The sequence below is a fragment of the Oreochromis aureus genome, linkage group 17 (genome assembly GCF_013358895.1).
Source record: "Oreochromis aureus strain Israel breed Guangdong linkage group 17, ZZ_aureus, whole genome shotgun sequence".
Taxonomy (NCBI): domain Eukaryota; kingdom Metazoa; phylum Chordata; class Actinopteri; order Cichliformes; family Cichlidae; genus Oreochromis; species Oreochromis aureus.
In genome coordinates, this window is record NC_052958.1 from 10,271,766 (window position 1) to 10,415,944 (window position 144,179).

The 144,179-nt window shown below is 40.6% G+C and overlaps 6 protein-coding genes across 15 annotated transcripts in view; 2 read left to right on the forward strand and 4 right to left on the reverse strand.

The window, feature by feature from the left end:
- Positions 1–2,397: 2,397 nt before the first annotated feature.
- Positions 2,398–5,234, reverse strand: LOC116309876 (transmembrane protein 60-like). Of its 2 annotated transcripts, XM_031726602.2 has the most exons (3): positions 5,009–5,234; positions 4,581–4,702; positions 2,398–4,472 (listed from the first exon to the last, which is right to left on the reverse strand). In XM_031726602.2, exons 2-3 carry the CDS (start codon positions 4,662–4,664, stop codon positions 4,155–4,157), a joined length of 402 nt encoding a protein of 133 aa, XP_031582462.1. In that variant the 5' UTR covers positions 4,665–4,702; positions 5,009–5,234; the 3' UTR covers positions 2,398–4,154. The 2 variants fall into 2 exon arrangements, with proteins under 2 accessions (XP_031582462.1, XP_039456557.1); XM_039600623.1 differs by lacking the exon at positions 5,009–5,234 and having other exon boundaries at positions 2,398–4,497.
- A 293-nt stretch (positions 5,235–5,527) lies between these two features.
- LOC116309875 (protein PHTF2) lies at positions 5,528–62,586 on the forward strand. 3 transcript variants are annotated; one of them, XM_031726600.2, is made up of 21 exons: positions 5,528–5,729; positions 11,874–11,921; positions 25,375–25,455; positions 38,263–38,319; positions 41,975–42,044; positions 42,558–42,716; positions 44,280–44,445; positions 45,759–45,920; positions 46,886–47,114; positions 47,197–47,343; positions 47,441–47,597; positions 52,217–52,284; positions 53,041–53,169; positions 53,257–53,342; positions 53,811–54,003; positions 54,088–54,219; positions 54,308–54,394; positions 55,891–56,046; positions 56,126–56,221; positions 56,327–56,452; positions 58,423–62,586. In XM_031726600.2, exons 3-21 carry the CDS (start codon positions 25,411–25,413, stop codon positions 58,441–58,443), a joined length of 2,286 nt encoding a protein of 761 aa, XP_031582460.1. In that variant the 5' UTR covers positions 5,528–5,729; positions 11,874–11,921; positions 25,375–25,410; the 3' UTR covers positions 58,444–62,586. The 3 variants fall into 3 exon arrangements, with proteins under 3 accessions (XP_031582460.1, XP_039456913.1, XP_039456912.1); XM_039600979.1 differs by lacking the exon at positions 45,759–45,920; XM_039600978.1 differs by lacking the exon at positions 11,874–11,921.
- LOC120433917 (trichohyalin-like) lies at positions 49,318–51,337 on the reverse strand. Its single transcript, XM_039600980.1, has one exon. The coding sequence runs from the start codon at positions 50,749–50,751 to the stop codon at positions 49,498–49,500; it is 1,254 nt and encodes a 417-aa protein (XP_039456914.1). The 5' UTR covers positions 50,752–51,337; the 3' UTR covers positions 49,318–49,497.
- Positions 62,587–63,166: 580 nt separating the features above from the next.
- adipor2 (adiponectin receptor 2) lies at positions 63,167–92,592 on the reverse strand. Its single transcript, XM_031726544.2, has 8 exons — positions 92,445–92,592; positions 78,243–78,593; positions 68,001–68,177; positions 67,013–67,184; positions 66,094–66,280; positions 65,825–66,012; positions 65,149–65,342; positions 63,167–65,048 (listed from the first exon to the last, which is right to left on the reverse strand). Exons 2-8 carry the CDS (start codon positions 78,327–78,329, stop codon positions 64,920–64,922), a joined length of 1,134 nt encoding a protein of 377 aa, XP_031582404.1. The 5' UTR covers positions 78,330–78,593; positions 92,445–92,592; the 3' UTR covers positions 63,167–64,919.
- A 5,769-nt stretch (positions 92,593–98,361) lies between these two features.
- The window catches only part of wnt5b (wingless-type MMTV integration site family, member 5b), an 88,215-nt gene continuing 42,397 nt past the window's right edge, over positions 98,362–144,179 (reverse strand). For 2 of the 7 annotated variants that reach the window (XM_039600752.1, XM_039600751.1), the window contains 7 exons: positions 140,749–140,838; positions 110,126–110,271; positions 109,135–109,222; positions 108,689–108,848; positions 105,089–105,381; positions 100,833–100,991; positions 98,362–100,747 (listed from right to left, as the gene is read on the reverse strand). In XM_039600752.1, coding sequence (XP_039456686.1) covers positions 100,448–100,747; positions 100,833–100,991; positions 105,089–105,381; positions 108,689–108,848; positions 109,135–109,222; positions 110,126–110,271; positions 140,749–140,766 — 1,164 coding nt within the window. In that variant the 5' untranslated portion in view covers positions 140,767–140,838 and the 3' untranslated portion in view covers positions 98,362–100,447. Of the gene's footprint in view, positions 100,748–100,832; positions 100,992–105,088; positions 105,382–108,688; positions 108,849–109,134; positions 109,223–110,125; positions 110,275–125,530; positions 125,612–140,748; positions 140,839–144,179 lie in introns of those variants that run through there. The other 5 variants (XM_031726564.2, XM_039600749.1, XM_039600748.1 and 2 more) reach the window with 4 other exon arrangements.
- On the forward strand, positions 132,375–136,755 carry fbxl14b (F-box and leucine-rich repeat protein 14b). The gene has a single exon (XM_031726563.2). The coding sequence runs from the start codon at positions 133,572–133,574 to the stop codon at positions 134,772–134,774; it is 1,203 nt and encodes a 400-aa protein (XP_031582423.1). The 5' UTR covers positions 132,375–133,571; the 3' UTR covers positions 134,775–136,755.

The window sequence follows — 144,179 nt, forward strand, 5'->3', positions numbered from 1 at the left end:
CGTACGAGTCCTTTATAAGGCTTTGTGAATGTGCTTAAAACCTACAGACACCCATCTGACTTTGAAATTTGCTGAAAGCATCTTTCCTATTTTCAAAGCCATTCCTCCACCTCTGTCCAGCATACACCTGCCTGTGTTTTCGGCTTCTGTTTCCCTGTTATGCAAGCCACCCCCTCACTGCAGTCTACGGCAGTGAGCTCAGCAGTTTTTAACGGTCCAGATTTGAGCAGACGACACATACACAATGCAGTAACTCTGTAATTCAGGGCTGCTGTGTGTCGGGTCAAATCCAGCTAAGAAGAGCCTTTCCTCCCTCCTCTCTTCATCCTTTCCTGCCAGAGGAGCTCAGCTGACCTTTAAAGTGCAGGATCGAGGCAGGAAGTTTGTGCAGAGACAGTGAAATTAGTTTTGGATCATTCATGATAAACCAACTCACTCAACTGTGAATGCACTCAGTCAGTGAGCGCATGGTATTCTTTCATTTAGTAAATTACTGCGGGTGCTATTAAATTTATTATTTTCATTGCTTTATTATGTAGCGTGAAATGTGAAATAACCCTCATGTCCTCTGCAGATAGAATAAGATATACTTTATTTATTGCAAAAGTTGGGAATTTCCTGTGTTGCAACAACCAAAATATAAAACATAACCTAAATAAATGGTTTATTAGAATAAAGCGGAATAGTTAAAACACAATAAATGATACTAAAATGAGTTAATTCAATAGGAAAAATACATTAAAGGAACTCAATAGCTCAAGAAATACATTTCATTCAATAGAATTGTATGTAGAATGCTGAATATAATACATAAATACAAGTACAAACAACAAAACTAGTAAAGCAAAAACTGCCAGATGGCATTAAAGAGACTTAAAGAGACACATTGTTACATATTACACCACAAGATTGCTAATAAATGCACTATTGCTTCCCCATATTTAACTTACTGCTACTCTAATTACTCCAGTAAGAGAAACGTTTTTGCACGTTGGGAAACTGTACAAACCAAAACCAATGCAATAAGTTAATTTATTAACAATAAGAACCTGTAGAAAAATGCCTTAAAACAGGTAAAAACCTGCTCCTTATAATGCTGCCTGTCCTACATGAGCTACTCATTAAAAAGTAAACTGGAACTAGTTTCACAAACAGGTACAGTTATTACTTAACACAAACTGAGCCAAAATGCAGAAGCAGTGTGTGAAACTTAAAGTACATGCTTACATCTTCCATTGGAATTAAGGGGTAGGTAGCAGGCAGGTGCTGCTAATTAAATGCTCTTGATTAACTGATCATCAGCAAGTGTGAGCACCTCTATAAAACAGACACACAACAGGCCTCAGTTAGGATGTGAAATATTCAAATTAATGACAGTACAATTAGAAAAAGGCTTATTTGGAGAGTCTGTTTGGACATCTGGACAATCCAAAAGACGTCTGTAACAATGTTCATGGACAGACGAGAACAAAAGGGAGATGTTCGGTGAAAAACACACGCCTCTTCCCAACTGTGAAGCACGGTGATGGAGGGATGTTGATTTGAGCTCCTTTTGCATCCACAGGACCGGAGCAAGTCAAAGTCCAGAACTCAACCTGACTGAAATACTGCAGCGAGATTGAAGAAGACTGGACCGAAATTCCTCCACAATGATGTGAGACACTGATAAAGTCATACAGGAAATGAGGACTTCAAGTTATTACTGGGCGTATTTAGTTTTTCACAGAACTGCAGAGAGCCATGTGAAAACGTTCTTTCTCACGCAGCAGCAAGTGCTTTGATCTGCGGCCCCCCTCTACAAGATAAAGATGAGAAGTTGTGTGCTGATTAAGGTCAAACAAAAAAGGAAAATGACAAATGAGTTGTTATATTTTTGACTCTATTCTGACATTTTGGATACATTTGTTTCTTAGATAACCTTTTATTTAGTCAGAGCTTGTCTGCTGTGAAGATAAAGCATTCAAGAGCTAAATTAACCTGGAAACATAGCTGTTTATTAAGTGAAGCAAAAAAAAAAAGGTGCTATATTTAGTCGCATAAAATGAAATGAGATACTTGCCTTTTCCATCTTCTTTAAAGGTGCTTTTGGATAGTTTCTCCTAGTTAGTTCTTTTTTCACAATACAAATACATCTAAACTTTAAAATCCTGTCATAAACCATTAAATTAGAGTGTTATGTAATGCCAGATAAACTCGTGCACGCGTTTCAGAGGAGCTAATGTGTAAGAGCGTGCACACACACCCTGCTGTTAACTGATTGGCTGCCTCATGGTTCGTTTCAGGGCACGTCCCAGAGGGATTTTCCCAACCACAATACTTTGTTTTCAAAAAGCTCTAGCTAATGCCATCCTTCAATTTGGAACCACTTTTTTAAGCATCATTATGAGGCACACAGTGTAGTGTAAATCACTCGTTTATTATTATAACACATGCATGCAATTTCAAAAGAACGTGTGCATTTCCTCTCTCTCTCAGTGCAGTGCAAAATAACACAAGGAAACAACCGATGGCACTAAATACATTTCACCCATGCACAGAGTCAACCGACTATGAAACTGGAATCAGCTTGGTGCTCTCGTGGCTAGAACTGCAATTAAAAAGTTGGGGTTTTTTTCAACCACACAAAGGTTCATTTGTGATCAGAGTTTTGGACTTGAGTGCAGAGACGGAGTTAAAGAGAACACATGATGATGAAAGTACAAAAGAGAACTTGTATAAGGCAGAGAAGGCAGCCTGTGGAAAACAGCACATCAGATGCTTCTTAAATCCCCCGCTTCTGTGTTTGCAGCTAAGCTCACTGCTGTCTTTTTAAAGTTTTAAAAAACAAACCTGGAAAACGAAGCAAAAATTTACACCGTAGTTTGGTAGCAAGCGTGATAGTTACACAGGAAGTAGATTCAGTTCCTGCCTGTGCAGCTGCCGTCATTTACATCCAGCAAAAATAAACTTTAGAAAAACAATACTGGACATTTTCAATCCATAAAAACACAAAGCATCAGAGGATGTTTTGGGTTTTTTGCTTTCAGTGTTGGCTTCACAGTAGTTTTACAGATACAGCTGTTTCCATATGGCCATCTTTCAGCTATTTTTGCCATGTTTACGCAACTTAGTAGCAGCTCAGTAGAGTCCCAGCTCTACTGATGCACACGCGTCTGGTGAGGCCTGAACACCCACAGCTGCAGGAAAGGTTTAAGATTATAATATGACTAAACTAGCACGTATGTATTTGTATAAAAAAAAACACAGCGTAATCGCTCACAGTCCACACCCATTGTACTTCCTTTAGCACCAACAGTGTCCACTCGGGTTAAGGTGATAAATTCTGACAGGTGTCCAGGCTGTGAGGTAGCAAAGCATCTCCAAACCATGATAGCACCTCCACCATGCTTCGCTGTTGGGGTTAACTTTTATTTATTGTTCTCCAAAAGACTGAGTGCTCAGATATAGTCTTTTCCAATATGGGATGTATTGTAGTGCGCTTTTCTTCCTCAAGTTCTTCCAATAACATCATTCTTAAGTGTTTTTCTTATGGTAAACTTTATTCAGCTGTTTGCAGGGGTTTTCGTCATTACCCTTGGTTTCTTTTTCACCTCCCTGGCAAGGTAGCAGCTTTCCTGAATATCCTCTGAGAGTTCTTCTTAGTGTGACTCGATGAACATTCAGTAGCTTTTTTTCCGGTTTTGTGAACCTGCAAATGCTTCTTCTAAGTTCCTGTGAGAAGTCACTGAAACGAAAGCATGGAACCAGGCTTGTTTGCTCTCTGATCTCATTAAGGTGCTTTTTCAGATTCACGTCCATTCTCCAGCCTGGGCTTGGGAGTTATTTCTTTTATAACGTCATCCAAAATCCTGTTTGTGCTTCATTAGTTTAGCCAGATTGTGTTTCTCTGCAGTTGTGAGTGTGATGAAGATCAGGCCACATTTTCCAAGTAAGTTATGATGAAATCTGTGCACTTCCAACTGTGTGATCTGCCTACACAAAGTCTCTTGTTCTTAACAGTAATACTGATAGCTGAAGTAGAGATTTGATTCTTCTCTGGAAACATAATCAGGCTAAGCTCCTATTTCACAAAGCCGAGACCAGATAAACACAAATCTCCTCCCAATGTCTGCCTTCGTGTTTTTACACAGGTTTGTCGAGGTCTTAGGCGGCTACTAAGCCTCTCTCCTTTCAGGAAAGATATTCAACCCCAGTTCCACCAGCGCCCCCATTAACATGGTCCACAGTGGTATGCACACAAACGTCAGCTTCACGTCGGCCAGCCTTTCCAGTTTGGCGCACAGCGTCAGGCAGAAGCCGAGTTTCAGCAGCATGGCTGTCAGGTACCAGCCTCGCAGGCGCAGGTCTGGAGAGCCGTTGCGCGGGTCGTATCCCGGCTTGCAGCGGCCTGCCATCTTGATGGCGAGCATGAGGATGAGGATGCCATCAAAAACCCAGACAGGGAGAAAGATGAGGAACCAGTTCCACTGCACCTGTAGAGAGGAAAGGGATAAGATGCTGATAGTTGAGGTTGTTGGGAGGAATGTGTCACTGGATGGAGACTGGGTGGAGATTGCTGATGAAGCTATGAAAACTCTTACCTTTCCATCCAATTTGAGCACCAGCATAATGAGGAAAACCAGGGTAAAGACCCAGGTCAACAAAACCCTCTGAGCCAGAGACATCTCACTCAGTGGAGACCAGAGGAGGAGACAGACAGAAGCTGCACACAGACAGACCACATGTGCACGTGTTATAATCAGAAAATATGTTAAATAATGACAAATGCATGCTTTTGTAGCACAAAAAGTGGATTTAAAAACTGACAGCAAGGCAGGAATCAGAACTAACTGGATTATTTGGTGTCAGCTATGCTCTCCGTTGCAGCATCATACAACATTTCGCTGATGGCCGCTTTGAAATAGTAATTTAATGCCATAATTTTATTCATTGTCAGATTAAAAACGCTGCAATTAGAGCTAGCTGTTACAGCCTAATAGCATTGTGCTAATCGCTGGCTGTGACTTACTTTAGTGTGTTTCCAGCTCGGCAGACAGCATCTTCTTTCCACTGTGTCCAACGCATTCACATTCTCATATCGTTTCTTATAGGCAGTCATGTAATTATCAGCAAACGTGTCCGTTAATAATAATAGACTGGGAGATTTTTTTTTTTAGGTCCGTTATCCATACTGGTCCCGCCTCTCCTGGGAGCCGATTGGAGCTCGTTACGTTTGTTTTAATGTCCATCACGCTGCGTTGTAACCGTAAAGTGTTCACAAATGCGCAAAGTAGTTTTTGGGTTTTCCTGTAGTGAGTTTTCACGTCCACTAGAGGTAAGTAAAGCTCTTTTTATTATTTTTTTCCCGGCGCTTCTGATTATATCCTATTCGTCGTGATGGTATTTAAAATTTTAACCTTGTATTTTCTCGTTTTTTGACTTTTGAAATACTTATTGTATTCATGTGTGACCCTAGTCTTCTTTCCAATTGCTAACCATCGATGGCGATTATTTGCTGGAAATATAACTGCGCCTTTATGCGGCGGTTTACGGTAAGGGGGCCGAAGTAGTATTTTTACAGTGAGCGACAGAAAGGGAAAGGCTAATGCTTGAAATATTGGCGAGCAGATACCCAGCATCTCCTCCAGACAATGGACAAGGCTGGCTAGCTCAAGTTCATTATAAACTACGCTTAGAAAGCGCGCCTGAGCTCTGTGTGTGGACTCGGAGCCGCCTTCGCAGTCAAAGAGGTAAGACTGAGCGGCTGCACGGCGCGTTTAGACGGCACTAATCAGGGTTTCGGGGTTAAAGACAGCTGTATGGGCTTTTATGCCTGCCGGTGGCTCAGCTAACATATAGCCTGGCAGAAAGGAGGAGGACTGTCTGTGTATGAACCAAGACAACCACGAAGACTGCCGAAAGCACAGTGGCTGCTTCCAGCTACATGTCAGCTAGCATCAAAATTAGCTGCATGTGTTTCCCCACTCATAGTGGACCGAGCTTTACTTCACAGTAATGCAAACGTTGACATTTTTAGCCTGTGTTTTACTTCCTCTACCACTTTGCTATTTTTAAATCTTCCACATCAATGTTATTAAGGATAAGATTTTTAGTACAATCTTTTCTCGCAGTATTTCTTTAGCAAGTAAAAAGATAAAAATCAACTGTGAAAGCAATCAAACTTGTTTAAAAAATAAAATATAGGCAAGCAGTTTTGCTGTTAACTGTCATCTTTGTAGTAATACCGTTTATTGCATGGCATTTTGCTAGGCTCTGACTGATTTACTATTTAAACTAAACTGCTGTGTGAAAGTATTTGCCTGCTTTTTCTTTCTTATTTATTTGCACATTTGTCACACTTGCATGTTTCAGGTCAACAAACAAATTTTAATATTAGACAGAGATAACCTGAGTAAAAACAAAATACAGTTTTCAAGTTAAGGTATGATTTATTAAAAGAAAAAACTATCCAAACCTACCTGAAATTATGTGAACAAATAATTGCCCCCATGTGATTAACCACATTTTTTTGGCCTGCTGAGTTCAATTTCACTAGCCACACCCAGGCCTAATTACTGCCAGACCTGTTGACTCCTGAAATCGCTTCTCTAGAACCTGTCTGACAACATGAAGAAGGCTAAAAGATCTCAAAAAGAAACTCATCTCACAATCTAAAGTGAAATTGAAGAACTGGTGAGAAGCAAAGTCACTGACATCTATCCGTCTGGAAAAGGTTATTTCTAAGGATTTGAGACTTCAGTGAAGGACAGTGAGAACCATTATCCAAAAATGGAGAGGACTTGAAATGTTGTTGACCCTTCCCAGGAGTGGCCAGCCTATTTAAAAAAAATAAAAATAAAAATACTCCAAGAGTGCATCAGTTACTCATCCAGTTGTACACAAAAGAACTCAGAACAACATCTGAACAACTGCAGGCCTCACTTGCCTCAGTTAAGGTCGGAGTTCATGATTAAATAGAAAAGGGCCTGAGCAAAAATGGCATCCATTGGAGATCCAAGGAGGAAACCACTGCTGACCGAAAAGAACGCATAGACTTGTCCCATATTTGCCAAAAAAACAACTTGATGTTCAAGACTCTTAGGAAAATATTCTGTTGACTGACGAGACAAGAGCTGAACTCTTTGGAATGTCTGAGTCCCGTTACATCCGGCATAAAACTAACACAGCATTTCACAAAATGAACGTCATGATGTGTTTCTGTGACTTCCTGTGTAAACATGATCAACATTGAAACATGGTAGTGTGATGGTCTGGGGTTGCTTTGCTCCTTCAGGACCTGGACAGCGTCCCGTGATTGATGTAATTATGGATTCTGCTCTATACTGGAAAATCCTGAAGGAGAATGTCTGCATGCATCTGATTGAGATGCTTTGACCTTAAACAGGCTTTCATACTCGAAAAACTCTCCAGTGTGGTTGATTTAAAACAACTCTGCAAAGAACGAGCCAAAATTCCTCCACAGTAATGTGAAACACATAACAAATGATTTAAAATCAGATTTTTCTTTACTAGGTTTATCTTTGTCTGATATGTAAAATGTGTTTGAGCTGAAACATGCAAATGTATCAAGCAAAAACAGGAAGAAGTCTAGAAGGAGGCAAATGCTTTTTTACTTTATTTAATTACGAAGACCCATTTATATCAAATCTCGTTCAAGCTATACAAACACAATATTTAAAAAAGCAGCAAATACAGTGAAAGGTAGCATATAGGACATAAAATGCCGCAAAAATTACTAGTGCCCTCCTACACAGTCTTTTAAATCAATTAAAACATGCATCTAAGCAGCTATAATTTTATGTCTGTTTTTTGTGGCTGTCCATAAACATTGCATTTCTTTGAACCAGCCAACTGCTTGCAGGCATACAAGTAATCGGAAGCCATCAGGGTGCCCGTAGTTTGCTAAGCTGTGATGTACTCTGCTGCATGTGCTGCAGATATTAAATAGAGGGCTACAGCCGCTCTATTTAAAAAAAAAAAAATAAATTAAAAAAAATAAATAAATACAAATGTCCGTGTACATCCTTCATATCTGTGTATCTCAACTAACAGATGCCAATATGTGTGATAGACCAATAACAGCAGTTTGCCTTGTGCTCATCTACATTATTCAAATCTTTATCTGTCTCTTCTACTCTATTGTACTCTGCTTTAAAACCTGTTAGTGACTGTGTCAGAGAAGTGAAACTGCTGCAGGCTTCTGCGGGGGGTCAGGCTCTCAGTTTGGCAGGCCTTCTGATTATCCAACAAGTTTATCGTTGAGCCAGTCTGTCTGCTCCAATGTCTGACTAACACAGTCATCGCTCACCCAGATTCTAGCTGCAGTCATAATTCGACCTCTAAATTAGTCCGATTTGCCACACCAGTTGAGTCGCTTTTAAGCCTGGAAATCACTTTTTCCTATTAACCCGTACACGCTGAAGAAACGAGCAGATTATCCTGATTATCCTTACAAACACGGTGACAACAGCAGTAAAAATGATCAGCTGCTGAGTTTTTTCCGCTGTTGGAGCAGTTATACCTGACTGTGTTTGCGATTCAGCCAGAACATGTTTTTTTTTTTTTTTGTGTTTTTTTTTAAATCAAACTGCAAGTATGTAATCTCACTTGCTGTGAACTCCATATACAGCTTATACTGTAGGGCCTCGTACTCGGGGTAGAGAAATTTAGTTTTCTTAGACTCAGTAGTTCAGTGTTAGTCATACGATCATCAACAGGAAGGGGTTTTCCCCAAAAGGAGCTACAGGGAACTACCTGTTTAACAAGACAAAAAATGTGAATGACATCCGAGATCTCACTTAAATCCCTTATGAAGTGCCTTTGAGCAAGGCAGTTCAGTGCATGTTTTCCTGCCTCGCTGCAGGACGCTGTGGTTCAAAAGTGCAGTTTGTTTGTTTCTTCCTGACAGAAAGTAGATTACTGATATCACTTTTGTGTTATGTTCCATATTCAAAAATTCGCTGTGGTGTTGCGCGCACACACATTGGATTCCTGTTAATGCACAGACACACAAACAGGGTAGGATTAGGCAGCTCGTGTGCCTTTAAAACACTGATTAATCATCTGCTGGTCCAGTACTACGAGTCAGACCGTGTATCTGCGCAGCATCGAGGTGTGCACACACAAATGTGACTTGTAGAGAATGACTCCCTCGTTGAGTGACCTTCTGTATATTTTTACACCCTTTGGACTGGCATTGCAAGAGTCTCTTGGTGCTGCAAGGCCTTAATTGTCATTTGTCTTCACCTGACAAGGTGTGGATGAAGGCATGCCCAAGGCTGGCTAGAGAGAGATCCCACTTCTTGCTTATGTTCTCTGGGCTGTTATTTCTAGCTGAAGTTATTAAAGTAATTTAAAATAAAAGCAGTGTTTCTGTAAACAGTTTCTACTTTTGCACATGTGAGACTGCATTCTCTGCATCTCTATCTCATCCTCACCTAGTCTCCTTAGTTGTCTCCTTGTTGCATTTCCCCCTCCATTTATTTGTCTCTTTGAAGAGCTCTGAGACGATGGATTGCATTTTGTTTTGTGGAGCTTGAATCTGCCTGCAGAGCTTGTTATATCATCAGCTGCAACATAGTTACATCACACACTCGCCTGCTATATCATCTTATGCTACGGCTGCAGCTTGGCCTGCATGGAAGTGATATCATGCGTAGAAATAAAGTCACTGCAGTGGTGATTGTGAGCAGAAAGGTCAGTTGACCTCATAATCACTAAACCATTTCTTTGTTATCACCTTAGCTGTACTGCAGCTAAAAGAGCAGTCAGTAACAAGGTGGCAGTGACCAGAAGCTGCAGTTGGGACTCCAACAGTTTACACAGGAAGTCACAGAAATGCACACATCCTGTTAAGTCTGAATGCTGCTTTAATAAAAAATAAGAACAAGGAAACATTTAGTAATGCCTCGGGAAATTCTTGTTCTATAAACGTCCCGAATCCACTAGGACTGGGCTGTTTATTCTGAGCTTAATCTCAGTGGCGATTATAGCTTTCAGTGATTATGAGGACAAAATAGTCTGGGTAAAAAGATGACTCTTTTTGTGATATACTAAATCAGCAGTCAAAATGCACAGCAACATTAAAGAAGAAAAATGGGCAGTTTCAGATATAGGTATTGATATAGGGTGAAAGATGGGTTACATCATGGACAGGTCAGCAGTCCATCAGACTGCTAATAGACCGTCAGCCAGTTTAGACTCACCTGTTTAAGCAGCAGTTGGACTGGGAAGCCACACAGAGCAGCCAGACTCCTCAGAAAAGGTGTTTGAGCCCAGCAGCTCCTTGCTGTGTGGCACAAACTCTAATCACTGCACCACCATCTCACCCTAAGACTTAATGGGGTCTGAGGACTTGTCCTCAATTGTCTGAAGGACCAGTGACCTTATCCAGTGGGTCTTTACCCAAGTTGTGCTCAAGGTCAAGGTTACATTTGCTGTTTTTTACAGGCAGTAACTTGTGGTTAATTGTGAGCTAGATCTCATTAATGCTCTGGTTATGAATGCCACTTGTCAAAGACTCTATAAAGTTTATGAGAACTGTGTGTAATTAAAGCTCAATATAGCCTCCTCTTGACAACTGGAGGCCTCTAATGAGCACATCCTACTGGTGCCAGCTGACGTACGCACACAGGTGCTTTTAATAATTTTTCTCAGAAAAGAGCTCGATCTGTATCAAAGTTCTGCAAACTGGTCACACATCACGAGCTGATAAGAATATTATTGTGAACAGGAAGTGCAGCCAAACTGACAGGAGCATCGGACGCCTCTTGCAAGGTTTTGCAATTCAAAATGATTGAGATCATAGATTAGCTTTAAGATTTGGCAGCACTGGGCAGGCTCCCCTCTTTTACACATCTAAGCTACTGTAACCAACCAGCATGATTGTTTCGTGTTTCTTCTTCCCCCATTTGGGATACATCTTCATCACTGTAAAAAGAAATACTGGACTCTAAGTGAAACTTACCACAAAGCCTCATATCTAAAATCATAAGGTCTCAGCTGTGTTGCAAACTTTTTTTTTTTAATAAGCATCCTGTCTTATCTCTCTTGATGCGATAAGGAGATCATTTCATGACTCCCTGAGGTTACAAGTCATTCTTTAACTTGGCTAATTGCGAAGGGTTTTTACTGTTGTCCATCACTTCAGTATGACATTACAGTAATGTAATAATGCTAATCCTATCTGATCACTTACCAGCACAAATTACCTGAATTTGTTTATTTATTTATTTATTTATTTTTATCTGAGTCTGATCGGTTTAAATGGAAATGCAATTTTCTCACAATTTTCTGAGTTGTAAAACTCTGGGTCTGGGGGGAAAGTGTGGCGTTTTAGGAATTACTTCAGGGGACATGCTGGGACTGTCTGCCCTGTTATTACCTGGAAGGTTATTGTTGAGGGTAAATTGATGGCAATAACAACAGCATGTTGATGATGAAGGAGGGATTGTGAGGATGATTGTGATTATTCCAATCCTTCTCTTGACTTTAAACAAGAGCTGCCCTGTTAGGTTGAATTTTTGGGTCCCTTGCTGCCTGTTGTTAATCATTACAGTTTCTGAGAATTCATACTGTGTCTGCAGGCAGACTTTCTGTGTTTGTGTTCATTTGAAGTTCAGCAAATGATACACGCTGCTTTTTAAACCCCCCTGTGGAGCCTCGTGACATGGACCCATGCCAAAGTCCAATTACACAGTGCTCAGGAGGCACTCGTGCACGCATTAGAGCCCCATTTTAGTGAGTGATTAGAAAGCCAGTATAGTACGTGAGAGCCTGAGATGCACACAAACACCTGCTGCTGCTGTTGCTTTGAATCTCAAATGCAATCGTTTCATTGCAAGTAGTCTGAAACAACACTTTCTGTTTTACAGTCGTCCAGCTTCAACAGTCTCCAGTCCAGCTACACGACCCAAACAGAGGTGAGTCCTGTGTCTGTCTGTGTCTGAGTGCCCTCTGTATGAATTGGAGGAGATTCTTGAAACCTCACACAGACGGTTATGAGGGTGTCTTCAGTCAAGCTTACACACAGAGCCGCTCTGCTCAGACGGCAACAGCAGTTCATGAGTTCTGTTCACTGTGTCTGAAAGAGAGAGACAGATGGAAAAATGAGACTGTGAAAAAAGCAATACTTCCCTTTTGAGAAGTTCAGACAAGTAGCAAACACTTGGTGTTTGTGTGTGCGCGCGAAGATTAGAGTGTCACGTGAACAAAGTCTGTGGTTGGTATTCGTGGTGTGTGTGTTTTCCTGTCCAACAAGTTGCCACTGAGTAGGGGTGACACAAACTTGCCCAAAAAACGTCTATTTTTTGGGCAATTTTGAGTTAGCTCTGCCAATCAGTAATCTACGTGGTATGCGCACTCAAAACCGGATCGCAACAAATTGGTGCTTTTGAGAGTACGTTTGCTGATAGTAACGCCATGTTATTCAGCTAATAACACAAGGATTTGTGAAGCCACGCTGAAAATAATCAGCAATTTGCGCATTCATGACTGGCTGTAATATTGGTAGCTTAGCTGTAGCATTTTTAGCTGAGGGCTTCAGTTTCCGGGTAACAAGGAAATGACGTCATTCACGTAGATTACTGATTGGCAGCGCTAACTCAAAATTTGAGTCATTAACTAAAAATTTTGAGAAAAGCAAGTCAAAATTTCGAGCTACTTTTCACGAAATTTCGAGTTAATAACTTGAAATTTTGAGTTATTCTCGAATTATTATTATTATTATTATTATTATTATTATTATTTATTATTATTGTTGTTTTTTAAAAATTTTTATTTTTTAAGTGGCAGAAACAGGCTTCCATATCCATCAGCAACTTAAAAAAAATTAAAAAAATAAAATTAAAGCCATCATGGTAGTGTCAAAAATTGCAGTTCCTCTAATGGCCACTTGAGGCAGGTTCCAAAAGCGAGTAAGACCTCATATTAAACAAAAATATTTTTCTCTGGAGTATTAACCTGTGCAACACTCATCTGAAGGCTTAAATTTAGGGGTGTGCCTGCTTTGATTGGCAGCTACTGTGACAAAGGGAGCTGTAACCTTAGTTACTTGCGAGGCCTCACCTTTATTAATTCGACACAATGAACTGGACCTGTGAGCAATGTTTGTTTGTTTCGGTGCCATTTCAAATATTTTCGCTGTAATTATCTGACAAAGGATGTTGGTGTCTGTGACTTACAGTCAATCTGAGTCTCTCGGTATCAATCAAACAGTAGTGCCAATACCAAAGACTTATAGGTTACAGTTAAAAGTTATTATAATCATACATTCTTCATAAATCAGGTTTCAGGTAAAAACATTTTATTTAGTTTAAAATAGAATAATTTACTTAGTGTTATTGTAATAGTGTTATTATTTGAACGTCTGACTATAGTCTGTAGTAATCAGTCTAAACTAACATTAACTAATGCTGAAGATCTGATGTACCTGGTTACTCATTGCCTCTCTGAAAGAAGTGTAACAGTGAGCTGTGTCTGTGCTGGGGTCTGGTTCTGTCTGATTAATTTCCTTCTTCCTCGCTTCGTTTCTTTTTCTGTTTGTTCTGGGATAAAGGGTTTCTCTTTTTTGTGGTTTCTCATGTCTTTAAGTTGGTGGTGTTGCCACGGTAGAGAATCTCCTTCCAACCCGTGTCAGTGTTAGCAGTGTTTTCATTTACAGCTGTAAAGTAGCTCTACACATGGTCGTCTTTCTCACCTGCTACATGTTAGTGGGGGAGGAGGGGGTGGAGCATAGTTTGCACAGACATGTCTGCTTAATTTTTTTTATTTCTAGTCTTTGATGTTTTTTTGCCCCTCTCACTTTTGTGGTAAACTCCCTGCCACTCCCTTCCTTGTTTAAGCTTACTTTCAGCTAATCAGCATTCGACCTATGCACAGCTTAAATGTCGAACTACATGCTGCTGAGTTGTTGGAAGAGTGCACGCAAGTATGTTTGCATTGGTTGCAAACCCCTCTGCGTAGGCAAATGCACAAATACAATGCCATAAAACACACGTTAACCTGTTAGCAATAAGTACCACACATGCGGGACTGCATTTCAGCTGTACAGTCTCCACTCACATGTACAAATATGGTCACCTCTGGGTCCAAAACACGGTGTCACCTGAGCGTGAAACCTCATCTGCCTCAACAGAGAGGCAGGAAATCACAGTGGCTACACTTGTCCTTTTTATGTACAGTCTATGGTAACTATGCCAGTTGCCACCAATCATACAATTAAAAACAAGATGCAGGAATAACTAATTATCTAGTGTAGCTACAACTGCTGTACAAAGTTAAGTCAATGGACATAATATTTCTTTGAATAGTTTCTCCAGCTCTTTGCAGTTGTATTTTAATGAAACCCGCTGGCCACAAAAAGACACGTAAAAGGCAAAGTGAACTAATAGCATTACTATTTTTTTTATTTTTTTTTTTTTTGTTTATAGGCATTATGAATTTATTAATAATATTATAATTATCATTATTAGTGGTAGTATGTATGTATGTATGCATTGCATTTTATTCTGTTTTTGTTTGTTTCAGTGCAAATTTGATGAAGCATCCAAATGTCGGACATGCATATTAGATGATTCGAGTTTGCTTTCAAGTTGTGCCTAAGGCAGAAAAGCTGCTTACCTGAGGCATTTTGTATGAATATATTGCTTTATTTTATTGGAGTGTAGTAATAATGCTTAGTGAAAATTGTACAAGGGAAACGTGCAGGTGCTTGGTCCTAAATTACGAACACATGAACGATCTACATGCGCACGTTACATTCTTCCTGAGGCTTTAGAAACAGGCCTATGAGATGGAAGACGGGTGTGTTTTATGATTATTGCTCGCTTTGGTCTCTCACTGAGGTATTTGTAGTTAATACCTCAATACTTACTGGGATGTAGAGCAGCACTGAAGGCTTTCCACTACTGAAAATTAACCTGAATCCTGCTTATGGGTTACTCTAGATGGATGTGTCATAAATATGGAATATTTTGTGGCAGATCTCAAATTTGGCAGACACAGTTTAAGCCAGATTTTAACTTCATGGCTTCTAGTATCTGAATGCATTTATGATTGCTCTGATCAGTTTGATGGGCATCATTACACTCAATTATTTGTCCAAATAATAAGACGTGATGCTTGGCAGATGGATGGATTTCTGAATTGACCGGCTTGCAGTTTTGAGTTTTTCTCACATGAAAGGACTGAAGTTTAGCGTGCAGTTGTTTTGATATAATTAACATATGTTTTGCATGTTGTTGAAGCCTAGTTGTAAAACTTGAAAACGCATGACACTGGCTGCGTCCTCCGACCACAAAGGCCTTTTTCTATGTTTAGAGCTGTAAATATAACTTCATTTAAAGCCTGTATTTAAGTGAAACTGCTACAGACGACCAAGAAGCTGTTTTTTGGAAAATGTTGCTCATTTGATTTGCCTTGTCTAACAAACTGTTCAGCTTAAACAAACATCACAGTTAAATGTCCAGTTTGCTGTCTGCTTATAAGGGTTTACGGTAGATCAAGTGTAAGGTTGTTTGGTGTGACTTGAGATAGTCAGGAAATCACCCTATGATGAAAAACATCTCCTTGCTTCTCTGAACCCCTCCCAAACACCTCTGACTCTCTATTGCCGTCCGTGCAGCCTCATGTTTCCTGCAGGCATGCACACATGTGCCCTCTCACCCAGCCCAGAGAGGTAACCTACTCCCATCATGAAACATGAAGCACCCAGATAGGAGGAGAGCAGCTAGTGTTACACATCACAAGATACGAGACTTGTGAAGGAGGTCTCCTCCTGTGCTCATGTTTTCATTAGAGATCCCAAAGACACATGATCCGACTGTCAGTTTGTATTAGAAGTGAGTTGGATGGAAAAATGAAGAAGTTTTTATTTTATAATGCAGTTTTCTGTCTTGAGTGAAGACCTGTCTAGTTATGATATTGTAGAACAAGCTCTGGGGACTGCTTTGCTAAAGATCGGACCATGATGACGCACCTTCTAACCCTACCTGACCCTTTCAGTCATGTGTAGGTTTGTTTTCAAGTAGTTTCCATCTCTTTTTGAAGTTTGAACAGCATTGGAGGCCACTAACCTGTTTGTTTAGTCTAACAGCCCATCATTTTAAGCTCATAATTTTAGCTATGTAAGCTTTCCTCATATGCAGATAAAACCTGTTTCGTGAACTCTTACTGCTACAAATGTAAAATCTAAAGTGACTCATTTCAGCCAGCATCCAAAACCTCTGATGTTAATTTGGTTTGATGAGGAAGTGAAGCAATGTATACACTTGTCATATACAAGGTTTAGGCAAGCATACACTGCAGTTACTGACCAAACCCAATTTTTCGAGAGGAAATTTATCGAACAAAACATTAAACAACATGTCAGTTTCCCCCAATATTGGACTCTTGAATCTGGCTTCCACTGCCTGTTTGTTAAGTTTTACTTTGCTATTTTTCCCCCCAGTGTTGAAAAGTGTCTTTCATTGGTTTAAACACTTTCAAATACTGTGAATAAGAAAAGTGTATGTGTGCGTCATTGCTGCCAGGCACTTGCTGCACTGTTGCATCCTGTTTCAAATAAAGCTGTGAGCTCAAAGTTCAAACGCATTAATAGTCCTCTATTTTCAGTCTTGTAGTGTCACTGCTTCTTTTGGCATAAGCTTATCATATATGCCTTTAAAAATAAAAGGATATGCTCTAAAATTCAGGCAGACTGGGCCTTGTTTATTGTTTTGGGTTTTTTTGCCTCAGCCTAACCAGTGTTTTAAATGTGAAAATAGTGTAGTAGGTCTAAAAATAGCAGACTTAAATAGTGCCGATTTACTGTAATAGGCAGTGGTAGACAGTAACAGAGTTGCTGGACCACATTTACTTACATGAGACACAAACCACACTCTTGTAGGCGAAGGTTTCGTGTTTGATCCTTTCACAACCTGCTTTTTATGTGGACTCTCTCACACTACATTTACTTACATCTGTCGGACTGATACATTAAACATTAAAGGGTTACCTACACAAACCAAAGCCCGCAACTTACATTACAGCCAGTGAGCATCAGCTCCACTGAGCTGCCCAACAAATGAGGTGAATGGGTCGCATTGAAAGAACCTAAATTCCTAGCTAAATTATTTACTGAGAAATATGTGATGAATAGTGTTTTGTTTTTAATTTGAAAACTGTAAGTTACTTCCAATAATGTGACATTTTCTGTGTGTGTTTGTCTCTGTGTCTTGCAGAGCAAATGCGAGTAACTGTGAGGTGCCAGATTAAAAAGTCAGAGGCTGGCAGGTTGTGTAACCAATTATGTAAAATGTTATGAGAACTATTATTTAAAAAAAAAAAAAAAAAAAAAAAAAAATCTGCTTCACATACACAGCATCCACTTGCAGTCACCACACCCTCACTCAGAACTTGTGGAGCTCGGTGTTTTCTTGGAAAATACCAAAAAACTAATTATATAAAACTCGAGGAAGTTTCTTTAAGTATTTCACAGATATAACTTGGACTCAAGAATGAACTGATTAGATTATCTAGGTTTGCGTCATGACATTTCCATGTCATGATTACAAGTTGGTAATAAAAGGTCTGCACCATAAAACACATGTTCGGCCATAATTTAGCAACCTATTAGCAGCTAGGACGGAATTTAACACACATGGCTAACTGGATGAATGCATAACATTTTGTCTCAAAGGTCAACTTTCATTCTGACTTCATGGTCTTAGAAGTAGAAATTGTGACTTTGTTTCACATTTCGACAGGCACTTTACTGGAGACACTGCTCTCTGTTGCAAGTGGCGACTAGTTAACATTGGTTTTGAATGTTTTATGAGTATTTAAACAACCAATGGTCAGGGTTAAACATTTGCCATACAAATACTGCTTGTGTATTTAAGATTACCATTATTTAATAACCAAATGATGTTTTAAATGTCTGTGAAAAATGCCTCCCTTTGCACTGTGATGATACGTACAAATGATGTCATACTTTGCCCAGTGTGGCTAACATTAGAAGCGCTATCACCCGCAGCCTTCCTTCCGGTCAGGCCAGTGTCCTCAGCCGTGTGCACAACTTGGTTACACATTTGCTTTTGTGGTTTTATACCAGTGTTCACTGAACACATACACCTGCTCACTTCTACATCAAAGAGTACTGCATGGTTGTGCAGCAGTCTTGTCTTACTTTTTTTACCTTGCGTGTTTACAAGTTTCCATCACAGAAAGAGAGCGGGGTGCTGCCGTGTAGTAGGGCTAGTAGCAGGTGGAGTCATAACATGGCATAATCAGCAGATAACTGCAGTTATACATAGTTAAATCAATTGCCTAGTATGTTCGTGCTTACTAGTAGGTTGCATCCCGTTTTTAAGTCTGCGTATCTTTTATCTGGCCAGCATGCATTAATCTTTGATTGTTTTAATTGAGTGTAAAAGCAAAGCTGTTGATTTACCGGTAGATCTGTATTCCCATCCTCACACAAGTTCTGGGTAGTGACAGAAAATGAGATCATGGATACAAATAGTGGAAATGACGTTCCTCTGAAGGGTGTCTGAGCTCTCCCTCAGAGATGGGGGGTGAAGAGTTTGGTCATTTGGGAGGGATTCTAGGTAGAGCTGCTAGTCCTCTGCTTCAAAAAGAGGTGAGTTGGGGATCTGACTATGATGCCTCCTGGGATCAAACAGGAGGAGGTCAGAACACACTGGACTGGATGTGGCGGCAGAGAGCAAAGATTAGGCTTTGCTTAAATGGCTGCCTTCGTGACCCAGCCCCAGATAAGGGGCAGATGTGTGGATGGAGACTTACTGACCACAAATCAACTTCATGATTTGGCTATCTATCCCTGTCTGTTGTTAATATTAAAACTAGAAACTTTGCAGGGCAAACATAATCCAAATCACACACAAATATACAGACACACAGTCACTGGTTTTGATAATGAAGAAACTTAATCTGTTTTAACATTATTGAAAAACATTTGAGGTCCTAACCTCGCTGTGAAATTACGGTAGCTGGTGTCACTTCCTCGTTGGTCAGTTATACTACTACAAACAAACAAAACAAACGCACACAGATGCACACTCTGGCACTGATGCTCCGCTTTAACATACATCAAACTGCATTCAACCATTTCCTGCTCACAAAGAGATGCACAAACACACACACAGCCGTGTCCTCAGCACAAGAGCCTCCTATAAACCATGGCCTACATAATGCACTCTTTCTAACTTGACTGCACTCTCCCTCTTTCTTTTTCTAAATGGGTCAGTTCAGACAGACTGGTGCTCAGACAGATTTCGCAAGAGTCACTGCTGCATACACTGTGTGTATTTACTATTAAAATTTCCAATCAGGAAACATTAAAACCCTGAAATATCTAAGAGATTTACCCAACCCAAGGAAGCCCTGTTTCTTTGGTGTATTTTGGTTTTTTTTTGAGCATCTACAAATGCAGCCTCTTGTGACCATATATGTATAATGATTGTGTGTGTTTCTGTTGTCTGGGCTCTGTTCCCTAAATACCCTTCAGGAAACCACAGTGTATTTTGGGAACGCTGCTAATGTGTAGTTTGGAAAAAAGCGTGTTAGGAAAGAACTGTTTCTTCTTGCTGTGTTTTCCAGCCAGAATAACAACCATGCAGCTCACACATAATCCTCTGTGTGAAGCTGTGTTAGGCAATAATATGCACCTCTGCTGGTGTATTTTTTTTTTTTTTTGTCTGATGCTGTTTGTGGATTGGTGCTGGCCTCATGTGCCTGCTTTTCTTATCGCTGCCTCAACATGGGGAGGATTTGTGGCGTTAAAGCCGTCACACCGCTGTTTGTGCCCAGCTCCAGTAATGACGGCAGTGTCTGCCCGTTAGGTTAGAGTCTGTTTTTGTCTCTCTGCTCATGCTTACCACCGTCATTTTATGTTTGTGCATTTTGACAGTTTCTCATCACAGAAATTGTTAGTGGTTCTTGTTGACCCAGACCACAGCAACAAGGCGTTTTTTAATAGCATACTTGAGTGATGCGATCTCAGAAATTCGTTTATTATGTAACATCAAATTGCAGAAGTTTTAGGGTGCAAAAATAGTTTTTTACTTAGTAGTTTGCTTGTGCATTTAAAAGTAGTGCTGCAAAAATCAGTCGAATGACCTTCAGTCGATACAAGGAATGCCCATTGTTCTGTATCAACAATGGGCATTCCTTGTATCGACAGTTTAGGCTGCCGGTGGTGGTGGTGTAATTATTGCTGACCATGTCCATCCCTTTATGGCTATAGTGTACCCGTCTTCTGATGGCTGCTTCCAGCAGGATCCACCTAAGTCTGACCTCATGGCCATTTCCAGGTCCAAACTCTTCTTGGAAACACTGTGGCATCACTGAGCACTATAATCAGCCCAAATTCTGTCATGCCCATTACAATGATCAGTGTGGCTGCACTCCCAGGTGTTTCCAAGTATAACATCATTGCATCCAAGAAAAAGAGGAGTAGGGGGGTAACGGACTTAGAAGTTGGCAAGAAGTTTGCTCGCTATTTTCCAAGTAGTGAGTACGGGAGTTTCATATCATGAATGTGTAGCCAAACAAGCACCTGTGTGATGCTGTCATGTTAATATGGACCAAATGTCCAAGGACTGTTTCCAACACCTTATTGAATCTCTGCCACAAAGCATAAAGCCAGTTTTAAAGGCAGAAGTGGGTCGACCTGGTATGAGCAAAGTTTAATTGAGTGTATTCCTGGTAAAATTAAAGCAGAATATACAGCTGACATGCTCGATTTCAGAAACCCAAACTTATTGAGTTTTTTTTTTGTTGTTGTTGTTTTTTTTACTGTATAGCCTGTTTGTTTTTCACTCAAAGTTGTGACGATAGTTTGAGTCACCTATCATGCAGAAACTGAAAAACATTTGCTGCTTCTGCAAGGATTTCCTGTTTTGTCTGTTTTTATGTTGGTGTAACTAGAATATTTAAAGTGTGAAGACCTTTGGTGTTCCAAAGAATCAACAGGCAGACATTCCAACAACATACAGTATTATTATTGTAGATCTCATTTTACGTTGTGATTTTGATGCAAATATTGATGCAGCTGTTGATCGAGTTATAATACTGCTAATGGAAATCTCTGCTTCTGATTAACTAATTTATTATTAGCAAAACCTTTGAATGTCATTTCACTGATACAAAAATGATCTGCAGTTTTCCCAAGCTGGACATGATGCTTTTTAGCTCTGTTTAATCCTCACACTCGCATTAAAATGTGCACGTGTGAATTTAAGCTTACTCTTTTTTTTTGTTTAAATTCTTAGCTTCGTTTGTCCTTTTACCACTTCTATTGCAATCTCTCTGCTTTTAATTTAAGTTTTAATCTAAAGGTCCTTACTGGCACCATAATCCACAGTACATGTGTAACCACAGGGAATAAAACAGGCAAATGAGCATAGGGCATTCTTTGTTGCTGCTTAAGTTAAAGGTAAAGCATGCATTCATTTATTTATTAAATGCAATCTATATAAAATGCAGTTTGCTGCAGCAGTAAGAGGGAGGAGTCAAGATTGTAAGTATAGACATTGCAAAAAACCCCACAAAACCTTTCTTCCTGTGTCTAAAAATGTCTTCAGCCCTCCGCTGCCTCACGCACACACGCGCACACACACATACACACACGTACGTATGCGCATATCTTTCCAACAGTATGAGCAGTGTGCATGCAGCAGTTGTGGTGCAGGAACTTGTTTCTGTTCAGCTTTGAGTATTAGTCAGCTGGTGGTTTTGCAGTATTTGTGTATGAGCTTGAAGCCTTTCACAGTTGGCTCAAGTATAACATTTTCTCACCTTCTTGCTTTTGAACTTTGTACACTCACATTTTCACACACTCGAGTGTGGGTTCACCCAGCAATGGCTGCTTGGACGACATAGACTTTGACGCACACAGTCAAGCTAATACTCTCCTCTTTGAAGTGGCACCTTTTATCATGCATTTGTGTTGTGGTTTCACAGATGACAGATAAGCTATGGTGCTATCGAACACTATGTACTATGGTCTCTAACATGCATGTCTCACAAAATTGAATCATTAGTTCCATGTATTATAATTGTCATTAAATCCCTAAAAAGCAGTCGCGCATCGGAACATGCGCAGAACATAAGTAACCACACTGCAAACGACGACCAAAACATTCACTGGAAAATGTCAGGGATTGATTACTGACGGAGGCTGGCAGCACAGACAACCCCTCACATGCAAAGCAAGATGTCTTCACTTGGCTGCGTTAAAATTAAACGTTCCACCTCATGTGCAAAGCTTGAGACGAGTGAGAAAAGCTTGCGCTAGAATGACAGGAGAAATGGCAGCCCTTAGTTAGCTTTCTCAAAAAGCTGAAAAGCATATGTCTGTAGCGATGTTTGATTGAATTATATGATATAATCCATGACTTAAGAAAAGCTGAGAGCGACTGCTACCCTGTGAGTCAGCCTGGCCTGCAGCCGATGCCCTCTGTCCCTCCCACTCACACAGCAGGACAACGCTACGCTTATGTAACAGAGAAGTAGAAAAGGGATACAAGGAGACTTAAGATAGAGGAGGAAGGAAAAGAGGCTGAAAGAGAGAGGGCACGAAAGAGAGGAGGAGAGCGGCTAACCGCATGCCTCCATGTTTTCCGCTTGACAGCTTTGCATTAACCACATTTTGTCCTTGTCTTCCCCTTCCATCTCCATGAGTTATTTACTTATTATTAAAGCACTTACACTTGTCGTATTAATAAAATCTTCATGAAAATTTGATTAATAAAGCTTATTGACAGAAGTCAGAAACCCACAGTAAGCTGATTTTAAAATGGAATAACTTTTAATGAAAATGTGTCTGTAATCTTGTGCAGCATGCAACGACATGTGCAATTACATCTTTTTGTTATACCAAGTGTCAAGTGACACTGAAGCTCACGCTTAATGAAGCAGATCCAGTACTTTGCTTTAACCACAGCTAGCATATTCTCATCACCTCCACCCATCTGTGGAGCCTGTTTCAGTTATGGCTTACTGTAATATTGACGTAGTGCACAGTCAAAGTACAGCCAGGAAACTGTCATGGCTGCATGCTCTTCCCATCAGTGACTTAAATACTGATAATCAGCTCAAAGTTGTAAAATTAATGGTTTGTTGCTGAGGTAGAGGGTCTTGATTGGAGCAGTTCGATGCAATTTTATTTATAAAGCATCAAATCACAAAAACGGTAACGTCAGGCTATAATAATATAATTTCTTTGGACCTTAATGGGGAAAAAAAAAAAAAAGACATCAAAACACTCAGCTTTAGACTTTTTAAGTCTATTTATTTATACAAAAAAAAAATGGCTGGGGCCTAGAAAAGAGGACTTAAATCACACATCCATAATTTGCTATCTGGATAAATTGTCTGCAACCCCTCAAAATTCTCCATTGCTTCCAAAAGAATAAAGTTTGTTGCTTCTTGGATTGTGTTATTGAAAACAGAGCTGTCAGTTCTGTCTCTGATTTCTGATTTGCGATTTCTTTCACATTTTGCATCGGCTCATTTAAGATTGCGGGTGCAATGGGGTCAGAAAGGTAACAACACATCATGCAACATGTCAGGTTTCCTTTGTGCCTCTGAAAGTGGTGAGCTGTGCAGGAAAAATGTCCAGTTCCATAGTTTGTATTTCGGTCTCCGCCCATGAGCTTTGGGTAGAGTCCGAGAAAATGACATCATAGATAAAAGTGGTGGAAATGAGAGTCATCTGAAGCGCGTATGGGGCGTCCCTTAGAGATGAGGTGAGGAGCTCAAAGTAGAACTGCCACTCTGTATCAAAAATGAGAACCAGTTGTGATGATACGGGCGTCTGACTAGGATCCTTCCCGGGCGCCTCCTAAGTGTTTTGGCCCCAGTGAAGACCTAGAACAGGGTTTCCACATGGAAGAGCAGAAGGAGGTAGCCAGGGAGAGGGCAGTCTGGGCATCTCTGCTGAGATGCTTGCCCCTGTGATCCATACCAGAGAGATAGTAGAAGATGGATGGATGTAGTTAAAGGATGAACATAGTAACCCATTGGTTTGTGAAGTCTTGTGTTAAAGCCTCAATGTGAGCACTGTTTCCCATCTGTGTTTGTTTTTTTTTTTAAATAAACTGGACATGACAAGTGAAGGAGAAACTGAAGGGAACACCCTGACGCATAAGGGTAAAGCTTTATCAACTTGCTTTGGCTCTACTGGGGACAGAGAATAATCATCACACTGTATCCAGTAAGACTTTAAATTCATTTCAAATTCAGTGTGGTGCTGTGTTCAGCAAAGTTAACCATACCAAAGATGTGTCTTTGTCCAAATACTCACACGCACATTAATGACAAACGTTCATAAATCCAACTTAATAACATGTTGACATTTTGTAACCATCAGTGTGTATTCATGTGTGCGTGCATTGCGTTAAGGTGACATAAGTGTCTATTGGATTGCATGCCTGTGCATATGGGTGTGTGTAATGGGTGTTGGAGCTTATTTTTCCATTCATACACACCCAAACTACTGCAAGAAATCAGACAGCCATAACCAAACCGCTTCCACAGAAGTCTGATTTTAGTGTGTGTGTGTGTGTGTGTGTGTGTTCTTGTCTAGCTATCTTTGTGAGGACCGAAATCTGCATTTTACTATACTTGTGAGAACCAGCAGTCACTTGTGAGGACACACAACCCGGTCCTGACATTTTTGAAGGCATTTAAAGGCATTTTTGAGGCTCAAAATGGGGTTTTAGTGTCAGGGTTACAATTAGGTTATGGTTAGGTTTAGGGTAAGGGTTAGGGTTAGGCATTCATTTTTAATGGTTAGGGTAAGGGGCTAGGGAAACCATTATGTCAATGAGGGTCCTCACTAAGATAGCTGAACGGGTGTGTGTGTGTGTGTGTGTGTGTGTGTGTGTGTGTTTTCTCAGGTGTGATTCAAAAGGAATAACCAGCTCTAAACAGAGTGTTTGTTTGTGTTGTAAGATGGGTGTCAAGGGAAACAACATTTAAAAAAAGTAAAAAAAAAAAAAGTGACTAGGCTTATTACTAAGGTGTGCGTGGTTCAGTGCGTACATGTCTTATGTTTGGACACATTTGTACAGGTTCAGATTTGTGTACAAGGAGAATCCATCACATCAGTATACATCGTTTATTTATCCTCTTAAAAGCCTCACTGAGATTAAAACACTGCTTTTTAAGAGTGACCTGGTTTTATTAGACATGTCAGTGAGATTCACTTTAAAAATTGATTGTGGGAGGGGTGCGTTTAGTCCCCTCCCTCTTTTATTTGTCATTACACACCTGCCTACCAGGTTTAGACCTCAGTCCTCCCCTCTCCCTCTCCCCAGTACTCCGTCACTCATGCTGCGCTCTCTTCTCTCTCTCGCTGTGTGTTTTCAGTCTAAGATGCCCTAGGCGGTGAGGAGGGAAATGTAAATGGCTTCCAAAGTAAAAGATGCTGTGGTGTGGTACCAGAAAAAGGTAAGACGCTGCATTTTAAAATCTGCCTTTATCATGTGTGTTTGGTTTCACACTATTGCTGTGCTTTTGTATTTAAGTGTGTAACTATAATATTAAAATGAAAAACATGTGTTTAATATGATATTTTGACTTATGATTAGCTCTGAAACTATGCTTTGGGAGATTTGACCATTAACCTTTTTATGCACTCTTACTAATACTAGGTTTACAAGTCTGCTTTTTATAACGTCTATTTTTATATGCACATTACATTTAATTTTTTCCTTTTATTTCTCTAAATGACACTTTTTTTTTTTATATTCCTATCATCTTGGAATATAAAAAGAAGACTAATTTTTGCCCAATGTGATTACTATTATTGTAATGATTTGGACTATGTTGCAATTTGCATTTTTATAGACATCAATCATGCGTTCCCTTTGCATTGTAGAAGTGTCTGATTAAGGCATCGTCTGCATATCAAATTGTATTGATATTTTATACTTGTGTGCCTCAGCTATGGTCTTTAAACCCTAAGCAATGTTTATCACCTGTGATTATAATGCTCAATATTATGAGCTGTCAGGTGGACCTCCTTTTCTGTAAGACTCTTTATAAAGTCTTTGCTTTATTCTATTCTTTGAATAATCTCCTATACATGGCTTCATCTTTTTTTCTTTTTTGCAAGCTCTTACATGCTCGATAATGAAAAGCAGTCTGCTTTTACTGCACTTGGGAAATGCAGTTTCATTCACTGCACATGATTTACTTTAATTCTACTCTCATCACTTGGCATCTATTCTAAATTTTGTAGTTTAGAATTAGTAATGTAACTGTTAATAACACTAAAAAAACTTCTCTAGTTTCCTTCTTTTGATTTCTTTACTTGCTTTTATTGATAACGACGCATCTTGTCAATCATTTTCTAAATTTAGCAGAAGGGCAAACTGATTATCTTTTATGAAGAAATGCACAGAGATCTGATAACGCTGGCCAGTTTTGCCTATATTTGCGTCATCACCTTAAGCCCGACTCTGACCCAATAACACACTGTTAATTAAGACATATTTGCTCCTTTTGCTGCAGTGATTTCTGACTTTCCTAGCATACATACAGACTGCAGTATATGTATATACTCAAGAGGCGATCATACATTGTTCTTGATCTGTAGCACACTGTGGGAGGAGTCGCTAAATCATTTAATTTCTCTTTTTAAAAAAGAAATAAAGATAGTTTTACAACATTTCTGACACTGAAGCGAGCAGACTCCTTCAGTAAACCATTTTGATAATGACTTCCTTGCTGCTGTCAGCAGCGACATCGGGGTCAAGCCGTTCAGCACCGTCTTCAGCCCGGCTGGTGTTGTGTGTCCTGTTGTTCCATAGTCTCAGATATCAGATCCTCTGTTGGACTCCAGTGCTGGTCCCCCTGCAGCTCTCAGCTTACACACTCATCTGCTCTCACAAACCTGCTTGCCTGTTTCTCTTTTCTCTGCCCTCACTGCTGGCCTTTTTTTCTTTTGCCTTTCCAACCTCTCTGCTTTTTCTTTCATCCCTTTTTCTCTTCTTTCTGCTCATACCTGGCAGATGTAGATATCTAGAAGCTGGAATGAGAGCTCACAGAATATGAATCATCAGAAGTAGCTTTAATTAAAGAGCTACATTGAAAACACTTGTATATGTAAATATATACATTTACAAATGCAACTTTTGATTGAAAAAATTGTTTTATTTTTTTAAGTTAATTTCTTCATATTGTTTCTTAAATGTAGGAAACGGTAAAGATTGCACAAACCCTACTTGGGTTGTTTTCAAAGGGTTGTCTTGGCATTAGCTCATTAATCTGAGTTAAACGCAGAATGTTTTCTTTAAAAAAAACATTAAGCTCAATGCCTTTCTTGGGTATTTGCTCATCATATGTGCTGTGTTTTGTGTGTCTAGCGAAGCTTGTCTGGGCAAAGGCACACCAGTGACGACAGCCGCTGAGTCACGAATGACTAAACCTTTTTTTAGAAGTGCCCTCACACCTGTCCTCAGGGGACTTCTTTATCTAGTGTGTCTCATTTAAACAAGTTAAGTGATTGTTTATTTTCTCAACTGAGTGAGAAAACGGACAAGAGATTAGGTTTATAACTTTTCTGCAAGCCGTGACCAGGATTTCAGTGTCTCACAAGAGACACTTTCATTCATCTGCATTAAATCTCTTAAGTGTTCTGTAAAATTGGACAACAGCACACCAGATAGATGAGCCTTGAGAGGCATAGAAGGGTCCACTGCACCTTATTATAATGTCTAGTTTGTCAGGAAAGGGTTTGATATCAGCAGCATTATGTAACCTGAAATCTTGCCAATCAAATCTTCCCTTGTTTGACACAGAGGATCAAAAAATTATATTTGTTCACTTGCCTCTGATGGCTTTTAGCACTGCAGATTCTGCAATTTCATTATAGATGTTTGACATTTGTGATCCGTCACAGTATAGTTAAAACTTCTAGTTAAAACAAACAAGTCACAGATTTAGATTTGGACTGTTTTCAATAGAGCTACTTTCTTCTAAAGAAATCGCTGAGAGATATTTATAGTATTCAGCCTGCAAGGTGAATTTATCCAAGGACACACTGGTGTTAAATTCTTTAAATGTTTCCTTTTTTTTAATGCTGTGAGCTCCATAAATCTGATTAAGTTCAGCCAAGATGATATAAAAGTGCAAATTTATGCTTGCCATGTGAGTTTTGGTTTATTTGGTTTAGTTTTTTGTGCTATATTTTTGCCTACTTTTAAATGTGTGAAACTGCATTAAATGGTTGACAATGCAATAAAAGACAGAGTCCAGTCACAGTTGAGTCTCACAAAGCTTATTCAGTGTATTCACATGAAGTGACATTTTATATCGCAGAGAAAGTTCGAGATTGTCAAACCGGTCTGTTAAGGTGTGTTTGATATCTCGGGCTCTTCGGCCTCTAAACCCTTCAGGCAGTCTTATGTCAGAGTCGCAGTGTATTTCTGACTGCTGTGCTGGGAGACCAGCTGTAAATAGACTCAGTGCCTTGTTTGTGTCGAGTCTGTTCTTTTCCTCACTGCCGTGCCATGCCAAGCCCATATTACAGTGAAGCCACACGCACTGGAGTAGGCTATATCGGCCACAGCGCCAGCCATACTTACTTTTTCTCTCTGATAGTTTGTTTGTCGTTACCAGATAGAAAGCGGTTCCATGTAGAAATTTTTCAGCTTTAAATGTCTTGAATATTTTAAATGTCCCATGCATGTTGGTTTATACTTGAGCGGAAAATGTTTAACTGTAATAAATTTAATTGTAGCTTGCGTGTGTGTATTTTGAGATGTGACGCAGTGTGTATTTTTGGTGCGAGGGTGTTTGTTGTTGACTTCTCAAGATCAGAAAGTCTCGTGTGAAGATTCACTGTGACCACACTTAGCAGTCACAGGTCTATATTTATGAGATGAGAATTTTTCTGGATTATCTTGTTGCTTCCCTGTTGTAGTTTCTTGGTGCAACTTCTTGCAACTTTACATCTCAGAATATAATAAAAAATCATCTGACCTTTACTGGGTTCTGAAACGAGGCATGACTTGGTAAATAATGGCATGGTGTATTGAGCCAAAATGCAGAAAGTGTGTGGAAAAACTAAGTTCACCCTCACTGTTTGCATAGGAATTAAGAGGGTAAGTAGCTATTATTATGCTAAGTCAGATATACCTGATTAAGTGATCATCAGCAAATCTGTAAAAGCAGAAGTAGTTTTAATTGTTGGTCTGCTGTCTGTTAACATAACACAAAGGAGGACATCAGCAATGATCTCAAAAGTGATTGTTGCTGTGGTTATAAGGCCATTTCCAAAACAATTCCAAGCCCATCGCTGTGTATTGGGAAAGATTATTAACAAGTGGAAAACATCCGAGACTCCAGCTTGTTCCAGCAGATTCACCCTGAGGTCACACTGTGCAATGTTTAAAACCCTAGAGCTACATCTTGGACTCTGCAGGCCTCGGTTAGGAGGTTAAATGTTAAAGTTCATGACAGTACAATATTTTAAAAAAGAACAAGTCACTGAGTTTGGAATGGCTGCTACAGCAAAAAAGCTTGTCCTCTCTAAAAAGAACATGATAGCACAGCTTAGGTTTGCAAAGTTTCATCTGAACAAGTCATGAGACTTCTGAAACAATGTCCTTTGAACAGATGAGCCCATAATGTTCAGCACTATGTTTGGGGAAAACCAAACCCAGCATTTCAGCACAAACACCTCATACCAGCTGTGAAGCACGGTGGTGTGGGGGTGATGATTTGGGGTTGTTTTGCAGCCACAGGACCTCGGCACCTTGCAGTCTTTGAGTCGACCATGAACTCATCTGTATACCAAAGTATTCAAATGTGGGGCCATCTGTCTAACAGCGAAAGCTTGGGTCACAACTGGGTCCTACAACAGGACGATGATCCCAAGCACAAATCTACAATAACGGCTGAAAAAGAAAAGAAGCAAGGTGATACAATGACTCAGTTAAAGTTCGGACTGTGAAGAAGAGCGGGCCAAAATTCATCAAAAGTCATACAGAAAAGATTGACTTCAAGTTATCACTGCTGAAGGTGATTGTACAGGTTGTTGCATCATAGATTGTACTTAGTTTTTCCACATACTGCTTCTGCATCTTGGCTTAGTTTTTGCTAAATAAATAACGGCATTTGTTATGTTGGATTGGAAAATCACCTTCCTAAGTAATGACTCAGAATCTTCATTTCTTTTCCTTCAATTGCTCCAAAGCAAAAAAGAAAAGCATATTGTTCTCTTTTGAAATGTCCTTCATGTGTTTCTGGCAGCCAAATTAAAGTTTTCCTATCTGACACACGCATGCACGTACACACCTGTCTGAGCAGAAAATAAACCTTACACACAGACTACAGGGAGAGCTGTTGTTGTAGTCTGAGTCGCTGTAGTCGCAGATCTCGGGGGTTAATGTGGACAAAACGAAAAACGTCTTTTTAAATGTTTTTATTTTTGCTGATTCTTTTCTTTAGTTTCTTTCTTTTGTTTTTGCCCCTTTACAGATTTCTTCTTCTTCTTGTACAAAGTCGCTTATTTAATAAGAGATTATTGGAGGTTATTAGAAGGTGGATGCTTCATGTTTTTGTTTTTGTTTTTTTTAATCACTGTAGCTTAAATATTTCAGGGTTTTTAAACTGTTGGTCACACAGAACAATTTGAAGACTTATTATTATTATTATTATTATAATAATTACTTATTATTATAATATAATTATAATAATTAGCGGTAGCTGCAATCTTTTGTGTGTGTTTGAACCTGGGCTGAATGTGTTCCTATATTTAAACAGTAGTGATGCCCTAGAGACACACTGATGGGAAAAGTCCCTCCCCTCTTTGTGGGACGCTGGGTGTGGTTAGCTCTCACACGCTGATTAACCACCAAAGTCTGGCTCAGAGTGAAGAGATGTTTTCAAACTGGAAGGAACGAGGAAAAACTGGATGAAAAGTTGACACAAACATCTTGCTTCATTTAGCAGCGGGCGACAAACTACACTGTCAGCAGCTTCACACATTGTTAAAATCCTGCTATAAATTTGCCTGCTGCATATCTTAAACTTGTCTTTTATCTCTCTGGTGGGCAAAATTAGTGTGGGATTCGCTTTCTGATCCAGAGAATCAATAAATCTTTGCCAATTATATTTATTTTTTTAAAATATATATATATATGTATATATATATTTTTTTTGCAGTGTTAATAGTTTAGTCTGTGAAGCTACTGCCGGAAAGGTGACGTCCTCATTGTTGCTTGTTTTGTCTAATCTTGGTGCAAATCTTGATTTAAAAAAAAACAAAACAACATTTTTCCTCAACTGCTCAGGCAATCGGATCCTTAATAATAGAAGGTTATTCATAGAAGATTTTTATGGTCTTGCAGGATGGTGACTTTTTGACAAACGTTCAGAGGAATGATTTTGAGCCTCTTAACACTGACCTATGAATCATTCAAGCATAAAAATAGACCCAACTCTCAAAGGATGACCCAGTGTTGTTTACACATAACAGGCACATTAGCAAAGAACCCGTTTTACATTGTATCATTAGGTACTATGTTGCATATGTGTTTTTGTGATAGCCTGGTTCTTTTGCTGACTCTATGGGGGGGAAAAAACAGTATAACACAGTTTGATAGGCATAAAAGTGTTTGGAAATCACCTTGTTGATAAAATAAACAAAGAGCAATTGGCTGAAAACTTGGCATATCTCAGCATGGTGTTTAAGCATGTCTTTAAAGTTTGAGAAAACTGGAACAAGTGGAGCCTAAAAGAAGTAGTGGGGGGCCTAAAAGAAAGGGGGGGGTCTACAGCAGATAAACAGTATCTGAAAGTCATATCCTTAAGAAACTGGGGGGAAGAAATCAGTAGAAACCTGGCACAGGAACTGAAAGCTGCATCTAGGCCTTCAGGTCATCCATCTACTGTTGACGGAAGCCTCATCAGAAATCGTCTGAGTGGAAAGTTCGCTGTCAAGAGGCCATTCTTGGGAAAAGGAAATGGGGAGAAAAAGCTGAGGGATGCCTAATTACACAACTGGACTGAAATTCAATGGCCACAGGTCTGGTGGTGTGATGAATCCAAATGTGAGATTTTTCACTGACGTGATCGTCGGTATATACAGAGAGGTTAAACTGTGTGTGTGTGTGTGTGTGTGGATATATAAAGCTATCTGTAAACAGTGGAGGTGAAGGCTTAGTCATGGTTTTGAGCTCTTTTTTTTAATTAAACCATTGGTGTTGAAAATCTTCAAATATGCTGGAAGTATGAACAGAGAGAAGTACTGTCAGATTTTGGTTCACCTGTGTTTGATCCCAAGCACAGTGCCAGTACAGTAAAAGCATACCATATCATGGATTGGCCTCCCCAGAGCCCAGACTTTAACATTATTGAAGCAGTGTTTGATCAGATTGATGGAGAACCAAAAAAAGGGAGAGCTTTGCTGACTCTGTCAAAACCACTTGAATTTTAAACTCGTTAGAATAGTCCAAACACTGTTTTTGTATTGCCATATTCAATAAATGACTGCACCCATTTTGCATTTTCCTTGTAAAATATGAAGAAAACACGGCAGGCTCAAGTCTTTTGCACAGTACTGTTCACCTGGCTTCTGCAAAACCTGCAGTTGAGTAACTTGCCAAAGGCAAAAGGGTGGGAATTGAACCCTGTCATTAGTAGCGGACTCACCCAACCCTCTTAAACCTCAGCAGCCCATGTCGTTTGAAGCTGCACTGTTCAGAGTTGTTACATAATGTCCACTGACAGTTGTCCCCTTATAAAGTTTATATGACAAACTTGTTAACAGTTTACACGTGCAACCCACAACACACAGAGCAACATTACCATTTATGTGGAGTCGTGTTTGCTCTTTTGTTGTTCTGTTTTTGGTGTACACTAATTCCCAAGGGAAATGTTGGCGTTTCTGGACGCTAGAGTTGAAGTTTACGGTTGAACAACGTCAGTAATTAAGGCCTTTATAGGATTCATAGGTATGAGGGGATGATTCACGTCAGATAGTCCTCGAAGGCATGGTTAATGCAGAAATATTGATTACAGCAGATTTAAAGTCAATCCAGTGAAGTCTGAGAGCAGGATTGACATTTGAGCACTCTTTATTTTGAAGTCGCCTAAACCCCAAACAGATAACAGATGAATGACGACATCGCGCACTGAAGAGTGTAAATCATTCACGGCTGACATTTCTGTTAATATGTTAAACTTCACACCAACAACATTCCTCTGAAAGTCAGCATCTGTCTTTGTCTCTGATACCCCCTCAATTGCAGAGGCAGTTATGTAACTCCACTCTCGTCCTCCTCCTCCGACTCCCCTCGCTGCATCGTCCCTCTCTGTTGTCATGACGACTCCAGCATTGCTGCAGCGGCACACTCGGCCTCTTCGCTCTAAGCTCTTGATTTGCTTGTCAAATTGCTGAACTTTGTTTTGTTTTTTTTCTTCCCTGGTCCAAATCCTTATATTAAAACTGAGCATTTAAGTATTTGAGATTTATTAAAGCAGTTTTTTCCAAAATGGTCAAAACCAGCTGGTTGATCAAGAGTGGTTGATGAGGTAAATGGATAGTGATGTAAGGGTGTGTGAGTGTGGTGATAAGAGGATTTGAGGATAAATAAGAGGATAAATGCCTCTCTGTCAAATCACAGTTACCTCGCGACTCTGATGGTAACAACAGATGAGAGCGTGCGTGTGCCTCCACTTTCCATACCAACTTTCACCCTTATCTATCCCTCTTCCACTTTTATCTTCCTACTTAGTAGTCTGGTCATGTTTGTCCTCTGACTGTCCTCCACATGTGCTCCAAACATCCTCTCGTGTGTGTGTGTGTGTGTGTGTGTGTGTGTGTGTGTGTGTGTGTGTGTGTGTGTGTGTGTGTGTGTGTGTGTGTGTGTGTGTGTGTGTGTGTGTGTGTGTGTGTGTGTGTGTGTGTGTGTGTGTGTGTGTGTGTGTGTGTGTGTGTGTGTGTGTGTGTGTGTGTGTGTGTGTGTGTGTGTGTGTGTGTGTGTGTTTTAATGGGCCGAGTGGAGTGGAAAATTAGCTGTCAGTCTAAATGTCATGCAGTCAGTCAGACGTCCAGAACTCAGCTGGTTTTACCTTACTGGTGGAGCCTCGAGATCCTCATCTGTCCCTAGTCGATAAGTCACAACCCTTTTTACTATATAACACAAGAAGGATTTATTTTGAGAAGCATCTATAATGTTTTAAAGCAGCGGTGAAAGGTAATCCTCAATTCTAGCTTCAAGTATAAGTTCTTCGTTATATGCTTATGAAGCTGAACACTGAGATGAGTGTTTATCCACCTGCTTAAAAGGCATCTCAGTCCACTCCAGCGTGGATTCTTTCCTTATTTGTACGTCGCCTCGGACAAAGACTCTGCCAAGTCATAAATGTTTAAATAGGAGTTTAAAATTAGACGGAGGTCTCAAGTTGCAACCGTTGAAAAATGGTCTTTTTTTCCCTTCCTATAGTTAGTTAGATTTATAATGAGACAGGGAAGGAATAAATGTAAGTGGCGTTAAGTCTGCCTTTATCTCTGTTTATAATTTAGTGCTGTTGGAGGTGCTTTAATTGCATGATCTTCAGCAGCAGGTAGATTTTGCACACTCACTGTACAGTCTGTTAATTTGTCACCATGTTTACTGATTTGGCCTCGGTGGGTAGCTGCCAGTTTTCCTGGACTTACAGCTTAACGAGAAAATGCCAAGGTCAAGATTTCCTTTTGCCTGCCAGTTATTGTTCAAGGATGCAGTTTAATTATAAAAAGTTGAATTGTTTGTAATCCAGCAAATAAAGTCATTCTTTTGTGTTTTGCTCACGTGCAGCCAAACCCTTTAAAACACACAATTAAAGACTTCACTTTTGCCTTCTCATATCTGCATCCTTTTATGTTGATATGTAATTATAGCTGTGTAGCCAAGGATTTCTCAAGTTTTTTTTAATTATTATTCTCCTTGCATATTTGTAATGCATTAAACTTGCTTGATTTTGAATTGTAAAATGTATCTGTTTACAGTTAGTCCTGGTGTCTTGTCAGCTCAAGTTCAGTATCTTTAGCTCATAAAACTAGAAATACTGAACTTGCTTTGCTATGGTCTACTTTTAGCACAATGACAGAAGGCCAGGTCATTATAAATATCAATAAACTGATATTTTGGAGATGGTTTATCTTAACTTTAAGACTTGGAACCTAGGCAGACAATTCCTTTCATTCCAGCTCAAGCATGCTTTTCCAAACTTTTTTTTAGTTCCCATTCCGAGCTACCCCGGTAAATAAAAACACTGTACGGTCGTGTACTGTCATCCTCCCCCCACACTCAGCTGTTTCTAACTGTTATGAGCTCTCTGTTGATGCTGTAAAGGCGAAGAAAATGTCAGAAATTAACAGCAAACTTTGTTCAAAATACGCTCACAACCACTGCTCCTCAATTAGGCCTTTCCAGAAACTGCATTGTCTGACCTAGCTTGTTGCTTTATTAACAATAAACATTTGTCATTCGTATTTAGGGTTTATTCATTTTATAAGCTAATTCATTAGCAAAGGTTGGAAAAGCGAATAAATGACCTTTTACTGACAAATTTTGTAATGAAATAATCAAAAGAGCAGACTTCTTGATAGATTGATAGCATTAGACACATCTGGAACCTCTGGAGTAGATGCGATCAGAGGCCCAAGCAGCACCCTGGTTCTAAAGATTGGTATCACTGTAAAACACAGAGAGAATATTATCAAATGTCGCTTTTCCATAAAGAGGAAACAAGTGCATCTGACTGCTAGTTCCAGACAATATAATTTGAAAACTGTCTATGAAACCCGCATGATTAACCTCACAGTACCCAGCTACCTCCAGGCAAAACAAATTGATTAGAATTTGGTATTGATGTGTACTCAATAGTTGTACCATAGTGTGACCTGCGGGAGGGCGGTGTCACAACAGGCACATGCTGAAGCTGGTGTCAAAGTGTGCCTGTTATGTGGGAAGGCCGTTATGTGACACCTTGCCTGACCCACATCTTTTACTGGTATATGTGATAGTTGACATGGAGATGTCACGAGAGTGGGGTGCTGTGTGCACCACATAAAAGAATAAATCATTTTACTAATGTGATTGTTGTTGTTTGTTTTGTTTTTTTTAAATAAAAATAACTTTGGAGGTCTTGTAAAGTGATATTAGTAGTAAAGACAGGGTTTGTTTTTTTGTAACTACATGGCACACACTTTCTCTCTTCTTGAGTTCCTAAAATTGATTCCTCTCTGTTTTAGTCTCTCTTGGTGCTCTTCCTTCGTTGTCTTTGACCTCTCGTTCTCTCTTTCCATCCATATTTAATGAAACTGCATTAAAGATGCATAGTTTCCACTGGCGTGCTCATAGGGTGACCCAGACTCGATGCCATGGAGGCACAGCTCGCAAGAAAAACCTGATCTGCTGACACCTCTAGCAGGAGAGGGTTTTTTGTTTTTTTTTTTTTGTTTTTTAAAGAACAGCTTAATAGTGCAACTCTGGTAGACTTGTATCTCCTAATTGTGAACTCTAAAAGCAGGTGACGAAGAAACCAGCAACCCTGTCAGTGTGAAATTGGTGCAGTCTGACCTTGGAGTGCGTTTGTTTTGATCTGTGTTTCCAGATCAGATACAAATATATCTTGTTCTTACAGTAACAGCACTCTGTCATTGTCTGATATATTTTCTGTCTGGTGTCTGTTGTGCTTGGCTCACACAGACCACATTGCTTGGCACATAATAGCATATAATGGCTTATCCACTCCTCTGGCCTCACGCACACCCTGATAAACACGATTAGTCCTCGACACGCACCAACACTCTGCAGGTCTATTGATCCCTCTGATCCCTGTGACAGTAACAAGTGGTGCACCCTTCATTTCGGCCTGCCCTTCCTCCTGTGTGTGATATTGGTAAATACTAGCTGCTGGTGCATATTATCCTATCGGGGTTTTTTGTTAGCTGTACTCCAGTTAAGAGGTAATCAAGGAAAAGAACATACAGGACGTACTGTAGGTGTAATGTGTATTTTTTGCTGGTTTTATGTGATCTGTACATTTCAGTGCATGAAGTGTTTACATCCCTGTTAACCTGCTGTAGTTCTGTCATTAAAACATCCAAAAAGTCTGAAGACTGAGAGTCAGGACACAGCAGCACTTTATTAAAGTAGATGGCTCAGAGCGCAACAATTCATCCTCCAATATAATGGCTGAACTGCTCCTGTGTTTGGGACTCTATGCTACAGCAATACCAAGAAAACTGAAGTGGTTGCTATAAAGATGGAGACTAGTTCTGTGACCACTCAGTCAGTTGGTGTCTTGAACGTGACTTCAGTGCATTCAGATACCAAGGAAACGTTTGTTATACTGCAGATATTAACTGTGATAAACTGCTATAAATGGCAAATCTATTCTTCTCTACACGCCCAGAAATCCATATTAAACAGAAATTCACATTAACAACTGAGTGACATAGTTACTATTTGTGAAAGATGGATATTTAACCACAAAATGACATAGGCGCTCGGCAACCTTGCTTTTATATCGGAGTATAACTAGAATACAACCAGCTGAAAACCAAAATCATTTAGAATTTTCCTAAATTGTGTGTGTGAAGGTGGAAAAAGGGTTAAATCGCGAGTTCTTAAAGAATTAGAGGAGAAAACATCGATTCACCAGGTTCAGACATCTTTACAATCCCGTCTTCCTGGAGTGGATTTCTCCTTATGGGGCTGATTTACTGTGTGTTTTAATGGCTCGCTTTCAGATCCATCCATATCTGTTGTATTTTCAATAAATTCCAGCTAGTTTTATGAGACTGTGACAGTTCCAGTTGTGAAGCAAGAGCCTGAAATCTTGAACTCCCACACAAAACAAAACAAAGCTCCAACCATAATCGTGTGTCTCTGCAGACTCCTGTTGTTATGGGATATAATCAGGCTTTAGGTAACGGGGATGATGCAGCTAGCAGATGAAGGGCGGATTTCATGCAGAGAATGAAAGTAGATCAAGCTTTATTCACAAGTTTGATTGTTCAGAGGAAGATGGTCTGACCACTAACCTTTATTTGCTCTGCAGTCTTTATCAGAACAGAAACTTTGTTGTGTGTAAAAGAAACCTGTTGTGGTTTTCAATCATTACTACTTTTTTCTGTAAAGTGTGCAGAGCATCTTGTAAGATTAAAGCTTGTACTAGGTATTTGTTTACTGCTGGTTTCTTCACCGGATTTCGTAATTAATACCTTGTTTTTTATTTTTTTTATTTTTCCAGATTGGCGCCTATGACCAACAGATATGGGAGAAATCAGTGGAGCAGAGAGAAATAAAGGTCTGTATCCTCCACACTTTCATGTTTTGTTTTGGGTTTTTTTGCTTTTTTGCCATTTTCATTTTCCTGTTTGTTTCTCCTTCTGTTCATCCTTCATGTCTTGTGGTTCCTTTTGCGTTATCGCTTCCTTTTTATTCAGTTTTTATTCTGCCGTCACTTCTTTTCCTATGTTTTCTTTTAACTCTTTCCTTTCTGCTCTCCTGGCTGTGTGTCATCTGCCCATTTATCCTCACTTCACCTCCATCCTCCTTCTCCTGTCATCTTTTTCTCTTCCTCTCTTCAGTTTATTTCTCTGGTGAGTACACAGCAGGGAGGATGTTCCTCCTGTTGTCCCGCAGTGCATGTCTGCTCATCGTACGCTGTAGACAAAGTAGACTCTTATTGGTTATTGGTTTGTTATCACGTAGTTTTCAGGGTCACAGCTGCATTCCTGTGACCAGTCAGTGCTGTGTTTCTCTCATCACAGACCTAACAACGTGCATCCCCAACATCTAGTTCACAGTAGAAATGTGCACATGTGACCTCAGTTACCGTAACAACCAAATGATGACATCTTAGTGCAGAAATTACTATACCAGCGTAGGAAGTTCAACCTCTGAACTCTTGACCTTTTTTAAATCTGAAAAGTTCCTGTAGTTTTATTTTTTATTGAAGGAGTTATTAAAATTTTATATGCATTGAATCGGCCTAAGATGAGATTTTTGCTATCTGACAGATCTGTGCTTCTATCACCCTCCATCCCTCATATAGTACTTCTTAGAGAAACAGTCTTTTTAATCAGCTCAGTCCAGACACGCACACGCACACACACCACTGACCTTGGTTTATGTCTGTTAAGCAATGGTTTCCCAGAGTCTGCAGCTGCAGCAGGAAGTACAGAGTGCATCTTAGTGTGGTACTGACACAAGATGCTTTACCTCCTGTAAAGTGTTAATTATACCATTTATTGGCTCATATAAACTCAACCAATCGGCATCATAAATCTAGAGAAACTATGACGGGTCTCTTCATTCTATTTTTAGCAGAAGACGACAGCTTATCTCACTAGAGAAGAGAACTGCTCTTTTATTCTTATCACAACCCGGATCATAACTGCAGTTTATTTACAAACTGGAAAGAAAGTGTATTTTTGGATTACTTAACGATTTAAAGACCAATGCCCTTTTATTTAATTGGTGTTAAGCCTTTTTGTTACAACACAAACAAATAAATGCCGTTGTCGCTCATGAGCACCATCTGTTCATACACAATAAAACATCAGATACAGGAGCTGAAATAGTTTGTTTTTTTTAACTCTTATTAAAAAAACCCAAACAGGATTAGACAGACTTTACTTCTCAGTTGGGGTTGGTTATTAAACTTAACAAACTCACGCTAGGTTTGGTTAACAGTAGAAATGTCTGGAGAAGAACCCAAGCTGCCCCCTGGTGGTGCAGTCAGGAAACTGCAATATACTGTTTGAGGGCTAAAAACGACTTGAAATACAGCCAAGCATCAGCCAAGCAACAAAAAAAACAGATGAAAAGCGGGTGAGACAAGTGGTGAATAGTGAATGCAGAGTGTTTTTAAATGTTAGATTTAAATAAACTTTCATGTTTTGTATATATTTCAGTCAGTCACAGAAGCAACGTTTAGCTCGTGAAGATGAAAGGCTTTTCACAGCATGGAAAAAAGTGAGCTGAGGCCAGGCGAGATGCTCGTGAAGGACTTTACTGCTGCAGTAAATCTGCTGCCAAGAGCAAATGATTGATCAACTTCTTTTAGCCGCTCAGACACAGCCAGACTATCTGCATCTACTTTACTCTCTTACACACACGCGCACGCGCACACACACACTATATTAGCTTGTAAATTGTGCTATTTAAAGATAAGAGCCTTCACCGAGGCTCCATATCAGACCATTCACTGATAACAGAACTTGATTGGCTGCTATGTAAATATTAGCATGAGCTGAGCAGATTCAGGTGCACCGCTTTATGTGGTATTTCACAGTACTCTTGGATATGTCTCACATTGAAATGTGCAGAATTTGAATGGACTTACTTAAGACTTAAGGACAGTACTAGTGTTGATAGAAAACCAGGTTTCAGGTGATACAAGACTAAAAATTGTACTCTCAGAAAGCCCAAACTTGGATCCAGCTGCAAGTATAGACGAGGAATATATTCAATATGAAGGCAAAGTGATGACCTGTGATTTCCGAACTGCATGAACATGGTTATATAAAGACCAATGAACACCAGACCTCCCTTATTTTTAAACTTATGGGCTTTTTCTAGCAGCATGTCTGGATCATGGCTACGTTTGGAAAGAAACTGCCAGAAAACTGAGACTCCACAAAAGTGGAAAAAGATGCAGGAATCTGGTGACTGACTAAAAATAGGTTTAATGTTTCAGCAGTAATTATGATGTAGAGTAATCGGAGCTTCTGTGGCCGTCTTCCTAAAATGTTTCCAGAGATTTTGCGATGTGCACAATCTAGCCCTGAAAAACCAAACAGACGAGTGCTTGCCAGGACAGATGGAAAATGATACAGTAATCTAGAGACTCACTACAGTTAAGTGGAAATGTGCAAGAGTATTCAAGAGATGAAGAGCCTGTCTCCAAACATGTTGCCAGACACCTTTCCTCTGAACAGGCTGGTTCTTCCTAGGAAATCGGAGCCTCAGTGCCACCTCAGACAGGCCTGAGGATATTTCATAAAAGTTTGCAAAAAAAATACAAGCCTCAACTTTCCTAAAGACCATGAAAGAAATGCATTAATTGGTCCTGTGAGATGAGTGGCTTTCCATGAAATTAGTCAGAACTGCTGAAGTAAAGCCATAAGGAGCCCAACGGTGAGCCAACAAAAAACACAGAGGTGCACACATGTATACACAGCACTGTGACCTCGGCTGTGTTTATAGAACATAATAATTTAATCCAAACTATTGTCAGGCTGCTTACACACTAATTCAGGCATTGTACTTAATCTCTTTCTTTCTCTCTCTCACACACACACACACACACACACACACACACAGGGAGCTTTGAGCTGTGTTAATTTGCTGCCTCCGTGACAGAAAGGTCATACAAGAGATTCATGTGAATTTTATAATTTATAGTCGCTCATAATGTTTCGGTACAGTTTGTTATCTGAGCTAACAGATAACACACAAACACAGACACACACACACACAAAAATGGAGTGTATGCATCATAGGAGGACGTGACAGGCTGGCACAGGAAGTTGGCATGCCACAGGGGAGCGTTATTCCCAGGGTCATAAACTGAACAAAGCACCGTATTTAACTACAGCAGTCAAAATGAGTAAGAGCTATTACACAGTTTGTCTAAGAGGGTATATTCATCAAAAAACGCTTCACCACAGCACAAGAATCAAAATAAACATTAAAGTGTAGACGCAGTTTTCCCAGAATGAACTGATTCATATAAATGTAAATCTGCTTGATGTGTGTAGATGCGTAAACTCTTAGAGTAGAAGCCGTAGCTGTGTGAGTGCACGGTGTGCCTCGTCAAACACTGACCACACGTGTGTTTATGAAGGCATAAAGTGCACGAGCAGCGTGTATCTCTGTGTGAGTATTTGCATATTAATGATGTCTCTTTGAGTCTTTGTGTGGCGCTCACTCTGCGTCTCTGTCTCCCCCTGCAGGGCTTGAGGAACAAGCCAAAGAAGACGGGACACGTTAAACCAGATCTCATCGATGTGGACTTGGTTAGAGGTGAGGGGGTAAAAAACGTGGGCTTTCTGCTTAAGGAAAAATCGATAGACCCACTGCAACATTTCCACATGGGCATAAAAGACACACATGTGAACATGAGATGGGCTGCATGGCCGTGCCAACCTCCCGTTGCTGTTAATCCCCGCTCTTTCTTTCTGCCTCGATCCATCCGTCTCATATTCATCACATTTTCAATTATTCATCAGAAGAGTCAGTTTAATCCCCCTTGGTTAGGGACATAATCAAGACAGAAACCCAGGCAGGGAGAAGATAAACGGGTGAGGCGGGGGGGATCTAGTGAGATAAAAAAGACAGATGAGGAGGGAGAGGGAGCCTAAAAAGGAAGAAGCGAAGATTAAAAGATTAGCTGAGCTCTAATGTGACTCCTGGATGTATTAACTGATGTGCTTTTCTGCTCACAGCAGAGTCATTTGCTTTAATTAGCTCTCATTAAACTTAAAGTGTGCGTGTGTGTATGTGTGTGTGTGTTTGTGCTTGTTTTTTTATCCTCAGGGTCTGCGTTTGCCAAGGCCAAACCTGAGAGTCCATGGACGTCACTGACCCGGAAGGGCATCGTTCGAGTCGTCTTCTTCCCGTTTTTTTACAGATGGTGGATCCAGGTCACCTCCAGGGCTATTTTCCTCTTACTGCTGGCACTCTATCTGCTGCAAGGTTGGTATGAGAGTGCGTTTCTTCTTTTCTTTTCTCACAACCCACAATCTTGTTGCTCTCAGTGGAGTGGAGATGCAACTCCCAAGTAAACTGTGGGATGAGTTGTTTGTTTAGTAAGATGTCAGGGTGAACACTCTCAGCATCTGTTGTGGGTGTACAAATAAATAAATAAATCCTGATTAAAATCTGCTCACGAAATATTTGTTGAGTGAGTGACCTATTGCTTTTTCCTTTATCTCCTGACATATATTTGCTCTTTAGATTTAGATTTGATCATATTAAACGTGACCAAACTTTCAAAGAATGGGGTTAGTGTATGTACAGTAATCCTGATTTTTATTCTTGGATATGCACAACATCAGAGGAAAAGTCCCCTTATATGGTCATCTTATGTATCAGTCGCACAGACTTAGACGACTCCCTGGCAACCTGCTGTTACTAGAGAAAATGTGTATTATCCAATTGGTTTACAAGTGGTTGACAGCTGTCAGTCACAAAGAGGGTGCTGCACAAAAACCTCATGATTACTTTGGTCTAGCAGATTGTTGCGCTTTGGTCGGTTCTGCGGCTCCTGATCTGCCGTGTTGCAACATTGAAGTCGCAGCTGGGTTGAAGCCACGCATGTATTGGATTTCACTGCCATTTTAAAGAGATTCTGGGACAGAGGCTCAGAGATATGCAGATATAGAGAGGGAGAAGTTGCAATAGTTGGCAGAGCGTTTTTCCACAAGTTGTTTCATGTTGTTCATGTTTTCAAAGTCTTTCCCTCTAGTTTTGACTTCTTCTCTTCCTATATCAGCACTTACGTGAGGGGTATTGTCTGAGTGGTGACACCTGTGGTTTAGGAGAATAGGCACACACATTTCTCGCCATGAACAGAGAAGCCCCAGCTCTCTGTTATTGAAAACCTGTGAAGGGCTGCCAATCAGAAGAAAGTGGTTTTAAAGTGTGAGGAGCTAAAATAGTTTGTTTTGGAGGGTGAACTGAGGCCTCTTATAAGACACAACTGTTCTGAACTGTGAATCATGCAAAGGTACTCCAGCAGAGTCCCAGAATAAAACCATGGAGCTGACAATAAGGGTAATTTATTCCTCTTCTTTAATCTTCAGTTTAAAACCAGGTTCACAAACTGCTTGAACAGCTGCCAAAGCGCTTCTAAAATAATGTTTTTCCTAAAATGCACAGACTTCTATAAGAAGCACCTCTAGGTTACACCCGCAGATGCACACGCTCACTCGCTCTCTGCACAAACACTTTCACGAGCACTGAACGGTATTTTTCCACCACCTACATCACGTTGACCTTTTCTGCCCTGAAGAAAACAGACTGTTGTTTTTCATCTCTCTTGGTGTGTTTTTCTCTTGCAAAATATTAACATTAGAGGAGCTTTTGCTCACTTGAGTCACATTCAGACTGTTTTTCTACTCATTTGTTGAACTTATAGATTAAAAAAAGCTGTATGTAATGTGTAGACCTGCAGTTTTGTCTTCAAGCTGCTACTGTTACTTTAATTTAATGTCTGTTTCTGCTCTGATGAATCCTGTTTGTTCATATTTCTCACAGTCGCTGCAGCAGTCCTGTATGTAACCATCCCGCAGCCTCATGGGATACCGGCCACCGAGGTGTTTGGAGCCGTCTTGCTCATGTTGCTGCTGGGCACCGTCCACTGTCAGATCGTCTCCACCAGGACCCCGAAACCTGCCTCCAGCAGTGGGGGGAAGAGACGCAGGTAAGGAAGGGAGGAGGGCTGAGAAGTTGTATTGCTGAGTGAAAGCTTTTGGGAAGACTGGATGGGGAGGAGGTGAAGCCATCATATGAGATAAAGCCCTTCAGGGACAAAAGAGAGAATCAGGAAGAGATAAAGAGGAAGATGTGAAATAACAAAGGCAGTATTTAGTTGATATACAAACCACGAGATATCAAAAGAGTGAAGGAAAGAAAAAAAAATGAATGAAAACTTCTTTTGTTGCTGGGGTGTATCTGACCTCAGTTAATGTCAAGTATAAAACAGTCAAATCTCTACTAAAACACACCCTGGTTGAATGTGCTGTCACTGCTTAAAGATTAAATGAGCTGTGTGTGTGCGTGTGAGAAAGTAGAGTAGTTTGCTTATTGCTGCTGTGTTTTGTAGTGTTTAGATTTGCAGTCTGTGAGTTTCCCTTTGTGTTTTTTTTTGGTTCAAAGCTTTTTGGTGTGTGGCTGCTTTTCTGGCTCACAGTAACATAAAGACAATTTTCAGACTCCTGGGAAGAAAATTGGACCATGCCACTGTTTTGGAAAGGTTTTCTGGGGATACAAAAAATAGTGTGCCTCAATACTGAATCAATCTTTGTTCTCTGTCACCTTAAGGTTAAGTCTGAAAATCACAAGGAGTGCAATCACATTTGATCAAAGAGGAGTTTGTTTGTGTGACCTTTCGCTCTTTTCCTTATTCTCCCTATGGAGACATGTCGTCATATCACTTGACAGCAGCAAAATATTTAAATTAACTTCTTTCTTTTTTTTTTTTTAAACCAGTGATCATCATAATGAACTCTTTGCTTTTAAATTTTGAGAAGAAGCTCTGTCCTGCACCTCTCCTGTGTGTCCTATTTTAAAATACTGATAATCAAATTTCTTGATAATCATTTTTTATGTTAATGTCCTGCATAAGTAAACACAGAATTTCACAATTTGTCACATTCACAACCCAAAGAACACCCGTGAAATAGGAAGCATCCTAATCCTTATTTTATCATCTTTTTGTTTTGATGCTATCATATTTAAATTTTAGTTTGTAATATATCATGAATCTACTTTTGCAGAGTAACAGCCTAGAAGATGATTTTGGGAGAATTTGCCTTTGATCTGTTTCAGCCTGTGTGTCCAGCGGGTGCCAGCTGAGTCACAGCACCTTTTTTGAGTTTAGCTTCCTGTGTTGGTTGAACCGTATTATCAGTGTTACGATGAAGGTGCAGCCAGACTCCCGGTGGACACACGGCTGTGGTGTCAGGAGTCTCCGGGTCCGCTCTAAGTGTCTCTCCACTTTTTTCCAAACCGAAGGAAGTTGAGGAAGGCATCTCAGATGGAGGTGCATAGGGAAGGCGACGGGTCTAGCACTACCGATAACACACAGGAGGGGGCGCCACACTCCCACTCAGCCAGCACCACATACAGCCTGGGTGCTTTCTTCCAAGATTTCTGGCATGATATCTGTAAAGCTGGGTGTGTATTTTCATTTTCCATCTTCCTACAATGAGATGATGAACATAGGCAGGGCTGGGCTGCAGTTTGAATCCATTAATTTGCAAAGAGATCTCTGAATTTCAAACGTTGGGTTTTTTGAAAACAAAAACCCAGCCTTGCCTCAGAGCCTAACCTGGGCTTCTTTAGCTGCAACATCATAACCTAACATTTATTTAGGAAGGGATGGAGAACACCGTCCCCCTCATTGGTCAACTAAACAGCCAAGCTTAGTGCTGAAATGTAAAGTCAGTTCTGCAGGTTAACGCCTGTGTAAATTCTGCTTCCTGTAGTGCCAAATCTTTCCCTCATTAATGAGGTGCAGGTGGATTTTGCAGCTAAATTTTATGCCAGTAACTTGCTGATAAAGCTATGTTTAAAAGAAGCATTGGGGCAGGGGGGGTGCATGTCTTTGGTGAGTAAAGCCCTAACCCCCATGCTTCTACTTGATCAAGCTTTCAGCAGACTGCAACAGTGTGGAACCTTTTTTTGAGATCCAAGTAGCTCTTTATTTGAGAAATCTATCCACTGATTATCTGCCACACTCACTTTAGCTCCAAAACACTTTCTTCTATCTGATTCACGCTCTTTTATTCCAAAAATAGTTTTAAAAAATCTCTTGTAATAAGTATCAGAAAGCAGTATCACCAACTGTACTATAATTTAATACAGATAAAACACTGTATTTTAAAATGCAGGTGTCTTACTCGATGTTGACTTAGCTGCCATTACAAGCGTTTATTTTGTGTGAATGTTCCACATTGCTGTGTTGAATGCATCCTGTTGTGAGTTTGTTATTGCATGTCTAATTTTTTAACTCTAATTATTTACTAGTTTAAAATAGCCCTGCCACTTTGCTTATCTAAATATGTCTCTTCCTGCACTCCCCGATCGACCTCCGGTCTGGCTTTCTTTCTGTTCTTCCTCTCCTTCGCTTCCTACCAAAGGTCCAAGAAGTCCAAGCTTTCCATCGATAAATCCACAGAAACGGACAATGGCTACGTGTCGCTAGACGGCCGCGTGACCAATCGCAGTAGCGAAGAGGGGCTCCAGCTCCACGAGCAGCGATGCGATTTGTTAAATAGGGCTGATGAGGTGTGCTGGAACCCGCACACGCAGCCTGCACACGGTCACGCTGCCCGCAACACTGGACTGCTGCTGGCCGGCGGTAATAAGGTAACCTATCAGTGCTCATTACTTCAATATTTTAACCCTAATATTGTCATGGATTTGACTCTCATGTCACTTTGTTTTTAAGGAGCCGGCGTCGGATGAGGCTTCTAGTGAGGAGGACCCTGAAGCGTCCTACAGCGCCCTCCGCAGGGGAGTGGAAAGAATGAACAGTGACTGTGCACTCCGAAATCGCAAGAACACGCACCACTATAAGAAACACTACACTGTGGAGGTTAGCATGGACACATAACTCCTTCACAGGAAGCTCATTCATTCATTCATACTGGACAAATTTAAACAAATGACAGTCATTTTCTCCTTTCTGTCAGAATGTCCCCAAGTCTGGTACCAGCTGCAGCTCCAGATGTTCAAGTCTGAGGACTCAGGATTCAGAGAGTACTCGACACGAGTCTGAGACCGAGGACCTGATGTGGGAGGACTTCCTGCACTGCACTGAGTGCCGATCGTCCTGCACGTCAGAGACAGGTGAGAGGAAGATGTAGAAATTATCTGCTGGGTACTAAAGTCATTTAAACTCAGACGCATACCAGGGTTCGTACGGGTGCTTGAAATCCTTGAAAATGCTTGAATTTTAATATTGTCTTTTCAAGGTTTGAAAAGTGCTTGAATTTCAGATGTGGTGCTTAAACGTGCTTGAAACTGTATTTCATTCACCACAAATAACTATGTGACTGAATTGTTTCTTATCAGATGGAGACATAAAATGTGTCACAAAGTGTAAAAGTAAAATTTCTCCGCCTGGGCTGCCTTGCACCTCTGCATATCAGTCTGTTTGAATGTGTGACCCCGCCCCTCCCCCCGAGCATTAGGGGATGAGTGCACTAACTGGAGGTTGCTGTTTTATAGGCACAAAGAACAGCCACTTTTTTGCGCTACCGAAGTTCCCTGGCTTTCATTCAAAATCTGTTTATTGTGAACACTTACACATTTAACAACTTAAACATTATAATGGCTTCAAGCTCACACTGAGGCCTGTGGGGCACTATCAGCCACTGAGACAACAGACAAATTTAAGTGTTTTAATATATGAATATTTCATACTTTAAGGCTGCCTGTTTATTTAAAGGAGGTGAACAATACATCATAATTTTACATAATTATATCACACATGATAGATTAAATAAATAGATTTTAGGTAGATGCTTGTGCATGCTTAAAGTGTTATATGTTGACTAATTTTTAAAAGTATTTTATGGCATATAACACCTTTAAAAATATGCTTTGGTTCACATTTAACTCCAGAAAATCATAAATCAAAATATGGATATTACCTTTCCACAGATTCATGGTGATGTAACTGCTCTTTTAACCGTTTGGTGTCTTTGCTGTGTTTGGTGGTTGTAGAAATGGTTTATGAGATTTAGCTGAGATTCAGCTGAGATTCAGAGGTTTCTGTGGATACTGCTCATGTCAGCACTTACATTTCTGACCTCTTGTTGTAACTGATTAAACGCGATCTCCTCCCTTTGGCCCCCATTTTTGGTGGTGTGGGTGCAAATGATCAGGCATGACATTCTCATTATAAATCAGATAAGATACTGCAAATAATTATTTCTGCATTTGTGCGATTGAAATGAATTGAAAATGTGTATGAAATGACACCGTTTTAAAGATTTGGCCTAAATAGTGAATGAGCCTAAACATGATGAGCTAACTAGTGACACCGTGTCACCTGTGACACACGCACACGTATGACTTTGCTGGTTCCAGCTGAAACAATTTCAGTGTTTCAAACCATGTTCCAGGGTTTTTAGTTCACCATTTATGAGGTTTCAAGAAGAAAATAAAAGACAGATCTGAATGTTTGAAAATGTGTCGGAAAAAGTCTGTAAAGATTAGACGAAAAATACTCAAAGGATAAATTCAATTGGTTTATTATTTTGTTAGATAAGTTGAAAAAAAAAAGTTAAACAAGCAAGTCAATAAAGAAAAACTTAAACAAGTAAATAAAGAAACAAGGTAAAATGAGGTAACAACAAAAAGTTAACAAGTAAATAAAGAAACAAGGTAAAATGAGGTAACAACAAAAAGTTAACAAGTAAATAAAGAAACAAGGTAAAATGAGGTAACAACAAAAAGTTAACAAGTAAATAAAGCAACAAGGTAAAATGAGGTAACAACAAAAAGTTAACAAGTAAATAAAGAAACAAGGTAAAATGAGGTAACAACAAAAAGTTAACAAGTAAATAAAGAAACAGAAGAGAAGAGAGAAAACCCCAACAATCCCCTCTGAGCAAGCACTAGGCGACAGTGGGGAGGAAAAACTGCCTTTTAACGGGCAGAAACCTCCGGCAGAACCAGGCTCAGAAGGGGACAGTCAACTGCCGGGACTGGTTGGGGGGGGGGGAACAGAGGTGGAGCAAGATCAGGCTGCTACAGGTGAGGAAGCAGTTGCGTCCCTCCTCCGGAACAAGCGGAACCATTTGGTCTTCTTTTTCATGGACTTTTCCACAAGCGCTTTTTTCTCCAGGATGAGATTTCTTAACTCATCGATTGTTTCTTCGTTTTGCTTCTCAAGTTTCTCGCATCTTTGTTCCACCTCTTCTAATCTTGCTTGTTTTTCTTCCAGCTTGTCTTTGAGTTGTTTGGATGCTGCCTCCTGTATTAGCTTGTCCTTGTGCATTTCTGCATTTCTCTGTTCTTCTTCTTTGTGCATGTCTTGTAACTGCTCATTTCTTCCCTGGATTTCTTGGAGCGTGCGCTGCAGGTCTTCGTGTATTTTGTCTTGTTGTTGTTTTTGTGCCTGCATTTCAGTGTTTTCCCGCTTCAAGTTATTGAATTCCAACAATATCCCCTTAATGAGCTCGGAGTTGTTTCTCGCCATTTGATCGATCCTTTTCTGCATCTGTGAGCAGCGTTTCTCCAGTTTTTCATTTTCTCCTTCCAGCTCACTTGTTTTGTCCTTTAGTTCGTTACAAAACTCTTGCAGTTTTAGATTTTTAGACTCAAAGTCCTGGACAATATGTTTTCCTTCTTTCAGTCTTTCTTGCTGTTGCTCTTTCTCTTGAAGGAGGTCTTTATTTTGGCGCAGTGTTTCATCCAAGCTTACTTTGAGCATTCTGTATTTTTCCTGCATCCCTTTGAGTTCGTGCTGCATGTCTCTTTGCTTTTTGTCCTGTTCTTCCTTCTGTTGGAGGATTTCTTTATTTTTTTCCACAGCTTTATCGAACTGTCTTTGGAGCAGCTGATTCCTTTGGTCCATGTTTTGGAGATCCCTTTGTATCTCATCAATCGTCGCTTTCCTGTCTTGAAACTGGTTGGTCATTTCTTTTAGTTCCGCGCTCTTTTCCTTATTTTCTTTAATGAGGTACACAATCTGCTCTCGGGCTTGTCCAAACTTGATTCCCCAGCCCTCATTAATAAGTTTTATGTCGGGCTGGCGCTGTTGTCTTTCTTCCAGGACTTTGTTTTGTGCTTCCATTAGTCTACACTTCTCTTCCAGTTGAAGTTTCTCTTCTTCAATTTGTTGAATTTTTCTCTGGAGATGGTAGTTTTCCTTCCTACTGTCCTGTAATGCTTTTTGGAAGGATAAGACGCCATTTGGGGAAATTGGCCGACCACGCCAGGAAGGAGAGGCGGCGTAATCTTTTTGACTTGGTTGGTGTTTTCTTGGAAACATGTTGGAGTTCGTATACGATGACTCTGAAAAGCTTTCCAAAGGTTTCTGTGGTCAACGCTTGAAGGCTGCAAACACAAATGCTGCGAAGAAACGAACTAAAACTTGCTGTGTCTCACCCCTATTTATGGAAAAACTTCAAAGGATTTAAGATTCTTAAGATTGCCTTGTGACATCATCACTCCGTTAGCCAATGAGATTGTCACAAGGCATTTTGGAATGGGGTATTTTTTTTTTAAACAGTTTTCAAACTTAACTTAAATTTCAGTGTTTCTGAGGTTTAGACTAGTTGGTTAGTCCAGTCGATCAAGAAATTAATTGTCACGAGCATCCCTAATATTATATAACAGACAACAAGACAGGTTTTTTCCTACGTAATAGAGCTATAATAAATGTTTTATTTTTTTGTTATCCTACTTTTTATAAAAGGGAACATTATTTAAAGAGTATGTATTTAATTAAACTCTATTCATCTAAAGGGTATAACAAAAAGGGTGAGCTTCCTGCTTGAAAATGAAATGACCAAAATAAATGGAGTATTTCTCTCCAATTACAAACTCTGTGTAAACAGCTTTATTTTGTTACAAGACTAACACTTGTGAGATGTCATCAGAATATTACTGCAGATGTTACTATGTCAAAGTTACTGTGACTCAAACATGTAAAAAAAATCACATTTTTCTTTCCTTCACCTAATTTTTAGAAGTATTTTATAGCATATTACACCTTTCAAAAAAAGGTTTGGTTCACATTTAAATCATATATCAAAATATGGATATTACCTCTGACACTACTCATGTCGGCACTTTATATTTCTGACCTTATGTTATAACTGTTTAAACGTGATCTCCTCCATTTAGCCCCCATTTTTCTGGGTGTGGGTGTTTAACTAGTTAAAAAAACAAACATCTGTCTCCTATTTTTGTGTCACACAGGAAATAAAGGATTTATTAATTTGGCCTTGCTGTGTATTATTGTGGTGTTTGGTGAAGTTTTCTTGTTTTGTGGGGTTGTTGTTGTTTTTTTTCAAGTGGAGATGAATATGTCTAACAAGTTGATTTGTTTACATTTGGGCATTTTAATTTTTAACAGAAATGTGTGTTTTGAGTTTGTACACTATATGCATATAAGGCAACCATTTCCTTTTTCAGTATTTTTGTGTGGTGCATTTTTCTCTGTTTTAACAAAAGGGGAACAAAGGACATTTAGGTCGACCTGAGATGATTTGTTTTATTTTTACATGGGTACTGGGTACATACATAATGGGTACATACTGAGGTGATGCAAAGTGAAGCATGCATTCTTTTTTTTTTTTTTCTTTGTTTGGTAATGTGTTGGAAAAGCTTGAAAATGGACCTTGAAAGTGCTTAAAAAGTGCTTGAATTTGACTCTGAAAAATGTGTATGAACCCTGGCATACATTCCGATGACTGCATGTAAATCGGCACTATCGCTGCTCTTCCTCACAGAGGGAGAAGGAGGAGGAACGCCTGTGTGTCCGGCCAAGAAGGAATACAGAGACGACCCTTTCCATCAGGTCTGTAAATGCTCTCACACTTGGAGTTTGAGGATTTGTGGATTAAAGTACTTGAGTAACCAAACTTTTTCAGTGACTGAGGGAGGTTATTTATACTCTATTGTATTTCACACGGGATTAGAGGAATCTTGCTACTCTGTCTGTTAGCTATCATTACAATATCACGATTAGAAGAAAACAGTGAGCCAAGACGTGAATAACAGTTATGACAAATTCATGGGAGGAAACATAACTATATGTCACTAGGATGACTTGAAGTTTAACGGGAATTTTGGTCACCCTACTTTTACCTTCACTTTTAGCAGTAATAGAGCAGAGTAGGTTCACTAAATAGAGTAGAGGAGGTGAAGGTAGATGATTTAAACAACTGGAGTTGGTGCACAAAAGAGGAGAAGACGATGGGTGGAGACGAGTGTCAGGGGTGATTTGTGACAAAAGGGATGGCAGCAAGAGTGAAGGGGAAGGTTTACAAGGTGGTAGTGAGACCTGAGTAGGATTATACAGGATTATATGAGAGGGATGCTCAGGCTGAGCAGTTTGGAGATGTGAAGAGGAGAGAGAGTGGATATATTGGACAAAGGATGTTGAATATGGAGCTGTCACACAGAAGGGATGGAGAAACAGATGCTTTGTGGACATAGTGAAAGAGGACATACAGAGGAGGATAATAGGAATGGGGTGGGATGATCTGAAGTAGTAGTAGTAGTTGCCATGACGAGAGGTGTCAGTATTTCATGGTGTTTGGTTTCCCTGCAGGGTCACCTTCCCTGGCTGCACAGCTCCAACCCCGGCCTGGAAAGGGTGAGCGCTATCGTGTGGGAAGGAAACGAGTGCAAGAAAGCAGACATGTCTGTCCTGGAGATCAGCGGCATGATAATGAACAGAGTGAGGGACACTTTCCATACAAGCAAAAAACGAGGCCTGAAACACTAACGAGGGCACCGTACTCATATAATTTGTCTATTTTCACAGGTGAATCTTTACACTCCTGGAATCGGTTACCAGGTCTTTGGGAACCTAGTTTCAGTAACACTTGGTCTCACACCCTTTGCTTACAGGTAATCCACACAACACATACCCCGGCATACAACACGTGTGGTCAGTATTTGAATTGTGGTCCCAATGAAGTCTTTTGAATAGTGACGATCAGCTGTTATGAATGTTAAGAATGGTTTTTACCAGGGCAAAAGTAAATATCCAGAACATATCTGTGAATAATTTTATTTAAGAAAGCCAACTCGCCTACCTACGTGGTGATTTCCACAGCAACATTGTTACTGGTAGTAATTCTAACCATGATTATGTAAAACTGTTATATGTACTCGTCATAATAGCAGTTTTCGTTTTTTAACTGCGTTTTTAGAAGTTAAAATACAGTTTGAATAATCATGTTAATGCCTGTGTGTTTAATATTGTTACCCTTGCCAAACTGTTTCAGATACATGTATCATTTTTAAAAATGTAAAATTATAAATCTACACATTTAAATTCTTATTTTCCGACCTACATCCTTCTTTCCTATGCAGACTGGTTCAGTACCGTGATTCGGATCAGCTGACCACTCTCTCAGCCAATGAGCTTCTGTCTGTGGCGCTGGGGTGTGGGTCTGGTTCCGATGTCCTGGTCATCACCATGGTAACGCTCAGCTTCCTGGTGCGCGTTTGCCTTATCTGGCTCTTCTTCTTCCTGCTCAGCGTAGCAGAGAGGACGTACAAACAGGTGCACAGATGAAAGCTGATGTCTGCTGATCATTTGCAAGTCGGATAAACAGTCCCTGTACTTACAATCACGTCGATGTTTCAGAGACTTCTGTTTGCCAAACTTTTTGGTCACCTGACTTCGGCCCGCAGAGCGAGGAAGTCTGAGGTCCCACATTTTAGGCTGAAGAAAGTTCAGAACATCAAGATGTGGCTGTCGCTACGCTCCTACCTCAAGGTACAAAAGTAAAAGTCTTAAAAATGTACAACTGGAACAAATTAAATGTTAAGTAAAGACACAAATGGAGAAACTGTTGAATTTGCAGAGACGGGGTCCTCAGCGTTCGGTGGATGTCATCGTATCGTCTGCTTTCCTGCTCACGTTGTCAGTCGTCTTCATCTGCTGTGCTCAGGTAACTCTGAAGGTGTCAAATCAGCAAAATATACAAGTTTTTTTTTTTTTTTTTTTAAAGTTACAAAGTGGATAAAGAAATGTTAGAAAAAGTGTTGCTCTTGCCCTTTTAACTTCTGCAGATTTTTGTTTTTGTTTATTTTTTTAAATACTCAAGTCCCCTAAAATATTCATTTATGTCCTCTGTGATGGACATTTGTTTTTGGTCTATATCTTTCGACCAAGTCCTGATGTACTAAATAGAGGACATCGTGGACTTTTCACTGATGTCTCATGTGTTTGTGTGGGCTCTTTTTGCTTCAAAGAGGCAGGAAATCACAAAAAAAGTTCAATGGGGAGATTCCTCTTCCCACGGTTCTCAGAGTATATTAAATTGTCATTCTTCGGTTAATCATCTTTAATCTACATTTTTTTTAAAAACTCTAAACTACAGGTCATGGTGACCTGGGTACTAATTATTTCAACACTTCAAGGGGAAAAAAAAAAAAAATCCCTTTTAACTGGGAATTTATGCTTCAGCAGGACACCTGCACCGTAGCTACGTCGTAATCACAAACCCCCCTGAAGCTCTACAGAGTAACCTGATGCACACTTCCTGAGAAATGTAACTATATGTCTCACCAAAGCAGCATGCAACTACTGTGCACCACCGATTCTTGCCATTCAAAGTGTAGAATCCTCTCATTCATGGGAAGTCTGGACCCTCATGTGAACTTACGAAATAAAACCGCCTGCATAAGCCTAATCACACTATAGCTACCCACCAGGTAGCTCATCACTATATATCATGTAGCCCAGTTTCACTAACCCAATAAACTTGCTGCTATTTTACTTTTCACTGTTTGTTTGTTTTTTGGCACAGAAAGAATTAGACAGTTTTAACTTTCAGTGGCGCCGTCATGCTCGTTTGCGCTTAGGAACTGAAGGAGTGTTTGACATCATCAGCTCTGTTTGTGTGTAAAAAGTGATCAAGCAGATAGCACTGCAGGGTAACCCGGCCGTGCCAGTTATAGTCACTTTAAAGATGTTGTAATCAAAAAAGATTTTATCTTTACCTGAAAAGCTGTGAGGCCACAAGATGTTACATAACAGCTTTTTCCACATCAGTAAAACAAGTTTTTATTGGCTGCAGAGCCTAAACCTACATAATGCAGATGTGGCTTACATGTGTATTGCACAGTTTATGCCACCAGGGGTCAGTCATAAAGACAATTAGCAGAACACGCCAGCTGAAGTACAGATGATCTGTACGTTTTGATAAAGAGCAAATATGTGAATGCATTGACCTTCAGAATAATTATTTTGTGACATTTACAGTACTTGTGCTGTAAAAAAGGGAAAATAATGAGTTGAAAGACACTGCAGCTTGTTACAAATGTGGCGTTTCATATACATTAAAAAAAAACAACAAAACAACAACTAATTACAGTATCAGGAAGTCTGTGTTTTATTTTTGGTTTTAGAAACTGAACAGTGTGTTTATCTCTCTTCCTCCAGTTGCTCCATGTCCATGAAACATTCCTGGACTGTCACTATAACTGGGAACTGGTGATCTGGTGCTCCAGTTTGACTCTGTTCCTGCTCCGGTTCGTCACTCTGGGCTCGGAGACCAGCAAGAAGTATAGCAACACCTCCATCCTGCTCACTGAACAGGTACAGACACGCACACAAAATACAAGTATGATCAGGGTCGTGTCCAAACTCTGACCCTGATCCACTGCGTTTCTCACAGATTAACCTGTATCTGAAGATGGAGAAGAAGCCAAACAAGAAGGAGGAGCTGACACTGGTCAACAATGTTTTAAAACTGGCAACCAAACTACTCAAGGTACACACACTGTCTCAATATCCTTTCTTGTTGATCATCTGGCACCAACTGCCCCTGTTTTTACAATCTGACTCTTTTTTTTTTTTTTCCTTTCCTTTTCTCCAGGAGTTGGATACTCCGTTCAGGTTGTACGGTTTGACGATGAACCCTCTGCTCTACAACATCACCCAGGTGGTCATCCTGTCTGCTGTGTCAGGAGTCATATCTGACCTGTTAGGATTTAACCTGAAGGTAATTTTATGTGTGGACGCTCTTTAGTCAGATGTATCCTGACGTCTGTCTTGTGATGGACCAAAAAACCATCTGCAGTAAAGGTGCAAAATAGATTCTAGTTCCATGTGAAGACAATGTGGACTGAAAATCCTTTTTAGCACCAAAACTGAGTTTTCAAGATTTGTTGGGTTAAAACAAGTCATAAAGTAAATTCAAATCCCTGTAAGATGAGTTTGTGATGGAGAAGTACGTGTGCTGAATTCTGACCTATGAGGGAGCGGATGACCACAAATTTAAAATCAAAGGCAGTCGTAGACAGGCTTTCTTTGCATTAGCTGGTTCGACAAAAATCTGAACCCCAGGCAGAGATGACGTGTGTCACAGCAGCGTTTCTGATTGAGGCAGCTCAGGATGAGCTCATGTAACAGAGGGTGCTTGGTGTGTCATTTCACTCGTCTTCCTCACAAAAATGGATTAATTGCCTCCTACTTTAGAGATATTATCACAGAAACAGGTGACAGATATTCACAAAAAACAGGCTATAAAAATTCTAATTGTAAAAGCCAATGATGCTGCAAATAAGAGATCTGTGTTGTAGAAAATGTGAATTCATAACTTAATATTTATTTTTTCAGTGTGCTGTTAGTGCTGCCATTTGTCTGTGACATTATCTAGCATATTAGAGCTGATGGATTTAAACACTGGTGCATTCAGGACTGACTGTGTCTCAAAACCTAATGACAGAGATGTTGAAATCATATTAGTTGCTACCCAAATTAAAGCAAAATGTACTCTTTTCTATTCTGTGTTATATTAGCTGTGGCAGCAGATTCCGATTAGACACGAAAACATGTATTTTGTGCATAGCCAGCTGAATGCATGAAAGGTTCCTGTGATCATGCATTTTTGCATTTTTCACTGCTGTAACTTCACAGCCTCCTGTGAAACTAGTGAGATACAGCTGATCCAGGTTTCTTTTGCAAAATGTTTTCCTTCAGCAGAAAATCTATATTGCACTTACAGCTTAGTGCAGGGGTGTCAAACTCAAATACACAGTGGGCCAAAATTCAAAACTGGAACAAAGTCGTGGGCTAACGTTAATATTTATTGAAATATATTTATTCCTCCAGATATAAGAATGAATCTTTTCTTATGGACTCAAACACATTTTGCTGAAAAACTGAATGTGGAACAAGCAAAGCTTAATACTAAACAATATATATATTAGCTGTATAATACCAGTAGGCCAGCTCTAATACTAATTTGGTATGGCTTCGCGGGCCAAATGTAATTAGGCTGCGGGCCAAATTTGGCCCGCGGGCCAGAGTTTGACACCTATGGCTTAGTGTAAAGAACCAGTGAAGTCGAAGGCAGTTCTAAATGTAAAAGGAGGTCCAGCTCAGTATTAGCAGTCCTTCCAGAAACATGGAGAACTATTCCTGGACACTGCTTAACGAAATTAGAAGAAAGCTGCCTAAGAGAGTTCAGGTTGAGGAATAAATGTCACACAAATATAGACTTTCAAGCTCATTATAATTGTAGAAATTCTGTTTTTGCCTGTTTTCTGTATTTCCATGTATGTTTGCACATTTCAGTAAACTGTTCCACCCATTTCCCTAGCAAACTATAAAAAATGAAGGCTTTTGCACACAACTAAGTTACTGTGGTGATCTAGGCAGGTTTAGAAAAAAAAAAAGAAAAGAAAAAGGAAACTCGGGTGGTTTCTGTTGCATGGTATGCTTGCATGGTTTAATTAACATAGATTTACCTGGCTTCGTACTATTGGGTATAGTTTCCAGTATTTAGCAGAGATATAAACAAAATAGACCAAATGTCTAATAAGCTGACACCTAATCTGGCTCCTCCTGCAGCACTGTTGATCTTACCTTTGATACCTTTCCTGCGTTTTGTGGTTAAACTGTAGCTGCTGATTGGCTGAATTCTCCGATTTGCGTGTCTAATGTGTGCTCGTTTGTTCCCGTTCACAGCTGTGGAAGATCAAATCATGACAGTGGACTGAGAAACGGCGTCAACACTTCACTCTCACTGACTGGCTGAATGCTCGTCTGACTGGCGCGACCCACCGAGAGACCGAGCGTCAGCCTCGACATATCAGAGTGCTTTGACCTTCAACGTTTCCACTTTGTGCAATTCACAGACTATTTATTTACCCATTCAGTGTTTATACCTAGGCTTTATTTGAATTCTAGTTTCTTTCATGTTTTTGTGTTTTGTGACACAAAGTTCGGTTTTTACCTGTCAACAAAAGTGTTATGAGTGTTTCCCCTAGGTTACCGCTTTGGAGGGGTGACTTCTCGCTTGTTTTTTTTCCTCCCCCCTGCTCTAAAGCAAATCTCCCCTGTCGTTTTAGACGGATCAAGACTTGTTGGGAAGCTTTTTGCATTTACACACATGAAGTTGGCTTCAACAGGAGTAACGTCCTCTTCACTTCACAAACAAAAACACAGTAGTGTGCTTTTTTTTTTTCTTCCTTCCCCCCACATTATTTTTTTTTCCTCTTTCCTCTTGCCCCCCGAGTTGTTGGTAGGGGAAACACTGTGTGAAGAAGTTATTATTAAGTGATGGTTGAGGTTCTCAGCTCCATCTGCAGCTTTTCATTTTAACTCATTTGCAGGCAAAAATATTTTATTGTATTTTTTCCTTTTTTTTTTTTTTTTTTTGGCTTAAACTGAATGTTATTTATATGTTGAGTTTCAAAACAAAACAGATTTTAAAAAAGCAAACGTTAGTCCAGTGGTTTTATTCAAATTGAGTTCGTCAAACAGTTTTTAATTGTATTACAAACAAATACTGAAGGTGTAATATGTTCTTTAAGATACAGTAAATGCTCTTCACGGACACCTTTTAGATCTAGCTGCTAACTGGTTTGGTGAAGAAATTTGCTGGTGTCTTGCACCTGTTCACACTCAGGCCACATGCAAATATCTCTTAAGGGAAGTTAACAGTATCCATTCTCCAGGTATTTAAAAGCAAAACAAAACTAGAGAGCAGGTGACATTTACCAAAACCAAAAAGGGATAAAAGCGACACGGCCGCAGACGTGTGAACAGAAAGAAGACTCAACATGTCCACAATTATTCTTCACTATTAGTTAGCGTGACCTGAAGCAAGTCCCCTTTCAATTTTTGCTCGAGTTTAATATTACGATCCACATCAGTGGTTTCAGCAGCATTTCCAGCAATACACGAGTAGATGGTAACACTTTCCTCAGAGAGCTGACACAGCATCTACTGTGTCCATTAAATTTGCAGGTAAACTGGCTTTAAACGGCTCGACGGTGTCACCTGTCAGCTTTCTTTGTTCAGAACACATGCAAAGACTCTACATTGGTTTCTCCTTTTACTTGTCAGCAATGTCAGGTTTCTGGTTAAGGTTTACTCTTTATGATCTGGGCTTTTACATAAACATGTGTCCACACAGGAAGCAATGTGTCTGCCACGTGTGGCTTTGCAGCTGACAGTCAGTTGCTTTATTTCCCAAAGGGCCACATGAGAAACAGACTGTTGTGGAGGGCTGCACCAATAAGCTGAACTCAAGTCTGCTCAATATTTTCTCTTTAAGATGTTACTGATAAGAGTAGATGTTACAATTAGGCAATAAAAATGTGAAATGGGGATAGTAGAAAGGCCAACATTTTATTATTATTTGATTTCAACATTCCCAAAACTGTGAAAATAACATTTAAAGTTATACAAAGTGCTACTGCTATTTTGCAGGTAGTTTAATGGAGCTTTTCAGTTCTTGTTCAGTGAGAGACATCCAGTCTGTTTTGGGCTTAAACAAGTGAATTAAAGTCAGATTCAGTATCTGATATTTATTTATTTTAACACTTTGCCCAGACTGAGACACCTGGCAGCTGTGTGGTAGCCTATGTCACCATCTTCAGTCTCACGCTCCTCTGAAAGTAGAACAAACCATTTTAGTTGCAACATCAACAATTAGTCAGTGCGTAAAATTAACTCTGACAGAAATACCAGTTTCAGTTCTGGGTTCAGACCCCATCAGCTAAAACCTATCCAAGCATGGAGTTCTGTGAACAAGTCTGTGTCGTAGTACCTTGCCTTCCTGCCAGATTTTCTAATATCTTTTCCTTCCGTTCTTTTACGTACAAAAATTAGTAACTAGTCTGTCTCGCAGATGACACATCTCTCATCCAGGGCCAAAGAGAAAGTCAAATCTGTCCGATTTTCCAACCGAAGCTCTAGACTTCCTGCAGTGTCCTCAGTCCATCTTATTATGGTTCAACTAGAGAGGGGCACATTCTCCACCAAACACTAATTGACTTTTATTGTTTACTGTTTCTTTGTGAGAAATCACAACGCTGGGCTTGACTGCTCTATCCCTGGATGTGTAGATTTGTAAAAAAGTCAAGTTCTTGTATTTCGTTTTATGATTGATCTTGTAATAGCGATTCAAACATACCAAATGACCACACAGCTTTACCTCTGACTTAGGTTTTTATTTAGATGATAATAAATAGTCCACATCTTGTTAAAAACTGCAGTCGTTCAGGGCTAGTAAGCTCGGGTCTCTGTATTTCTCTGTATTTGGTTGCACACAAACTTATGTAAATTTAAAAAAAAAAAAAAAAAAAAAAAAAATCATTCTCATGGGCCACCAATGGTCAGATAATGCCCACATCTGCTCAAATGTATCTTCAACCCGGTAGTGTGTCAATTAACAGTAGCCAGTAGTTGCATCAATTCACCTCTAAGTTGAGGAAAGTTTACCTTGGGCCCCATCAATACTAGCTGCTTCCTGTGTGGATGGCCACTAAATATACAGAGATGACTGGACCGACAAAGATTTTTGGTAAATCTCACACTGAAGTTTTCATGTTAAAATGTGAACTGATAACTGCAACTTCTCTGGATACTTCATATAACAGCATAAAAATAGGTTGCCAAAATGTAATGCGTGTCCAACAGCTCGTTAAGCAGTGCACTTGCATAGCAGATGGTTTCATTATCGAGTCCCAGTCCCAGATCAAACAGTTTCAACTGTCCTGGCAAAAAGCAAAATGTTGGATAAATGAAATAGAAACTTGTGCTGGAGATCTCTGCCTCTCCCTTCACTCCACCAGGTCAAATCTCAATTAGAGGTTCATTCAGATAATAAAACTGAACCCTAAATAAAGGTGGTCACAATCAATTCAGATATTTTATAAACTGACTGGACGTCACATAAAATGCTGTTGAACGCTCAGAGCTCCTTAGACTTTGGTGTACACGACACTTCAGCGAAGTCTTTCTTGTGTCTGTGTGTGAACAAAGACATGCACTTTAAAAACACATTCTCAATGGAAGAAAAGTTACTTTGTATCAACATGATTTTTTTTTTTTTTTTTTTTGGACATCACTCTGCGTGATACAGTTTGTGCGTGTCTGGTGTTATAGCGAATGCTAGCTCAGCGTGTGTACTGATGATTCGTGTGAATTAAATCCTAAACGGTACGTGAAGTAATGATGCCCACAGAAAAGAAACAAATGGTTGCCTCGGTTCACTGGAACAAGCTTCATTCATAAAAATGCGAGCATAATCATCTTCAGTGTGTTTGAGGAGGAAGACCAAAGTGCTTTTAATTTAACTGTATTTGTTTGTCTCTGCTGGTTAAAGAATGTATTTATAGCGTTCTGGTTTTAAGAATATTTCCTTTTTGTTCTTTCATCATTTATTTGTACAGGATGTTTGTTCCTCACCCTCTTTAGAAAAGGCATGCTCGACTGTTTTTGGTTTTTTAGGAACGAGACGTTTGAATCGTGTATATGAGAGTGAATCTGAGGAAAGGACTGTGTTATGATGCTGTTTTCCAAAAGTCTAAATATTTACTGTTTTGTTTTTTTTTTTGTGAACTGGTCTTTCAATAAGATCTGTTTTTATATGAATAATTAAAAAAAATGGATGTTGAATCCTTTATTCTTTTGTTGTTTAACTGTTTGTTATTCTTTTCCTTCGGTTGTTTAAATATTTATAGTTGCACTTGATCAAATGCTTCTTACGGCAAAAATATCTAATCAATCAACAGATCATTCATCTCTGAATGTTTCCAGACTCTTAAAGAAATTACAAGAAAAAAAAAACTGCCTAAGAGAGTTCAGATGCTGTTGAAGAATAAAGGTGCTCATACCAAATATTCACCTTCAAGCTTGTCAACTCCATTTTTGCCTTAATGTTGTCATGTACGTGTGCACGTTTCAAGAAATCACAGCACCCATTTCCTATTTTCCTAGCAAAATATATATTAAATTTAAAAACTGAATAAGGAAAACTGTATTAATAACAAAAAAGTTGCAACTGCAGTTTCTCTGTCTGACTGACAGACAGCCTGAGCAAGCTGGATAGCACAGTGGTAAGACTACACGCCTTTGGAGCCGATGTCTCAAGTTCAATTCCCACATGCCGGCGTCTCTATCCAGTAAGGTGTCAGCAAAGCCTGTATCAGGTGATGAGGGCAGGACATTGCAGAATATCACTGCGCAAGTAACCTCAGTGGAGGGGGTTACATGGAAAGTTACTTTGGATCGACATGTATGGAATCATTCATACCCAACACCCAAGTGCGGGTAGAAAAAGGATTGTAAAGCATCCACAACCTAATATTTTAAAACTTGGAACTCAGCTGCAGCTTAAAGTGTTAAGTAACACAGAAAACAAGGAGATTATGTGATGCAATCTCAGTGTGGCGTATATAATAACACCTCCAAGACAAAGTGACCGCTTCAAAAACCTTTTTATTAGAACAATACAGCAGATATAAAGGTCTATTGCAATCAAACACTTCCACCAGAGCGAACTGTGTGCTTCAGACAGTATGCCCTCCCCGAGAGAAATAATTTAATATAAACTAGAGAAAAGAAACAGAAAGAAAAAAAATGGAGATGAAAACAAAAAATTCTTCTTGCAATGTAAAGATGATCAACTTTCTTTCTACTTGCACACCTAAAAGTTTACACCCCCCCAGAAACACAAGCTCAGAAGTGTTTTATTGTGCAAGCTGTAAGATTTTGGTATAAACTTGAAAGTTCGTCTCGTGTTAATTAATCATGAGCCCTTTAAGTCGTAACGTTTGGAGGGAGGAACGTTATGGCCCTCGCCTAACTAAACGAACCAATGAAGCAAACAAAAGAAAAGAAATATGTAAAATTAAAGCTTGAAATGCAATAACAGCAGCGAATAAATGAAAATGCAATCAAAAAAAAAAAAAAACGAAAATTGTTTTAATTTTATTTTTTAAATATTTGTGGTCTGTGGACATGAATCTCATCAGGAATCATGTAGGAGGACCAGAAACGAATGATTCCAGTTTTACCTAATTCTGGGGTCGTGTTTACAAAAATATCGTGAAAAGTATCATTTATGCGTTTCAATAAATCATTTAAGGAAATATTAGAAAAAATAAACATATAGAGGTGGAGCAAAAATAAGCTTTAGGTTGAATTCAATCAGAGAAAGAAGATGCTACATATTTAGATAACTCATAAATATATAATCATAGTTTTTGATGTTAAGACGAAATCTGTGCTGCTTGCCGTTTGTAAGGTTTTCACGCCTGTAAGTGACTTCCGTGTCGCCATTGGAGACGGCGTACTATGTTTTGATAGGATTTGGATGTTGTGCCAATAAATTTCCTCTAAAACCTCCCCCACCTCGTGTCCTTACGCACAAAAAGTTACTTGAAGCACCTCCCACCGAACACTGGAACAAGTCTAGAATTGACGCCTCTCCCCCTCGGCTCTAATTGGTTTACCATCTATCATATTTATTCTTGCCATCACTTTTTGTCATTTTTTTTAAATATATATTTCTTACAAATCTATAACCCAAAGTTTAGAAATCTTATTTACATGGAAAAGTTGTTTGTTTTTTTTGTTTGTTTTTTGTTGTTTTTTAAATTTTAAAAGTGACTATTAACCCTTTTGTCCGCATTTGCAAAGCTTCACAATGAGAGAAAGAATCAATTTTGCACTCAATTCTTTTTTTCCATTCTTTCATTTGTTTGCATCCTCTAAAGAGGCGACTTGGAAAACAGCATTCAGCAAAAAAGAGAAAAAAAAGTAGTTAAAAAAATGTTTTTTTTTCCTTTCTAAAGCATGAATTATGCTTCTGCTGGAAACCAAACCATTAATCCTAGAAGAGAACATGGGGAGGTTTGAATGTCTGGTATCCTCCCGAACAAAAGGATTACTTCCTTGAAAGAGTCTCAGAAACTGCTTTTATAAAACACGCTGTCACAGAAGTGGTTTTATAGTCAAAGCAAACGGAGCCAGAGGAAATGGGGACAGACAACAGAGAGTTGGATTTAATCGCGTCCTCTGAGAAGGACAAGCCACTTCGGTCTTCAGTTTGGGGGTGAAGTGAGTGTGTGTGTGTCTGTTCGTGTATATCTGTGGATATCAGAACCGGTGCCTCCCTTGAAAACTGTGTCAGTGAATGATGAAAGGGTCAGTGTATGTTTGTATGTGTGTTAGAGATTGCCATCCTCAGTGCAGCCTCCTCCTGCCGTGTAGCGAAACTCCTGCAGGTTGGAGACGCCGTGGAAGTGAACGAAAGCCCCGGCGACCACCAAGATGTGGAACAACTGATGGGAGTGAAACTGCGGAGGGAAAGAAGGACAAAAACAGCAGGACATAAGAACCACGGTGAATTAGGGTTTCTAATCCAAGCATGTTTCCTTATCGGCGACAGACACTCACCCAGATGTCACACTTGCCGGGGAAGAACCTCTCGGGGATTCGGGCGGCGTACAGGCAGGCTCCGGTGATGTAGAGCGTGGCCATGAGGAACAGCCAGCCCATCTGGCCGATGGTGGTCGCCTTGATCAGACCCTCACTGATGACAAAGTGCAGGGTGGGAACCACGCCGCTCAGACCGAGGCCCACAAACACGCCTGAACAGAGAGGGAACACAAAGTGAATACACAAGGGAGCAGATATAGTAAGGGCCGCTTTAAGAACATCGACTGTCAACCAACTTAAACCTGTAATAACAGATTTTTTTTACTCATGGATTATTAGATTAGACACCTAGAAACCAAGCAAGTAAGACCAATCTTAATTTTTTTAATGAAAAGAATTTAACCAGTGTTGAGTTTGATCTCTATGGGTAATCCAGCTTCCTTCCAGATATGCTCTTAGCTACAACAGCTGCCATAGACTCCAGCTGCCCCTTATTTTAAATTAAAATGCTTTTATATATTTTTAAATATTTTTACACCACATCAATCACGGTTACATTGAGGCAAAACTTAGTGCCACACCTTAGCAGCGAAATATCCAGTGTATGGACCAAATATAGCATCCTCTATTGCAAATAACAGGCCTGAAGCCACATGACCACAAACCCAACCCATCCTCACTTATCCCAATCTACCTGCTCTGACTCCTCTGTACTGCGGAGTAGCGAAGAAGTCGCACTGTGACACGGTGATGGCAGCCAGTCCTAGCACACACACCACTATCAGGTAGATGAAGCAGGGCTGAGGGGAGCAGTAGAAGGAATAATACAACCAGGGGACGAAGGAGCCCATGATCAGGAAGGCGATCCCACTGTAGTCCAACCTGGAGACACAACAACATTGTGAGCTTACTGCTGAAGAAAAGACGTGCCCAATGAAGCATGAAGACTGAGACATTTCTTACTTGGAGAAGACTTTGGATACGCCCTCAGAGTGGCAGTAGACTGTGTGGAAGAGCCAGGAGAACGAGAGGCAGAGGATGGCTCCCAGGAAAAACATCCCGATCACCACCTTCTCTTGGACCGGAGCCACAAAAGACATGTTGGGTCTGAACATGTACATCAGGCCCAGACAGAGGAAAAACAAACAGCCTGCAGAGAGATGAGATGACAGGGTAAGATGGATATCAGTGATATTAAAAATGAAAAAGTATCAGGACTCAAAATTTCTCCACTACAATGATGCTGAGGCGCACACTCTCACACGCCACAAGGTGGCAGCAGAGAGAAGAACAAAACTTGTTTACAGAGGTGTAGAAATAAGGATAAAATAAAGTTTTAAAAACTGGGATCAACTACAACTCCTTCACTCAAGCAGAAAAATAACCAGCTGGATTTCCTGGATCTGTCTACTGACAGCAGCCGCTTGGCTTTCGACACACGTTTTTATGCAACGTAACAAGTTAGTCGGTTTGCACAAGGTTCTCTGTTACCTAATGAAGTCTGGATAAATATGCAGATTAGCTGAAGAATAAAATAGGAAGGAGTGGAGTAATACATTACAGAAATACACACAGGAAAAAACAATCCCACTCCTGTAATTCCCAGCCGTTAACCCTAATCCTGCTCTCGTGGTGTGTGTGTGTGCATGTGTGTCTGTGTGTGTGCGTGCGTGCTCCAGTACATCTGCCATCTCATCATGCCTCATCATTTTTGCAGAGACAATTTAAGATTAGGATTAAAGGTTAAAATAAAGAATACAGAAGGTTAAAGATGCACAAAAGTATTGAATTTTAGAAAACTCTCTCAGTGTGTGTGTGTGTGTGTGTGTGTGTGTGTGTGTGTGTGTGTGTGTGTGTGTGTGTGTGTGTGTGTGTGTCTTACCTAGCAGGTGTGTCCAGATGTTTCCCGTCTCTGTGTGGATTCTAAAGATGCTCTTGAAGCAGGCGCGAAACGAAGGCATGGGAGGCCTGTGGCCGTGAAGCAGGAAGTCGTTGTCCTTCAACCAATCGGGGAGTACGTCGTGAGGAATGACGCGCCACCGACCCTCCCACATCTGATTGGTTAATAAGGGAAAAAGAGGAAACATCTACATCATGATCTGGTATGAATGGAAAACTGCTGCAGTTTACTGGACTGGAGTGCAGATCAGGAGTGTCAAATGACAACTATTATGTAAATAGATATACTGATTCCAGATAGAGCAAATATGGCGACACTGACAGTGTCTCTCTGGTGATTAACTCCACCAATTTACATACAGCTATTTTTAGCTACAGGACACTCGTCCAGGCTGTGCTGTTTCAAAAGCATGCACTCTAATTCGTATAGTCGCGTGCTTATTTTTCTTTCGACACAGTGACGCATCTTTACATCACAGTGTTGTAACTGTTTACATCTGTACGTATCAAGAACCACATCTGAAGAGCTTCCTGCAGGGTAACAGTGCTGGCCTTTTTTAGCTTTATGCTCTTAAACTACACTTTAAAATTACTGAACTGTTTTTTTTAAAACTCTCTGTCTTTTGAAACACATTCTGTATAAGCGATAAAAAAAAAAAAGCTAAGCAAACACAGAACTCTACCGTAGCTGTTTTTATGGCTTTATTGGTGTCGTTTACTATGTGGCTTTATTGAGTGTTGTTATAAAACCTCCTCAGTAAAGCAAACATACCCCAAGGGAGGAGTACCTAATTTAGTGGGCGGTGGAATTAAAAGGTGGAGCGCTCCCTAACAATCTTTTCAGATAAGTTAAGACGAGGGTCTGAAGTGTGTTTCTGTGTGTGTGTGTGTGTGTGTGTGTGTGTGTGTGTGTGTGTGTGTGTGTGTGTGTGTGTGTGTAGGTTGGGGTTTTTTTTCTTTTGTTTTTTCACCTTGTGTACAAACTCCTCCATCTTCTCCATGGCGTGGTGTGCTTGCAGGAGTGGAGTCATTCCCATGAAGCCTTCATCACTGTTCCTCTCATCCTCCTCCTGCTCCGTTTCCTCCTCTTTTCTTCCTCCGTCATCCTCTTCGCTTACCCTTTTCTTGTCGTCGCACTCTCGGACGCTCTGCAAAGAAACACACACACCACAGTTAGTGGAAGAGGACCAGCTGTTTTCTGACACCTTTACCATGAACCTGCTCTGGCTGCACGCTACCCAGTTCAAACATGTGGGAGCTATCATCGATCTAAGCTTGTGCAATCCTCCTCTCACGTGCAAACTACATTCAACATGAGCGACAAGATTCATCATGGATCCTTTCCTTAACCTACTGCTGACCAGTGACTGGAAGAGCACACAGACTGTACAATGTGATCATACACTGAGAATATAAAAGACCACTTTCATCTGAAGCTAACTGTAGCAAATTAAAGTGTTTGTTTCTTCACCAGTCAACAGCTTTTTAATTAAATATTTTAAGTTTCTTATTTTCTTAAAGTCGTAACTCTCTTTTAGTTGTCTTGCTCTAATCTTATAGTTCACATGAGTGGCTTCATGTGCGGCACTTCAGTCAATGTCTAACTCATAACTTTAATGTGTTTAAATGTGCTATGTTAATAAAGCTATAGATTTTTTTCCCCATATAGCACAATATTAGGGCTGCACGATTAATCGTTAAAAAAAATCGCGATCTCGATTCATACTTATGTGCGATCTCATTTCCAAATGACAACGATTTAAAAAAAAAAAAAAAAAAAAAAAGACGACGACGATTGTACCGCATTTTGATCCGGGACGTAATCTGCATGAAAACAAGCACTCCCTCTTCCTGCTCAACAAATGACAAGGGCGGAGCCTTATACCACGTGATACAGAAGCTGTGCCGCGATGCTCAAATTGGCAGGGAAAAAACAACGGAGAACACATCAGGGATGACGAGAAAGTGACAGGAGAAAATTCGTCCCGGTCAACCACCCAAACATCAATAACGGGAACCTTATACAGCGCTTCCCTACACGTCGAACTCCCGCAGGCACAAAGAAATTACGGAGGCTATTACTTATCACCTGACCAAAGATATATCAACACTGTGCAAAACGAGGGATTTAGGAAAATGATCAACACCCTAGACAAACGCTGCACAGTGCCGTCCCGCAACTATTTTTCTATTGTTGCACTACCTGCTCTATACACGCAGTGTCGAGCAACGGTGGAGACAGAATTTCAAGCAGTACAACATTTTGCGGCAACCACAAAATGTGAGGCATTTATTGTTTTTATGTTTATTTATTGTTTTTATGTTCAGTTTCAACTGTTACGAAGTTGATGTGCAGTTAATAAGTCCAATAAATATTTATATTGGAAAAGAAAATCGTGAGAGAATCGTGATCTCAATTCTAAGCAAAAAAATCGTGATTCTCATTTTATGCAAAATCGTGCAGCCCTACACAATATAATTATTAATATATAATAAAAATAAAATATTGTAGTGGTAATTAAATATCCAAATGAATAAATGAGCAATAAAAGCTAATATTAGTTCAAACTAAGTAAATAAAAACAGGATTTTAACACTTCCAGCTGCTCTCAGACTCAAACAGCCAAAAGCCGCCTTGCAGATTCGTGCCCGTGCAGCCGAGGGGCCGTGCTGATTCATACGCTGTCAGCACGCGAGACAAGTCTACTGAGGCAACACAATGAAGTGTTTTAAAAATAAGCCAAAATGTAAAATAAACTGACCTCCCTTTAATCTACTTCACTTTTCAAACCAGCAAACATAACAATTTATTTACATTCATAAATTTACAACTTGAGAATTCAGCTCCATCGTTTTTCTTCCTACTTTTAACGCCGTTACTGACAACTCCTTAGACAGTCCTTGCAAAGCTTTTAAATGGTCCCATATCCTAGGAAGTTATAAATGTGTGCTCAAAAACTGTAAGAGAATACACGCATGCAAAAATATGCATTTTATCATCCCTATCTGACTGCATACACAACCAAATCAGATTAACAAAACTGTAAAAGGAAGAAAATTAAAGCTATTATGTAAAGAAAACAAAGCCATTTTATTATTAAATCGCTGCAGTCCCTGTTTGTCTGAGCTATCATTTATAAATAGAGGCTTAAACAGACAGTGTGAATTCAATCCAACACAATAGCTGTCACCGCTGGGTAGTCTGTGGCAGAATTAATATGGCTAGTGCTTTGTGATAAATACACAGTCATTCATCATTACTGACATGCAAACAAACAGTCGCACACAGTGAAGCGCTCGCCGACACACCGATGATGTGTGCGGATTCAGGTGGGAAAGCTGATAAGTATTAAGGCCACACATGCATCAAAACACATACACTGATGATTATTGTTATTTTTTATTCCTCCTAACAAGCCACAGATTTATTTATGTTTAATAGATGATTAGAGAAAGCATCCCTCTTGTTCTTTTTATTACTCTAGAGGAGCAGGAAAAGGACAAGTGAGGAAATTAGGGAAAAAGTGGCGAGACAGAGAAGGACACGAGAACAAGTGGGCTGCAGAAAGAGGGAGAATGAGAGTCTTGTTTTATATATAATGCATGACTAACCCCGTTTTTAAAGACCCACCAGCAAAATACACTGCAACAGCAAGGTCTCTGCTCGTGCATGTGCGCCTACTGACCATGACGTGCCGTTTAGGAACTGAAAGTGAACGTCTACAAAGTTTATTTTTCCTTGCATCTGTGTGCACACTGTGTTTATGCCTGCTTGTATTTTTAAACCAAACATGAGGACAAATCAGAGGCCGCAAAAACGCAAGGAAGGGACAAAAGCACTGAGCTTCCATCACACCTGAGGGCAATATTTTCATAAATCCGCTGTTTCACCTAACGTTGATTCTCGGTGTACTTATGTGCAAATGACCTAGTGCACTATGTGAGCAGAGGGTATCTGGGTGACTGCCAAACAGTCACGTGTGCCCTGCGGTCTTTGCATTTCTCATGGATAACCTCTCATGTGTGTCCATGCATGTAAGTAATACAGGTGTGGCCTTGAATTCAGGTGCTGCCAGTCTGGTTGTGGATTGTGAGATTCTTGAGTAACTCTGTGTGTGCACACGTGTCTGTGCACAGCAGGAACAACAGCATGTCCTCTAAGGTCAGGATTATGCTCGGCTGCAGATGCACAGACGGACGAGTAGCTGTTCTTGCGATATTATATCCTCGTCGGCTTTTAAGACACGTGTGGTGCTCTTCGCAGATGTAGAAAGTGTACGACACATAAGCAACACAGCATCTACTACAGTTATCAATACAACTACTGTCATCTCATGACCTGACTAAAATCCCCGATTAGTTTTGGATGCAAAGCGCACAGTTTATTTATAATTTATCCTAGCAACAAGCTACTCGCCTAACCTGTTTTGCTGTAATTTGAATCCACATGCATATCAGAGTAAAATTGTGCTAACATCATGTGAAAACAAGACTGAATCTTGTGGCTGAGGCTTATCAACAAAACTTCACCAAACAATCAATATGTATGACAACGCTGAAGCCCTGAAGTCAGAATCAGCAGCTGCTGTAGTCCGATCATAAATCAGATGTTTGTATTTGCTTCATAACGCCTGCACATAACACCGTGGGACATAATCTGTTAGTGTTTGTCAGAAAAATAGTGATTTAGTAGAATTGACCTCTTTTTCAACACCTTATTTTGTTTGTTTTTTATAAACCAAAATTAGCCTCTTGAAAAATAATCAGAGATGAAAACTGCAAGTTGCAGACCAAGTATGTTATGACATCAGTAGATAAAAAGTTCTAAGACGTGCATGAGTGGAATAGTATTCAAGTATATGGCCACCAGCTAAAAATAATAGGACATGCACTGTGACAAGTCACAGTGACATACTTGCCTCGTTCACCTATTCACACCCATTCATACAAGCACTTTTTCTATGCTCTAGTGCTTTCTATCCAACATCCACACATTCACACTTCGATGGATCCATCAGAGAGCAACTTGGGTTACTATCTCGCCCAAGGATATTCTGCATACAGACTGGAGCAGCCAGAGATCGAACCACAAACCTTCCGATTAGTAGATAACCTGCTCTACCTCCTGAGCTAGAGTATGTTAGCTTTATAAACTTTTTTTCCCTAAACAAAAGGTATGATTACAAAAAATAAATAAATTTATATACGACTGAAAAGGCCGTTTCTGTTACCTGGTGAGAAGCTGACATTTTGGAGACTGTTTTCACACAAACGTAGACATGTCGTTATTAAAATCTGCAAAAACAGCTGTTAAATCCTGCCAGAGTGCTTTCCTGCTCTGATCGTGAGAAGCGGGTTTAATATGGGTATTCTGAATCTGGTAGTTAGCAGCTTTCGTCTTTCTCTGTGCCACGTGAAAGCTGATGAAAGAGGCTGATTGCAAAGAGGAAGCTATGAGTGTCTGCGCATATTCTCAGGAAGAAAAATACAGAGAAACTGAAAATGACCGACTGCCAGTGATGTGGGCACAGAAACTTTTTTTTTTTGCTTTTCTTGTGAAACATCAGTTCATCTGAAATCAGCCACAGTGCTGAGGTTTAGCAGCAGGCGATGCAAATAGCTGAGCTGCCAGCTGCTCAGCTGAAGCTGCTGTAATCAGACCTAAAAACTGAGAGGACAGGAGGAGGTCTGTCACAGCGAAGCAGGACAGTTTTCCTGGAACTCTGGGCTACCCCTCACACACTTGTGCTTACATTCAGAGATAAACACGCCTGTGAAAAACCCTGAACATGTGACTCAGCTGCACGGTTGTCAACAAGGTATTATGGCAGAGGTTACAGAGTCAGACTTCGCTCTGTATAGGAGAGAGTGTGTGTGTGTGTGTGTGTGTGTGTGTGTGTGTGTGTGTGTGTGTGTGTGTGTGTGTGTGTGTGTGTACTGATATGATCCCATCATCCAAAAAGCATCCATTCTTATCTCGGTGAGGTCACCATACACCAGCTCATCGTGTATGAGTAACAACACAGTCCGGAGGTCAGCGAGGCCTAGATCACTGCTCGTCTGACACAGTCACGTGTATTTTGTGTAAACGTGTCACAGTTAGTGTCATGTATAAGCTGAACACTTCTCTCCATTTTTTTTGTTGAAAACAAATTCCTGCTTGACAGTTGGGAGCCTCTTCCCAAACACTGAATAAAAAGATTTGACAGCATGTTCAACTTGAGGCCTAAAGCTGAAACTGAGTTATTTATATGGCTCATTCTTCCTGACCAACAGTCCAAAACTCAAAGATTAGCTGGAAACAGCAAACACAGTGTTCATATATATATATATTTTTTGTCTCAAGTTGTAACAAAATGCATCTGTGTCTGATATACAAGGTAAATAACCTTATCAGTGCAGTGCAGGCACGCTGAGTTTCAACAGCTTAGTTAAGTGATGAAATGTTTTAATGCCTTAATCCATTTTAATTCTTCTTTTTTAATGTGGCAGTAGTTTAAGAGTGAAATAAAAAGGTCATATATTCTGTTGTGATTTCAATTTATCAGTCTGTTATAACATGGCATGATTAAAGTGGGAGTGGTTGTTCATTTTGGATGTGTTACATTTTTTTAAAGACTAAACAAAGAGATGAAAGGAATGCACAGTTATTCATTGCAAGAGCGTTTGTGGAAATGAATCAAAATGTGCTGTATTTGGGATCTCTTAAGATACTGAATAAAACCTAAAAAAGAAAGAAAGAAAGAAAGAAAAATGAATGTCAGTGCATGACAGCAGAAAGACTCGCAACACTTTTCCTCTGAGCATGAGCTAAAAAGTTGGTCTTGGATGATATATAGACACAAGAAGAGGAAATCCCTCAAGGTATCGGTCTGCTCAAGATTAAATGAGGCGGTTTTTCTTAAAAGTCCCAAAACAGCAATATTGCCCAATGCCTCACACACACACACACACACACACACACACACACACACACACACACACACACACACACACACACACACACACACACACACACACACACACACACACACACACACACACACACACACACACACACACACACACACACACAAAAAAAAAAAGAAACATATATCCAGCTCCCCTCAGGCTCATTAACCACCCTGTATGTATACCTGGCTAATGACTTTCTCCTGACTAATGACGGCGCACACACACACACATACACACACCTACATACACATACTGTGTTTGTTATGAATGATTAGCTTCTCTAGCTTGGTCAGAGGTGAGCAAAAGAGGTTCAACATCCTCCAGTGAACTTTAAACTACATGGTCCAACTCTGAGGACCAATGACACAAGAGTTTGAACTTGAACTGTGGTTGGAGGGAAGTGCTCACCCTTATACACGCCAACCCTTGCACAGCACAACAGACATGTGACTCACACATGTACAGCTGCTCTCTTGGGGCAGTAAAGATTTGGAAAAAGATGGGATGAACCTCAAAAATGGACACTGTGTTACACACACACACACACACACCCACACACACACCACCCCCTCCCTCTGTGCTGTGCTCCAGTGGCTACAAGACAAACTGTTTGTGCAAATGAACGCAAGTAGGCATGAATTTGCAAGTCCAGCAACAAAGTCCTAGATTTTTATCAAGCTGTTCACAGTTAAAGGCCTTGAAGCAAGTTTCTTTTCTTCCTTGCTTCACTGGATAAAGAATGGAAACTCTGAAAGCCTTACCAAGCTGGGAGGTTTTTAAAAGCAGGTGATTTTATTTGCTTTCTTGCTGATATTTTCACAAACGATGCTGGTGGGTTACTTCAAAATACAAACACTGGCCACTTTGTTTAAATACTCAATCAGTCAATCAAATGGCAGCAATTTAAGGCATTTAGGGAAACATTTAGGGAAACTTTGAAATTACATTGTTGGCATTTCAGAAACTGCTGATCAACTGGGATTTTTCATCTCTTAGCTTTACAGAAATGGCCTAAAATAGATAAAAACATGCAGTGAATCGAAGTATTCTGTGACAAAATGCCTTGTTGATGTCAGAGGTCAGAGAAAAATGGCTACAACCAAAGTATGCAGAAGAGAAGATTTCTGTTGCAACATCCATGAGATTCACATCATGGATGTGCAGCCACTGTGATGCTTTCGTGTCAACATGGACCAAAATCTCTGAGGAATGTTTCCAGCATCTGGTTGAATCTGTGTAACAAAGAGTTAAAGTGGATCTGAAGGAAAAAGGAGGCCCAACCTGGCACCGGCAAGGTATAACCAATATAGTAACTGGTGAGTGTAAGTGCTAATTTGTTCCCCACAATGTTCGAGGGTTTAATGAATAATGACTAAGAAGGATGCTAGAATTAATTAATGACTGTGATTGTGGATGACAGGTACAAGAAAAAGAAGTAAAAAGTGATGTTACATTAACCCAGTGGTTCCCAAACTTTTTTTGCCACCCCCCCCTTTTTTACAAGAGAAATGTTCGCGCCCCCCCTGCAATGGCTCTGCGCCCCCCCCTAGGGGGCGGGCCCCACACTTTGGGAACCTCTGCATTAACCTGAGATGGATAAAAGTTTAAAAAAAATAAAACCCTGACAAAGTGAGGATGTTTGAAGACGTCATTCGTCTGTTGGCATTTTCCTTTTACGTTGTTGTGTGTGTACGTGACTGAAAACAAATTCCTTAGCTGTGTCTCATTCAGCGCTATGTGTACTACATGTGTTATGAGAGTTTGTCATTATTTGTTATCTTCTGATAAACAGCTTTTAAAAAAAAAAAACAAAACAAAAAAAACAGAGGACATAATGTTGACTGAGTTTATCGGGTTCTCTGGATATTTTTGTTCCTATGTGGGATCTTTTCTCATTCCTACTCAAATTATTTTCATTATCTCCATTATGGAAAACTTTAAACTGGACTGGACATCATAATTACTTTCAGTAAATTAAATGACCTGTAAAAAGACCCATAATTTGACTTTAATGATGTTGGGTTTTTAGCCCTTACAGGCATCTTTCATGACAATCTTTAACTTTTATGTTATTTCTAAAACAGTTATGAGCACCAAATTCCCTATAACACACAGTTCATGCAAAGATAGCAGGCTGATGACTTTGGGATGTGAAACTATTGTTTCAAAATTCGTCTTTGCAACAGAGGGGTGTGACCAGGAAAGCACTCAAATGCCAGAATCCCACAGGGACAAGTTCAAAACTATCAGAAAAACAGAAACAGAAAACTCCTGTTCAAATATTTTTGAACAGGAGATCATCTCCCTACCCTAAAATTAAATGTAAATCAAACATATGAAATATATAGGTCACACTGACAAAGAAAAAAATAAGTTCCAGTTTCACGGCAAACAGGAAATGTAATACCATCCCCAAAACCAAACCGCACATGCACAAACAACACATCTGAGAGAAGCCAACACCTGAGCAAAACACTTAAAAATTCAAATGTGGCCTGTGGGGTATTAACACAGCGTGTCCCTGCTGACTGGGGCAGGGAGCCCCGATGCCGTCTCAGGTGTCTGTGTTGTGTTACAGCGGGTAAAAGGGCCAAACACAAGCAGACACACAAATACTATTGTGTTTCAGCTCAGTGTCTCGCTGCTGATCGTCTTTCACAGCGAACAATAAAGCAGCAGCTCCGACTGTATACACACACACGCTCAGTCTGAAAAAGGACAAGTGGTGCCTCTGAGGGAGAGTGTCTGGCACATTTGTTTGATAGGTTACCTTCATATGGTGCTAAACACACTGATTGGTAACATTTGCTTTCCTTCCAGGAAGACGACTCTATATACTACTAACAGGCTTATTTCAGGAGCTGTGAGTTTTGGGCTTATTCACTATCCACATTGCTTCAGATTTTAGAGAGGAACCAAAAGTGAACATCAGGCAGTCCCAGAGCCAACCTCATCAAAATGCACTGCTAATTACTACACCCCAGAATGACTCATCATTGAGTCTGAGCAGCCTTGAAGGTGGTGAGGGTGTCAATAATAAGTTGAGGTTGGAAAAGGTGAGGAGGAGGTTCGCGATGAAAACGCGCAAAATTAAGTTCTCCAGCAACTCTTTCTAAGCTGCTCAGGTATAGCAGCAGACTGCATTTGAAGTTTTATATGCACAGCTTTTCCAAACTGTTAATGGCATAGATCAGGGGTGTCAAACTCAAATACACAGTGGGCCAAAATTCAAAACTGGAACAAAGTCACGGGCTAACGTTAATATTTATTGAAATATATTTATTCCTCCAGATATAAAAATGAATCTTTTCTTATGGACTCAAACACGTTTTGCTGAAAAACTGAATATGGAACAAGCAAAGCTTAATACTAAACAATATATATATTAGCAGTAGGCCAGCTCTAATAGTAATTTGGTATGGCTTCGCGGGCCAAATGTAATTAGGCTGCGGGCCAAATTTGGCCCGCGGGCCAGAGTTTGACACCTATGGCATAGATTGTGCTTTTTGTACTGGATATACTTTATGTAAAATAGTTCACAACTTTTCAGTCTCCAGGAAACCTCCCACTGGGAAGAGTGTTAATGTGTTACTTCAACTCATGTTTTATGTACTGTGCTTTATTTGTTTTATTTTTTAATGGTTTAATGTTAAATAATTAAAGGATAATTCCCTAACAAAAGCTCACTTGCAGAACTAACAACAAAGTAGGTCCAAAATGTTCCTAAACATTTATTGGCATTTCTAACTTTATAATGCTCATTAATAAAGAAAGGCCTCACAGCCTTTTTATGTTAAATTAAATATGCCGTTCAATAAACTCCAAAGGACACAAACTGAGGCCAGACTATGGCCAAGTGATTAACCCTCAGTGCCAATTACTGTTTTTAATCGATGTGTGTGGTGTGTGTACTTCAAATCTACTTTGGATTTATCTACACAAGAGCCCCCAGTGAGTTTGCACTTTGCTAATAAACTGATATAAAATATTTAAAAAAAAAAAATCACATTCATTTTCTTTAATTAAACTTAAAAAAAAAAAAACCCTCCAGCTCATGTTTTTCTTTTATTATTAGGTCAACAGACTGGTCAGCATCAGTTACACTATATTATACTTTCCTGTTAACAACACCTGTTTAATTATGAACGTGAGTGTGTGTGTTTTGGTGGGATACTTTTACAATGTAACCAGCTGACCCACATCACGCCTCACTGCTCTGAACCAACCACAGCAAATGTGTGCGTGCGTGTGATACTTACCCCACTGTGTGAGGGGCACTCTGCGGTGCTGAGGTGACTGGTTGAAGAACCTGAGGTGGGCAAGTCTCCTTTCTCCCGTGGACTCATGGGACCTGTAGGCGTAGACTCTGTGGTGTGTTGTGCTATGAGATTTGAAGTTCTATGTCGCAACACAAATGTTGGGCCCTCGGCCCCACTCTTCTCTCCTCCGTCCAGCTTGAAGTGCTGGACTGACCTCCAACGAAGACTGAGGTGAACTCAGCGGGGAGCGGACAGACTTGCGGATGTTGATGAAATCTGGTTGGTGAGATGGGTGACCAACCAGGAATCCACTGAGAGGGCGGGCAGGACTGCCACTTGACTTGAAGGAGACTACATTTTTTGAGGAAGACCAAGAAACAAACAAGAAAAAACAAAGTCATTTGTTTATTCTCAAATTTAAATACATAGTCATAACATGTGATCAAAACAAATCTACTTCACAACTGTTAAAATGTCCAGGATCTTTAAAAAAAAAAACAATGTTTTTCTAAGTGGAGTTTTATTTATTCAAACATAAAATACATTTTTGTGTATTAGAGGGCCAGAAATAACAACAAAATATATGAACTTGTGTTACGAAGAGTAGCACAGATTCTTTGGCAAACTAAATGTGGACCAATGATTATGTGACAAACCCAAAGGACCATTTTAAGCAGGAAAAACCCTGAAACCACAAGTTTATAACATTAACCTAATACAATAATTCACAATAACAGTCTCCAAGTAACTGAAAAACAGAATGCAATAAGAAACAAAATATATATTATAAAATAAATACGTGATTCTGCACACACCCGTGACAGCCAGTGCATTAGTGAGGCTTCGTGTTCTGTTTTTGGCTTGGCCGCCCAGACTAAAAATATAACCAGTGCCAGCATGGCCTGAAAAGGTCACACGTTTGTGTTCTCCTGACACACAAAGTGTCCTGCAGAAATATCACCACAGCCAAACAGCTACCATTGATTACTGCATTCTCTGTCACTTCAAAAAAAGTTGCTCATGGCATCGAGGCCTTAAACTACAGCATCTACAAACACTCAATGCCAGCTAGGCGCTGCCAAATTGCTGTCATGTTGAGTTGCTTAGCGACGAGAAGTGTCAAGGACAGAGACAAGTGTTTCACACATAGGAAACAGACACGGAGCTTCAGAACTTACAATCAATTTTCCTTCATCATTCACAAAACACGTCACTATTTCTCAGAACAGTTCTTCGTTGGAAGGCAAATATATCACGTTGTTTAAGTTAGATAAACAGTGTGGGCTGCAAGGTTGGACAATTCAATCACAATGCAAAGAGACACTCATAATTTAGCTAAAGAACAAAATCCAGAAAGTAGTCTCATGATTTCAATAGCGGTACAGCACACTCATATTTGTATGTTTATACTGCAGCATGTTTTTAAACATTCACTGAAGCTTTAATGCTCTCTACATAATGAGAAATACAGCTGCACACACATATCACCATACTGCTCCATGATGTTTATTCACTGTGCCTCTCCAGCACACACACATTTGCTCCAGAGAGGCCAAGTTGATGTGAGCGCGCCCTCGAGCATTGGACCACTTCATTTAAACCATCTCCCTGTGCTACCAAACAAGCATTAGGGGATTCTGTACACTCATGGGTAAAAGAGGAACACAAAGCATGTGTGTACAAATACACACAAACCACTTAACGTACCATTTGTAATAGGGTGATGCAAGTATGTAGGTAAAGCAAACGTTACATACTCCCATAAGTGTGGTGGAGAAGGGTAAAAGGAAGTAAGCAAAAAAACTATCCAAAGCTAAGAACAAAGAAAATCCTTAGAGCCGCAGGAAAAATGCTGAGCGTCATACCCCGTGACATTGACCAGCACGCTCTATTATATGCAGAGAAGATGATGGCGACTATTTGAGCTGAACTGAGATGACTGGCCAGTGGGCAAGTTCCCAAATCGAAGCACTTCTACATCTAAAGACTGTCCAATCAATCTCTCCCCTTTTCCTTTCAGCTTCTCCCCAATCGACCATTCGCGAAAATTACACTCTTTTCCACTCTAGTTGCACCGTTATTTTCCGTCATGATGAAAAGTTAGATTTCATGGAGGTTCCCTATTAGCTAGAAAAAAAAGGGGAATAAAGTATTCTTGAAGGGTATTTTGGCAGCTATAATAGTGGATTCCCAGGACAATAGTCTTGTGGTCTGATTGCTACACAGGCGCAAACAGCTCTCCAGATGATTCAAGTCGCAGACAAGTTTTGTTCTGTGTGGTTGTGACAAAAACAACAATATTATGAGAATAACCACAAAGTTATATATGTAACTAACACAAAAAAATAGATGTGAAAAAGCATTTCAGCGTAACAAAATAGAAAATAGGAAGGAAGCTTTATGCTGATCAAATACAATAAACATGAGGAAGTTGGTGCGTTTGTTTTTTGAGACTGGGATGTTTACATGATTGTAAGTCAAATATATTGTGATTTATGCTCAGAAAGTCTTTAATCTTTCTCCTGGTTAGTCAAATAACTTAAACAACTAGTACATTACCCCTGACAAACACCACAAATACTATTAAAAAAACCCCCAAACAACTCAAAGTAAACATTTTAAGCATGTGTCACGACACATATCAGGTCAGAAACAAGCTGACTGGTTATATTTTGAGGCGATCGTGGCTCAAGAGTTGGGAGTTCGCCTTGTAATCGGAAGGTTGCCGGTTCGAGCCCCGGCTTGGACAGTCTCGGTCATTGTGTCCTTGGGCAAGACACTTCACCCGTTGCCTACTGGTGGTGGTCAGAGGCCCTGGTGGCGCCAGTGTCCGGCAGCCTCGCCTCTGTCAGTGCGCCCCAGGGTGGCTGTGGCTACAATGTAGCTTGCCATCACCAGTGTGTGTGAATGGGCAGAGGACTGGTTGTGTAAAGCGCTTTGGGGTCCTTAGGGACTAGAAAAGCGCTATACAAATACAGGCCATTTACTATTTACCATATTGCACAAACTAATGTGAATTAAAATCACAGAGAAGTTCCATTGAAATCTGACAAATACTCTGGGAGGAGTAGAGATTCTTATGACCTGTGGACAGACAGACGATGGACGTCTGGCCACGGCATGAGCTCATCGGTCCTTCAGCCGGATGAGCTAATAGAAACAAAACTGAGATGTGCAAACCCACTCCAGAAACTAACTGAAACTGAACTGAAAAAAATCATAAAATGAAATAAAAACCAATAAGAAAAATAAGAGGAAGAAGAAGAAGAAACAACAGAAAGCTTCAACTCTGTAAAGCAAAACAATAAATTTGCAGGTTTGAGAACAGACTCACTAAAAAGCTTTACAAAGTTGAGAGTCTCACATATTATTGCAACTTATAGGTAGAAAATACAGATAACCAACCATTAAGACTTATAATAAGGAACACTGGGGAAATTATTTTCACTTGTCCGTGTCCAGCTGCCTGGGAAGTCAAAGTCAAAACACAATGATTGGCACTACTTAAAGGGAAAGCCACAAGCGCCACAGTTCTGACCCCCTACTGAGATAAAAAGGCACACTATCAGGGAACATGAGATAAAAAGAGAGAGGAAAAAAATTATCACTTTTAGACACCAAACCAAATGGGGCTTCCCAGGGTCTGAGCCAAAGCCCAAAGAGGTTTCATTTCTGAGAGACCAGCTGACACACAATGTCTGTCGACAGGATGTGAAATGACTCACCATCAAGATGCTTCATGCCGGGTAAATCTATGATCACAATTTTCTTGGCTCATAAAAGCCTTGTGAATGTCATGTAAACGCTTATTGTTCCCTATTAACGTCCTGCTGTGATGTCCAATAATTTTCCACACTCATCACCTATGAAACAAACCAATAACACAGACAACTTTACCATCTGCTCTGTTCTTCTGCTAATTATAGCCACTCACAAAATGCCATCAACCTGACCCCGAGTGGTACTCGGGGAGAGACAGAGGGCTGGACAAAAAGGAGCCTGAAGGAGCCGGGTGGATGACCCGCTGGAACAACTTCAGACAACAAAGGAATTAACTGACGCTCCCACTGAAAATCTCTCCTGGAGAGCCCCTGAGTAATGGTTCCCTTTACTGAAAATAAACTCCTCTAGTGCTTTTCAACTATGCCCTAAAAAGAACTGAAAAAAAAAAATAAAACAGAGCAAGCAATCCAGAATGCATGCTGTCAGCAATATTTTAAAATATAAAGCAATCCATATTTTGAAATATTGGGTGCACCTCCTTTCATGTGCATGAGCTATAGCTTTATTGAATTATTCTGGGGGACTGTTTAGTTTTCATTTTAGGAAGTTGCACAGTATTTTGCACCATATATGTAAAGAAAAAACAAACAAACAAACAAAAAAAACAAAAACAAAAAAACACCTCACTAAAACCTTAATATCAGTAAAAAAAAAAAAAAAAAAATCACTAAAAACGTATTGATATCACAACAACCTTGAGGTCACATTATTACACATTACTTTAATGATGGACACTATTGAGCTTTTAACATTGATGCTATTGATCCGACTCAGAGGTCAATATCCACAGTACAGTGAGTGCATGTATCCACTTCATGCAGGCTGTGATAACATGCTATGAGCAGGCATGTTTAAAGATTACATTACTGATGTCACTCAGCTCCAGTCTTCAGTTTGAAAGAATGAAAACAAGTTTAAAATTGCTTACCAGCCTTGAAAATGAGAGAAAACAAGTTGCGGTGAAAGGATGAGGTGCACATATTTTTTACCACGACATCGAAGATGTAAAAAAAAAAAAAAAAAAAAACCTCTGCTCTGACTTACTGCTTAAGAGTGTTTATTTTTAGTATATCATCACCGAGCACATCTTATCTGCACTGCCTGCCACTGCATGTTCTGTCTGATGTACTAAATCCAAAGGCACCAATTTAAAATCACTTTACAAAACAGCAGACAGAAGGCTGGTTGGTTTGCTTTTATCCAGAAGTAAAGTGTTCAGATTGTCACACGGAGTTCACTGTGCCCTCCAAATCAGTATCTCCTGCTTCACATTGTGCAGTTTTGCAAGTCATTGCATTCCCTCACTAAACTCTCAAAATCAAAGGCACATGGAGGACAAACACATATTTACTCTTCTCCATCTTATAGATAATATTTTAGAACAATAGCTGGATATTTTTGGCAACATGCTTTCTTAAATATAAAGACTGATAAGACGTGTGTCAGGGGTATGAAGCCACAAGCAGTAGTCCGTCAGGAGTGAAGAAGAGGCTTCAAAAATCCAAAAATCAATCCAAGACACTAACAGCAAACCCAACAGGAACTCGGATAAAAGGGGGGAAAGAAAGCCACAGAGGAAAGAAAGACAATAAGAACAACTGAAGGCTGAGCAGAAACATCAATGCGGATTGATTTGCTCTCGATTTTTTTTTTATTCCTCCTGAAGGAAAAGAAGGAGTGGTGAACATCTGGCAGCTGCAGAAAGTGGAAGTATAGTGGGGGAAAAGCGAAAAAGCAGAATTTCTGTTTCTTAAAACGTGCACTGACAACGATTTTAGGTCGACAGGACGATCGCTCATGATGGCTGTGACCATTTTTGCTCTAAATCACCGCTGCCACAATTATCGTATGTAAAAATAAAGCTGGGCAGTATTACAAAAATAATATCTCATCATGATAAATAGATACAAAACAGATCAAATGGCTCATGCTTAAAATTTCTATTTTTTACTCCTATGTGGAGCTGTGCTGTTAAATTTCATTTAAACACATGAATCCAAATAGTTCTACTGAGGTTATATTATCCATGTCTTATATTTCCATCAAGGAAAGATCATTTCACAATAATGACCGTTATCATTTTATTGCCAAGCAATATGTACAAATGACCTGTAATAGAGGACATAGGTGTGGTGGGTGCCTTAATGTCTGCTCCAGATAGCCGAGGGAAAAAAAATGTGAGGAACTTCATTACAGGTGAAAGCAGTGGACAGAAGCAGGTGAAAACCTCACTTCTGCAAAATAAAGCAGAAAGAGAGAATAGAGAGACGCAAGAAATAAATCTGAGTGAAGGGCAGAAAGTATGACTCATTAAATCTGCTTTGCAGCATCATCTGCTTGGCAGACAGGCAACTATGCCTGTGGACTGCATCAATGTGTGGGTGTTTGTGTAATGACACACAGTTGTAGGTCATAGACTAGTGCAAATTAAACAGAGTTTGCTTTACTTTCATTTAGTGAAAAGCAAATGTAGGACAAAGGTCAGAATAGTACAAGCAGTGTTGCTCTTCCTGCTGCAGAAATTAAAAAAAAAACAAAACAACAAAAACAAAAACAAAACTGTGTTCAAACACAGAGACAGGTAACTGTTTCAAAATCCAGAGAGAGACCAGGAAAAGATGTCTTTTTTCCTGCTCCCCCTTTGGTGCAAAAATTTTCTCTTGTATTGACAGATTATGAGTTTATATATTATTATTGGTTCTGTTATTAAAATAATTTACAGATTCAACATTTGTGTGTCTGCGGTAGTCCTATGCCATGTTACTGGCATTTAGTAGTGCTTTACCTTGCAAATTTTTTGGGAGATAATACATATCCACTTAACACGCTGTAACAAAATGTAACCAACTAAAATATAAAAATCATGATAAACCAATATCCAACCAGTGCCTGGGTTGGGTATCAGTGGGTAACATAGGATAAAAGCAGAAAAAGTAGTCTAAAGGTTTTTCTACCAATTGACACGACTGAAGAGCTCTAATCATGACGCATCCTCCATCAGCCTCCTTCACTTTGTCACTGTGGTACAGCAGCTGTTGTGAATCTTTCATTGCACTTACTGTAACATAAGGTGTTTTCATCAAATCAATTCGTATTAATTTACTTCAACGGTCTCTTGCGTGTGACTCACAGTGAAACTGAGAGGAAAAGGAGGAACCAGCTTGACTGGGAGGGACAGCAATATGCCACAGAGGCTTGCAAAAACTAGAGCAAATGATTGTGGTAATTTTTTTTTATTTTATTTTTTTTTTTTTAAACTTGGCAATCTTTAACTCAAGCCTATGTTGAACATATTTTTGCACTGTTTTTCCCATTTACTATTCTTTTTCCTTCTAAGTTGATAGTCTGATTCTTAGATTGGTATTCTGTAAAAGGAGACACTCAAACCTACTTTAATGGTGTTGTATTGCAACCGGAAAACTTTAATAACTGCGTCCCTGCTTTATCTCTACAAGTAGTGATTGTTAAGTTGTGAATGTTGTCAGAAGGAAGTACATGTTAAAGGAACAAAAGTCAAGCTGCTTGAGTCGCTTTTTAGTCACCTTCTAGACTGCTACTTAATCAACATAACACATTTTTTTTTTAACCAAAGCAATAACACACATTTAGCATGACACAGGCCTAAAGCAGGGATCATCGAAGTAAAAGAATCTACCCAATGTTGCTTAATATCCAGCCTGGGCATGACACTCAATTTTTTCATGACCTCCTGCCACATTTTTTCAAGTCAGTCAGCAAGTTTCAGTGTGTCAAACAGGTTGCACAAGTTTGTCTGTCTTATGTCAAGCAAAACAGGTTTACACAGATCTGAATTTTCTCCCCTCTTGTAAATATACACATAATGTACAAGTTTTAACACAAAATAAAGGTTAAGTGAAACAAATAAGTAGACTTATTGAGCATCTAAACTTGCTAAGTCTATATCAAAGCACATTAGCAGACTTTCTTAATGTAAAAATGTAAAAAGAGCCAATGAACAAAAAGTAGGTCACAGTATGTTTACATAAGGACTGTTATTTAATACTGCCATTTAGATCTTCTATGTCAGCTTTTTTTAAAATAACTGATTTAAATGGAGATTAAAACAGACACTGGCCTCTGATACGGAATGTAAGCTCTTTTGAAATTGACATAAATTTAAAAGCCACAAACTTGTTGCATAAGATACAAACTGTGCAACAACACACTTTGCTCAGTGACCTTTCAACAACATGATGAACCTTACTACAGACCTGCTGTCATGTTTTGGCTGTCTCCTTTCACTATGCATATATCAGTACCAATCAAAACAAACAAAAACAAAAAAAGATCTTTGCCTTGGAAAGTCAGGGCGATTGTGAAATAACAGTGATTGCAGTTAGGTTTATGTGGGAGTATTTTAATTAGTGCAGGATAGGGCTGGGCTATATCATACCGATCACGGTAATACCGGTGTAATTTTGGGCCATGATAGGAAAATGAAATATCGCGATAGAATATGGGTAAAACGCGCATGCGCAGTGCCTTTGTTTACATACGCACATGGCGGCGACGCAGAATGAGAAGAGCGAAAGTGGATCGTTGAATGAAACGGATGAACCAGAATTGTTTTGTAAAAATGCTGCAACTTCAGTGGTGTGGAACTGGTTTAGTTTTCGTCCGTCAGATACACAACAAAGCACTATTTTTGGTAGCGCATGCCAGCGGGCCGTCGTTATTACCGTGTTGTTTGGAAAATACGACACACTTAAAATCAATCCTTTGATTTTTCTGAAAATCGACAGTGCCCCTTATAATCCCGTGTGCCTTATTTATGAATTCTGGTTGTGTTTACTGACCTCGAAATGATTTTATGTGGTACATGGCGCTGGAAAATCTGTCAAATGTTTTAGAACGACTTTGCTAAGCTACGAACCCGCACCGCTTGATGGATTGTTGGAGCATTACGGCTATCGTAGGCAGGCGCCTCGCGGAGTGATACGTACTGTGCTTCAACATAATATTACCGTATTGTGTGTGTATAACCTCTTTTCAAGTTTTGTGGATATTATACATGGTTATGCTGAGGATATGTCGGCCAATTTCCACTGGAAATGCCTTTTGGTTAAACTGTCAGCAAGGAATTTGCACTGTTACATTTTTATATAACTTTAATGCACATAAAAACAGCTGCTTGTATAAGTGAAAATACATTGATGGGGTTTTTTGCACTAATAAAGTTGTGGAGTTGTAAAGTATTTTGTCTAGTGTCAATTATATCGTCAGTTATATCGTTATCGCAAATTTTCAAATGTATATCGTGATAAATATTTTTGGTCATATCGCCCTGCTCTAGTGCAGGAATTTTCCATTGTTGGTGAAGACTCTTGTCTCATTAAACTGTCAATATCTTAAGCCCCTGACCTTGTTTATGCAGACACTGAGAAAAATGGTATTGACGTCAATACCTTACATCTATTTTTTGCTTTCTGAGCACCATTGGTTCTGTTCCTACAAAGCAATTATTCTTGTGCATTTATCAGCTATGTTTGAGAAAGTTAAACTTAGGTAAGGTCCTACGCAGTTTTACGCTGTGCATTTACCTAATTGCGCTTTATAACATGTGCATGTTCTTACACGCATCGAACAAGCCACTCTTTGTATGTGTAGCAGTCTCGTAGTGATTTAAGCCTGATGTTTAGAGACCACATGGCTGCCTTTACTGTTCTCGGGGACTATATGGCTCCTCTGAGACATGCTTAACCAATATAAATTTAACCAACCTATACACACCCTCCGACACTCTTTCTCCACACACCTAATGTTAAGAGATTGGATAGAGTGAATAAGTGTTTGCTTTTACCTACTTGCAGCTTCACACGGGTGGGGTCAGCTTCTGGAGTAAATTAGCACACGTCAGACTACTTGACAGCCAGTTTAGCATGTTTTTCTACATCAAACACAATCCCAGTAACTTGTGTTCTAAAACAGCTGCTGAGCATGTCTCCACTGGTGACCTGACAAGTCCTGATGAAACAGTGACTTTCTGATGCAGGAGTCTTATGATGGAAAGCTAAACAAAGGCAACCAGTGTGATGTAATCTACACACACACACACACACACACTTTTGTTCTCAGCTTTGCAGCACACACACAGTACAGTTACCCCCCAGGCTTGACAGACATGGTTGTAGGTGAATATACCGTGCCACAGTTTTTGCTCAAATAGTCACCTCCCTCCCTAAAAAGATATATATATTAAAGGTATTATAAAATGACATTTACTGAGGACAGCACGCGCCAAAACATTTTCACTAACCAATAATGCATTGACCTGATTACCAAAGGAGAACCCTGTGGTCAGACCAGTAAACACAGACAAGTTGTGCTATAAACTGGTGGGCTACAACTGGGTCCAGGCACCAGACGCCATGCTGGTTTCATTGTAATACTCTTAATAACCTTCAAATGATGCAGTCTAAAGGGGAAATCTTCTCTATAGCTGAAGAGCTCATCACCTGTGATTTGTGTGGAAGTAATTCAATACACTGAAAGGGTTTGGAGCCCCTGCTCCAGATGGAGAAAATAATATGAAACAGCAACATGGTTCTGCCTGTTACTTTCTGAGTCGCCGACAAATGATGAAGGCTAAAATACTGAACACGATACAGAAAATCACTTAACAAACTGTCCTTGAAATTACATAAACATCTCAAGGCCCAAAGTAAACAATACCGAGACCACATCCTGAGCAAATTACTAGTGGAGGAAAAATATCAGAAGATAAAGCTTTTAGTCTCTAACCAGAACCAAAGAAAAAAAGCCCATAACCCATCAACCATTTGAGCACTGAACGGACCACATCAAGGTCACTGTAATGCTGGCTCTGCTGGAGAAACAGCACAACCAAATGAAGTGGTTTTCAAACACTAGGTGGCAATCTAAAAGTAGGTCAAATGAACAGAAAGGAGACCCGAAAATGAAAGAGGGAACCTAAAGCCGCTAAACACACACTCCTCATTCTGTGTCATGTGGCGCAGACTGGATAAAACACAAGTTTACTTTTTGTTTTCTAAGGATTACAGTAAGATATTTTAATGGGAAGTCAAGCAATAAAGTTGACTGATTAGCTCAGGTTATGTTTTTTTGTAATTAAAAATCTTTTTTAGATTCTGCAACGTGTTCTTTATACAAGGCATGTGTATGAAGATAACTAAAAGCTTTAAAAATAATAGTTCTCCATCATTCAAAATTACCACTGCTGGTTTCTTTCAGAACACTCGCCATTTTATCCAATGAAATGTCAAAAAGACTTGTTTTTGGGGGGGATTTGTGACTCATAGAAAATATCACAAATAAAGATATGAGAGAGTAGAAGGAGCACACTTTTAGCACTGCTGATTATTCAACTGATTCTTTCCTAATTTACTTTCTGTAGATCTACTAATCAATTAATTGTTTTGGTTATACACAATTGAACTTTACGACTGAAATTAGTTTTACTGCAAATCTAGTGACTCATCTACTAGTATTCAAAGTACAAACTCACACACATGCAGACACATTTTAACATAGTTTACACTGTTTAGAGTACAAGCTGGGAGTATTGTGTGTCTCTCCAGGCCTATTTAGGCAACAACATTTGAACAAACCATTTTAAACAAAGGCCTGTGTTTTTTTGTTTTGTTTGGCACACAACAACACAAACAGAGACAAACACACACACCCCTGTTGTGCATGAAAAAGAAAAAAAAAAGGACTAAAGAGAAGGGAAACATAAGAGAAAGAGAGAGCAGCTACTCTGTGTTATGATCAATCAACTTAGCAATGACAGATCTCTACTATTCTTAGAAGCTATGTTTAGCTGCTCTCCTGCCTGGCACGCTGTCAAAGGCTGACTTCATTATACATTAAGTTCTCCAGAGAGTTGAACTTCCTGTAGAAATATGACGTATTGCTCAATAACCATGTCTAGCTGGGGTGGTACACACATAACCTAAGCAACAGATTCAGTTTTTCTATAACAGCAAATCAATATCCTCCAACAGGAAATTACTACAAATTTCCTGCAAAGATGACTCATAATGATATAAAAAACATATCTCAGATACATTAATGTGATAAACTTATGGCATGGTCCTGTGAGAACCCTGCTCTATGCACAACTTGACTTTTCTACAGGGCATGGACTTTATGTAAAACCCAATGCATGCATCTGCTTTGCATCCTTGTCTGGATTTTCAAAAAGAAGACACATACAGGTACTTGAGACTTGAGAATTGAAGTAGGTAGTGTGGCTGTATGTAATTCTGTTTACAGGCAACAGTTTTAAGTTTCTTTCTGGTGCTGTTAAGGTCAACAAAAGCTAAACTTGAACTTGGAAATAATGACAGAGCAAAGTAAGGGTGGGGCCCTACTGGAAAGCCAAGAATAAAAGAAATTCAAACATAAAGAAATGCATAAAATATCAAATAAAAAAAAAGATGTTCCATGAAATATCCATAAGCTAATCTCAATTTAGGGCAGAGCTGGAAGTGTTTCTGTGCATATAAAGTTTGGATTCAGGACAAATATGTTATAAGCTACCCCAGCCAATAAAAAATGTATGAGATGACTTCATGTTTTGTGGCAAACCGAACTGTTAAAATACTGAAATGGGATGGGCATTCATATAATATTCAGCTAAAAGGAAATATTAGGTAGCATAACAATCCAAAGAGTACATACAGAAGGGTGAGGAATTAGCGGAAGAACACAACTAAGTGCCTTCATAGGGTGTTCAGCGAAAATAAAAAGTGTCTTTGTGCTGTTTCTACAAGTTTCCAGACAACTTCTAAAGGGATGTCCAGAAGATATTCTTCTATAGAGTGTGTTGTACAAGATGTCCAAAATCTCCCACAGGTTTTATTGAGATTGAGATCTCCTGACTTACAGTTTGCTAATCAGGGTCAGCACCCGGGCAGATGGATTGAGTGGGCAACAAACTTTAACACGGGGTACTGTGTTAAAGTTTTAAGTGAGATCATGCTTGAAAAACAATCTCACAAGCTGATGATGGGCTTTTTTAGTTCCAAAGAGGCATACATAAGGCATCATGGGCCCATGTGCTCCAAAATCAGCATTCTCCTCCTCTCTGATTGGTGCAAATGCTCTTAACTAATATTAACCCAATAATTAACACAGGCTTGGTTGTTACTACAATAACTTGTAGGCATTCACGACTTTTATTACCAAATATCATAATTTACTTACAGTTGTAAATGTACAGAACCATTTTGACCATTTTGAACCAACCTTCAGTATTGTCTCCTGGTGATGGGTGTCATAATGCAACAATCATATTTCCATGAAGTATTTTTTAATGAATGTTAGCAGATAAGATGAATCAACTATTCCTCACACATGAAAGAAGTGACTGTAGCTTTCTGGAAAAAAAAAAGGTTAAAGGTCACACTGACTTACATAGTCAGTGTGACCATGTAGGTGACTGACCATGTAGAGTCAGTCACCTCTTTTAGGATTGATAACAGGAGCTCAGCTTACCCCTTTTTTAAAAATAGGAACACAATTTGTTTATGAAATAACGTGAATGTTTTGAGCTAAAGAATCAGAAAAAAATATGACGGCATTTCCAGGCAGTTTTTCAGATTTAACAAAGTCATCAAAGACTAACAAAGAAAGAAGGTGGAGAGCACAGTATGCATTTAAGATGAACAAAACTGACTCAACAAAAGACTGTCAAGTGATTAAATGAATCAGCCTAAACAGCAGCTTCCCGCTTCTTTTCTTTTAGATGACAAGCTTCAAATACACTGAAGAGCCACTCAGAGTAAACTCACAGTACCCGGAGTCAACACAACACTGGGGAGCAAGCAAGACAAAGAAACCCAAAACTCCAGCTGCACTACGTTTTTGTTGACAGCGACAATTCGTTTACTTCTACTACAAGACATACACCAAGATGCGTTTTTATTTATATAACATTACGTTGACGAAAAAAAATATTTCTTACGTTTCACACGAGCTGTAATAAGAAGCAGATTGCTGCTCAGCGACAGGCGATGATGGTTTGTTTACACCGAGCTAGCGAGCTGGCTAGTCCGCTAACAAGAGCTGACACCTCCGAAAGAAGCCAGATAACTCTTTAAGAAAGCTTCTTTTTGTTTTGACAGCCTCCCAGATCCACCTATCTGCCTCCAAATATGCCAAATATGCTCTCACAAGAATAAAAATTACTTGGAAAAAGAAAGCAAAGCTGTGCTTTCTAGCTGGCTAGCAGACTATGCTGTTGTTTTGACAGCCCAGAATGAGCTGAATAGCAAAGCTGCTAGCTGGCAGGTTACATTCAGGGTGGCGCTAACGTTACGCCAGGAAAGTCCGAGATGAAATAAAACAGCTCTAAACAAGACAGAACAACAACAATAAGAATTAACAGAGACAAATGAGAATTATAGTATTCACCTGCTCCGGATGACCTGGTCTGTCCGTGGTCTGGCTGTAGATACTACAGCTGACAGAGAGTTGTGGTAGGTACTCTGCTCCTCTCCACTATAAGCGGCTCCTCACAGTCTCTGGACCAGACTGGACCCAGAAACGACGGGGAGGCAGGCATTCACTGAGTGACGCAGCTCGCATGAGCTCGCATGAGCCAATCACATCGCACTTTATGAGAACTGACCAATCAGAGACTATCAGGAACAGAAAGGTACATTCCATAAACGAAGAAGCGTTTTTGTAGTTTTTATTCATAGACCGAGTTTATAACCGTAAATGATCAAAAATTATAACCATATTCCGCACTTGAGACGAATATATGTTATAGTTAGTTTTATATAAAGTGATCTAGGTATCTGTACACTACAGTGTCCTTCAATGCCCTAAACCAGCAGTTTAACTTTGCCAAAACTTATTTTGCAAGCAGCTGCCATGTGGAAATTGAGCAATCACCTGCCAAACCACATTAGCTAAACAATCCAGTATTTGTGTATTTGGTCTGCAACTAATCATTAACTAAAATATTGATTAAGCTATCAAGTATTTTCGAGGCATCATTTTGTTTATTTTATGAAAGTGTCAGTCTCTGATCTAAAACAAAAAAATGTTTACATGCGAGTTTCTTTGGTTTGTTTTTGCAGATTATAGGACTTAAACAGTGCATTACTGATCACAGTTGCTAACAACAGGCAAATTATTATGTTGCTATGCCAATAAACTGTTCAGTTATTGGTTGTCTCTTCTGTTACACCAACTCTCTGCATCTCCAGCATCCATGAATCTTCTCTGTGCTCTTTTTCTTTCTTTCTTTTTGCCTGTAAGCTTCATATTCAACATTCTTTGACCTCCTCTGCACATGTCCAAACCATCTAAGTCATGCCTCTCTAACTATGCCTCCAAAATGCTCAAGCCAAGCTGTTCCTCTGGTATACTCTTTTCTAACCTTGTCCTTCCTGGTCACTCATGATGAAAATCTTAACATTTTCAGCTCCATCTCTTTTCTTTTTGTTAGTGCCACTGTCTCTAAAGCATATATCATAGTAGGTCTCACTACCATCTAATAAACATTCCCTTTAACTCTTGCTGCTATCCTTCTGTCACAAATCCCTCCTGACACCTGCTTCACCCTGCATGTATTCACTTCTTCACCTCTCTTGTGCACTGTCTGGTATTTAAACTCACCTTTCTTGCATCTTCACTGTTACACCTGTCTCCTTCTCATTCACACACGTATTATGTCTTGCTTCTATTGTATTTCATTTATCTTCTCTCCAGAGCATACCTATACATCCTCGTGCTATCTTCCACCTCCTCCCTCCTCTCACTGTAGATCACAGTGTCATCCTAGCCATCATGGTCCAGTGATGCTCATGTCTGACCTCATCTGTCAACATGCCCATCACTATGGTATTAATCAAGGTATTTTTTTCTACAGCTATTATAACATGATTGTTAGCAATGTTCACTGACGTGCTGATGAGAATTAGAGGACTGCTCGTCTAACTGTTCTCAACGCTCTCTGCCCCGAGATCACTGGATGTGCTGCAATTGTGGCTGATTTTGTGGAAATGGATTATGCAAGGCTCTGGTAGCTGAGTGTGGGCCAACACGGGGTGGTTCACAGTGTCATTGAACTGCTTAATTAAGTTCACAGTACCATTTCAATTCAATTTAGTTCAGGTTTATTTAAATTGCGACGAATCACAACAGCAGTCACCTCAAGGCGTTTTTTATGATTAGGTAAAGACCCTACAACAATCCAACAACCTACTGAGAGCAAGCACTTTGCAAAGCTGGCATTTAACAGGAAAAACCCTCAAGCAGAACCAGGCTCAGAGGTTCTGCTGGAACCATGTGTTTAACAACAGATATTGTCTTACTTTTAAGAAATATTATTTGGAAGGAGTGACTTGGCTCTGAAAACACTAAAATCTTATATCCACTGCTGCGCTGATACAGATAATCTCTGTGCCAGGCAATGCATGACGTTACCTCAGAACTTTGACCTGATTATATCTGTGTGCTTCTGTTGCAATTGGGATATCTTATCACTAAAGTTTTATTTTCTTTGAATTAGTGCATTGGATTGACTGGACTCTATATAGATTACAAAGAGACACATAAAACAAGGATGCTGCGTGTTACAAAAATAAGTACAGTTAAATTTAAAAAAAGAGAAAAGAATTGGATTCATTTGCAAAACAAAGAAGTTGGTAATATTGACAGGATCTCATATAACTTGAAAATTATAATTTTATATATCTTTACCGAGGTTTTAGAACTTTTGCTGATGATAGAAAATGTTTTTAAGCAAATCAGTTTATCTCAGCGACCATCACAGATTTCATATCTTCTCACAAAGATTTCTAGTTTACTTTGCAGTGTAACTGATATTTCTTCAAATGCCAAGGACTTAGAGCACATGAGTACATAATGTCACTTTAACCTTGTGTACTGATACCAAAACTGATAATTTTCCTCTTTTTAAAAGCACATTACAAAGTGTGCTCAGTTTCTCTGCTGGGAAATACAGCAGACAAACTACACAATGGAAATAGTTTTCAGCGTCGCACTTTAAATGTTTACATGCAAAAATAAAGTTTGGGAACTGATGCTCGTGAGGAAATTATCTAAACATTTGCTTATAAAACAGCTTTTCAGCTCCACAGCTCTCCAATGAACTCACAGCCGTATGGTCATGCAGGATACCGCAACATGTTTGCATAACCTTGATTACTGCTGCACCATGTTCTCGTTGCTAATCCAGCATTTAAAGCTTTTTTTGTTGCTCTGTGTTATTTTGGAGTTTGTGGCCATTTAACAAGTGGAGAAACACAGAAGACTTGCCTCCTTTATTAAAGCCAGGAAAATGGTTTTACTTGGCTAAATAATGAAATCATAATGATTAAATGTTTCATGAACATTTGAGCATTTACAAGTCTAATCTGTGCACAGTAAACCTGATCATGTAAAAGTAGAAAATTAAGAAATGCGGGGGAGAAACTGACTCGATTCCTCTCAAACAACTCATTGTTTACATCACATTATAAGTAACTTTCCATTAGCTATCAGTGCAGAATTTAATAGGCGTGCGTTACAGCATTTCATCAACTGTTGCTGGGATCCAGGTATCCACAACAGGACACAACACACCTGAACACACCTAAAATCACATTCACACCTGTGTTTTCTTCTTTGCTAAGGTAAGTGTCACTCAGAGTCATTTTCTTTTGGATCACACTGCCAACTACGGTTTAAATGGTTAAAAATTATCTTTAAGAGAGCAGCATATTAAAATTGCAAATTGGGTGACTGTTAGTGATAGAAATGTTTAGCTGTAATTAAGAATAAACTCATCTCCACAGGTACAAATAAAGCAATAGAAAGCTTTATTTTAGCAAGCGTCCTTGAACACCCACTATAAACAATGCAAGATCACCTCTATGGAAAAACAGGCATTAAAGAAGCAGTCACAACCCACCCGTATGGTCACTTACACGTGTCCTCGCAGGGTTTACAGAAGAATAGAACACCTGATGTTAACTGTGTAACACCCACCACACCTGTTAAGGTTACCGCACCTCTCATTCTCTCCTTCACAGGCCAGGGCAAGTTTTAATTACTAACTAATGTAGCTTTCAGTTAAGCAAAGTTGCCAAGCCAGACAAGAAGACTGTGCATTGCTAATTGTTTTGTTCCTTAGGTGTAGGCTGGTAGGTCTGAATACTGAATCTGTTTTGGCATAACACTTGAAAAGGCCCTGAATAATTAACAAGACTGGCTTAACTCGATGTTAGTATATTCTCGTGACGCCTGGTTGCTTTATGTTTGGCGTCACTCTTCATTAATAAATATGTTCGTTTCTTACATCTTTCCTCATTGTGCAGTGTTTTTTTAACATGGAAAAGCATTTTGTGTAATTACAAACAGTGCGATAAAGGTCAATAAGGACGAAAGAAGTTGTTGCCGTATTGATGTGGGAACTGACCATACATGGTTTTTCCACATCTACAGAAGATTAGATATTCTGGTTCATTGGGACTCAGTGATCCGTTCTGCTGCGGCCAAATCTTGCAGAAAGCATATGGTTGAATGAGCTTATGGATAAGTGTCTGAGCGTCTGTGGTTAACTTGGTCTTTGAGCTCCGAAAAAGACACAAACAGAGCAGGCTTTTGAGTTACTGTGCGCATGTGTGTTTGTCTGAAAAAGTGGGGTTGTGTCTCTCCTTCAGTTCAGCTAATCCAGATCAGAGAGTTTGCATATAGATCTCTTTAACCACAACAGCTGCTGGATAATCTATAAACACCACGTGTGACATCCCCATGTGTAGTTTGCTTCTGGCATAATGTACAGCCTCAGTAAAATGATGAAAAGCAGCTTTGTCTCGATGCTAAATACAGTAACTAAAAAAAAGCGCAGCTGAATACCAATGGCATTATAACACTTCATCACCATGACTCACTATGGTTTGTACAAAGAACAACATGTTCTGCATATTTAAATGCATCAGATTTGTTGTAGTTCAAAGCTATTTGCTGTTTTTTTTTCTTCCATAATGGAGGATTTCTGCCTCTTGGGCTGCTTCTCGCTGGAGTAACCAGAGCTTCCAACTCCTTCTCCAACATGTGGGGAGGACAGGTTGTACAGGAAATTAGATCATTGCTCAATGTCAAAACACCTCAGAGAAAGGAGACAAATGTTAAGATGTTATGATAAATTGTGTGAGTCATTGTCATAGCAATGTAGTCCAAGTGCATAAGAAAGAAAAGATGCTGTTAAACTGGTTAGGCTAAACATTAACAAGCTGGCAGTCAGACGCCAAGAGGTCCTCCTAGAGGACCTCTTGGCGTCTCATTAATGGTGTTCCCGACCGGTTTGCAAACATTTTCTAGTCAACAAAACATCCTTAAGTCAGACAGTTTGGCATCCGTACTCTTCTGAACTGTTTTTGTAAATATAACCAGCAATATTCTCATGAGAAGGCCTCATTAAAGAAAGGAAGAATTACTCGCTGTTGGTTGTTTGTTTCAGAGATTTCAACTTACACAACAGCAGATGGCTGTCAGGTAAAAAGGATTAGACCGACCATCAGGTTACACTTTCACTCTTCTAATCTCCATTAAATGCACACATATGCCGATGTGCCACAACATTAAAACCACCTGCCTAAAACGGTGAAGGGGCCAACATGCCACCGAAACAACAACCTTGTGTCCAGTACTGAGATACTGAGAGCAGACCTGCTGCTTCCTGTGGGTCCCCTAAGGATTTGCCTCGTTTAATTACACACCAATGATTTTTTTTATGTGATCTGCAGAGCTTTGGTGCTGCCTCGTTTTGTAGTTTTGCCTGGCTGAAGAAGGCCAATTCTGCCATGGAGCTGGTTTTAATATTGTAGCTGATAGGTATGCATTTATAGATACACAACCAACACGTGCACACTGAAATTATCATACTACCTTACCAGCAAGTGCAGATTGTCTACAAAACTAGGTGAGGAGGATTACACAGGGACAGTGCTGTAGGTCGGTCATGGTGCTCTGGTCAGTAGTCTAATCCAATTACTCGTGAGCAGCTAAAAGTAATGGGATTGTTAGTAAGGTCACCGTACAGACCTGCTTAACCGTGACTGTGCACTTGACATTCAGCTTTGAGCAAATTCTGCTGGGATATTTTACAGTTGCAGATACATGATGAAGCCATTCTGCTGGTTCCATAAAGAGGCTGTGGGAGAATCCAGCCTCGATGATTTAGATATAAAAGAGCAGAAGAAGAGTCCAGGACTGGACAAGCTGTTTGGCCATCTGATGGGATCAAAGGTCTCAAGGAGGTGTGAGGAAATGAAGAAAACGGAAGAATTAATAAGCGAAAGCTACTAATGAATCAGATCCTTAAGGTCATTTATGAACATACATCATATTTTACTTTTTTTATGTTGGAAAAAACCAATACATTCACATAAAGACAACGGACGTGAGAACATTCATGTCTTTAGGCTACTGTAACACTGATATGATCGAGACAGAGTAATTTAAGGTTCATTTAAATGTAAATGTGCAGATTAAGTCCAGATTAAATGTCTTGTTGTCCCTAATAAAGTTCTGCCTGTACCTGAGAAACTGAAGGTGTACACATCAGCAATTGAAAACAGAAAAACTGCCCATTTTAGACGTTTTCCAGCAATTTCACTTTAAAAAGATCATAAAATTGATCACACTGAAAGAATCTGAGGTTTCAACAAAAACCCACTCATATTTGATCACTTTTACATGTTTATGACAGTCAGAATTTCGTTTTTGTTTTCTTTGTCAATGACAGTTTGTTTACTTCCTGCCTCGATAGCATCTGAGGCACAATTTTCCAAAACAGCCACCCCGATGACAAAGACGTGTCTGTGCTTATTACGTTGGTGGGGAAGACAGGGAAAAATGTTGTCCCGGATCAAAATTTTCCCAGAAGAACTGCAGCAGACTTAAAACACAGAAAACCTCATTTTTTTTCAAATACTAGTTTATCAAAAGAATACACAGTAATGCTCATGTATAAAAACATAGAAAACAGGAGAATCAAAAACAATAATAAAATATACTTTCTTTTCTCATCTACTATTTGTTCTTTTTGTTAAAAGTAATAAACCTGCAGTCCTCTCTGTTTTTGCACGTTCATGAGTTTCCACGGCGCGCTCTGTCCTCGCCTGCTTACTCTGTCCTCTTTGTGCCAACTGCATCTAACATCTGTATCACAACTGAGCCAATAGAAACGGGCTAAAAATCACGCTACGACAGGACTGCCAAGTCGACACCACGGGGGCTGTTTGCTGCTCTTATCGAGTTGTGCTGCAACGCGAGATGAAGAGGTCCACTCGCAGCGAACGTGTCTCTCAGTGTGGCTTCATTAAGGCAGGTACAGCACATTAATCTCACTAATGGAGGTTTCGCTCACTTTGCTGTCACGTGAAGGGCACGGAGCCGGACGGCCGGTGTGAGCTGCTTGTTTAAACAGCCGTGGAGTCAAGATGGCTTCAACCACCAAGCCTCATTAACCTGCATAGTCACACTTGTCAGGTCACGGGTGCAGGATTACTGCTCTGATGATACAAGGAACAGCAGCAGCTACACCCTCTGCTGCTACTTGTACAAAACAGGTGGTGCATTTAGTCTTTTGAAGAGTTTTTTTTCCCTGAACCTCACTGTGTTGTGAAACAGAAACAGATGCAGCTTGTGCGCGCATTTGTGTATTCTTATTTTTACTTTTCATTTATTTATCTTTTTGATTAATTTCCTACCTTATTTACACCACCAATCGGAACTTTTCTACATTTCTGCCGTGCGTGTTAACACATCTCCAAACTCTCAGAATCTCTCTTGCAGGGTTAAAAGGTCAGACAACATACATGATGACACAAGTGATCACTTTTCCCAAAGCATCAATAGATTTCTCTGAAGGGTGGGGTCCAAACTGTGTCCTGGGTTTATTTGAGTCTCTTTAAATAGCAATCAAGAGTTGTGTATTTATTTATTATTTAATTATATATTTATTTTTTCATCTCACACCAGTCACATCTCCGCTCACAGATCCAGTTGTTCATCCTCAATATCACTCATTGTCCATCAGCTTTGCTTGTTTTCCTTTATGATTGTGATCAGGACTCCAAAGACGACAGCAGAAAGCGATGACAGAGGGTGGGGGGAAATAAAAATCCGAGGTGTCTTTTGCCCTACCTTTCCATCCATTGATGTGGTATTTACTTCCAAAAAATATGCTGTGCAGGTGCTATGCAGTTTTTAATTTTAAATTTTTTTTTTTTGCTTTTTGCTTGGCTTGATGTGAAATGGTGGGAGATGAGGACATTTGTCAGAAATCTGATTTTTGTGCGTCTAATCCTGAACAAAACTCTCGAAACATCACCGTCCTGTCACCTCTGGCGCCCTCCGTCGTCGTCGCCGCCTCCTCCAAATCCTGAAGTGCGCTATTTACACACAAACTGGTCCACGAGCGTCGTGCAGCGTTTGCACTTGACGTAGCAGCACCAGTGGAACTTGCAGTGGCAGCGCTCGTGCTTGTAGGTCTTAAACTGGTCGTAACCTCTGCCGCAGCACATCAGCTCGCAGCCGTCCATGCCCTCCGAGGTTTTGTTGCAGAGTCGGCCCTGGGTGCCCAGCGATCCTGTCGTCTCGTTGCGGAGGCAGTAATCCGGGCTGGTGTCGATGTAGACCATGTCCTGAGTGGTGGGTGGGTTGAAGCGCTTGTCTAGAAGCTCCAGCTTTCCCTGGTGGATCAAGGACAGAATTAGCAGAGGCAACACTTAAAATGGTTCCTGAGGGAGGAGAGAGAGACATGAATGGATTTAGTACCTTGCGTCCGACCCGCATGGCTGCTGCGCTGTCATATTTCTCTTTCAGGAACTCTCCAACACGTCTGAAGTCGGCCAGCTGGAGCCAACAGGTCTTCAAACTGCAGGAACCCGAAACTCCATGACACTTACAGGCCACATTAGCCAGGTTGTAAACCGCCTGTTGGAGTAATAGAAAAAAGACATAAATGTTAAATAATCAAAATGTATACAGAGACCAAAACCCCCCAAAAACTCCACCTTAGTTTTTACGCAATAAATTTCCACTACCTACATAGATGTAGACTTTATTTAATCCCACATGGAGAAAATTCACGAAGGACAGGAAGAAAAAGTGAATAAAGAGATATTAGTAAAAAGAAAGACAGTCTACATACTATACTACTAAAGGTTACTATATACAGTAAAATACACTAAGATAAGTGCAGTGGGAGGGATTACTATGCACAAGCTGAAGCAAAAATAATCCATGTTTCTCTTTCCTTCTAATACCTGTCATTGTGATGCTTCAGTCTCACCTCCAAGTCAGCAGCTTTAGCTCCAGCTCTGTGGTGCAGATTTACAATCGATTTGCTGCTAAGCTGCTGCCATCTAGTGGTAAAAATTTGTAACTGCTCAGCTCTCATCATTACAGCGAGCATATAGTGAGATGGGAACATAAAAAAAGCATCATGGAGCTGCTACACTGCTGGAACGGCCAGTTAAAAAAACCCAAAACATAAAGAAGAGATGAGTCGTGCAAACGTTGCTGCGCGCACACACACACACACACACTGCAACATTTTCTCCAAAATTGGCTTTGTGGGGGCAAAATTATCTGTTTATTTGAGAAACCACTGTTAGGTGGGCTATACAATGAACGCACAGTGAAACAGATAAACAGGAGGGGAAATGGAAAGAAAAGAAAATGATTTTTCTTTCTCCATATGCGCTGTTCTTCGACGCTGCTGTCAACATGACCCCACCAAAGTAAAACAAACAGCTGACTTGGAATAAAAGGCTAACTGGTAACTGGAGGAAATGTTCCTCTATTGTAAGTAGTTTTTCCCACATAATTCCCATAGAAAAAACTAGCCCTTGAAAATAAGTGGAACTTGACAATTATGGATTTAGACACATCGACATGCACGTCTTTACTTGAGCTTTTTTTTTTCTTAAGATAAAACAGCTTCTACTTTACAGCGTTTGGCCTTGTTAGAAAAACAGGAACAGGAAATCTAAGATTTATTGTCCTCACAGCAGTGAGCTTTAGGGGGAGCCCTTCACCCCTGCAGCTTTACCAGGTCAATTAAACAGCAATATAAACAAACCAAACAACCCCCACCCACACCCCAAGCATACACACACAAACAAGTACAAATTGTTCTTGGTATTGTACAAGCACCTACAACCACTTAAACAAACTCCAGCGCATCTCCACGCAATTCTTGCCGAATCGGTTTCTGCCGACTCCCGATTTCCCCCGATTCACCCTCAGACAAATGAAACCCATCACTCTGTCTCCTCACACTGCCTGATCTCAATTACCTTCTCACCTCTGTTAACCCCGGCGTCCCAAACAGCCTCCCCAGCGACCCCCACCTTCCACCCCTGTTCCCTCTCCTCTACTTTACTACCCAGCAGGCATAGCACTCGGCACTCTCCAATCCCAAGAACCGACCTCAGTGACCCCCGTCAGACGGGGAACAGGGGACAGTGTCATTTTGTGGGAGGGTAAAATGATTTTTGGAGATTCTCTCTTTGATACGTTCTTAAGTTTAACTTAAACTGAAAGAACAGAAGAAATAGAAAGGCCATATAATACAACCTTTCAGAAATGTGCTGTAGCTTCAGCAGAATGGTGCAACTTGGGACTCTGAGAATTAAGAAAAACTTTCAGATATAGGTTTAAAGGAGGAAATTCTCATGTTTTATGACTCCTTGCCATTTTTACGAGCCTTTGTTTTCACTAAGACCCCCCGACTGTTTGGTTTATGACATGTTTACAGCGACAGTAACATTTCACGTAACAAGGATGGGGAGGCCATTACTATGTTTTTCTGTGCCAATCTTCCCAATTAACATTTCTCCACAGCCAGTGCTTAATTTTGTGACTTTGTTTCATTTCCTTCATTACTCTGAACATCATTGTTTGTATGAATAAAGCTTTTCATTACATACTACTAACTGTCAATAGCCTCATGTTGCTCAAACCAAACCATGCATGTGTGTGTCCAGCATCACACTGAGCTATTTGGTAGGTCATGCCTGCTGGGCACAGTGACACTGGACCTGATGAACACACACACACACACACACACACACACACACACACACACACACACACACACACACTCACGCTCAGTGATCCGTGGTGGAGACACAGTCTCTGTGTCAGGCACAATAGGTTTTTACTCAGACAAGGTTAGGGGTTTAGGAGCTGTGTGTGTGTGTGTGTGTGTGTGTGTGTGTGTGTGTGTGTGTGTGTGTGTGTGTGCATGCAGAGTGAGAAACAGAGAACACAGCCCATCCTTTGTGACAGTGTAAGCAGTGAATGAGGAATGAAAATGGCAACACGTCTCCCTCTTCTTTTTTGCTCTGTGAAGGATAATGTTGCTATATTTGGCTACATTGTTGCCTATATTTTAATCTAATCGTGTGCAGGAGGACTGAAATTTGTTTGCTTCTTCAGATGCTTGTGATGCTCTGTAATGGGCAGATTTAAATTCCTTCAAAGATTGCTCTAACACTGAAAGAAAAAGCAAAAAATTAACTTTCAGCTACATGTGTCCACCAAGCTGCAAAGCACCAGTAAATGTGTTTCTACACTGGCCGGGAATGTATGTCTGGCTGTTTTTTGGGTCTGTGTAACAAGCGCTGCCTCATTTGATTTATGTGGAGACAGTGGAAGTTAGTAGCTCTCTGCGTGTGTATTTGTGTGTGTCTGTGTGTGTGTCTGTGTGTGTGTAAGTGTGCGAAAGTCTTTGAGAGTCGCAGAAGTGTGACGGAGGTCCATCCCTCACCCTGTGTCTCTGTCTCCAGACGTTTGTGCACACGGACGACCACGTTGTCCACTGCTCACACAAATCAAATGAGGCTGCACACACACACACACACACACACACACACGGACACCGCTGTCACCTCCACAAAAGCCCTGTGGTTTGCCTTGTTCAACCAAGCAAGACAAATCCTGCTTAGGACAAACCAGCGTGTCCACGATAGAAAGACAGAAAGCAGGGTGGGGCCGGGGGGATAGAGAGAAGGAGAGAAACTGTCTTCCTGTCTGTGGCTCTCCTCCTTTTCATCTCTCCCTTTGCCTCTCTTCCGTTTCGATGGACAGACAACAATGAAAGCAAAGGATCAAACGGGAGACAGGAGGAAAAGTCATTCAAAAAAGCATGCATATGTCACTGAACTGTGCGTGTGAAAGGTTGCTGCAGCAGTAGATCTTTCCCTCATATACTCTCGTAGAGCCCCAAAGGGACTCTCAGCAGAAACACAACCTCTCCAGACCCTCACCTTTGACCTCTGACGCACACACGCACAAAACTAGGCTCAATGTCTCATACACAAATCAAATGGAGCTGAGGTGAGCACACACACACACACGCAGCGTCTCTGTCTTGTAAACAGCTTAAACAAAGCTTCTCTAAGTGAAGATAAACGTGTTCTCCTGTTCCAGGGAACACCAGAATGGGCAAATGGAGATTTTACGAGAAAGGTGTGTGCGTGCGTGTGTTTGTGTGTGAGAGAGAGAAAGGCAAGAGGTTTCTTTCAAGGCTTCTTTTTTAAATCCTCTCCCTACCTGAGAACCTTCCAGACAACTTCAGTTCCTAGACCATTTGTTGACTCACCATCACTGCCATTGTTCAGTAACTAGAGTGGAAAGGAAGCTTAATGACCATCATACCACCACAGCTTTGAGTCTGTCTCTCTTGTTTTTAATGTCTTGTAAAATTTCCTTTAAAGCCCCTCTCAGTGTTGGATTTTTGTATGTCTGTGTATGTGCCTGTGTGTTACACCGGTGGAATGTGCTTTGACCTGTCAGCCTCGCCAGACTCCAAGGGCGTTACCAGTATACCATTTGGACCTTCCCAATAAATAACCCACACACACAGGCATATAAATACTGCCCGGTCAGGCAATCAGAGGCCCACTGAGCTTACACACACATTCCTGACAGGGAAACATATGAAGAAGACAACAGTAACCTTGGGAAAGTTAACGCAGCGATGGTTTTGTTGAGAGATAAACCTTTTTTTCGTTGTCCCATACCTGTCTCCCTGCTTCATTATTATGCAAGTTCATCAACATCCGGGCATGCTCGGGTGACCCTCGGGGGTAATTCTTCTCCCTCTCCCTGGCGTCGACGAACTCCCGAGCAAACCTGTAGCCGTAATGCACATTATCACCGCAGCCACCCCACAGCCAGTCACGCGGCAGGTCTCTGGGGCGAGCGGCGCGGCTGCAGCCGCAAGTGGAGAGCTCGCCCTCGCGGCACGCACGGCTGACGGCATTGACCACACCGGCTGCACTGATGGCGTAGGTGAAGGCTGTCTCCCTGGAGCCTGATGGAGGAAGGAAAACAGGAGTTAAGCACTTCAATTCTGAACACAGTAAAGCTGCAGTTTTGCTGTCACGTCACTAACAGGAAACACAGGTAGCTGCACAGCTAAATAACCCCGTCTCTCTCTCTCTCACACACACACACACACACACACACACACACACACACACACACACACACACACACACACACATACACACTCAGCTAACTGCCCCACACCCCACTTGAACTAACAATAGACAATAGAAGTGATTTGAGGCCCTGACCTCATACCTGGTTAACTCAACAACTTTAAATGCCAGATCATGCACGTGCAGCATTTAATGATGTAAACATATCGGTTTCTCCAGCATATCAGTTTTCCTCATGTGGTCGGCCTCTGGGTATACCTGTCTAAGTCCTGGCTACTCAACCATAACGTTAAAGAGTTACTTCTACCAAATTACAAATGATCATTGCAGCACTCATGTGATAAGAACTGAATTTGTGGAGCTCAGAGCCAAAAGGAAATACATCTGAAACATTCCTTCCCACAGCCACAGTTTTTTTACTTTAAAGAAAAGAGATTAGTTAAAAAACAGAAACAAATAAAGCACTTTTAGAAGAATTGTATTGCTGTATCCTCGCCATTGTATAGGGCTAAAAACAGAAATCTGAGTGATGGGTATCCTAAAAGCAAATAAAACCGAACTGTCTGCATGACTCGATGGCTCCAGAGATAATCTGTTTGTGTAATTTGGGTGAACTGACCCTTAAAGGAGATAACATGTAGGAATAAGAAGAAAAGGAGCTGGGCAAAAAGCCGTGGAAGAAACTTCTGGGAATGTTTGTCACGCTGTGCATTTACTGTAGATGGTCATCTCACAACAATTTACATAATTTCCAGCCAGAGTAATGCACTTTGAAGGAGTTTGCTTAAATGCGACTAGTTTCTAATAAACAACTGTGTTTTTTACAGTCTTGGTCGCTCTTTGAAGTGGCCTGGGTGCAATACATTTCACAGACTGGTCCATATTAATGATTTCCATTCACTAACACCAACGTGGAATACACAAGACAGCCTGCTTGTCCTATTCTCTGCATTAATACACACTTCAGCGCACAAAGAAGTGACAAGGACAAGGACAACGGCCTGACAGGTGGAGACTAAGTGCTCTGAAACACCATGATTTACATGAGAATAACAAGGAGCTTTGAAGTGCTTTTCCTGGTAGAGGCAAGCATTCACTGAGATGATTAGCTTCAATATGAGTGTTTGAAAAGGGCAAAATATCTGTATTTAAAATATACCATATGCACGACCTTACTGAGTGATCTCTACACCCTCTGTCCTTGCTTCCAGCATAAAGCTGCTACAACAGTGCTTTTTAAAGCGTAACCTTACACAGTGCTTATCTTTAAATTCAATTTAAATAAAGATTTAAACAAAATGTGCTTTTGTCTTTCTCACCATCACCTTACTGTCATGGTCTCTACAGCTACAATAGCTACAATGCAGCTTTTTTAAATATTACCCTACTTCACATTATTCTTATACACACACAAACCATTTATTAGTGTTTATACCCTACTCTAATATACAGAAAGCAAAACGTTCACTTTCCTTGGTTTTTTTTTGTTGTTTTTTTTTTGCACTTTTATTATTTAAATAGCGCACAATGGTCTCTATATTAGACAATTTCTGTGGCCCCGAATCAGCAGCAGCCAGTCAAGACAGGAAGGTATGCATGCAAATATCCGTTCATGTTATGCAGCAGGATAAAGAAAGCCAGACAAGACAGGGAGATAGAGAGCGAGTGGTTTTATGAGACTGCGGAGCCTAGACTTCAAATAGCAGGTCCGGATCTGCCGGCTCGGTGTCAGCTCATCAGTGCATTTCAAAAGAAGAGCCGCAGGACAATGGACCGACTAACACCTCCATATAAACCTGGAGCTAGACTGTCAACAGAAAGACAGGCATGGAGGGAGAGCGAGAGAGCCCGCAGCGGATTTGGCACATACTTGTTGATGAGGCGATTCCCACATCGCCTGCTGGGAATTAGACGCGCAAGTTATCGATCCGAAAATCTGCGCTCGGGGTATCTGTTTATTAAAATACTGGAGATATGCATAAAGCGTACCTGCCTTTCCAGTTTTATGCCTCCTGAAGTCTTCCTTTGTGACTGCTTCTTTTTCCCGTCTTTTTAATCGAAGGACTACATTTTTCGATTTAGTGCGCCTGCGTAAAGTATACCGGCTTTTTTCATGGTAATAGTTGGGTCGAAATGAATATTTCAGATGTTGTCATATGCTGGATTTTTTAATGAGGTTTTTCAGTCTGAATTTGAGTTCTGTTTCTCTTTATTTTATAATTTCTTGGGATCGTTAATGATCGATTTCTTTAAATAGAACAGCATGCGCTAGGCATTATCATGCCTAAAATGCGGTATAGGAAAATTTTGAAGGACACACATATTATATTCTAATGAGACCACTTTTTATAATGAGGAATATGGGACATCTTAATATCTCTAAAAATATTTTTACACTGCCCTTATATATGTGTGTTTTATGTGTATTTATATGTTATATGTAGCATCTGGCTTAACACTATTTATGTGATATGTCTTTTATGCTAATCTTAATGCCACTGCTCTAACAAACAACAAACTTTCCACTTCTTCTGTTCTATTTCACCTCAAGTTACCCCTCTTTTTACCACATAACTCATACAGGCTTAAAAAAGTGTAATCAAAACCTGTAGCTACCTATTTGATAGAATGTGACCAAAAAGTGGAATAAATCTTCTTTTTAAAACTGATAATCTTAAAAAAATCACCAGAATAAAACAATAAGAGAGAGGAGAGATTTGCTGCCACAATGAAGTAAGAGCTGTAGTTGAAAGCGAGCCTTTGGCTGGATGCTGAGCCTCTGTTATCTGTTGCTTATATGGTGTTTTGAAACAGGCCATCACACATTAGCTGTGGTGCCGCTGACATTTCTTTATCTGTCTGCTTTGACTGAGGGCCATAAAACCCACACACATGTAATCTGAATTTTCTTGGATGGTAGGAGCTCAGTTTGAAATATCTTGTGTTTAAGAAGCAACAGAAACAGAGCTGACATAGAAAACAAGCACACGTAAGCATTTATAGAATAGTTGGTGATAGATTTTGAAAAGATAAAATCCCAGAAAAAGAACTAAAAACACAAGATTGTAATTTGCTGTTAGTCTCATATTGTCTGACAGCTTTTAAAGACACAATATAACCATTGTGTCATGCCCTTTTAATCACATTTTTTTTCTTCCTCAGTTACAGTAAACTCACCAATCTGCATGACTCGCCCAAACACTGAAGTGTTGTCCACTGTGCTGCAGTTCCACCTCCTCTGTCTGAACTGGTACTGACATTCCTTGATGCCTGTCTTGGCTCCATCTCCAATATAGGTCATGTGGTCTTGGTACAGCTGGCACAGCTTCCTCTGACCCTGCAGGAGCAGAGATAAGATTAGCAGACATTAGCTGGTTAACTGTTTTATATTTCAGTGGTACCTGCAGGGAAATCACCCTTTTATTTGACCATCTCGCCAGTTAGGTTGCAAAAGGGTACAGAAAAGGAAGTGACAAGAAGATCAGGCCTTAATCTTTAAAAAAAAAAAAAATCATGCAGAAGAATCATAGGTGCAAAACTGAGATATGCTTTTATTCTAACAAAATAAAAGCCTTAATGACTTAGAGGAGAATGGTTTCCAAAGCACACAGATACTAACTTACCTGGGAGAGACCAGACAGCTGACTGCAGAGAGGCTGAGCTCCAATAATGTACATCTCTGGCCGCTGCATCGGGGTCAGACCGAGTGACCTGAGAGACAGAGGTCATTTCAACTGAGAATTTACCCTTTAAAAAACTGTAGATGTTGAAATTTAAACAGAAATGCCTCAAACTGAGTTTATGGAATCTGTGACTCCTTTGTGAGTAGAGGTCAGCACAGCAGAGGGCAAAAATTCAGACACATGCTGGGTTTATTGGTACAAGTGGCCAATAAAATACAGATAAGAGTCTTCTGGTGAACATCTCTGCAGCCACTTCCTTTCCTTTCCTTTCAAATCTGACTGCTTAACACAGAAAAATAACGTGATCATCTGTTCAGATCACCTGGGCTATGAAAGTTTCCCTTTTAGTCTTGAACATGAGTACAAACTACTGAGTATCTCACGGTGTTTTTAGCGGCTAGACTTCTAAGATGGACATCTGGTCCTGTAATTTCATTCTGACCTCCAGCAATGTAATTCCACAGAGCCACCCTGAACTGGGCCACCGCAGTAAGTTTTTGTAAGTCAAGAACAAGTGTGGCTAATTTGCGACCCTGTAGGCACAGCAGCAGCCCGCCATGCAATGCCATTTGGGGCTCAGCCAGAGTAAATATTGTGACAGAGCCTTCACATTTGTTCCATTCACTGTTAGTGTCCCACCACTAGCGCACCGCGCAAAACGAACCCCCAAAACACACACACAAGCACAGATGCAAGAAGCAGCACAAAGTGAAACCATGGCTCAAAAAAATTCCATTCATTATGCTTCAGCATTACAGAAGTAAACAAAAATTGGTTTATTGTGCGAATCTGATGTTTTTCTTATTTGTTCTCTTGGCGGCACAAAATTTGGGGAGGGTCATAATTCACTCACCCACGTTTTAGTCGCCGTTACACTACTAACCACAACTTTCAGAAACCAGTGCAAACCAGTGCGCAATCATTTACTCACCACCACGAGTTCGCGTCCACCATCAGCAGTTGCGAGCTGCAGACAAGGAAGGCGGCAGCCAACAGCAGATGTCGGACGGCACCGGTTCGTTTTGTCCGGACAGGCCTGTTGTCCATGGTCCGCCGCTTCAACGCCGGGAAAGTGCTCTGCTGAGGAGACATGAGCAGTGAATGAGGAGGCGTCCTGCTCAGTCTTTGACGGTTTAGAGGCCTGACGGGAGGGAAAGCGGCGGGTTTGAGTACGGCGAAGTCTGCTCCTACCGACCGCTTGTTTCTTTTCTGCCTGCTGTATCCTCTCGTCTCTAGTTAGATCAACTATATTTAAATTTATTTATTTTTTTTAAATCCAATAAAAAGACGGAGATTGTAATTTTTAGGTGACCTTACTGTCGTTGGGTAGTCTGAAACCACATCAACGTTTTCCTAAAGGTCAAATAATCCAGTTTATTCGCTGAAATCCCAGGTCAAAGTCGTGCGTAAAATAGTTTGGCATGAGTTTGGATTTTACGCACAGAGCGATATGAATTCTCCCTGGAGAAATCCAGGGCCTTATGATAAAATAAATAAAACAAAAGTACAGAAGTAAAAAGTGCGATCCCGTTTTTGCCTCGAGAAAAGATTAGCAAGGATATTAAAAGACTAATTGAGCAGCAAAGCGACTGTTCCTTGCCCTTCCTGTCCCCTTACGGCCACTCTACCACTACCACCACTATCTCTTTCTCACGCACACACACACACTCTCGTATACACTCCTCCTCCTTCTCTCACCCCCACTTCACCTCAGAACCCTCTTCTGCCCTCCCCTCCTCAGTCCTCCATACATTATGCACCGGTGATTGTGTGCAAGCAAATCAGATGACTATTTAACACTGTGAACTTTCAACGCCAAACCACTTCTAACACCTGTGACGACTATGAGCTTGTTGTTCACTGGGATTTCACATGAACAAAGTTAAAACTTTTTAGATAGACAGTTATTCTCTCTGGTGACCATTTTTAAGCATCACCTCCGGAATAACACAGCTAATACCTTTTCTAATCCCTTTCCCCCCTCTCTGATCAGCGTTTAATAAACAGTCCATCAAGTTGGGACATTTTACTAAGTTAAATTAAAATTGAAAAGTGTTTATTTATTTACGTTTATGTTCTGGCTGAAATGTAATCAGGACAGTGTTTCATTGTTTAAACTGTATATATAAAATATATTGTAGTAGAGGGATTACTCCGGGGCGTTTATGCGCAATACACGAACAAAGTTCAAAGACGTGATGGGGGTCGAACGTTTTGGAAAAACCTCAATCAACCCTACAAAAAAAGTTCACGTGGGTCAGATTCCTTTGACTAGCTGAAGTGAACAATTTGTTTGAATAAAAGGTGAGTGCTTCAAAATCGCCTAATCCTCTCTCTTTTGGTCAGCAAATATAAAAGGCAATGCTACCACGTCTTACACACACACATATTTCACATTTGTAGCTGGACACGCACGCGCGCGTTCAGGAGTAATGAAAAGTCTAGAAGTAAAGAGAAGGCGTGTTGAAGCGAGTTCTCCTCAATTCATAATCCGGTCAAAAGCAAACTACGATGGGTCGGTGGGCGGTGAACCTGCGGAGGAATAGGCTCTGTTTAATGTGGTTCAATGCCTCTCAAAAGAGCGCGTCCACAAACGGAGGGAAGCAAAAGGAAAAGACTGGACTGGGAGTTCCTGAAATCCGGAGAAACTACTCAGAACATTCAACAAGCTGGCAAGCAGGTATATACTGGGCTTCATTAGAGCAGTGGCCACTTTAAAAATCACCACAAGGGTCACCAAGTTCAGAAACAACGATGGGATACGAGAATATTACGACACACTGCCCACAGGTTATAGTGGCTATACGTATCGAAACTTTATAGTAGCATAATTTAACACACAAAACGATGGTGAAAATCCTTTGCTGCCTATATTTACGTTAATTGCGTAAAATAAGACAAAAAATATCTAATTAACAACTTAAGGTGTATCCCGAGTGCGTAAAAACCTATGAGGATCAAAAACATCGAATTTCAATACAATTCAATACAATTTACTTCACTTTAATTGCAAATATTCTCACTGAGAGAGGTCACCGTGAAATGTTCTCCGACGTTTCAGGTGAAGATGTGTATTTCCCCGTTGTCTAAACGTGGAGTTTCTGTCGGTGTCAAAGTGGAGCGCACTAACAGAGAGTGGCGTGTCTCTCGTCTCTGCATAATAATAGACCTGCAATAAACTTCTCCAACACGCACACGCATACACACATTTTGTTTTTAAGTGATCTAAGTGGCAGTCACATGTGACTGACATTCTGCAGTGTTTTATGTGAGCGGGTCAAAGTCTGACAGCGGAATAAACGGACTCTTCGAGCCCAACAAAACCAAAACTGCATAAAGTTGTAGATGAAAACTTATTTATTTTGACTCTCGCCAGTGACATTTCACTCCGAGGTCTCTATGACAACTGTGTCTTCATCTGCTCCTCCTCACACAGTGACCCAAATATACGCGTTCAGATTTTCTTTTTCAGTCAGTCTGCATCCATGCCTTCATACAGCGCTCTGGTAGTACTCATGTAGTCATGCCAGTAAAGCTATTAGGATTAAAGTGAACTGAATACTTCAAGCATACATTTCCACTCTATCGGTTTATGACTACAAGGAGACCGCATGTGCTGCAGGGTGTTGCTATTTTATAGATGTAAAGTAAGCAAATTTATTTAATCTCATTCTATCTCAGTGCCATACACGTCATTATGTATATATACTGGTACTGTAAGTGAACATAATGAGAGGCTGGGACACAGCACGCAGTTTGAGTGACACTGCAGCTCCATCTACTGATGCCTTGTTGTACAGCATTTGTAAGTAAAGGTTACCTTTAACTTTAATTTTAAAAGTCAAATCAAATAAGAAAGACGTCACTTTGAGTCACTTCAAGTCTTCCTCACACTGTTTTTTTCTAACCCCTTTCCCAAAGAAAGCTGAATCTGCATTTTGGAGAAATGTCTACAAATATAAAGAGGACTCTCCTCCTGAGAATCCGTGTAATTAAAAGGGAAAAAGGGAAAAACAGGTCAACCACCTATTCTGGGACATGACCTACAGCTTCAGAACTACAGGAGCGGCGCAAGCATGATGTGTGTCAGCTGAGACTGGTTTACTGCCAACTTGTGATGCTCGTGTAGGAACACAAGGAGGCGCAGTTTATCCGTAGTGCTCCTCACAGTCAAAGGAAAGGGTAAAAATGACGAAGGGTGGGGTGGGGGAGAGGCACAGAAAAGTTGGACAAAGTGAGATGAAGGAGGGAAAATAGAGAGGGTGAAAGAGAGAGGGAGTGCCCAAGTAATGGATACACAGAGAGAGCGAGAGGGGAGTGGAGAGAGAAGAGGGGGGGACTTGTCCCTAGAGGATATGAGCAATAGCCATGCAACAGGGAGCAATGCCTGAGAAAGTCGGCAGCTCCTCGCTGGATTAACAACAGCCTCACTTCTTATTGCCTACAGTGCCAGAATTCAGCAAAACAACCAGCCCGTTCTCTCCTGCAGGGGAAGCGGCGGCTGACGGAGCCTGAGCTGATCACCTGGAAGCTGCTCGGGACAAAATGCTAAATATTATTTTTTAAAAATCACTGTCACTGCTGCGAACTGATTGTATTTAGAGGGAAATATTTAAAGTAGACTCAGCAGCTGAAAGGCAATTGAGACTGTGTCTAAGTAACAGAATCTTAATCACGTTGGGCACTTTTTTAATGTACCTGCTTTTACTTTTATAGGAAGCAGGAAAACCTTTGCCTTGTGTTTGAGTCCAGGAGACCACCTGAACTTACATCAAGATCAGATGGTGTTTCCTGTCAGGGCTATGGCATTAGTACTAACACAGTCCATTTAGGCAGTTTATAGTAAAATTTGATTTAAAATAGTGTATTTTTTAAAATTAAAGTAAAAGCAATTGCAACATTTTATTTAAAAAGTAACTAAATTGTAATGTTGTGGTCAGAAGTTTGCATTCACTCATCATAAGCATGAATGTCATGGTAATTTCAGGCTTTTGTTAACATCTTTGAACCCGTCTTTTTCCAGGGTGAAGTGATTGTACAGCATACATCTTTAATGGCTTTAAAAAAGAAGAATTGGGTGTACGAGTTTGCATTTATTTGAGATTTTCTGTAATTTACACAGGATCAAAAGTATACATACAGGCTCAAATATAAACACCCGCCCTTAGGGCGTTGCTGATGCTTTTGGTAGCCATCAACAAGCTTCTGGCATATTTGTGGCTGAATATTTGACCGCTCTTTTTGGCAGACAATTTCTTCAATAGTGTTGAGGTTGGGGGCTTTGGGAAAGCAGCTTAATATTAGCCCGCTTTATCCATTCCAAAACCAGTTTCTAGCTGTTGACTTGAGGTGAAGTTGCAGAATTTGGGGAGAGTCCTCTTTTATTATTTCATTCGCTTTTTGCAATGTACCACTGGCAGCAAAACAGCCCCAGATCATGATGCTACAACCACCATGCATGGCGTATGGTGCAGTGTTGTTAGGTTTGAAAGCCTCACCTTGAATCCAAACATATCTCTTGTCATTGTGGTCAAACCTTGTCGGGTCTGACCATAAAACCTTTCTTCAGAGGGTATTTGGCTCGTCCACGTGGGTAGCTGCAAATTTCAGTGGTGCCTGAAGGTGTTGATTTTTTAATCCTCTCAGTCCATGACAATGTAAAACTGGCTTCACTGTGGACAATGGTCCTGGTGGTCCAGCAGTTTCCAGTTCATGGCAGGCTTGAGCCTTGGTGGTTCCTGGACTGTTCCTGAACATCCTAACCAGTTTTCTTTCAATGAGGGTGACAGTTTGGGTCTTCTTCCAGACTTCTGCAACGTGGTGACACATCTGAAGAACTTGGAATCTGCAGTTATTTAGAAATGGCGTCCCACGTTATGAAATCTACAATACTTCATCAATCTTCACCGAGGTCCTTGGACTTGCTGTCAAACAAATCATTTTTATGCTGGCAAAGAGAAACTACCAGTTGCAGTCAATCATAATCATTAATGAGAGGTTAATAGGCCTTGGCCTTGTCAAATTAAAAGACATTGTAGAGGTTTCAGCACCACTTATTAAAAGATTTTACTGATTCTATGTTAATTTTGACCCTTTGTGGTTTAGAGAAAATCGAAAATCAATTGTCCAAAACTTGTGCATCTAATTCTTGTTTTTAAAAGTCATTATTACTGTACTCTGTACAATTATTCCACCATAGAAAAATCACATTCATACCTATGATGAGTATGTGCAAATTTCTGATCACACCTTGATATATTATAATTACAACGTATTAAAAAATGGACCCAACAGTGACCGTTATTGTTTTGTTTATGATTATCACTGATGCATTCACATTTAACTTTGTATTATTGTAGGGTCTTTACCTTACAATATAAAGCTTCTTGAGGTGACTGTTGTTGTGATTTGGCGCTGTATAAATAAAATTGAATTGAATTTAAGAAACATTTAACTTTATTTTAATTATTCAAAGTGGACTTAATATGAGCGAAACTGTGACAGCCCTGACTCTTACACAAGTGATTTTCCATGTCTTCTAACAACTTAAGACATGAAGCCAGAAGAGAAAAATCTGCAGATATAACATGAGAATTTTGCCATCCAAAATCATAGTAACTACAGCTACTGGAAAAACGTCTAGTATGATTAAAGATTTACATGTTTTATACACACGTAAAGCACAAATGCGTGAAATTCTCACTGGGTGCTGCACTCTAAATGCAAGAGGTGTTTATGTAAGTTGTTTCACAATAAAGATATAGTATGAGCATAAACAAGTTTATTGCATTCAATAGGCAAACGAGACTCTGTGATTTTTCTGCTGCTTCTATCCGAAGGTCAGAAGTCATGCAGAGCTGCAGAACATTGAGCCTGTAGATGCCTGCAGGGATTCAAGGGTTTTCTCAATGAGGCTTTTGCAATGCAGATGTCTGTATATACAGCGAGTTCAAACACCAGTTGAGCAGTTGAGGAATAGTCTTTTTTATGAACAATGCTGCCAACTAACAACTAATATTCTACGCACTATATAATTAATCCATTTCCACAATAAACGCACAGCCATATTAGATTTTACTGAATGTGTTTAATGAAGGGTTTACGGTGATTTATAACCTAGCACACCTACTCTGTCTGCTGTGCCATGACAGAAACTGTATTTTCAAATGAAGCCTCTCCTATTCCACGCACAGCTTTAAGCCCCTGCTGTTTTCTTTGGAAAACAACAAGAAGAACAAGCTGGAACAGATATATAATATTTACCAACTTTTGTGCAGACGCTCAACAAAGAAAGCAGCAAGAGAAAGAACTGAAATTCAGCCACAGCCGCACGTGATGACGAAACTACCTGCTTCGCTTACTATACCAGCGCCGCTCTCGCCTTCTTTCTGTCATCCCGAGTGCTCTTCATGTCTCTGTTCCCTTTCCAAAACACACACATGTGCACGTACACAATCATACACACGTGTGCGGCAACAGACTGCTGCGGGGAAATCTGCTGCTTATATCATCCTCTCTCACTCTCACACACACATACACCCCTGGGGGAAGTGCAGCGGGACTTGGAAGCAGCTGAGATGGGCCTTGGGCTTTATATCTGTCTCTTTGTTTTTTCGGTGTACATGTGTGGTTGCATGTAAAATGGCCTGTGGAAACTCATTCTCTTCTATTCTGTTTTCCACCCTTCATCACCCCTCTCTCTCTCTGCGCTGTCCCCCTTTCCCTGTCTGTCGCCCTCCTCCGTCACGCTTGCGCTCCCCTCTCTTCCTTCATCCGCTCCATCTCTCCTCTTCCCAGCTCTGTCCACCCCCCCCCCCCCACCCCCCCCCTTTCCTTGTCTCCATCCATCCTTCTGTCAGCTGGCAGAAGATGAGTCATGCCTCTAGCTGGGAGGCTAAAACTCTCTCTCCCTCTTTCTCTAAATATATCTTCTCTACACTTCTCCATCGCAGTCTTTCTGTCTCCTTTTCCCTCGTTCTCACACATCTCTCTGCCCTGTATCACCATCTGTTTCTCTGCATCCTTCTGCTTTGTTCTGTCACTCCACTACTAAGCCCGTGCCTCCTTCATCTCTCAATATCTCTCACGCGTTTCTGTTTCTCTCTCTCAGTCTGAAAGTCAGATTGCTGTTCTTATCTGTCCCTCTCTCCAATCAGATGTGCGGAAAGACGTCCATAAGAAGTCGCTCTCACGTTCCCTTTTCTCTAAACGGTATGTCACGAACATCAACACTTTCTTTTTACTCTTTACTGTTCTTCATTTAACATGTTCATAAAGTGGGTCTCAGTACTGTATATCTGGTGCTCTGTGTTACCACATGTGAAATTTTTGTTAGCCTTGATGGTATATCTATTTCTATAAATATATATATAGGACAACTATTTCTTGTATGTCAACATACTTGGACAGTAGAGCTGGTTCAGCTAAAGGCATATCAGGTTAAAGTATATGGTTTTGTGTTGCTTTGCCAAAAACAAAGCTATTTAAAATACTGCAAACAAGTGCACAATGACTGGGTCTGAGAATTAAAGCAGACACAGGAAGTACCAAAAACCACAGTTGCCTAAAATGGCTACTTGCGAATGGCTCCAAATGTGGGTCAATACTTGTATCGCCCCCTTTCAAAGGCCCAAATTTACAATCTAAATAACCAGCTGTCTATGAAAGTCTTTACAGCTGATTTGCCTTTTTACAGGCGTCAATTTTTAGCTGTCATCAACAGCTACCCAGAATTAAAATAAATAGGAAGTGGCAACTGCAGCTGCTATCGTGTTTTTCATGCAGTTTTAAAAAAAAATCTCTACTGTTTTTTCGCACTTCTCTTTATGTGGTGGACTCTGCTGTCGCTCCTTTTCCTGTTCAAGCCCATTTTGTAGCTAGTCAGCATTTAACCTAAGTGCAGTGTCATCCCCATCCAACTACGTGCTTTTCTTTGCACAGAAGCACATATGCATAGGCAACATATCAATAATGCTGTTCCATGTTGATTAGCTGTCTGTTAGGTACCACCTCCGTGAACTGGACTTCATCCATGTTTGTGGTGACCACAAACAACCATTTTTAATGAGAGTATGTCACAAATTCTATGGTTTTCTGTTATTTTCTGCTCTGTTTTGTGTCTGTGTGATGCACCCATACAGCTTATGGATTCACCTTGCTTATCGTATTAGCTATACGTGATAAACACTTCGATCTGATTCAAACAACACAAACAGACACTTTAGTCAAACTCAGTCTTTCAAAGCTGTACTCCACAAACAAGAGGTGACATCAAGATGATTAAATCCATCTTCTAAATCATCTGCTTTTTAATGCAACTATTTAATCAGCCAAATACATGGCAGCAACTCAATGCTTTTAGGCATGTAGACATGGTCAAGACAACTTTGGGAAGTTCAAACTGAGCATGAAAAAGGGGAAGAAAGGTGATTTATGTGACTTTGAATGCGACATGGTTGTTGGTGCCAGACAGGCTGGTCTGACTTTTTCAGATTTGCTGATCTTTTGGGATTTTCCCCACACAAACATGTCTACATTTTACAGAGAATGGTCGGAAGAAGAAAAAATATCCAGTGAGCAGCAGTTCTCTGAGCAAAAATTCCTTCTTGATGTCAGAGGTCAGAGGCGAATGGCCAGACTGCTTTGAACCACTTCAACCACTCATTAGGACCAAGGTATGCTGAAGAGCATCTTTGAACACAAAACACCTTATGACCCCACCATCTGAATGATGATGGGGTCATAACTTGGTGTAAACAACATGAAAGCATGGCTCCATCCTGCCTTGTATCAGCAGTTTATGGTGTTGCTGTTAGTGTAATGGTATGGAGGAAATCTCAATCCAATGTGCAATTAACAAATCAGCAGAAACTGTGTGATGCTGTCATGTCAATCTGAACTCAAAAACTCTCTGAGGAATGTTTCCATACGTCGTTGAATCTATGTCACAAAGAAAAAAGGTTAATTTGTTTCTTGGATTTAAATCAATTCTGTTAAGAGTAAAATGGCATTGTGTTTCTTGGAGTGTGAGTGTAAGAGGCGCAACTGAGAAAATTCTTGTTGGCACTGGACAGGAAACCTGGGAGAGGCTGAATCCCTGATCAGAAAGCCCAGGGAGAAGCCACTGAGGCTGGGCCAGATCCCCAGATTCCTTGTGCCCTGGAGTTCAAAACTATACTGGTCTCCTAATCCCATCCCTGGAGAAATTAACACACAAACAAATACACACACACAGCAGATGTGCATACATACAGAAAGGCATGAGCATGGTCATGTAGAGAAAAACAAACACTCTGACACAAACACATTTTTGCTCTCTGCCTCACTCAACCTCATACACATGCTTCAAATGAATGTCAAAAGCAACTTCTCCACCCTCTGGGACGGAGAACTGAATGTCTTTGTGACATGGAAGAGCTCTATACGCACTCACACATATCAGAGTAACACCAATAAGAAATTGGCTCATAGAAAGTTATAGTAAGACACACAGACACGGTGTGGGTCAGAGCAACTTTCACATGCTCATCAGGGGATGAAACTGCGGAAGTCTCGGCTGGTCTGGCCTGATTTAATGCTCGTCTCTGAATTGATTCATATGGCCTGTAAATCCCTGGGAAGCCTTCTTCTGTGTCAGGTCAGAACACACGCGCACGCAGTCATGTTGCCATCACTTGGGAGGACATTCAATTGACTTACATTCATTTCTCGGGGCTGTACTTTGACCCAAACCATAATTTCTATATGCTTAACAGAAGCTGCACCCTCGCCTTAAAATAAACCTAGTATACTCTCACAAAGTTGACAGCCTTCCAATTCCAACTCTTTCAACATTTTTTTATGTTTCAGAATCATCTTAAAATACATTCAATTCATGTTTTATTTTCAATTTTTTGTGTCACTAATCTGCATAAAACTATTTGTTGGGGTGTTTTGTTAATTTATTGATAATAACAGTCTGATATAACCCTTTTATATATTACTCAAGGTATCTTTTGCAGTTATGAAAGCCTCAAGTCAACCCAGGAATGATTCGACAAGCGTCACAGATCATGCCTTAGCTTCAGGACCAGACTCTAAATCAGGTCTAGTGTCTTTAGATTTTTGTGTGTTGTAGTGTTTTTGTGGTAATATGCTCTTCCCCACATGAATGATGCTACCACCACCATGCTTGGCTTTAGGGGCGATATTAATGGGGATGCTCAGTGCTGGCTGTTCCCACATAATCTGTTGTGATTTTTGGCTAATATGTTCAATCTTTGTTTGATTAAGGCATAATCAAAAACTTATGGGAAGCTCACAGCTGGCTGTCATGTGACTTTTTATTGAGGGGTGACCTCCAGTTGGCCACTTTAATGAAGGCCCAGTCGTTGAAGTGTAGCACTGATGGTTACCCTTGGCTCTCATTGCTAGTACCCATTGGGTTCCTGGTTACCTGTTGGCCCAAGATTCATTGCATATACATTCATTGCATTCGTTAATAAGATAAAAGACCTTGAGATGGAGCTGGACACCTTCAGTTTATGTAACAGTTTATCACAGTTGTGTCCTTGGGCAAGACACTTCACCCGTTGCCTACTGGTGGTGGTCAGAGGGCCCGGTGGCCCCAGGGTGGCTGTGGCTACAACGTAGCTTGCCATCACCAGTGTGTGAATGTGTGTGTGAATGGGTGAATGACTGGATATGTAAAGCGCTTTGGGGTTCTTAGGGACTAGAAAAGCACTATATAAATACAGGCCATTTACCATTTACCATTCAGTTTATGCTTCGTTGACAGCATCCAGTTTTTTGGGCCTCCATGTAATTATTTCATGCCTTGGTTTCTACTTTGATGTACACTGTGTGAACTTATGTAGACAGCTGTGTGCATTTTCTAATAATTTCCAGTAAACTCACTTAGTTACAAGTGGATTCCAATCAAGTTGCAGAAGTATTTCAAGTAGCACTGACAGACGTAAGACATACAAAAGCTTAGGTGCAACCATCCATTCATCTGTTTTTCTCCCTTGTCTTTATCTCACCTTGGCCTTCTACAATAGAACATCAGCATTGTGATGTTCATATTCTCTCAAAGATGAATTGTGCAGAGGTCGATTACCATTATCATCACAAAGTCCAAGGTTTTCTTCAACTCTCATTCTCATCATCCACACCTAATATTTGCCATAAACCCATATAAACATGCATACTGGTTGCTGTGGAAACAGTTATCTGTCATTTACTGTTTATAACGAAGACACTGGGACATGTCACTGTAGGCAAATGAGAGAGGAGTCCCTGCAGTTTATAGAAAATTTAATTATTATCTTATTCTTGCTTGGGAAGACGTACTTTGCTAAATTTCATGTGAAAAGGATTGTTCAGAGGATTCAAATCTAAGCTGTTCTGTGTACGAGTGGCAAGCGACCAAAATAATGTGAGATTAATAAAACGAACGCAACCTAAATTTGGAATTAAATCTTTTTCGTTATTTGAAATATCTTTGATGTGGGAGCCAGCTGGTGAGTAAAAATCTGTTTGGCAGCACATTTATCAACTGTTGGCGAGTCATCTGTGTCCTGAATATTTTTTATTTTCTCATTCAAGTATTGATATTTCAAAGACACGTCTCGGTATGAAAGCTCAAGTATTTTAAGATTTATTTTGGTCTTATGTTTGGTTTTAGATTTTGACTAAGTCCAGTTAGTGTTTTTTTTTTTTAAGCCTACAGCTTGATTGTGTGACTTTTGCTTTTCTTAAAGAAGTCCTGTGTTTTCCAGAGTGAGTTTCACACCAATTTAACACAAGTCTTAACAGGTAAAAACATTTGAACAAATTCTGGTTAAATCATTTGAATAGCTCTTGTCTTGCGGGAGGACTCAGGTGATTGTGCTCAGTCTCGTATTTGCTCATTGCTCTGGCATTGGTATACGCACTGTATATCCACACCACCGAGAGTAATTTCTAGGTTTGAAAATGAACTGTTTTACACTTTCATGGGTCCTGGTACAAACACAGAGACATGGAGAGATCCTGTCAGGCTAATGCATGCACACACACATCCACAGACACGAGCACACACACAAACACACACAACAATATGCAGGCTATTCATGCCAAAAGATGACAGAGTGCATTGAGAAAATGCCAAAATGCTGACTACTGAGGGAGAGAGAGCACACGGACTGAAAAATCTATGTCAGACTGCAGAGCTGGCAGAAAAGAAAAGCATTGTTGAGGGGACACACACACACACACACACACACACACACACACACACACACACACACACACACACACACACACACACACACACACACCTAGGCAGCCTGTGTGGTGCAAAAAATTGGAGCAAAGCGGCAGTGCATAACATAGACACACACTCATAGACATGCATGCACACATGCAACCTTTGAGGCATTGTGGTGAGATGGAAGCGCAGAAGAGCTGCCAGAGACGGAGAGAGAGGTAAGAGAAAGTGCACAAAAATGAACAAATAAAAAGAAATGGAGGTAAAGGTAGATAGAGATGGATGTAAAAAAGAGAGACACAGATACACAGAAAATAGGCTTGCAACTCCTGGCAATGACCTCCTGGTGTCTCCACTCTTTTGTGCATCACCCTTTTTGTCTTTTTGCTCTTAATGGCCATGTATATTGTGCCATAGCAGAAGGAGAAGTAGAGCTGTGACTGTGCAATAATGAAAGAACATCTGTGGGAAGGAGGCATCCCTAAAACACTAATGCCAAATGGCTGCTGGACCAGAAAGCAGCAGCAATCTCTCAGATCCAAAGCAGAAAAAAAGTAACATCACTAAGTCAGACAGCAAGGCGTGAACAGCTGGACAGCTGGACAGCACAAAGATCTGATCTGATTATATGATTGCCTAGGAGCAGGCAGGTCCCCACAGCGGTACAACTTCTTCAAACCCCTAGTTGATAACCTGCCTCTCAGGCATCATAACAGCACAGGAATAATGCTCAGAAGGGCATCAGAAAGAAAAGCAGAGGACAAATCCACCAGGCACTATACAACAGAGCAGTCAGCCAAGACTCTAGCCAGACTAATCTGAGCCCCCCCTGGATTGACTACAACAAAGCCTCAATGCCCTCACGGATCCTAGAGTTCTTGACACTTTAACCCTCACTGATAACCTTCAGGAACTGAAGCAGCTGATGAAAACAACACTTGAAGTTAACTCAAAGGCCATTGCACAGCTCACCACCAAGTGTCGCACGTACAAAGGTGATGCTGCTGTTTTGCTGTGTCCCAAACTCCCCTCAGCCAGCTCAAAGAGTGAATATGGATGCACACTCAGAAACAGAGTGACCATCAGCCACCTCCTACACATGGATGACATCAACTCACTGTCAGTGCCAAAGCTGGATGAGTGTAGCAAATGTCATCAGGACACTTACAGGACACCTACTTGTACCTGAGTATAGTACAGACCAAGAAGGTCTGCAACAGTTAAATACCTCCAGAGACGGTAGACAGGTGTTAAGAATCCCTGCTCAGTGGTAGGAAGAAGACCTAAGCCTTGCAAATCATTAGATAATCAGCTAGAATAGTAAGCTGGACACAGGAAGAAATACATCACAGTGATGTCAAGACAGGAAAACTTCTCACAAGACACAGAGGGTTTAACCCTAAGTCCAACACCTCAAGGCTCTATGAGCAATGTGATGAAGCAGAATAAGGAGTGTTAAAACCAAAACCTGGGATGAAATAAGGAACATCTAACCCTAACTACATCAGTAGGATGGCCCTTAGGATAACCTGGTCTGAAAGCGCTTCAGGCAGAAGACATATGGTGATAAAGATGAGGAAAAGCAAATACTTTGAAAGACCAGAGGTGGAAGGAAGTGGCTGATATCAAGAGGTAGTACCAGAGGCTTAAAAAGGACAAGGAGCACGCAGAGACTCTGACCATGGCAGGGCATGAACAGGTCCCAAGTACCATATCAATGAAGGCAGATGTCTATCACAGTTGACAGGACCCAAGGTTCAGGCTGCATGAAGATGCCCCTGAGACACTCCGGTACACAGCAGGATGTAAGATGCAAGCTGGGGCCAGCGTAGACTGAAAAGCTCAACCAAGTGACTGGGATAATGTACAAAAACATCTGTGCCTCATGCGGATTATAAGTCTCCAAGTCCCGCTGGGGCACGGCACTAAAAGCAGCTGAGAATAACGGGGCTAAGACCCTGTGGGACTTCAAGTTCAAGACAAGCAGCTGCTGGTTAACCAACCAGATATAGCGGTGGCTGATCAGAAGCAAAAGAGAGCAGTTGTGATAGATGTGGAAATCCCATCTGACAGTATAACATCAGAAAGAATGAGCACAAGAAGATTAAGAAGTACCCGGGGCTGAAGGAAGTCTAAAGTGATCACCATAATGGAAGAGTGGCTCCAGCAGATTCCATCCACAACATCAGAGGTCTCTGCCCATTAGAGTGCAATCCTAGGGACAGCTAAGATACTGTGCAGAACCCTGAAACAGGTTTGCCTCCAGAATTTTTTCATAGGGGTGGCCATATGGGGGCCACTAAAAGTATTTAGGTGGCACACCAAAAACAGAACAGTGCAGGTGCGCAGTAGAGGGGAGGGGTTGACGACAGGAAATTGGGAGGGACATACATAGTGACGTAATACGAAGGGCAAAAACTGTATATTGCAGGAACAAATAACAAGTTAATGTTTGAACTCATTGTAGGGTGTCTTCCTCTCTCTTGTGATCATGTTTTTTTTTTTTTTTTTAAATTATTACCAACATAGGACAGTCTTGCCAGGGGGCCCACTTGGGGACCAGCAAATTTTTGGGGTTGGCCAGTGCCCCCCCCCTAGTGGGGGCCCCTGCCCTGAAACTCCCTGGCCTCTTGTAGAGAACCTGAGCTTAAAGAAGACACATCAGCCCCCATGTGAGAGGGAGATTATTAGAGAGGGAGAGAGAAAGAGAGATGCAAGAAGGGAGCTGGGAGGGAAAGAGGGAAGAGAAGAGCAGAGAAGCTTTGAAGGCAGGTGTAAAACACACACACACACACACACACACACACACACACACACACACACACACACACACACACACACACACACACACAAACCATGTTTAAGTACTGTACAGTTGAAGCGAGGAAAGACCTGAAGGAACATAAAAGATTTAAGGCGTACAGTGTACAGCGTGCATATGTGTACACACCCACATGCACGTGCATGCATCTTAGGGCCATTGAGGTGTTGTTACTGTTTTCTTTCATATGCTGGTGTGCATGCATGCATGCGTGTGTGTGTGTGTATGTGTGTGTGCGCACGCATTCTTTATGTTTTGTTTGTGTGCTAAAGAGAAATATAATCTACCGAGTCATGGTAATATCCTTTCAGGAAGGTGTTGCCATTCAGGGATATGTGTTGACACACGCCCATGTAACCTTGGCAACCAGCAATCGCTGTGGGTGCAGAATCACATTGTGGAGGAGAGCAATTATCCAGTTAGAGTCCTCCCCTGAATCATCAAATACAGACACATAAAGTTACACACAAACACATGCACAAAAAGACAGACACACACACACACAGACGTCTGGTCACATGACGAGTAGAGTCTTGTGTTCTAGAACACTTTGGGAAGCACACTCTCTTTCTCTCTCTCTCTCTCTCTCTCTCTCACACACACACACACACACACACACACACACACACACACACACACACACACACACACACTGAGTTTTTCAACCTCTATTTTAACATACTGACACTCTTTTCTTCCTCTTCCTTTTTCCATAGTCATTCCTCCCCCCCACATCTCACTTTTCGTCTTCCTTCTCTTATCCATCTATCCCTCTCTCGCTCCTCTCTCACTCAGTGTGAGTGCTAGCTTGGGCCCAGCGGGTTTTCTAAGAGGGGTATGACACACCACAGCAGCAAGACCACGCACACACACAAACAGAGCTGTGATGTGAGGCAGACAGAGGGAGACAGGAAAACAGGAGAAAAAAATGCAGTGTGCACACCACACGCACACACACAGACACACAGGCAGGTCATGCAGAGACAGACTCAGCTACTGCTGCTGAGGAGAAAGCCTGTGGCATATAGACCTGCCTCTCAGTTTTTATGTCATTTCTAGACGATTTATTTACGCATCTTTTACCTCGTCGCTCTTTCTTTCATCATGCTACAGATGACGAGAGCGACAAACCAAAGACACTTTTGGTGCCGTGTATAAAGTTTTTTGAACAACACGGTCTGGCTACAGTCTTAAGGTCAATTTTTGGTTTGAATACACAGAAACAAGTTCAAAATCCATGTATGGTTTGGTTTAACTAAACAGATTACAGCTTTCTTCTTTCATCCCTGTTGATTTCCAGGTTTGTCCAGCAGACCAGAGCTGGCCACAGTTTAGCCACATTTAACTGAGAGCTGGTGTTAATCTCCCACCATGTTTAGATCTCAAGGTGTTTGCTGTATCATTATATGGCTTGGTATTCATGTCAGGTTTGCTATTTTGAAAATGCATGACACACTCTGTGCCCGGATACCAAGGACGTAGGTGTTGGCAGCCACAGGGGACAGTGCAGTTAACTGCTTTGTTTTTGCCCTTGATGAAGTTACAGAATATAAGCTAAAAGCAGAGTGGGACATACTAGGTGCTTTGCATTTATAAATACAGCCTTTATGTTTCTTTGATGTGTTTTAAAAAGCTCAAATCGATGTTTGAACCAAATACTACTATGTTAGCTATACTTGGCTACTTAAATAGTAGTAATAATATTCACACTGTATATTTTAAAGTCTAGAAGCGGGATTCAATATAAGCCATGGTATCACAGTCATGGTGCAGTAAGACAAAATTAAAGAAGTCATTTTAATTTTTGCTTTTATTTATTTATTATTATTATTATTATCTTACAGAGGAGTCGCCCCCTGCTGCCCATTAGAAGGACTACATATTAAAAGCTTTTTGACATTGGCTTCACCTCATACTGCTGATTTAGACTTTTACTCACACCGGTTATGATGTAACCTATCTGAGTGGCCGTAGCCATTATTCATGCTTGTGCATGGTGTTAATTACCTTGTGCACTGCTAACCACAATAGAAAAGAAATAAAATCCTGGGACTTTGTTGTTTTTCTCTCCTGCCTCCCCACTCTTTGTTGCGATCATGTGTTTTTCTTGGATTTTTGTTTAGCTAATTTTGTCAATCTCTCACATCTATGAGTCCTATGACTCTGTGATCATTATTCCTTGTTTTGAGGTGATAATCATTTTTCTTTCACTGTGAAAAAGTAGCCGTCAATGCATAGAAGGAATCAGGCCAATCACAATAGCTGTCATCTGCGCTGATGTGATGTGCGCATCAGGTTCCAGCATAGAGTTTCAGAGGGTTTTGCAGTTACAATGTACCAACAGAGCATATTTAACACAGAAACCTAAATCCCCTGTTAGTCCCATACTTTTTTTTAACACAGTTTATGGCTCTGCGCTGTTCCTAACCAGAACTTTGCAGATGAACATTTGTGGATCTGCTAGCAATGTAGGCTACTGTTGTCTCCAGTTATTCTTTTTTTGGTTTTGTTTTGTTTTTTTGTTTTTTTTTAGCTTTGCCTCTCCTGTGGGAAAAGACAGAATTAATAGATGACAAAGAACCTATTTGTAGCAACCAAGGGATAAAAACAATTAAAACTGTCCACTGTGCTTCCCATCTACACTTCTTTCATGTATTTTGTGTTTCTTCCTCTGCTGGGTGAATTTCCCAGTGGTTGCTCCCTTTACTCTTAAAGCCAGCAATCAGTATTTAACCTACACATAGCATCATTGCCCAAAGGTGACTTGCAGTTGAGTTGTTGCAGGCAAGCATGACTCTGTACTGGCTGGATCCCGATAATCCTTCTGTGTTAACACTGGAGGCACAAGTGTTTTCCAGCCTGAGAGAGATATTTTGATGAATGTTTATACTTTATGAGACACACACAGTTACAAGCAAAACTCACAGAGAGCACCTTGTTGTGGATTGGGTTTAAACTGTCGGGCTAGTATGAGCAATTCTTCTCGCTAAATTATAAACACTGTTATAACACATCTTGTATACGTGCTCATGCTAATTCATGTTGGTAATGTTTCAATGTTATAATTCATGGCAATAATCTGGAAGAATTGTGAAGAGAGGCAGAAAGAGAAAGTAGTGAAACAATGTGTGCATACAGTACGATTTCAGAGAGACAGAACAGACAGTAACACAAATTAGACTGTGTACTGGAAAACATTTGTTTGATGTTGTTAACGTAGAGTGGGGAATATTAGTCCCAGCTCAGCTGAGCTGAGACTAATATAAGTCATTTGAGAGTTTTACATGGAACAAAGACAGTGAATTTTATTTTCTATGTCTTTCAGTGCAGATGCATATAAAGGGATATGGAGAACATGGTCATGCGAAATTATTAAAGAGATCAACAGCCCTTTCAGTAACATATGGCCTTTGTATTAAGATGAACCTGAACATCCATCATGAGGAAGGAGAACAAGAGAAAAAGAGGGAGAAGTGGGAGAAAGGAGAGTTGCCGTCAGTCGTGCATGGCTGCTTTTTTTTTCACGTAAAAGCGGCGTTTTCTGCAGCCCCTCTCCCTCTGTCTTATCTGCACCTGATCACTGTTGCCTCTCTCCTATCGCTTTGCCTCTATGTTTCTCATCAGCTCTTCCTCTCTCTTTGCTATCTCGCAGCCACTCTGCCACACTCCACGGGCTACAGCAAACGGCTCCCCTGTCGTATTATCGCTCGCACATACACGCACGCATGCACACAAACGCGCACACAAAGAAGCCCGTGCGTGCATGTGTGTGTGCTTGAGGAGATGCGAACATTTAAAAACAATTGTGTTTACATGACGAGGCTACAGAATCACATGGATATGCTGTAATGTGTATGCATATAGCAACTGCCAACCTCTGCTGCTGAAAAAATTAAGTCAGCAAACATGCAAAAAAACTAGAGTTTGTCATAAGACTGCCTACAAAAAAAGTTTTGGTTTCATTAGATAATTTAGAAATCAATAATAATAACTGAGACGAGTGGTCTTGTTTATAACTAACCCTTTTCGAATTGGTTAAGACTTAAAGTAAAAGGCTTAGCTGTAGTCAGCATCAGTCTGCTCTCTAATTTAATTAAATAATGTCAAATAATATGACTTGCTGTAAGGTATAATCCATCTGAAATGTTTGTGCTCCAAACTTCTGAGCACAAACTTCAAGTATTTTATTAGTGTTGCACTAATAAGAGATATCTGTATCTGTGTCTTGCAGTTTATGAAGACGGCTTGCTAACAAAATATCCTCGCTTTTTCTTCTTCCAGCTTATCACTTTAGAGGTCGTTACAACTAACTACCTGCCTTCATTTTACCCTATCCCTAACATCCTCCAGTCATATCTCTGTCACACCAACCCTTTGCATGTCCTCCTTCACTACATCTTGAATCTAAGTCTTCCTCTTTTTTTCTGACCTAGCAGCTCCATCTTTGACATCCTTTGCCCAGTAAATCCACCATCTCCATATCTCCCAACCATCTCACCCTCTAACTTTGTCTTCAAACTACTCGATCTGAGCTTCCCCTCTGATGTACAAATTTCTATCCTTTCAATCCTGGTCACTCCCATTGAAGATGTTAGCATGTTCAGCTCCACCTCCTGTCTCTTTGTCAGTGCCACCATCTCCAAATCATACCAAAGTAGGTCTCTCTGCCATCGTATAAACCTTCCCTTTCACTCTTGCTGCTCTCCTTCTGTCACAAATCAAATCCCATCTGCACTCTCTTCTTCTCCTCTCTTGAGCATTGTCTGTTGCTACGGATGGTTGAACCCAGGTATTTAAACTTATCTATTTTTTATCTACCTTTGCTCCTTGAAGTTTCACTGTTACACCTCTGTCCCTCTCATTCACACACATGTATTCTGTCTTGCTTCTACTGACTTTCAATCCTCTTCACTCCAGAGCATGCCTCCACCTCTCCAGGCTGTCTTGCACCTGCTCCCTGCTCTCACTACAGATCACAGTGTCACCTGCAAACATCATAGTTCACAGTGACTGCTGCCTAACCTCATCTCTCAGCATGTTGTTGGCATGTTGTTGGGAAATACTGACAGCGCATGGACGGACAGCCCAACAGATGCTACCACTGTCTCACCGTCCTCATACATGTCCTGCACCACATCGCATCAATAGTGTTCTTTCTCGGCATGAAGCCATGCTGCTGCTCACTGATCACCACCTCTCTTCTTAACCTAGCTTCAAAAACTGTTTCCCATATCTTCATGGTATGGCTCATCAGTTTCAGCCCTCTGTATAAAAAAGCTTGCAAACATTAGTTGATAATTTAGCACTACACCCACGATGGTCACTTTGCAGCAACAAAATTACACTGCTGCTTTGAGATGCATCCAGAAAATGTCACATCTTTTAAATGCAGTCTACACATACACATATAGACACAGCTGCCTGAGCAGTGGAGCATATGGAGCACTGGCATTCCTGCTACTAAACTAAGGCAATAAAAGTTATAGTTTTGCCAGCCATATCTTATCATTACACAGTCCCTGCAATCATCCACTGGTCCCCTTAGTCTTAACCACTAAACCAGCCAGGGTCATGGGGGATGGAAGCTATAACACTGGGTGAGAGGCAGGGTATACTGTGATCAGGTCAACAGTCCAGCACAGGGCTAATACAGAGAGACAGACAACCATGCACACTAATTTAGAATTACCAGTTAAGTTAACATGTGTGAAACCACAGAAACTACAAACTACACACAGATTCCCCCACTGAGCAGTCAAGCAAATTCATAACCGATAATGCTGCGGAAAATACTGACAGCGCATGGACAGAGAGCCCAACAGATGCCAGACAAATCATGTACAAAGCAAGAAATATCCACAAATCTATCACACTGTAATATATTCACATGCACGCCGCTCCAAGTGAGCGGCTGCAGCACAGCGGCTTGCCTTTCTCTTTCGTGCTGTGTGCATGCAGAAAGAGTAAAAGTTTCAGACGAACACTCTGAAACTTTCTTGCAATTCCCTACGGTTTTTGATTCATCCAAATTGTTGGCACTTTGTTGCAGTTGCTAGACTTTGAAGATGCCCTCATGAGGACTGACTCTCAGATTTAAGACGGTTCAGGAAGGTTCACTTATCCAAATCATGTTTGAATTTGTCGTTTGGCTATTTCATTTACAGAAATCTTTTTAAAGCTGTCATATGGGCTACGCAATATATTTCAATACTAAAGTATCCATTTTTTTCTAATAATCATTCCCTATCCTTATCCACTTGTCTACATAGGTTTCAGATGCATTGTTGGTTTATGCAACATCCTAAATCTAACTAGATTAGACTAGTGCAGGTGATGGTTTCTTGACTTAGCCTAAGAGTTGAGGAACTTGTTTTTTTTTTTTGTTTGTTTGTTTTTTAAAAAAACAGCTAAAATGATACACCTTTTTAAAATTTACCTTCATTGCTATAATTGGTCATTATTATGGCTTGATACACTGAATAAGCAACATTAGAAAGCATCTATATATAGCAATCTATTACTGAAACTCACACACACTGATATATTCTCAGTGCCATCAGCTGAGACTAAAATAAGTCTTTGATTATTCAACTATCAAAACATAACCAATGCCAGATGTGAGACAACAGCTTCAAAGTTTGCTTCTTTATGAGAGACACATGAGAGAATGAAAGCCTTTGACATTTTATTTGCTTTACACTTTATAGAATATTTTATTACCACAGTAATCTATGCTCCAACTTTAATGTATGTATCTTGTGCATTTGTATATCGCGAGCCTATTAGTTGTAAAAAGTGGCTGTAAAACTGCAACCTTATATGTGTGTGTGTGTGTGTGCCTGTGTAGTAAAGGGAGTGACCCACACACACTGACACAACGTCTGATGTGGTCTTAAGGCTTTGGCAACTTTCTGTCAAATACCAAGCCAATAAAGCATGTTCAAATTAATTAAAAGGGATTTTTACTCACGGGTTGTACATTGTTTTCAGCGTTATTTAAACTATTCTTTAAACTCAGTTTTGTTTTATTGGAGCCACAGTTATTCTTCCCAGTATTTGAATGATGACAAGTTGATTGATCGTCTCTGGAAAAGTACATTTATTTTCTGGTTTTGCAATAAAGTAAAGTGTTGGAGGAGAGTGGACAGAGAGGGGCTGTTTACAAAAAAAGACAATGAACGCGGCTGTCAGCTGTAGAAGCGCTCTAGTTACAACACCAACAACAATAACAACAAATTCAGAATAAAAATATTAAACGTTCATGCCAAGTAAGCGGACTGAAAGGAGCTTCTCCACTTGGCTTCCCTGTGTTTCCTGTGTGGTCCGCTCAAAGGGTTAAAGCCCAAAGTGAACTGAATTGTAAGAAGTTGGTTTCCAAGGGAAACTGTTCGCACCGTTCCAGCTGAGGCGGGACAAACCAACTGTGTGACACGGAGGGGGTAGGGGTGGGTCGATAAAATAGCGAATTAATTTCAAGCTACATCTGCTATTACATCATTGTAAGAACGTTTCGGTGTAGCGACCTGCTATTAAAACCCCTGTAGTAACGGTGGTTGTCGTTAAATACATTTTAAAGAGACAAGGGTGATATTATTACTTCCCTCCACCCCTTCGGTACAGCTAGAGTGCTGGGGTCCCTGCCAAGTCGGTTTGAAAAGAGCAGACAAAGGCTTTGAGCCCAGGACGCCCCTCTCTCTCTCTCTCACTCTGCCTATAAAGCCGCTCCAACTCTATCTTTTTTGCTTTTCTACCATGGGGTCGCTTCTTAATACGTGTCGGTAAGCGAGTTGGTTTTGTTTTTACTTTCTTAATCTGAAATGTATGACCGTCTGGATCCTCGCACGGCGGAGAGAGGAAGGCTTTTTGTAGGTATAATACAAGGAAGCGTCGTCTGAGAGAGGGAGCGAGAGGGGGAAGGATTGACGCTTTTCCTCCTCTCCTCCTCCTTCTTCCTTTCGCCCCCTCTCCTCTTTTTGGCGGAGAGAGGGGTTGAGGCAGGAATAAACGCTCTTTTTTGTTGTTTTTTCCCCCTTTTTTCTTTTTTAATACATTTGAATCCTACTGCGCAACCAGACCGGATCACGTGGCACTGGAGGGAGTTTGATCGATTTTGCACAGTTCAGTGTGAGAAAAAGAAAAAGAGAAACACACAACTCCAATTTCTTCTTCTTCTCTTTTTCTTTTTTTTACTTCTGTGGATAGCTGGGACTGTTGATACTTTTGCATTTTGTGCGAGAGGAGGGTGTGATTGAGTTGAGTCTTCTGTTTTTCTTTTAAGCCTTGGAGGTGTGGAGTATTAATTTTTATATGCCTGGGTTTTGAAAAACAATGGAGACGCACATTTCGTGCCTCTTCCCAGAAATTTTGGCAATGATTTTCAGTTATCTGGACGTGAGGGACAAAGGCAGGGTAGCCCAAGTGTGCATCGCTTGGAGGGACGCATCCTACCACAAGTCAGTGTGGAGGGGGGTGGAAGCCAAGCTGCACCTCCGCCGGGCAAATCCCTCCTTATTCCCCAGCCTCCAGGCCAGGGGCATCCGGAGGGTCCAGATCCTGTCTCTGCGCCGCAGCCTGAGCTATGTCATCCAGGGAATGCCAAACATCGAGTCCCTCAATCTGTCCGGCTGCTACAACCTCACGGATAACGGGCTGGGCCATGCGTTCGTGCAGGAGATCCCATCACTTCGGGTTTTGAACCTGAGTCTGTGCAAGCAGATAACAGACTCTAGTCTAGGGAGGATTGCTCAGTATCTGAAGAACCTGGAGGTGCTGGAGCTTGGTGGCTGCAGCAACATCACCAACACTGGGCTTCTGTTGATAGCCTGGGGCCTCCACAGACTCAAGAGCCTCAATCTGAGGTCCTGCAGGCATGTCTCAGATGTGGGGATTGGACATTTGGCGGGCATGACCCGTAGCGCAGCAGAGGGCTGCTTGAACTTGGAGTACCTGACCCTCCAAGACTGTCAGAAACTGACAGACCTGTCACTCAAACACATTTCCAAGGGGCTGACCAAGCTCCGGGTACTGAACCTGAGCTTCTGTGGGGGGATCTCAGACGCAGGGATGATCCACCTCTCACATATGACTTCCCTGTGGAGCCTCAACCTACGCTCCTGTGACAACATAAGCGACACGGGGACGATGCACCTTGCCATGGGCACCCTAAGACTCTCTGGGCTTGATGTTTCGTTCTGTGACAAGATAGGGGACCAGACTCTGGCGTACATCGCTCAGGGGTTGTACCAGCTCAAGTCCCTGTCCCTGTGCTCGTGTCACATCTCCGACGACGGGATAAACCGGATGGTGAGGCAGATGCACGAGCTGAGGACCCTTAACATTGGACAGTGCGTGCGCATCACGGACAAAGGGCTGGAGCTCATAGCGGACCACCTCACCCAGCTGGTGGGCATCGACCTGTATGGATGTACCAAGATCACCAAGAGGGGACTGGAGAGGATCACACAGCTCCCCTGCCTTAAAGTGTTGAACCTGGGACTCTGGCAGATGACAGAGAGTGAGAAAGTGAGGTGATTGGAAATGCTTGGTTTTTTGTTTTTGTTTTGGGAGTGTGTGTTATTTTTCTTTTTTGGATGGAGACAGAGCAGGAAAAGGGAGGGATGTGTGGGCAGAGGAGTTTCTTTTCTTATTTAAAAAGAGAGAAATCCTTCCTTTTTTCCCTTCTGTGTAAGGTGTGCTTCTCCCATGTGACCAGGATGTATGCTCAAAATGTTTTATTTTTCTTTCTGTTGGCCTTGCAGGACTGAAATCAGTGTTTGACTCCAATATTCAGCCTGGCAGAAAGCAATTCAAAACTTCTGTCATGAGCTCACGAAAATCCCTGTTAAACGCAATGTTTTGATCTCAAATCGAGTTTTAAGACCTCACAGAAATTGGACATGGGACTAGAATAACTTCAGCTTGTTTGCCAGATTGTGTTTCCAATCAGGTGTCGTTTTCCTTAATGGAAGAATCGGCTTCTCTTCCTGACACTTGCTTCCAGAAAATTCTGGATGCAAAAACTTGCATCCATCCTTAAAAGTCAAAAAGAGAGGTTTTAAAACTCCAATGTGGGACTTTTATTTTTGCAGTGAGTCTGAGGCATTTACGACTAATCTCCGCTACAGCCATCACGCCTAAAAAAAAAAAAAAAAAAAAAAACCCCACAAAAAACAAAAAAACCCCAACACACACACAGACACACAAAAAACATTTGGCTACCTCGTATGTGGTTATTTTCAAAGGGTGTATACTGTTAAGAAGGAAAGAGAGACTGGGAGAAAATGTGCCTAAAGGGACTTGTGTCTGCCCCCTCCCCCATCCCTCCATCGCCTCTCTCTACCCTCCCTCCCTCTTCCCTGAGCAGAGCTAGAGAAAGGAGACCAGGACACAATCTAACTACCTTTGTTAATTTACCCCCATAAACAGGAGCAATTTCCCAGAGAGAGCCACGAGAGGGGGAAAGGGGAAGGCGGGCTGTCAGATCCAGTCAGAGTGAGAGGACGTCGCTTTATGCAAAATACATTAAAAACCTGCTTGAGTGCAAGAGCTTTTTATATTGTTCAGTTTTTCCTTCCTTTTTTTTAAAGGGATAAAGTCCAACTTTACACCCTGTTAGAGATGCATTGCATTCAAGCTTTGATCAATATAAAGGAGATGCGATTGCAAGCCTATACCTGTAGTGATTCTATAACGATAGATGCATGTTAAAGGTATGATCGGACCATCGTTAAAAACCCAGTGTATGTCCTTACAGGATTATTAGGCTGTAGGTATTTTTGTTGTGAAAGGGATGCTGGTGGAGATAAATGTCAAGTGAATGTTGCTCAGAGCGTCGTACTTCAAATTGAAGTGATTTCTATATCTTAGCCTTTATTCGTGGAAACAAATCAGGGTTCGTGTCGTGGCTTTTCTTTTCCCATGTTTATACTACACATTCATATTCATGTTGCTCTCACCGGTATATAGAGAGAGGAGGAAGAAGAGGAGTTTTTTTCTTTTTTTACCCTCTTCTTTTTCCTACCATCTCTCACCCTTCTTCTCCCTGAATAAAAATACCCCAAATCCATTTTGAGACATGCTTAGAATAAGGAGTAATCGATTATTTTTCTTTCTCTCCCCTCCCGTCTCTGGTTACAAGCAGAATGCGTATCTCACTCACTCACTCACTCACCCTCTCTCCACTTCGCTATTCCCCATCTCTCTCTCACTCTCTCTCTTTCACACACACACACACGCATTTAGGCTGTACACACATGCACACACGCGCACGCACACCGACGCCAGTGTGTGCGCGTTTTAATGTAATGCAATGACCTGCTAGAAAATTAATCTACGGATGTGCGTCCTGCTGAAAAAGCTGTGTGTGAGTGAGTGCGTGTGCGTGTGTTTGACAATAAAAAGATGTACTGTATATTATGTGTTTGTAAAGAGAAAAAAAATGCAGAATCCCAAAATTAAATTGTTTTATATTCTTACGGTTAAAACAATTAAAGATATTTATATAATGAACGAACGAGAGCGGTGTGGATTACTTTTGTGTAGGTGTAGTGCTTCATTGTTTTCTGTTTTGTTTTGGTTTTTTTTGTTTTGGAGGGTTAATATAAAAAAATACCCACAAGGTATTTTAATCTTGTTTCCCATAAAGACAATCACAACTGCTCTGGTCTTGTCCTACAAAGATATATTCCATATTCAAGCGCATTTAAGACAATGAGGTCTCTTATTTTCATACATTACTCCCAATAATCGCCCACGCATCTCTGAGCATTGTCCCTCATCAGTCCTGTCTTGCTTCTCAAAAGGGCTGAAAAAATTTCTCTTGTGTTGTTTTATTATTTATGAGCAGATTCAAAATGGATGCTTGCCGTCTTGATTTGGCTGCCAGGGCCTGTGTAATTAATTATCACCAAGGCGTTTATTGCAGGAAACTGTTCTACCCTGCTGATTTTTTTTCTAATCATAAACGTCTGTTTTGTTTTCTTTTTTGTCCTCTATCCTCTACCAAAAGGTGTTTAGCTTAACTGAGTTCCAGATGCAACTCTCAGGGTTTGTTTTTTCTTTTTGGCTTGGGGCGGGGGGGGGTTGAATTTGGTGGATTTCCTGGTTTAAATGAAAGGTTTGGGGCATTTAGTCTGGATCCTTTTCGCAGTGTTTTACTTCACATGTGGCAGAGCTGCGTCTGTGCAGCTGCATGTGCGGCGTAATGAGATCTAAAAGTTGGTTAGAGCAGATCTCCCTCTTCTCTGCTTTCCATCAGGACGTGTCCTGTGTGTGAAGTGACACCACACACACACACACACACACACACACACACACACACACACACACACACACACACACACACACACACACACACACACACACACACACACAGGGGGTTGCCAGGCCAGTCAGTAGCCATTGTCTCCCTTTAGAAGTTAGAAAGGCAGGTTTGGGTGCTTTTTTTTCTTCTCTTCCTCTCTTTCTCCTCTTGTTCAGTCACGCATACCAGATCCTAGACCAGGCAAGAGACCCCTCTCCCTCCTTACTTTGCCCCCCCCCCCCACTTACCACCATGCACACACACACACACAGAGACTGCTTTTTAGCATTCCACACCATCATTCAAAGCATTTAAGCATTCTCTCTCCCCTGACTCTCTGTCCATGGGGATTTGGGGATAAAGGCCAGCAGAGGGATTGTTGACCACAGGGACAGAGAGAGACAGAAAGAAAGACACACACACACACTCACAGAATGCCAGTGTTTGCTGTTTCTTAAGTTTGCTTTAGCTGGCCTTTGGTCTTGTGCAATAACGCTGCAACCAGTGCACACTGAGATGTGGAAAAAAAAAGAGATACACAGTGTGTGACATTTTGAGCAGCTTTGTCCCAGAAGCATCTCAAACCTGTTTGTCAGCCACAGAAAGACAGGACCTATGAGCTACTGTTGCTGATGTAATTTGACCCCTGCATTAGTGTTGCTTTAAATCTACCAGAAAATGTGTGTTTATGTGCTAAATGCCTGAGTTAGATTAGGAGTTCCTACATGCTGCAGCAAGACGACATGAAGCCATAGGAGTAAAGTAAAAGAGGTGTGACACTGAGATAAACTGTAGCTCGGATGCTGTTTAATGAATAGAAGTCGGAGACGTACAATGCAGCTAATTGTTTCTTTATCGTTTGACATTTGTGCATGCAGACCTTTATCAAGCAGATACGGAAGACAAGGTCATATCGTGGGTTTCTACAGAAAGGTCGGCAGGCTGAAGTGTAGACTGACGAAGATGCAATCAGCTACATTCAAATGATAATGCAATACTTTATTAATCCCTACAGGGAAAATCCCTTTTTGTCCACTACACTCTATAGGGAGGTCAAAGGTCAGACTCTGCTCCTGAGCCCCCCACTGCTGGGTGCTACTGGGGGACACACGAACACAGTGAAGAGCCGTCATGTTTTAACATTATATCTGCTTGCTCCTCACTGTTTTGCTGTAAGTCCCTGGAGGTTGTGCAAAAGAACTAAGAGGCATCGGCCCATCCTACTTTAAAATATTGAAGGTTTTCTTCTCAATTAAAAACAAAATCTCATCAATAATCTAGGAGAATACAAACATGAATGACTCAATTTGCATTTCGAACAAATAGAGAGAGAGCTGAGTGAGTTTAAATCCTGGGCATTCAGCATTATGTGTTTAGTAGGCATGATATATCACTCTGTGCATAGACTGCAAGTACAAAAACCAGGTTCTACCAGTGTTTTCATGAACAGTAAAGTAACTTGCATGAAAATATCGTGATTTGTGTAAAAACTAAACATGTGAGCTCATTTGCACTGAATGTTTCTGACTGCACACTCTCCTTTAGGACAGTTGCACTTCTCTTTGGTAATAACTGTACAAATGCACAGCAGGAAAAGCCGTCCCTCTTCCTCCAGTTTTGGTTCGTTTTTTGCACATGACACGTGCATCATTTATAATCCATTTAAAAAGCAGTGAACAGTTTGGCCCCTGCCTGATCCTATACTATAGGACATAGGGGTGACAAGAATGTTAGCTTTTGGGAGAAGAAGCTTGTCTGCTTCAGTTAAAGTCAATTAAAACCGCATACTAGCTTACAAATTAAAATAGCTGTAATTTCCACATCCAATCCAAGGTTCTATCTTCTATGGTTGCTTAATGATATAATCTCTCTTTAGCCAGCAAAACCAAATGTCCAGACATGATTGATCCACATGGCTAGCAAAGAGGAATTTACAGCTTCAGAATAACATTGAGAGCCACTGCTATGCTTTTAAGCTCTACTTATCCTTGTTGATGAATATCACAAAAGGCTGACTACCTGACTACCACCACTCTCCTCAGGTTTTCACTTTGTCGTGGATCCTAAAGGTTCAGCATTGCACTCGGGCAAAAGAGCGTGTGCACTGTAGGAAGCTAGGATGAAAAGGACTTCATGTAAAGAACATATTGTAGCTTCCTCTCAGTGAGATTGTCTCTTCCCCCTCACAGATCCTGCCTGCCTGCCTGCATGACTGACAGCTCCCAAACAAAGTTACTTCAAAAACTTACAGGCGCTTAAATCAGACAAAACCAACATTTCTGCTGCATATAGGTCACTGAGAAAACCTTTTCATACTATTCATAGCGCTGTTTTTGCTTTTGAAATCTGTTTTATGCGTGTGTGCGTGTTTGGCCTGCAAGTTGTAAAAGTTGAACTGTGACTTGTCACGTTGTGCTCTGAACCACATTTCCTGTCAGGCGGAGAGGAACGGTGTTATGTATGTGTGCGAGAGTTTTTTACTGCTATCATTAAAGGAATAGTTCGCCATTAAAAGGCGAACTGGGGTTTTTCACAACAAAGCAGCAGGGATATTAGCAGCGGAGTGTTACTGCCCTCCCCCACATGCCTTTGGCTGCAACAGCTTCTTGTCTGTCTCTCCCGTCTGCTGTGTTGTCTGTCTGTCTGTCTTTCTGGCCTGTTTTTAGATCTCTGCCTGTCTGCTGGTCAGGTTTCATCCTCGCCTTTTTTTTTCTTATTCTTCTTGTCAACTTATTTTGAAGGCTTATTTCTTTCCTGTCTCCTCACCTCTCTACTTCCCATTCTTATCTTACCTTTGTCTTTCTCTTTTCAACACCAACTTTATTTCTCTTTTTCCTTTTGTGCTCCTTTCTTATCTTTCTCAGTCTTTACCTCCCCCTTACAATTCCCATTTCTTTGCCCACCATCCCTGCCTTCTTCCTCCTCTTTGTGGCACCTGGTGTTGAGGTGTCGCTGAGGTACAGTAGACGGCTCTACCGTCTGCTGTAGAGCTGTCCCCGGGGCCCTCGGGGGCCCAGTGTGTCTATGTGCTTCAGGAAACTTTTTTTTTTTTTTTCAAACCAGCAGCTCCAGTCAAGAACATTTGGCATTGCTTCTGATTTAGGCATCCATGCACATACTGTACACACTTTTCAGAACCAGTGTCGGTCAAAAAATAGCATTAAAAGAGCAGAGGGGGGATGGTGTGGTCTTATTGTAACTTACTGGTTTTAAAGCTGGCATAGTCAGGGAAGAGGCAGAGGAGCGGAAGAAAAAGCACCTCTGTCCGACAGTCTGCTGTAGTCAGCACCCAACCTGTAGATAGGAACAGCGGCAAAGCAGTAAAGCAGAGAGAGGAAGATAGAAAAGTAGAGAAGTGGTAAAAATTGAGGAGGGGAACGGGGCAAGAAACAGATGAAGAAAAGTTGAGGTTGGTGAGAAAGAGAAGGAGAGGGAGAGAGGAATCTGTGAGTCACTGTTTAACTGTGGGCTGCAAGAAGTCGGCTAGCCATGTTAAAATACCGTCTGCACACACACACGCGCACACACACACACACACACACACACACACACACACACACACACACACACACACACACCAAAACTCCTTCAAAATACAAAAATCAGCCTAAACTCCAACAATAGCTGGCTAAACACACACGTGTGCACACACATATTAAAATGACCTATGTAAAAGAATAAAATAAAAAAACAGTTCTGCTTTTTTTTTTGCCCAGCAGACCAGCTAATTATTTTCAGTTAGACATGAGGCACACACACACCTCTGCTGCACATTCCTGTCAAAGGAATGAGCTGCTTTTCTACAAAGGTAAGACTTTAGGGATAAGTCAAAAAAGAGTTTTTTTCCACTTCTGAAAATCTAACTTTTACAGGAAAAGAAGGAACACTGACATCATCCAACCTGTAACTGACGAATTAGTGAAAAACCTTCCTACCAAATGAATTTGATTATCTTTGCCTGCTAGACAAAGGTGGGTCTGTGGTTCTAACTGCTCTAAAGACACACATCTAACATTTTCATGTCTTTCATGATCATCTTAGTTTTTACATTTTCTTTATTTGGTGTTCGACTGCAGCAAATGTCTGCTTTTATTACGAGCCAATCAGTTGATTAAGATATAGTTTGCTAGAGGTCCTAAAGGTAAAATAATTGGATCACCAGACAGGATCCCATTATTCCTTTGAGGAAAACAAACAAACTGGAGAAACTCACTGATAAAAATCTTAGTATTTATTATTAGGCAAAACTTCTTAAGTTTTATTAAGAAGAATACTTTTCCGGGACAAGAGGTAGAATCTAAATCTGAACATTTCACCTCAAATTATCACAATATGCATGGAGGTCAGGAGAAAGGTACAACAGTGAGTACAGCGATCTTGTCAGAATTGACAGAATTATGGATGCAGAAAAAACATCAAATTTGGATGTTCCAAAACCATCTGGATTGATAACAGCTTCATCTTTCAGAAGGCAATGATCCCAAATGCACTTCCAGTGTAGTGTGAAAAAAAAAGAAGAAAATAATCCGTAATCAGTTGTCCTCCTGTAGCTGGACCTCAACATTATTGAAGCAGTGTGGGATCATCTTGAGAGACAACAAAACAGAGGGCAGCCAACATCCAAAGAAGAGCTTTGAATGTCCTTTGAGAAACCTGAAGAATTATTCCTGAAGACTATTTAATGAAAGGTTAAAGTTTGTCTAAGAGGGTTTAGGGTGTGTTGGAGAATAAAGGTGGTCAAACAGTCGCAAACATTGACCTTCAAGCTCATTAGAGTTGTACAAACTCTGTTTTTGCCTTCTATATTGTACTTCCAGGTATGTTTGCACATGCTTCAATAAATCTGTGCACTTACTTTCCAAATTTTCTAGCAAAATATAAAAAAATGAAGTGTAACTCAAAACTTTTGCACAGTACTCTAACACACTGCTACTTTGTAGTGAATCCTCTGGGGACAATAAGTGCTTCCACGGTTTTATGCCACTGCACACTTGTTGCATTTGAGATATTTCACTGTGCACAAATTGGGTGACTAAACAAAAGAGCTACATTGCCATATTCTGGTAGTGTGGCGTAAAGAATCAATTCAAGTTATGCAAGCTCTCAGTGACACCCAAGATGGCGTGTTATTGGCTCCCCAGCTGTCAAAACCCAGACATATTCAACGTATGATTAAAATAAAAGAGGACTTTTTGCATATTTGATAATCATTTCACAGTGACTAAAGCAATAAATCACTCTTCAATCTTAGATCCTCTGGGTATTCAACTTTTTATTAATCTCCCACATGCTGTTATCAGGTCATTTACCGCTGTGGGCTCTTTGAATTTTCAGTCTGTCATCATCACCATTATGGCTATGTAGTACAGAGTTTTTATATAGATATTTAAGCATGAGCTATGTTGAGAAAATGATCAGCGTCGTTACATTTGCCAGACAAGCCATTCTGCGCTGCTTTCCGACAGATTGGATAAGGAAAACAACACACTAAATCTTTCATTTTAAACATAAGATGTTGCTTTATTCAAAATCAAAACATGGACGTCGTCGCTGAATCTTTTATGAAAGCCTTGGCAATTACAATCGGAAGACTGAGAATTATGCAGCATGTGATGCTGACTTCTGCTCCCTATTTCTGCTCCACACGGAGAACGGCAGGAAGGTGGCGAAGGACGGAGAGAGGAAGAGAAAGAGGGAGAGAGCGAGAGAGAGCCTTTCTTTGTCTTGATGTGAAACCACGTGAAGCTCTGACAGAAATGTGACAGATACCTGCAAAGTCAAAAACCAACAGGCTCGCACTCATTCTAATTTGTCAGGTGAGACAGTGTGTTGGGAGCGTGGGTGGTGTGGTGTGCTTGTGTGTGCTTGTCTTCCCGCATACGTATGATTGAAGGCCCGCGTGCATAATGCATGTGCGTAGACACTCGCTTTGTGTGTGTGTTCCTCTCTGCCAGCTCTCCCTACCTTCCTGTCAGTTGAGCTTGTCATTCAAGCATCAATAAAGTGAAAACTTTTTCTTCCTCTTTATTTTGTTAAAAAAATTTGTCATGCTTTTCTCAAACACAGGAAGCGGGCAGAAAGGGAGACAGAGAACTGCAGCAACAGTCGATGGGGTTTAACACGTGTTTGACAGGGAACACTGTGCAATGGAGCAGATTTCACTCCATTAAAATGACTTTTCAGAGAAGTTTTTGGGGGGGTGGGAGTCTTTAGAGGGCAACAGAGGGCAGGAGGAAGATGCTGAAAGTGATGCCATCACAGGTACCTGCGTTACTGCAGACAGTGAAACATGTATTTAACAATGTGGAAACGGCATGGCAGAAAATGGTGAGCTTTAACCTTAAAATGCATATATTAGACACTTTAAATGTCTCTAAAAGTTATGCTTTATGTTTTAAAAGCCAGTAGCGCAGAGAGTTCAAACTGCAGAGGTGCAATAGCTATGAAAAAGAAAGAGAGAGAAAAAAAGATTCAGGCAAGTTTCTTGGAGTATGGGCAGTTTTTCACCAGAGAGCGCAAACATGTTGAGATCCAAAAATCTATATTGATGCCATAGCTACGAAAATTCAAGGCTAAAAAATAAAAACACAACAAATCTCCTCAGACTTTAACATCAGAGGTGTGGAGACCAGCTT

What these genes read in the sequence shown, in the direction of transcription:
- LOC116309875 (XM_031726600.2), top strand. Translation starts at nt 25,411, where the DNA reads ATGGCTTCCAAAGTAAAAGATGCTGTGGTGTGGTACCAGAAAAAG. An exon ending in TGGTGTGGTACCAGAAAAAG is followed by an intron (nt 25,456 to 38,262) that starts GTAAGACGCTGC and finishes TTATTTTTCCAG; the next exon opens with ATTGGCGCCTATGACCAACA. An exon ending in GCGGCATGATAATGAACAGA is followed by an intron (nt 53,170 to 53,256) that starts GTGAGGGACACT and finishes CTATTTTCACAG; the next exon opens with GTGAATCTTTACACTCCTGG.
- fbxl14b (XM_031726563.2), top strand. Translation starts at nt 133,572, where the DNA reads ATGGAGACGCACATTTCGTGCCTCTTCCCAGAAATTTTGGCAATGATT.
- adipor2 (XM_031726544.2), bottom strand. Translation starts at nt 78,329, where the DNA reads ATGAGTCCACGGGAGAAAGGAGACTTGCCCACCTCAGGTTCTTCAACC. An exon ending in AGTGCCCCTCACACAGTGGG is followed by an intron (nt 68,178 to 78,242) that starts GTAAGTATCACA and finishes GTTTCTTTGCAG; the next exon opens with AGCGTCCGAGAGTGCGACGA. An exon ending in CCGGCAAGTGTGACATCTGG is followed by an intron (nt 65,049 to 65,148) that starts GTGAGTGTCTGT and finishes TTCCCTCCGCAG; the next exon opens with TTTCACTCCCATCAGTTGTT.
- LOC120433917 (XM_039600980.1), bottom strand. Translation starts at nt 50,751, where the DNA reads ATGTTTCCAAGAAAACACCAACCAAGTCAAAAAGATTACGCCGCCTCT.
- LOC116309876 (XM_031726602.2), bottom strand. Translation starts at nt 4,664, where the DNA reads ATGTCTCTGGCTCAGAGGGTTTTGTTGACCTGGGTCTTTACCCTGGTT. An exon ending in TGCTCAAATTGGATGGAAAG is followed by an intron (nt 4,473 to 4,580) that starts GTAAGAGTTTTC and finishes TCCTCTCTACAG; the next exon opens with GTGCAGTGGAACTGGTTCCT.